This window comes from Periplaneta americana, chromosome 9 (assembly GCF_040183065.1).
Source record: "Periplaneta americana isolate PAMFEO1 chromosome 9, P.americana_PAMFEO1_priV1, whole genome shotgun sequence".
Taxonomy (NCBI): Eukaryota; Metazoa; Arthropoda; class Insecta; order Blattodea; family Blattidae; genus Periplaneta; species Periplaneta americana.
The window spans coordinates 93,709,112-93,853,290 of NC_091125.1; the positions used below are offsets into that span (position 1 = coordinate 93,709,112).

At 36.3% G+C, this 144,179-nt stretch overlaps 3 protein-coding genes and 1 non-coding gene across 9 annotated transcripts in view; 3 read left to right on the forward strand and 1 right to left on the reverse strand.

The window, feature by feature from the left end:
• LOC138706258 (fatty acyl-CoA reductase wat-like) overlaps positions 1–12,694 on the forward strand; it is a 189,910-nt gene extending 177,216 nt beyond the window's left edge. For all 3 annotated transcript variants that reach the window (XM_069835330.1, XM_069835331.1, XM_069835329.1), the window contains exons 8-9: positions 4,062–4,319; positions 7,256–12,694. In XM_069835330.1, the coding sequence (XP_069691431.1) occupies positions 4,062–4,319; positions 7,256–7,346 (349 nt within the window). In that variant the 3' untranslated portion in view covers positions 7,347–12,694. The remainder of the gene's footprint in view (positions 1–4,061; positions 4,320–7,255) is intronic.
• A 2,491-nt stretch (positions 12,695–15,185) lies between these two features.
• Positions 15,186–75,319, forward strand: LOC138706259 (fatty acyl-CoA reductase wat-like). The gene is made up of 10 exons (XM_069835332.1): positions 15,186–15,456; positions 43,354–43,462; positions 48,526–48,722; positions 52,657–52,905; positions 54,868–55,013; positions 58,774–58,883; positions 61,500–61,695; positions 64,636–64,878; positions 67,466–67,723; positions 70,727–75,319. Exons 2-10 carry the CDS (start codon positions 43,423–43,425, stop codon positions 70,887–70,889), a joined length of 1,602 nt encoding a protein of 533 aa, XP_069691433.1. The 5' UTR covers positions 15,186–15,456; positions 43,354–43,422; the 3' UTR covers positions 70,890–75,319.
• A 32,343-nt stretch (positions 75,320–107,662) lies between these two features.
• LOC138706260 (fatty acyl-CoA reductase wat-like) overlaps positions 107,663–144,179 on the reverse strand; it is a 235,414-nt gene continuing 198,897 nt past the window's right edge. The window contains exons 1-8 of one of the 4 annotated variants that reach the window (XM_069835333.1): positions 138,889–139,172; positions 133,042–133,290; positions 125,455–125,600; positions 123,557–123,666; positions 121,224–121,419; positions 119,154–119,399; positions 117,388–117,645; positions 107,666–109,707 (exon numbers count right to left, since the gene is read on the reverse strand). In XM_069835333.1, the coding sequence (XP_069691434.1) occupies positions 109,554–109,707; positions 117,388–117,645; positions 119,154–119,399; positions 121,224–121,419; positions 123,557–123,666; positions 125,455–125,600; positions 133,042–133,290; positions 138,889–139,098 (1,569 nt within the window). In that variant the 5' untranslated portion in view covers positions 139,099–139,172 and the 3' untranslated portion in view covers positions 107,666–109,553. Of the gene's footprint in view, positions 109,708–117,387; positions 117,646–119,153; positions 119,400–121,223; positions 121,420–123,556; positions 123,667–125,454; positions 125,601–133,041; positions 133,291–138,888; positions 139,173–144,179 lie in introns of those variants that run through there. The other 3 variants (XM_069835334.1, XM_069835335.1, XM_069835337.1) reach the window with 3 other exon arrangements.
• On the forward strand, positions 125,192–125,263 carry TRNAS-GCU (transfer RNA serine (anticodon GCU)). Its single transcript has one exon. It is a non-coding gene; the product is annotated as a tRNA-Ser (tRNA).

Sequence of the window (144,179 nt, forward strand, 5' to 3'; positions counted from 1 at the left end):
TTGCTATGTTAAACGTCTCTAAAAATAATATGTTAAAAGCCTAAAGCAGTAAAATGAATGTCGCGCTTAAGCGGTAAGAAGAGGGAAATTGTTATGTGTGTTACGTTGGGAATACTGAATGTGTTATTTCACACTTACCGCGTATTGGTTCTGTGCGGGAAACAAGCAAATACGCACGATCTTGCACAAATAATTTGTAGTTTGAAATGTTGGCAAACAAAAAGGGCAAATGGTAGAATAGTGATAAAAACAAACAAATGATAGGGAAGCGATAAAATTAAACAAATCCTAGGGAAGCAATGAAATTGTACGATAAACAACCATGATTGGTTGAAAGACGTCCTTTCGTACCCTTTTGGTCAAAAGTAGTATGATGTAGTAAAAATGTAATAGTCATTATAAATTCCGTCTGATTTGGTTGCTTTCTTGTCTTTCGCCTTGAGGATGGCTGCATTTACTTCAGCTATGCTTATATCAGCTCTTGGTCGTATGACTCTGGATCTTTGATTTGGCATGCGGTGGTTAGGTTGCCTCTGTTGAGGAGAAGGGAGAAGTGTTTTTCCAAAGATTCCATTGGTAAGACTGTAGTGCTGATTAACTTTCCTTCAAGGGCAAGAAAGAGCTCTGTTAGCGCCTCTTGAGCTTGGGCTTTTCTTTGTTCTTCTATGAAATTAGTTTTCTTTGTACTTAGATGTTTTTATATGGCTTCCTTTTCTGTGCATGGAGATTTAGATTTTCCTCTAAGATGTCTGTCTGTGCTCTGTGCAGAGTTGGATCGCTTCTCTTCTCTGTTTGAAGTACTCAGGATCAAACCAAGGTTTGGCTGTCCTTTCCCTCTGGGGGTGGGTAATGATTTATATAGTGTTCTATTCTTTTCAGGTTGGGGCCCCTTTTTAAGGAAGGCTTAAACTTCGTTAATTGTTTGTTTTCTAGTTTCCAGTTGTGTTCACTCCAGTTCTTTTGACACTGTAGAGAATTTAACTGCTTTTTTTGTTGGCTTCTCTTTTATTAGTGTAATTGTTGATTCTACCAGTAGAAGTTTTCTTAGAACGGCAGCTGATGAGGAAGACAGTATTTGTTGTATGAGTCGTATGAAAATGCAATTTTCTAGCTTGAGGCTACGGGGAATGAAAACGTTAGTCATTTAGCCACTCACATAGCTCATAACATCTCTCCCAGTTCAGTCTCTGCGCGTTGGAATACTGGGGCTGCCAGGTTCTCTCATTGAATTGAATATGAGTGGCAGCCAATTTTGATGCGAATAAGATATAACATCAATACCGATAATGGCAACCAACTATACTGCCAACTTTATAGTTAATATCCTTTATAAACATAGAAAAATCTAAATCGTGACAAATCATAACATCTAGGCAAAATCCAGGACAAATTGACGTCCGGAAATGCCTTCAGAAAAATCCGGGAAAAAGGGCCTAAATTCGGTACTGTCCCGAATAAATCAGGACCAAAGGTCATCTTAAGTAACTGATAGAATGTATGCTTACCGTACAATGTATTTTTTTGAAACAGTAAATTCTATTTAGCAGAAACAGATTTTCCAGAAGTTCCAGAAATTTGCTTTGGCTTCCCGAATTTATTATCGCTCGAGTTCAATGACTAAGGTTGAATTTGGAGATTTCATTTGTCCTTGAGAATCCTGGAATGCTGATAGAATAAGTTACTTAGATTTTTTACATGTTTCCCGGAAGACATCTCTATTGTCTCCTTATATTGTCTGGACAGCCCACTTCAGAGGTAGTTATAGAAATATTGGGGGGGGGGGGAGAGAAAAATTCCTACAAAATAGTAAACAAAAAATCGTATAATCTATAAGATTTTTATGCTCGAACATGCCGAAATGTAGTAATTATACACCTGGTAGTAGCCCTTTAATGCACCTTATTAAAGTACACCTATTCATTAAAGTTCAGGTGTTCAGCCAATGACAAGTCACCTCTGTACCGTTATAAAACCGCAAGTATCGATTATTCTCGGATATGCAATCGAAAGACAATTAGCGAAAAGTCACGGAGGCTGGAAATCCAATACTGTCGCAGAAGGTTATGTTCTGTTACTATAATAATTAGCGTTAATTGTAAATAATATTGAAATAAACTCAATTTGTCATCTCGTTTTTCAATTCTAAATCAATTTCCAGGTTATATCAGACTAATGTTCATCTTATTCTCTATCAAGGTCAATGACATTCGGCCTCAGAAAAAATCAATACTTTCGCGTCTGCGCACATCTCACAATTCAGGTCAGTTCGCACATAACCATAACATGACCTAATTTTGAATAATTTCAAGTTAGAAATATGGTCGAGCATAAAAATTCGTATGAAACTTGCCTATAATGGTAATTAAGACGCTCTTATGAAAATTATGAAACTCGCTTGTACTCGTTTCATAAACAAACATACTTCCGTCTTAATTACTACCATTATAGGCTCGTTGCATAATGTACTATTATGACATATGAAAGCATTATGACATGGATTTTTGCATTAATTGCGTTCTACACATCGTAAATCGCGAAAATCCTTGTTCTCATACCGATAGCAGGCTTGATTTAGAATAAGAATAACAAATTTGATATTTTGCCTGTCACTACTCATGATGAATCCAATGCATTGCTTTAAGAATGAAAAGCCACACGGCAAATTTTACTTATTGCTGTGCAGACATTTGTTATTCTACAAATAACATAGTTATTTGTTATCTTGTATTCTAAGGTCATTTGCTGTCGTTCCCAATATGGTCCTGCGATTATCTTGCCTTTGGACCAGAGGTTCATGGGTGCAACCCAGCGGAGGGCTATAATTTTGAAGGGCGTTAAAATCCTTAGCAGAACATACTCAGAGATTGCAGTAGAAATAGGGTACGAGTACCGTGTCGTCAATTTACGGTACGTTAAGAACCCTGTTCGTGATAGAGGGCTATGGGCAAAATTTTTCGGTTATGTCTCGTTCACATTGAATTTCGACGTTGAATAATATCAGAAGTCGAGATCCTCATTAAATAAAACTTCAAGCCCTACCTACCTCAGATCACTTGTACCTACTGAATTAACTTCTGTTCTACTTTTAATGTTTTAACAGATATTCTATTTCTCTCAGACCAAAACGACTCGCACTATACATTTAATACGGGGTTCGCCAGAGAAACGGGCGATTTTAAAGTACGCTCTACAGAAATATTATAAGCGACAGAAGGTGCTGCTATCTGTTGTTATATTGCCAAAACTATGTCATTTGCTCAGCATTATGTGATCAGTTGCCATGGAACGGAACGGTAAACAGCGTGCATATGCAATTAAAGCATTTTACAAAAACAACTACAGTTACGAGGCTGGTAGACGAGGTTTTCGTACACATTTCAATATCGGACGTCATGATCCTCTGCCTAGCACACATGCCATCAAATTATGGATTACAAAATCACAGGATCTGCTATGAAGAGAAAGTCACCGGGTGGAAGAACAACTGTCAGCTGCCTCGTAACTGTCACTGTTTTTGTAAAACGCTTTGATTGCATATGCACGGTGTGCACCGTTCAATTGTTCCATGGCGACTGATCATGTAACCCTGCGTAAATGGCATAGTTTCGACAATATAACAACAGATAACAGCACCTTCTATGGTCTTCAATATTTCTGTAGCGCGTTCTTTAAAATCGTCCGTTTCCCTGGCGAATCCTGTGTAGCCTATTATCCACTAATTTATCGTAATTCCTATCTCTGTTTATTTGTCCACATATCCATATATTTATTTATGACCCACAGCTGTGGAGTAACGGCTAGCACGTCTGGTCGCGAAACCAGGTAGCCCGGGTTCGATTCCCGGTCGGGGCAAGTTACCTGGTTGAGGTTTTTTCCGGGGTTTTCCCTCAACCAAATATGAGCAAATGCTGGGTAACTTTCGGTGCTGGACCCCGGACTCATTTCACCGGCATTATCACCTTCATCTCATTCAGACGCTAAATAACCTAAGCTGTTGATAAAGCGTCGTAAAATAACCTACTGAAATAAATATTTATTTATGTATTAATCTATATTTTTAGCTTGGTCAAAATCTACAAGAAGATACATCGCTTCAACTCAGTCATTTCTTACTTCGCTACGAGAGAGTGGAAATTCACCAACGACAACGTGCAAGCCTTGTGGAAAAAGGTGGACGCCAAAGACAGACGACTATTTGATTTCGACATAGATGGGCTGGACTGGGAGGAGTACTTCTTTAGATATGTCAGGGGCATCAGGGTGTATTTGATGAAGGACGACCTCTCTACTGTTCCTGTAGGAATTAAGAAAAACAAGAGGTATTGTAACTGAGTATCATTTTAATGTGACACAACTATTCAATGTCTATGAGGAAATGATTAAAATTATGTTCTGGAAAAAATGGCGATTCCACACATGGAACGATGCGCTTATCATCTGAAAAAGATAATGGAGTACATGCTGTAAGCACAGTCTAGTATATACAGTCGCGAAGCTCAATACGTAGTAAATATGCACACATTAGATAGTTGCTCACCACTAGGATCGCTAATATCGCCTCATTACAGGCAATGTAAAATAGAACCGTCACAGTCTATTGTTTCTAGCACCCTCAAAACTCAAACTTCGTGACTGTATACAGTAGACTGTGCTATAAGTATTTAAAAATTTTCACCTAATCTGGACTAAATTCAATAAAAGAATTTCTATGAGAAAATTGTCAGACTCTGAATAATATTTGGCAATTCATTTTGGAGCTGAATTAATTTGGAGTCCGATAAAAGCTCATTAGCAGGCTAATTTCTTGAAGTTTGATGATGAAACGACATTGAAAACCAAGAGAAACTTACTAAAACAAAGATTGCCTGATATTTTGGAGTTGCGCTGAGGTGCGGGTTCGATCCCCACTTGGGCTAATTACCTGGTTGTTTTCATTTTCAGAGGGTGAACTAATTAAACCAAAATGTAATACAGAATCTGGTCTCAAGCATAGCTCTGATTTCGATCCAAAACTATACAATTCTTTCATTAATAATTATCCTCCTTTAGCATTAATGAATGATTCTGGGTTTAAGAAGAATTGTACATTATTTTTTCACAAACTGTTGTGTAACAGAAAAATGGATTCTTAAGAATATTTCCTGCATTTTTATATTATAGTTAATCGAATTTCATTTTGTAATGTACGCTGTTTTATATTTGTAGGTCTATATTATCTTAATGTACTTTATATGTGTATATATATATATATATATATATATATATATATATATATATATATATATATAATTTTACTTCTGTGTTTCCAAGAATACTCCCGACCACAAGTTTGGTATTTTCGGGATTGAGCTAATTGTAAATTATATATTTTAAAATTTTATGTGTGTAACAGCGCATTAAATTAATATCAAAATGACGGAGAAAACTAGCTACGAAAATGACAGAACGGTACCAGAGACTACAATAATGATGATAATAAATAATGACGAAGACTACAAAATATAGCAACGAAAACGACGGAGATTACAAAAATGATGAAAATGAAGGTAATGACAAAGATAATGACGACTAGGAAATGGACAAAAACTAAGACAATTACGAAAACTATAGCGAATAAAGTAACTACAAAAATGAATATGAAGGATAGAGTATAATGATTGCGAGAACACTGGCTACAATGAAGACAATGGCTACGAAAATAATTATGACAAACAAGATAACAACGAAATTCACGAGGAAGTTTATGACTGCAAAAGTAAGGACAACGAAGCCGGTGAGGAGAAAGACGAGGAAGTCCATAGGTATGAGTATGTACAGACACAGAAACAAAATTCATGTGACCTACTGACCATGCGCAGTATGTTATAACTGGAACTCGGAAAATTCAGGTGTCCAAATTTTGTTTCTGGGTCTGCATAAGTCCACCGCTGTGAAGTAACGGTTAGCATGTCTGTCCGTGAACGAGCGGGCCCAGATTCAAATCCTGATTTGGACAAGTTGAAGGTTTTTTCGAGGTTCTCTCTTCACCAATTGAAGCAGAAAGATCATTTTTTGTGTTGGATCTCGGACTCATTTCATCATCATAATTATGAGTATATTTCCCCTTTTTCATCATCATCATCATCAATCATCATCATCATCTCCGTTTTCTTCCCCCATATTTTGGGCTTTCTCCAATATATAGTCGGCTGCGGACCACCACCAAACTCGTACCTCGTGATATGTGGTCACTAGTTGCTGATGGTAGTACTATGTATCGTCAGCTCTCCCCTAAGATCATATTAGCTCGCGGAATCGAGGCGATGCCTACGCGGAAAGGTGAAAGGATTGTGTAGGCTTTAGAGGAGTTCGGAGGCGGTCTTCAGGGAAATCTGTAGCGCGGGGACCTTAGCGTATGCATACCATTCCATTCCGGGTAGTGCAATTTGCCCAATCAGCCGGCCTACATGCGAGGGAAGTTCTCAGATCGTGATTTTATTTTTTTTTTAATTTTATTGGGTTATTTTACGACGCTGTATCAACATCTAGGTTATTTAGCGTCTGAATGAAATGAAGGTGATAATGCCGGTGAAATGAGTCCGGGGTCCAGCACCGAAAGTTACCCAGCATTTGCTCGTATTGGGTTGAGGGAAAACCCCGGAAAAAACCTCAACCAGTTAACTTGCCCCGACCGGGATTCGAACCCGGGTCACCTGGTTTCGCGGCCAGACGCGCTGTCCGTTACTCCACAGGTGTGGACCAGATCGTGATAGATGATTATGTACAGAAATAATGAAATTAACTATACAAACAGTGATGAAAACACTACGAAAACAATAACGACGAAGACAATGATTATGAAGACAGTGACGACTAAGACTTTGACTATGGAAATAATGATAAAGAATATAACTATGGGGCAGCGACAACGAAAAATTATAATTACAACGACTGTGAATGCAACGACTACATGAACAATGACTACATATGAACAAAGACAAAACTATTTATTACGAATACGATAATTACTAATACTTTATTATTATTATTATTATTATTACTATTACTAATATATTATTATTATTATATTACTAATATATTATTATTATTATTATATTATTATTATGATCATCATCATTATTATTAACGATGATAATTAATGACAACAGTGAACAAATTGATTATAATTATGTCAGCGTTTTTACAACCATCATTATAATGTGTTAGAAGAAGTAGCTTACATCTACTGCATTAAATGTAATCAATTCCTTTTCAGACTTCGCTGGGCGCATCAAGTTGTGAAGACTTTGGTACTGTTGCTCCTTCTAAGGATAATCTGGGCAATATTCAACTTCATATTTTTGTAACAGAAGACTGTATTATACATTCCGCAGTGGAAAACAATCCTACAGCTCAGAAATAATTAGTGGTGCCGGCCATATATCTTGGTGGACACACTATCACAAAGGAGAACATCGACACTTCAAGTGACCGACTAGCATCTTCAAACAACCCCTTCAAGACTGTTTAGTGAATGCATTCAATTGAGAACTGAGCAGTGGCGAAGCTAAGGTATAAATATTGGAAAGGCTGAAATAAATCTGCTCACATACCTTTTTATACAGCAGATGTTTCTCGACTTTTCTACCAAAACTTATTTGTGACACAGACCCCACAAGAAGACGATGACCACTCATTTTCGCCTCCAAACAGAATGTAGTGCCGATCTCGATCTCCTATCTTTGTAAGCTCATTTTGTTTCATACGCCCAACTTAAAAATTTTTTCTCTTTTAATTCTGCAAATAATTACCTCAATGTTCTCTCAGTATTAGCCATTTTACAAAAATTAGTATGTAACACACACGCATGCACTTTTGATTAAACATTCAACAATGTAGCGCATAAACAGAACACCAACATAGCGCGGTGTGTTATATCGCGCTTGAGACTAGTCCCGCTTCCTGCTACCGAGTCGTAGTGTATCCTCCCTGCCTGTGAGCGAGGACGTCGCACGTCGGTATGAGGCTTGTGTCATAGGCCTCTCGCAGTGGAATGACTGCCAACAGTGAATTTAATATATGGAAGGATCTGAGTGAAACCAAGTGTTACGATACACCGTTATACTGTTACTAGATAAAATAACTCAAAATTTTTGGATAGGCTAAGCCTCAGAAGCCCCTCAGGAGCTTCGCCACTAGAAATGAGAACTTCATAGTTCAGCTTTAGTTTACAGTACTGTATGTTTCAATTAGCTTATTTCCAAATTGGATAAATGTCGACATTTTACACTTTATAGATTACGTTGTATGTTGTGATGTAACTTTCTTTCTAAATCGGCTTCTTTATTTTTTTTTGTATACCCCTCGATACTTAACACCATCAATACAGTTTTGTCTCTGCCTAAAGCTTCAACAATCCTGTAGGAATGTTTGTAGCCTATATTTTCCCAATCCTCTGATTGTGGTTCTGGCTGATATGTACAGTAATGGCAAAAAAAATCGAACCGACCCTTGTAGCTGATTTCAGAGCCTTGTTCACTCCAGAGCACGATAGACTGGTAACTAAGACTTTCGTGGTTCGAATCCTGCCTGGGAAGGAAACTTTTTTTGTTCCTAATTCATATTTATTCCCAATACTTATCGATTGCTGGTAAAATTTATGTTCTGGGAATAATAAGTTAATTAAGTAGTAAAATATCGCTGCAATCGAAAAGTACTGGAAAAAATTTGAATAATAAACAAAAAAAAGTTTCCTTCCCAGGCAGGATGCGAACCACGAAAGTCTTAGTTACCAGTCTATTGTGCTCTGGAGTGAACAAGGCTGTGAAATCAGCTACAAGGATCGGTCCGGTTTTTTTTGCTATGTATTTGTTTAACATAATAATAATAATAATAATAATAATAATAATAATAATAATAATAATAATAATAATAATAATAATAAATGCTATCTTCTTCTATCAGAAGAACTGGCAACTTTTGTGCACTTCGATAAAATTTTGCACAAATTCTCCCTCTTAACACACAAATCTAGTATAGGCTCTCACTCGAGAACTGCATGAAGATCACAGAGTGAAAATGAAGCTAGAACTAACGGTTAAAGTACAATAAGGTTAAAAAAGAATGAGCCGGCGACAAAATAACGTCAATGGTCCAAAAAAAGAACAGTCTCCTTGAAACTTCAGTTCACAAGGTAACATTTTTATTAAACCATGTAAATGTGATGTATTTGTTCTAAAATATGTTATAAAATAAAACGAACGGTTTATTCTAGCTGCATCAGGGCCTCTGAAGAGTGAAATAGCAATAAAATTGATAAATACTAAATTTATCGAAACGGGGTACAACATTTATCGAAACGAAGGTGAACGAAAAAGCTACGTAATACGCCGGTTTACAGTATGACCCATTGTAGCGTACGTGGTTAAGCATGTGTCTAAACCAGATACCATTTCTAATACTAAGTTTGAATCTTCGTTAGTCCTAATTTTTACATTACAAATTTACCATAATAAGTTTTATAAGCACTATTTATTTCACAAGTATCAAGTGGCGACATCGCCTGGAAGTCGACTGAATGTTTGGTAAATAGCACAAACACTCCCCCGGATATCACTACTGTCTGTTAATAGCTAAAACCGTCTGCATTTATATCTGATTTATAGCTTTTAAAAATATATTTAACTACAACATTAAAACATGTTACCATTGTAAACATATAATTTAGTTCTATTTGTTTTAATAATGGTAATTCTGAAGTGATATTCTTTATCATTATTCAATTCATATTGTAGTTTAGCTTTCTTTATTTTTTGTTTACCTGTATTCTTCATAGGAAGCGTTGACAGCGTTGGCAGTCTGTCTCGTCATTACTCTTCAGGATGGCAGATAGAGCAGACAGACAGCAACAGCGTCAACAACTCATTGCTCTCGTTCGCATAGGTTATTCTGCATCGAGCGCAGCGAGAGAGATTGGAGTCCCTTTGAAAACTGCTAAGAGGTGGGCAAAATTATTTCTTGAGAACAATGAAATTTCGAATCGTCCAATTCCTGGTTGGCCGCGCATCTCTACAAGGGAAGAAGACGCCATCTTAATCAGAGAAGTTTAAAACCACACTTTTCGAAGTGCCTTTGAATTGAAGATGGCATTGAACTTTCCTGGCTCCCCCCTAACCATAAGGAGACGTTTTAGAGAGCGTGGCATAAGGTCTTGTCGAACTACGACGAAAGAACATTTGAAAATGGGTCATGTCGTGGACTGTCTAGCTTGTGCTATTATCCGACAGGACTTCGACTGGAGAAATGTCATTTTCCCCGACGAGGTAGTTGTCTCCAGTAGCACTTATGATCCTGCCCCTATGTATCGTATGGATGACCACCGATTCGATGGACGCTTCGTGTGACGACTTCACACGTCGGGTCGCGTGAGCGTTGCGTGTTGGAGGTGGATGTCATACACTGGGACAGGGCTTCTAGAACGCATCCACGGTCGGTTTACGGCGGAAATATATGAACATATTTTGGAAAATACAATGATTCCTTTCGCCCGAGAATGGTATCCAGACGGAATACTTTTTTTCCAGCAGGATAGCCACCTGGTACACACAACCAATCGCATTCAAAGATGGTTTACGAGGAGGCCTGATGTCGACTTGCTCGAATGGCCTCCAGATTCACCTGATATGAATCCAATTGAAAATGTGTGGGCTAGATTGAAAAAAAAAGATCTTATGCTTTAATTGGGCAGAATCACCCGTACGAACAGCAGACGAATTGTGGGACAGAGTACTAGATGCGTGGGAGGAGGTGGCACGGATGCAGACCTATTCCACAATCTGTGGACTCCATGCCGCGCAGAATGAGGGCATTGTTGATGCAGGTGATTTGTGGACGAAATACTAGTTCCTATTACACGGATTTTTTCGTTTATATATGTTTTTTACATAATTTTTGTTTATTTCTATTTGATGTGCTTTTGATTTTTGAGGAAGCAAATGAACTATTCATTTTGTATACAGGCTAGGTCGTGCCTAATAATAGCCCACAAATGATGGCTATAGTATGTTTGCAAGACTTGTATAACCAAGTTTATTAACAAATTCCACTAATATTCGCTATTAAAAATATAAAATATTACAATAAAAAAAAACAATTCTGCCGGGAAGCGAACTTACAACAATCTCTGGTTCTGAAATCAGAAACCTTATTTATACGCTACATCACCTCGTAGCACTTGCTGCATTGTAGACGGATCACTATCAAAGAATCAACCGGAACAATCATCACAGCATTGCCTTCTAAATGCAATGAGTTTACTCGTGTGAACCTGACTTAAAACCTTTACATTTAAACTACCAAGTGTCGGCCTATTCTTTTTGAACTCAATTGTACATAGTAAGTGGCATGACTTTTGAAATTGCACGATCAGAGAGAATCTTCAAATTTGAAATGTGTTTTTATTCAATTCCATTTCAGGTCTTCATTTTTGGCGTTCATGTCACTTAAAAATATTCTTTAAATGAACTTAGGGTTGAAATGAAGTGAGAAATGACAATAAAAAATGACAATAAAAATGGATCAAGGTATTTATCATTGGAAACATTCTATCTACAGGAAATAAGTGTACATATGAAAGATTTAATTTAAAACAAAGTCTACAGTGAACATTTAAAGACAAAATGTCTACTATATATTATTATCTACTACACAATAATGTAAATTATGTATCCTAGGTAATGTAATTAAACGAACCAAATGGAAATTTAGAAATTCATAATGAACACTACAGATTCGACAAAAGGAAAGAAAATAATTCCAGTGCACAACAATGCTGAGGCGTGTAAATCAGGATGGCAACAAAATGTAGGCCTACTGGAGGTGTGCTCTCCGTGATACCTGAAGTGCTACATGTTTTACGGATAATAACACCCAATAAAGAAGTCATGCCAAATAAATCAACAGAAAATAACAAGAAAAGTAGACAATTATCATATAAAGACAGGGATTAAATCAAAATTTATTTGAGAAGTCTAAGCTACAGGTTCAAATTACAAAGTCAACCTATACATGGGAATGAAGATGAGGTGAAAATATAAATTTATATTCTTCTTAATAAAGTGCTATAAATTTGTTCCTTAAAACTTTAGTACTGTAATTTAAGTATTATATAACAATTATTTCAAGAAACTGCCTACTGAAGGATGCACTGGAAGGAATGGTGAACGGAGAAGAGTTCGGGGTAGAAGAAGATATCAGATGATAGATGAGATTAAGATAAATGGATCATAAATGAGGAGACAAAAAGGAAGGCAGAAACTAGGAATGACTGGAGAAAGCTAGGTTTGCAGTGAAATACCTGCCCTTGGACAGAACACTAAATAAATTAATGAACAATTATTTCATTAGTAGACTTTTTTCTGTAGGCATTTTCATTTGTAGACCCTTTTCAGGTGGACTAAAAGAGTAGACCAACTTTATGTACACATGTTGTCGTAAACCTACTACCATTAGACGCAAAAAAGTAGACAATGTTATCAGTAGACTTCGTGGAATTGCCATGAGAATCGTAAGGTTTACTGCGCACGCAGTATAGACTGTATGAGAAGGGGACGTGCCAAGGACAGAGTATGCCTCTAATGTAAACACTGTGCAGTATACTGCGGTTACAATAAAACCTGTATCCTGCATTCAAGAAATATAATGAATGATCATTGAAGTAGGAGATATCTAAACATGTAATACTCACATCACCCTTGAATATGTGCATTGCAGTGAAGAGTTACGTACATTTTGAGCGACTGCAAAGTGAACCTCCTCCGATGATCACTCAAACAGTTTTTATATTGGGAAAATGTACGTTCAACATCACACGATGTAATAGGTGCATATTTGAAGAACGGAAAGTCACTGCTTTTTAGTACACCAACTTCAGACATCTTGTCGTGACCTGATAGTACATAATTTATAATACGAATTTGTGAATAGGCAGAATTTTTAGCAATAATATTTCTCAACTTACATTTCACTTTTTCTGAAATTAGTGAATTGTTATTTTGGATAACGGTTTGTGATACTTTATCCACTATATTAAGGGCTTTTGAGAGTTGTACTGGCTGCGGGGGTAAGGGTATTCCAGGGGCAATTGTTTGTAACAGCAACACTCTCATTGCAGTATGTCTGATTGAATTCTTGTCTGCACTGAACAAATGTTAAGCTTCGACTATTCCAACCACAGTAATGCAAAAACAAGTGCTTACGTAGGTATACATTATCTGTAGCTGCTCTATCTATTTGGACCGGTCACATCTCTTAACACGAACTGCTTATACTACGAGACCGGACGGTCGCTCACCTCCTCTATACTACCTGATTGCATGCTGCGTGTGGCAATTCAACGAAGTCTAGTTATCAGACATATTTCCTGTAGACCTTTGGTCCGTGCATCATTTTATGTAATGTATCTATAAAAGCAGGCACATCAACTCTATAAAAACACGAGCTGAACTATAACATTAAAAATGTTTTGAATCTTTAGCCTGTATATGTATGCAAAAATAGTATTAGACATTATGTTAATACTGTTTATATTTGGTTACATCAATTTTGAATAAGGTAAGCATATTAAATACATAAACAAAGACAGTAGTAAATATGTATTTAAGTAAACAAATAAAATACATTCATAAATTATTGTTCAATCCTTATGCTAGGAGCAAGATAAAAACAGCACACATTGTAATTAAGGGAGTCGAGATACGTATGCAAAAATAAATACTGAAAAAACATGTTCAATATGACTATACAGAGTGTTTCAAAAATACGGGGCATAATTTCAGGTATGTATTTCCCACATATAGACAATCAAAATAGTTCATTACATGTGTCCGGAAATGCTTTATTTCCGAGTTATGGCCTTCACAACATTGAAATTCACCGGAACCATACCTCATATTTTAGAAGACACTCCGCTGATCAATCGTCAACACATTCACTTCTTGCATGATGGCGCTCCTGCACACTTCAGTCTTACGGCTCGCCGGTACTTGGATCGAAGGTTTCCTGATCGATGGATAGGTAGAGGTGGCTCAATTGCTTGGCCTTCACGCTCACCTGATCTGAACCTTCTCGATTTCTACTTGTGGGGGCATTTAAAATCATTGGTTTATTCGTCTCCGGTGCCTGATTTGAAATCTCTTCGGAATCGAATTGTGGCATGTTCTGAGGACATACACAATACTCCTGGAGTTTGGGATCGTGTTCGCAGGTCAATGAGACATCGATGTGAGGTCTGTATTCAAGCAGGAGGTGGACATTTTGAACATATTCTGTAATGACAACGACCTGCGGAAAGAAAAACGTTCCGGTGAATTTCAATGTTATGAAGGCCATAACTCGGAAATGAAGCATTTCCGGACATATGTTGTAATGAACTATTTTGATTGTCTACATGTGGGAAATACATACCTGAAATTATGCCCCGTATTTTTGAAACACCCTGTATACTAAAACAATCCCTATACTAAATATGCAGTTACAATTATTATTATAACGCAGGGTATTAGAAAATAATACAGGCATACAATGTAACCTTTCCTTATGGCAGTGGTCGTCAGCACTCGCTGAAATGGGTAGAGTGCATGGAGGGTAAGGAACTCTGCTCCGTCGTGCACAAGGGACAGAGAGACAGCATACCCGCCAGCAGCTACGAATGCACCCTAGGACGTGTCTTGTCCGCGGGTGAGAGACGCTAGCCCGAGCGTGCAGTGTTTTGATGACCGCTGCCTTATGGGCACTCCCAAGATACGTAAGCACTTCAAGTACGGACAGATTTTTATGTCTCAACTGAAATAATGTGGAAGTAATGATAAAATCAACTCTCGTTTACGAACACACTCATTTACAGACATGGAATGCAAGATTTCTCGCTAATGAAAACGAATTAGACAATATTAAAATGGATTTGAGGGAGGTGGGATATGATGATAGAGACTGGATTAATCTTACACAGCATAGGGACCGATGGCGGGCTTATGTGAGGGCGGCAATGAACCTGCGGGTTCCTTAAAAGCCATTTGTAAGTAAGTATTATCATTATTATTATTATTATCATCATCATCATCATCATCATCATCATCATCATCATTATTATTATTATTATTATTATTATTATTATTATTATTTACTACAAGCTGTAAAGTCTGTAGCGACAGTGTCCTTTAAATACTGAAAGTAACAGACTAACCTAGCCCAATCTTGGAAGTTCATCCTATGTTTGTGACGACGAACAATATTACTTGGATACAATGCCTTGAGGGGTCATCCAATTCAACTAGTTGAGCAAGTAATTTCAAGGTGAACTTCAGAAAAAGTTAATGACACAAGAAAAAGTCACGGAGCAAGTTAATAGAAGACGTACGAAAAGCATATCAGTTGCATTCTGGAAGCGTCAACAAGAGGAAGCCTGTTACCATAGGAACGGTAAATTAATCTGTTATATTCATCCCATGGTCTAGGTATACTACTAATTTACTACATATGGATATATCAGAGTTCCACGATTAAGTTACGTCTCCACTGAGAGATATACGATATATCGTATGTGATTATCAGCATGCTATCTTGCCAGTCTAGTATATACAGTCACGTAGCAAATATGCATCTATAGATAGTTGCTAACCATTAGGATCGCTAACATCGCCTCATTACAGACAATGCGAAATAATACCGGCACAGTCCAGTGTTCCTAGCACCCTCACAACTCAACCTTCGTGACTGTATATACTAGACTGTGCTATCAATGTACTCAAGTATGTGAGTATATTCTTAATAATTAATTTTGCACCAGTGCGTCGATTTTAATTCAGTTCTCGAAGAGTACCGTAGCATAGCAGAATATTTCAGCTCAGTATCCTCATTTCTGTGATGAAAAATCTTCAAAATACCAATACCTATTTGTCGACAAATAAAAAGATTTCCTCCCACACCATACATGAGAGAAAAAACATACCTATTTAAATTTAATAATTGAAAATAACATCAAAATTTTAACACACCAGCCACCGGCGTGGCTCAGTCGGTTAAGGCGCTTACCCGCCGGTCTGAAGTTGCGTTCGGGCGCGGGTTCGATCCCCGCTTGGGCTGATTACCTGGTTGGGTTTTTTCCGAGGTTTTCCCCAACCATAATGTGAATGCAAGGTATTCTATGGCGAATCCTCGGCCTCATCTCGCCAAATATCATCTCGCTATCACCAATCTCATCGACGCTAAATAACCTAGTATGTGATACAGCGTCGTTAAATAACCAATTAAAATAAAAAATTAACATACCACGCTAGAGTCATGATGAGTAACAGTTCCGTACAGTACACAACCCTTCTCACTCTATAATAAAATCAACATCTTTAGCATGACTTGTGGCTTGTGGGCCAATCCAAACTTCGATGCGCCACCACTCTGAGAGCGAGTTCTTTTATACTCGGTCAGTGATAACCTACTGTTTATAAATAAAACAATTTACAACATGTGTCTCAGTCATGAGAACATCATGAAGTACTAGGTGAAACTATGAATTAATTAATAATTAAAATATGATAGCTTAGTTCAGGGTGCATCCGATTCTGTGCAAGATAATTCGTTTAATATGGTTTTGTTTCCAATTATATCTAAATTAAAATACGATCATTATTGTCTAAGGATGTTTCTAAGTTAGTTTTAATATGCTTTAAAATCACTCTAAACCAGTATCAATATAGCGTGGATTGTGTACGGGGGCAAATTTTGTGTTAACCTTATTGAGCATAATTGTTTACGCAAATAAAAATAAATTAAAATTAATATGGCACAGGCACATTATTAAATCAAGGTTTAAAATTTGTAAAAAAAAAGATATTATATAGGAAAATATGTTAGTAAGTAATAAAAAATATTTACCTTACGAAGTAATTAATACTTAATATGTGTCGAGTGTATAATTGTAAAGTTATTCCATCTCTCAATTTCATTTGATCATGAAATAATGCAACGCAAATCAGAGAGTCTATGTGATGCAGGAGGATATCGAAGTTTCAATTTTAAAAAATCCGCTATTTTTAGATAGTGTTTGCAACGAAAGGAATTAAATACGTTTCACTTGTAGATTAATATTACATCTATCTTTTGAATGTGAAGAAAACATCATACATCTTCACGAGCAGTATAGTCTTGCACCTGAAGTCTTTCCACTGGGTGGATTAAATGCAGGGAAGCCTCATCATTGGTATGTTGAGCAAATAGAGAGTTATATGAACTGTGACAAATGAAATGGGATTATCGAGAAATTTTTACAAAACATAATTTCAATCACAATTTTCATATTAAACTCATCAGGACTTCAACCCGGACATCTAATTTATCATTTCGATCGACTAGAAATTGTTTTAAATATACTTTAGGTGTATATAAAATATATATGTATATCCTTACATAAATATACTTGGACTTCTCCAGATGGATTGACACACAACCAAATAGATCACATCTTGATAGATAAACGGAGACATACTAGTATAGTAGATATTCGAACTTTCAGGGGTGCAGACTGTAATTCTGACCATTATTTGGTGATTGGAGAATTAAGAGAAAGATTATCAGTAGCCAAGCGCATAGAGCAACAAGTTAATATTACTAAATTCAATATTTTGAAATTAAAGGACGAGGAAGCTAAGCAAAATTATCAGGTCGAAATTTCGAATAGGTTTGCCACTTTAGAAAATTCCGACGAAGTTGAGAAAGAATTAGATGTTAATAGCGTGTGGGAAAATATCAAAATTGCAGCTGAGCAGAGCATAGGTTATTATGAAACTAAGAAAAAGAAGCCGTGGTTTGATGAAGATTGTTGCATGGTAGTAGAAAGAAGGAAACAGGCAAAATTGAAATTCTTACAGGATCCAGTTGAGGAGAAGAGAGATAATTATTTCAATAAAAGACGGGAAGCAAGTCGTACACTTAGGAATAAAAAGAGAGGTTACTTGAAGGAAAAACTGAATGAGGTAGAAACAAATAGTAAGAATAAAAACATTCGAGATTTATATAAGGGTATAAAGGAATTTAAGAACGGATATCAGCCAAGGGTAAACGTGATCAAGGATGAGAATGGTGACTTGCTTGCAGACTCTCCATCAATCCTAAACAGATGGAAAAACTATTTTGGGCAACTACTAAATGTACATAGGCCAAATAGAAATGATCGGGACGAAATTGAAATACAAACTGCTGAGCCATTTATACCCGAACCCACGCCTTCAGAAATCGAAATTGCGATAGAAAATCTGAAAAAGTACAAGTCTCCAGGTATCGATCAAATTACAGCAGAATTAATACAAGAGGGTGGAAGTGCATTATATAGCGAAATTTATAAACTTGTAGTTGCTGTTTGGGAAAAGGAAATTGTACCAGAACAATGGAAGGAGTCCATAATTGTACCTATTTTTAAAAAGGGGGACAAAACCAACTGTGGTAACTTTCGAGGAATATCACTTTTGTTGACGTCGTACAAAATTTTGTCCAATATTCTTTTGAGAAGATTAACTCCGTACGTAGATGAAATTACTGGGGATCATCAGTGTGGTTTTCGGCGTAATAGATCGACAATTGATCAGATTTTTTGTATTCGACAGATAATGGAGAAAAAATGGGAGTATAAGGGTACAATACATCAGTTATTCATAGATATCAAAAAGGCATATGACTCGGTTAAGAGGGAAGTATTATATGATATTCTTATTGAATTTGGTATTCCCAAGAAACTAGTTCGATTAATTAAAATATGTCTCAGTGAAACATACAGCAGAGTCCGTATAGGTCAGTTTCTATCTGATGCTTTTCAAATTCACTGCGGGCTAAAGCAGGGAGATGCACTATCACCTTTACTTTTTAACTTCGCTCTAGAATATGCCATTAGGAAAGTTCAGGATAACAGGCAGGGTTTGGAATTGAACGGGTTACATCAGCTTCTTATCTATGCAGATGACGTGAATATGTTAGGAGAAAATACAGAAACGATTAGGGAAAACACGGAAATTTTACTTGAAGCAAGTAAAGCGATCGGTTTGGAAGTAAATCCCGAAAAGACAAAGTATATGATTATGTCTCGTGACCAGAATATTGTACGAAATGGAAATATAAAAATTGGAGATTTATCCTTCGAAGAGGTGGAAAAATTCAAACACCTTGGAACAACAGTAACAAATATAAATGACACTCGGGAGGAAATTAAACACAGAATAAATATGGGAAATACGTGTTATTATTCGGTTGAGAAGCTCTTATCATCCAGTCTGCTGTCCAAAAATCTGGAAGTTAGAATTTATAAAACAGTTATATTACCGGTTGTTCTGTATGGTTGTGAAACTTGGACTCTCACTCTGAGAGAGGAACATAGGTTAAGGGTGTTTGAGAATAAGGTGCTTAGGAAAATATTTGGGGCTAAGCCGGATGAAGCTACAGGAGAATGGAGAAAGTTACACAACACAGAACTGCACGCATTGTATTCTTCACCTAACATAATTAGGAACTTAAAATCCAGACGTTTGAGATGGGCAGGGCATGTAGCACGTATGGGCGAATTCAGAAATGCATATAGAGTGTTAGTTGGGAGACCGGAAGGAAAAATACCTTTAGGGAGGCTGAGAAGTAGATGGGAGGATAATATTAAAATGGATTTGAGGGAGGTGGGGTGTGATGATAGAGACTGGATTAATCTTGCACAGGATAGGGACCGATGGCGGGCTTATGTGAGGGCGGCAATGAACCTTCGGGTTCCTTAAAAGCCATTTGTAAGTAAGTATATAAAATATATATTAAAGTGTACAATTGGATAAAAAAAAAGTTCAACCGCAGCGTACGCAAGGTGCTCGGCTTTAAAATTGTGTAGAAATACGTTATAAGTTCGAATCCCGCTTATAGTGTGGATCTTTGTCCGCTGTCCTATGTTGTTTAGCGTCATACTGACCCATGATACGGAAATTCTTCCGTGATCTTGTGAAATGTAATGCGACAGCGACGTGAGATTCGAACTCACGACCAGCAGAAGGAAGTGCAAGGTCGGCCGGCGCGGAGGTTGCGCTCGCATCTGCTTCCTGTGGCATGTGCTGTGGCTTAGGGAGTAGAGTGGAGTGGGGAAAGAGCGACCGCGGCAGAGACGTGGAAATATCCAGATTATTCGAGAGTGGAATCTTTCGCGAACTCTCCAGAAACTATAGTTTGGTTATAAAAGAGAAGACGCAAGTGAACGTCAGTCAGTCAGTCAGTAAGGCAGTGTTGTTAAAGTCAGTGGAGAGCAAGCCAGACAGTCTTGTGTAGCAGTGAAGCCAGCTTCGAGACCAGAGCGCGACTTGAGTTCTGTCCGTAACTGTGGAGCCTGAAGCCCGGAGTTCGAGTGCAGTGGACCGCAGTTGGGGGACCTGAGTTCGAAGTGCAGCGAATCGTCTCTGAAGGTCTGGGGTTCGAGATTCTGTGAACGCGAGTGACTGAGCTAGAAGAACTAGCCAAGAAAAACGAGCTGTGAACTGAGAACTGACAGTTCTGTGTTGTAAATAGTGCTTTGTGAATATTAGTTAAGATTAACAGTTCATTGTTGTGCGTAATAGTCCAAGTAAATTGTCATTATCGTTTGTGGAGTGCAATAACGAACGCTGTGTTGCTGTGCGGAGAGCAAATCCCATTATTGACAGGAGTGAAATTAAATTGTAGAAAGTGAAGAGTTATTGTTGAGATAATAAAATTACATGGTTGTTCAGTATAAAATTTACAGTAATTAAATAAAATTGACATTATTTTGGTGTATAATCCGCCAAGGATAAACCAATTTTGAATTAAAAATAAATAAATACGTGTGGTTAGTACGTATTACTCGAAATAATTTCAACTTTAATGAATTCACAGTAAATATTGGGTCATAGGCCTATGAATTCGCTGACTTCACACGAAAATCCGCTATGATACGAAATATTGTTAACGTGTCAAAAAAAAACTGTTACATTCTGAGCTATTCTTGTGACCAAATTTCTGGAGGTTGGCAGTAAATCTAATCACTAAGGATGGAAGAAGAAATTGTTTGTGTGAATATCACTAATTGTAACATATACACTATCACAATTTGGTTAATGAACTCTAATACTATATAATGAAAAAATGGCATACTTATAAATTGTGACGAGTGTTCATATTCTCACTTTGAAATGTTTACATAGCTGCAGAATAACGTCATTGTTCCGCACCTGGTATGGGGCACCGTGCCGGAGGATCTGGCGTCAAAAAGGTTTGTAGTGCGAGGACGTACGCGTACGTGATGAGTGACTTATCGGGGTCACGTGTGTCATAAGAGAGAATGTGGCCGGATGCAAGGTAAAATGATCACATTTTGCGCCATGCCGGTAGTAATAACACAACAACGGGAGTAGATATACAAGCACTTAATTAACATATAAGTTAACCGATTCTATCCGTACTCTCGTGTTAATGGTCGTCTGCTGAAATCGATTGTACACAGGAACCAGTCGTATTCAGTTACGTAGTAATTTGATAATTTACAATTTGATACGTTTATGTAAGACATAAGTTAACTAGTTCTATCGGTACTCTCCTATTAATAGTCGACTACTGAAATCGATTGTATGTAGGGATCAGTCGTAGGTAGTTACGTGATAATATGATAAACATTTACAAATTGCTACGATTAAGTAGGATATAAGTTTGCGTCTTCCTTCTGTTTTCACATGTTATTGGTCGATTGCTGAAATCGATTGTACGTAGAAAACAGTCGTATGTACTTACGTGGTAACACGATAAACTTTTAGATTTTGATACGTTTAACAAAGACTCAGTCGTATGTAGTTACGTGGTAATATGAAAAACATTTATAATTTGGTACGCATAAGTAAAATATGACCAGACCTATTGGTTCTGTCATGTTTTAGTCGATTGCTAAAATCGATTGTACGCATGAATCAGTCGTATGTAGCTACGTGGTAATTCGATAAAGTTCAGAATTTGATAAGTTTAAGTATAATATAAGTTAGACGGTTCTATCGGTTCTCTCGTGTTAATGGTCGGCTGATGAAATCAATTGTACACGAGAATAATTCGTATGTCGTTATTTCGTAATATGATAAATATTTGTAATTTGATACGTCTAAGTAAGATATGAACACTTCTAATGGTTCCCTCGCCTTATGGTCAACTGCTAAAATCGATTGCATGCATGCATCAGTCGTATGTAGCTACGTGGAAATATGACAAACGTTTAGAAATAGATACATTTAAGCAAGATACAAGTGAACCAGTTCTATCGGTTCTCTCGTGTTAACGGTCGGGTGCTGAAATTGATTGTACAAAGAAATCAACCGTATGTTGTTACGTGGTAATATGATAAATATTTAGAATTTGATACGTTTGAGTAAGATGTAACTTAACCATTTCTATCGGTTGTTTCGTGTTCATGGTCGACTGCTGAAATCGATTGCACGTTGAGATAAGTCTTCTGTAGTTACGTGGTAATACGGTAAAACTTCAGAATTTTATACGTTTAAGTAAGAGCCAATTGTACGTAGTTACGTGGTAATAGGATAAACATTTAGAATATGAAAAGTTTTAGTAAGATACATATGTTAAAAATTTCTCGTGTTAGTGGACGACTGCCAAATTGGATTGCACACAGGAATCAGTCGTATGTAGTTGCGTGGTAATATGATAAACTTTTAGAATGTCATACGTTTGAGTAAGACATAATTTAACTAGTTCTATCGGCTCTCTCGTGTTATTGGTAAATTGCTGAAATCGATTGTACGTAGGTATCGGTCTTTTGTAGTTATGTGATAATACGATAAACGTTTACATTTTGATACGTTTAAGTAAGATTCAGTCGTATATTTATACGTGATATTATGATAAACATATATAGGCTAATTTCATACGCTTAAGTAAAGTATGACCAGTTCTATTGGTTCTCTGTTGTTATGGTCGACTGGTAAAATCCGTTGTACTCATGAATGAGTCGTATGTAGTTACGTGGAAATATGAAAAACGTTTTGCAGTTGTTATGTTTAATTAAGATATACGTGAAGTAGTTCAATCGTTTCTCTCGTGTTAATGGTCAGCTGCTGAAATCGATTATACACAGGATTCAGTCGTATGTATTTACGTGGTATTAAATATTTAGATTTTTTTTTTTTGTTTCTTAAGATACACGCAGCTTAATTGGTACTCTCGTGTTATGGTCGACAGCTGAAATCGATTGTACACAGGAATCGCTGGTATGTGGTTACGTCGTAATAAACATTTGGACGTTGAAAAGTTTAAGTAAGATGTAAGTTAATCGGTTCTATCGGTTTTCTCATGTTAATGGTCGGCTTCTGAAATCGATTCTACACAGGAATCAGTCTACATAGTTATTTGGTAATATGATAAACATTTATATTTTGATACGTTTAAGTAAGATATGACCAGTTCTATTGGTTCTCTTGTGTTATGATCGACTGTTAAATCGATTGTACTCATGACCCAGTCGTTTGTAACTACATGGAAATATGAGAAACTTCTGGAAAATGATATGTTTAATTAAGATATAAGTGAACAAGTTCTCTCTCTGCTGAAATCGATTGTACACAGGAATCAGTCATACGTAATTACGAGACAATATGTTAAATATTTAGCATTTGACACGTTTAAGTACGCTGTAAGTTAACCACATCTATTGCTTCCATCGTGTTCATGGTCTACTGCTGAAATCGATTGCACATAGGAATCAGTCCTATGCAGTTACGTGGTAATATGTTAAAAGTTCAGAATTTGATACGTTTAAGTAAAAAAACAGTCATGTGTAGTTACGTAGTAATATGATAAACAATTGGAATTTGATTCGTTTAAGAAAAAAATAACTTAACTCATTCCATAGGTACTCTCGTATCAATGGTCGACTTCTGTAATCGATTGTACTTTGGAATCAGTTGTATGTAGTTACGTGGTAATATGACACACGTTTAAAATTTGATAAATTTGATTAAGACTCAGTCGTATGTAGTTATGTGGTAATATGTAAAATATGTAGTGTTTGATAAGTGTAAATAAGATATGTTGACCAGTTCTATTGGTACCTTCCTGTTATCGCCGACTGCTGAAATCGATTGTACACAAGAATCACACTTAATGTAGTTACGTGATAATTTGATAAACTGTAAAAATATGAAACTATTAAGTAAGATATAAGTTAACCGGTCCTATCGGTTCTCTCGTATTAATGGTCGGCTGATAAAATCAAATGTACACAGGAATCAGTCGTATGTACTTATTTTGTAATTAGATAAACATTTATAATTTGGTACTTTTAAGTAAGATGTGACCAGATCTATTGGTTGTCTCGTGTTAAGGTCGAAAGTTAAAATCGATGGTACGCATGAAACAGTTTTATGTAGTTACGAGGAAATATGAAAAACGTCTAATAATTGATACGTTTAATTAGGATATAAGTGAAGCAGTTCTATCAGTTCTCTCGTGTTAATTGTCGGCTCAAGTCGATTGTAACAGGAATCAGTCGTATATAGTTACTTGGTAATGATAAACTTTTAGAATTTTATATTTTTCTTTAAGATATGACGAGTTCTATTGGTACTCTCGCGTTATGGCCGACTGCTGATATCGATTGTAAACATGAATCAAACCTATGTAGTTACGTGGTAAGAAACATTTAGAATTTGATACGTTTAAGTAAGATGTAAGTTAACCGGCTCTACCAGTTCTCTCGTGTTCAGGGTCAACTGCTGAAATCGTTTGTACTTAGGAATGAGTCTATGTAGTTACGTGATATTAGGATATATGTTTAGAAATTGATATGTCTCAGCAAGATATAAGTGAACCAGTACTATCGGTTCCCTTTCGTTAATGATTCGCTTCTAAAATTAATAGTACACAGGAATCAGTCGTATGTAGTTATGTGTTAATATGATAAATATTTCGAATTTGATACGTTTATGTAAGCTATATCAAGTTCTATCGGTTCCCTCCTATTAATGTAGGCTGCTGAAATCGAATGTACACAGGAATCAATCGTATGTAGTTATTTGTTAATATGATAAACATTTATAATTTAATACATTTAAGTAATATCTGACCATCCTATTTGTTCCCTCGTGTTATGGTCAACTGTTAAAATCGATTGTAGGCATGAGTCAGTAGTATTTAGCTACGTGGAAATAAGACAAACGTTTAAAAAATGACACGTTGAAATAAGATAAGTGAACCAGTTCTATCGGTTCTCTCGTGTTAATGGTCGGCTCCTGAAATCGATTGTGCACAGGAATCAGTTATATGTAGTTACGTTGCAGTATGATATGAATTAAAGTTTGATATTTTTAAGTAACACATATTAGTTAACCACTTCTATCGGTTTTCTTGTGTTCAAGGTCGTCAGCTAAATATTGATTGCACGTAGGCATCAGTCGTATTTAGTTACGTGCTAATACGATAAACTTTCAGAATTTGAAATGTTTAAGTAAGAACCAGTCGTACGTAGCTACGTGGAATTAGGATAAACAATTAGAATTTGATCAGTTTAATAAAATATATGTTAAACAGTTCTCGTGTTAATTGGACGTCTGCCAAAATCGATTGTGTACAGGAATCAGTCGTTTGTAGTAATGTGGTAATAAGGTAAACATTTAGATTTTGGTACGTTTAAGTAAGATTCAGTCGTATGTAGTTAAGTGGTAATGTGATAAATATTTTGGATTAGATAAGTTTAAGTAATATTATTTATCCAGTTCTTTACTCCTACGAATATAATTGCAAATTGTGCTTTTAATCATTTTGGGTTTATAGTTAAACCTGTAAATAGAGTGTTTATTAGGTAATTCTTGATGAATAATTCACTCATTAATATTTCTTTTATGTTTTTTATTTATATTTTCGGTTCTCTGGTGTCAATGGTCGACTGCTGAAATCGATTGCACACAGGAGTCAGTCGTATGTAGCTGCGTGGTAATATGATACGTCTAAGAATGTTATAAGTTAATCAGTTCTTTCGGGTTAATGATCCGCTGCTGATATCGATTGTACACAGGAATTACTTGCCTGTAGTTACGTAGTAATAAGGAAAATATTTCGAATTTGATATGTTCAGATTAGATATATAAAGTTCTATCGGTTCTCTAGTGTTAATGGTCGGCTGCTGAAATCGATTGTTCACAGGAATCAGTCGTATTTAGTTATAGGGTAATGTGATAAACATTTATATTTTGATACGTTGAAGTAAGATATGCCAAGTTGTATTGTTTCTCTCGTCTTATGGTCAACTGTTGAAATGGATTGTAGGCATGAATTAATCCTATGTAGCTACGTGGAAAAATACAAAATTTTAGGAATTCATATGTTTAAGTAAGATATGTGATGCAGTTGTATCGGTTCTCTCGTGTTAGTGGTGGGCTGCTGAAATCGATTGTACAAAGGAATCAGTCATATATAGTTACATGGTAATATGTTAAATATTTAGAATTTGATACGTTTATGTAAGATATATGTTAAACACTTCTCTTGGTTCTCTCATGTCCATGGACGACTGCTGAAATCGATTACACGTAGGGACTAGTCGTATGTATTTACGTGGCAATACTATGAAGGTTCACATATTTAAGTAACAAACTGGGTTGGGAGGAACAAGTCACTAATACCACATTCCATGTTTACAACCGTCACACATAGCTATGTATGCTGACGATACAGTTCTCTTTTATTCTCATAGTAACCTAAATACTGCAATCAGCACTCTTTACACGTCCTTACAGGAGCTGTCTAAATGGTTCTCTGACTGGAGATTGCTACTTAACATTACCAAGACAGAAGCTAAAATCTTCTCTTTAAGGCCTATTCATAATCCACCTCCTTTGGTTCTTCTAAATGAACAAGTTACATGGCTCTCTAGTCAAAAAGCTGTCAAATATTTGGGAATATTATTAGACACGAAACTCACATGGAGTGCCCATATAACTCGCATTGTTACACTAACCTCTTCTAGAATTCGAAAATTATACCCTTTGATTAATAGACGTTCACAAATTGGATTGGACTGTTCAATGCTACTATACACCTCGCTTGTACGACCTCTTTTAACTTATGCAGCGCCAGTGTGGGGGACTGCAAATAAGACACACATGCATCGCCTACAAGTTCTCCGAACAAGTTCCTGCGTACTGTAACAAATGCCCCCTTGTTTGTAAGAAATCAACAACTGCATCAAGAATTGGGAATTCTTCCACTAGAACAGTACATCCATTCAATGTCAAAATCTTTCTTCAACAAACTTCCTGGTGTTCCTGGAGCTGTGACATATAACATTGGAGCAAGATCTTGTCAGCCATCTCGACTTAAAAGGAAACTCCCTCAAGATATCCTTCTTAGTGATACTGACGACTCTTCATAATTTAACACAGAAAATAATCATATTTTTGTTCACATAATCCACAAAAATGTTTAATTAATTAATTTTAATTAATTAGAGGAGCCTTTAGAGCCAACCTCAGCATGATATTCTGCATGTGATATTCCATAATTTAACAGTGGTCTGTATAGCAAGTTTGCTGGTCGACCAATATTAAACATAAAAAAACTAATACCACAAGGAAAGCCTGGAAAGCACTACATTTCTCTATGCGTATTCTGAAGAAATCTAACCGAAAGTCAAAAGAATTAGCGTACAAAACTCTTGTTCGCCCAATTATGGAATATGGAGCATAGGTTGGGATCCGTACAGACAAAACCAAATCGATTCGATAGAAAAGGTCCAACGCAAGGCAGCAAAATATGTCAAAATGGGGAGGGGACATGGTGAGGAGATAGTAAAAGACTTAGAGTGGGAACTTCTCAAATCAAGGCGACGAAAAACCAGACTCACCACATTGTTTAAGGCACAAATGGGGTACAAAGCATGGACCGATATCAATGCTAGATTAGCAACACCATCATACTTAGGAAGGGCTGATCATATTAGGAAGTTTAAATGTAGAAAACGAAGAACGGACGTGACAAAATTTTCATTTGTTAACCGCACAATAGTAGACTGGAACAGCTTACCCGCGGCAATCTTTCAGGGTGGCCCTCTTAAAATCAATATATTTAAGGAAAGGTTGAGAAGATTAGACTGAAAATGTAATTGGAGGTGCAGTGTAATTATTTAAGTTGTGTCATGTACTTAATTGAATTGATATATACTTAATTAAGTTGATACGTAATTAGTAAGTTGATATGTAAAATAATTAAGTTGAAATGTAATTAATTAAGATGATATGTAATTTAGTTGAAATGTAAATAAATTAAGGTGATATGTAGGCTAATTAATTAAGATGATATGTAATTAAGGTGATATGTAATTATTTAAATTGGTAATAGTTGGGTGAAATAGAAGTACATATAAGTTGATTTACTTTTGCTTATCGTAGGCGTTATTATAGAATAGTTTTTAATTATAGTCCTAGGTTTATTACATCTACTATTTATAGATTTACGTTTATTTTATTTTATTTCATTTAGGTTTATTTTATTTTATTTCATGTAATTGTAATTATTGTATATTATATATCATTGCCACAGGGTGTATACCCAATTGTAGTGTTAATAAATACATACATACATACATACATACAAATTGATACGTCTCAGTAGGAAATAATTGAACCAGTACTATCGGTTCTCTCGTGTTAATGATCGGTTTATGAAATCGATAGTACAGAGGAATCAGTCGTATGTAGTAACGTGGTAATATTATAAACGTTCAGAATTTCATACGTTTAAGTAAAAGCCAGTCGTGTTTAGTCACATGGTAATGTGATAAACATTTAGAATTTTATTCCTTTAAGTAAGACATAACTTAACTAGATCTGTCGGTAATCTCGTGTTAAAAGTCGACTTCTTTAATCGATTGTAATTTTTAATCAGTTTTATGTAGAGACGTTGTTTTAGGATAAGCGTTTAAAACTTGATCAATTTGACTGACACTCAGTCGTATGTAGTTATGTGGTACTGTGATAAACAAGTAGAGTTTGATACGTTTAATTAAGATTTGTTGACCAGTTCTATTGGTACTCTCCTTCTAAGATCGACTGCTGAAATCGATTGTACGCAGGAATCAGTCGTATGTAGTTACGTGGTAATAAATAATTAGAATTTGAAACGTTTAAGTAAGATATAAGTTAAACGGTTGTATCGGTTCCCTCATGTTAATAGTCGGCTGCTGAAATCGATTGTACACAGGAATCAGTCGTATGTAGTTACTTAGTAATATCACAGTCTAGTATATACAGTCGCGAAGCTCAATACGTAGTAAATATGCAAACATTAGATAGTTGCTCACCACTAGGATCGCTAATATCGCCTCATTACAGGTAATGCAAAATAGAACCGTCACAGTCTATTGTTTCTAGCACCCTCCAAACTCAAGCTTCGTGACTGTATATAGTAGACTGTGGTAATATGATAAGTAGTCTTCGTATTCCAGCTACCTATAAGCTGGAATGAGGTTGCCTGATTCGAAGTATATGTGACGTCACAGCGCTGGTACAGGTACACTTAGCGGCAAGAAGGATGGGCCGGCCGACAAGGATGGGCCGGCCGACAATTTCTAAGTTCCAGAGACATACAATTTCGCAGGCTCGTCTCGTCAAAGCCATAGTTCACCAGGTAACACATAATTAAACCATTTAAATTTGCTATTTTGTTTAAGAGTCTAAAGTATGTAATAAAATCGAATGGCGGGTTGATTATAAATACATCAGGGTCCTTGAAGAGTGAAATAACAATAAAATTGATAAATACAAAAATCAACTGGAGCTAATATGAACAGGAAAACCACGTATTATGCGGAACTGACATTAACAGTCACAGTAGCGTAAGTCGTTACGGCATTCGTCTATTGAATAAGTTGATAGTAATAGCTCAAGGTTCGAATCTCCCCCAATCTTCTTTTTTTAATTATAAAATTGCAAATTTGCCAACATATGTGTCTCGCAAAGCTATAATTATGTGGCGACATCTCTTAGAATATGCCCAAACTATAATAAATAATATACCTCGCTCTCTATTTCAAGCAATACTGCTATCTGTTAATACAACGTTCTGTCTCGTCATTACGCTTGAAGATGGCATAGAAACAGTAACTCATTGCCTGTGTCGCATAGGTTATTCTGGGTATGCTACTCTCCGACAGGACTTTGATTGGAGAAATGTAATTTTTTCCGACGAGGTAATTGTCTCCAATAGCAACGATAGTGCTGCCCTAGTTTATTGTATGAATGGCCACCGAAACGATGAACGCTTCGTGAGACGAATTTTTAACAAGTCGGGTTGCGTGAGGATCGCGTGTTGGGGGAGGATGTCATATGATGGGGCAGGACTTCTGGAACGCATCCACGGGCGGTTTACGGCAAAAATCTACGAACACATTTTGGCAAATGTAATGATCCCTTCCGCTCGAAAACGATATCCTGAAGGAACACTTTTCTTCCAGCAGGATAATCATCCGATACACATAGGTTTACGAGGAGGTGTGATTTCGACCCATTCGACTGGCCTCCAAATTCACCGATTCAAAATTTGTGGGCTGCAGTCAAAAGGATCCTACGCTCTAATTGGGCAGAACAATCACCCGTTCGGACACCCGATGAATTGTGGAACAGAGTTCTAGATGTGTGGGCGGAGATGGCCAAGAATTTAGACCTGTTCCATAATCTTGTGGACTCCATGCCGCGCAGAATTAGGGCAGTTGTTGATGCAGGTGGTTTGTGGACGAGATACTAGTCCCCACCACAGTCTTTGTGTGTTGTTACTATATTAAAGAATTGTTTGTTTTTGTTAATTTAATTATTTATTTGTGTTTGATGTGCGTCCGGTTTTTAGGATGTCAAACTAGTAGGCCTATTTTTGTTTATACAGGCCAGGTCTCACCTATTAATAGCCCACAGGTGATGGGCAATAACATTGCAAGAATTGTTTGTTTTTGTTAATTTAATTATTTATTTGTGTTTGATGTGCGTCCGGTTTTTTAGGATGTGAAACAAGTAGGCCTATGTTTGTTTATACAGGCCAGGTCTCACCTATTAATAGCCCACGGGTGATGGGCAATAATATTTTTACAAGGCAGGCATAACGAAGTTTGTTAACAAATGCCATTTCACATATAAACTAATAAATTAAGTAAAAGTTAAAATAAAATAATAAAAATCTTATCGTACCGGGAGGCGAACTCACAACCTCTGGTACGGATTTCAGACTCCTTACCACTGGGTCACACACTGCTCGTGAGGTTTACTACATTACAGACTGATGACTTTCGATGAAGAAACTCCACAGCAATACCTTACAATGGGTTACGTTTACACCGTTAATGGTCGGTTGCTGAAATCGATTATACACAGGAATCAGTCTATGTAGCTACGTGTTAATATGATAAACATTTCGAATTTTATACGGTTAAGTTAGATATAACCAGTTCTATCTGTTCTGTCGTGTTAATGGTCGGCTGTTGAAATCGATTATACACAGGAATCAGTCGTATGTAGTTATTTGGTAATATGATAAACATTTATAATTCGATACGTTTCAGTAAGCTATGATCAGGTATATTGATTCTCACGTGTTATGGTCGACTATCAAATCGATTCTACGAATGCCTCACTCGTATGTAGCTATGTGGAAAAATGACAAACTTTTAGAAATTGATATATTTAATTGAGGTATAAGTGAAACACTTCTAGCAATATACTTGTGTTAATGGCCGGCTGATGAAATCCATTGTACACAGGAAACAGTCGTATGTAGTTACGTGGGAATATGGAAAACGTATAGAATTTTACATTGTTCTGTAAGATATAAGCAGTTCTATTCGTACACTCGTGTTATGTTCGACTGGTGAAATCGATTGTACCCAGGAATCAGTGGTATTTAGTTACGTGTAATTCGATAAACGGTAAAAATGTGACACTTTCAAGTAAGATATAAGTTAACCGGTTCTATCGTGTTATTGGTCGGCTGCTGAAATCAAATGCACACAGAAATCAGTAGTATGTAGTTATTTGGTAATAAGATAAACATTCATATTTTGATATTTTAAGTAAGATATGACCAGTTCTATTGGTTGTCTCGTGTTATGGCCGACTGTTATAATCGATTGTACACATGAATCAATCGTATGTACTTACGTGGTAAAGAACGTTTAGAATATAAGATTATAAGTGAACCAGTAGTATTGGTTCCCTCGCGTTAATGATTCGCTTCTAAAATTAATAGTACACAGGATTCAGTCGTATGCAGTTACATGGTAATATGATAAGTACTTAGAATCTGATACTTTTAAGTAAGACGTAAGTAAACCACTACTATCCGTCTTATAGTGTTTATGGTCGACTGCTGACATCGATTATACGTGGGGACCAGTCGTATTTAGTTAATTTTTTTTTAGTAGGTTATTTTACGACGCTTTATCAACATCTTAGGTTATTTGGCGTCTGAATGAGATGAAGGTGATAATGCCGGTGAAATGAGTCCGGGGTCCAGCACCGAAAGTTACCCAGCATTTGCTCATATTGGGTTGAGGGAAAACACCGGAAAAAACCTCAACCAGGTAACTTGCCCCGACAGGGAATCGAACCCGGGCCACCTGATTTCACGGCTAGACGCGCTAGCCGTTACTCCACAGGTGTGGACATGTATTTAGTTACGTAGTAATACGATAAAGGTTTAGAAATTGTTACGTCTCAGTAAAATATAAGTGAACCAGTACTATCGGTTCTCTCGTGTTAATGCTAGGCTGCTGAAATCGTTTGTACACTGGAATCAGTCGTATATAGTTACGTACAATATGACAGAAATTAAAATTTGATACTTTCAAGCAAGGTTCAACTTAACCACTTCAATCGGTTCTCTCGTATTCATGGTCGACTGCTGAAATCGATTGCACGCAGGGATCATTATTGTTCAGTTGCGTGTTAATGCGATAAACGTTCGGAATTTGATACGTTTAAGTAAGAGCCAGTCGTATGTAGTTACTTAGTAATAGGATAAACATTTGGAATTAAATATGTTTTAGTATGGTATATGTAACCAGATCTCGTGTTAATGGACCACTGCCAAAATCGATTGTACACAGGAATCAGTCGTATGTAGTTACGTGGTAATACCAGAAACATTTATATTTAGATACGTGAAGTGAGATTCTGTCGCATGTTGTTACGTGGTAATGTGATAAATACTTTGAATTGGATTGGTTTAAGTAAGATGTACGTTGTCTAGCCTAGTTCTTTCGGTTCTCTCTTGTCAATGGTCGACTGTTAAATCGATTGTACACAGGGATTAGTCGTATGTAGCTGAGTGGTAATATGATAACCATTTAGAATATGATACGTTCAAATTTGAAAATCGTACTTTCAATAATTATTGTTCCTTTTGAAATTATTAATGTTTATTTTTATGCCATCATCTCTAATTAATACTTTTCTTGTTTATTTCATCATCCCTAATTAAAACTTTTCTAACAATTGTTTATATTATTTAGGTTATATTATAGCTTCTTCTATATGGTATTATGGATAGTTACGTATCAGAGATTGTTTAATTCTAAGATTTATTGAAAATCATCTGTCAAGTGACGTTGATTACTGGGATCCGGATAATTGAAATGGAATGCAGCTATTTTAATAAAAATGAAACTGAATCAACAAAGCCTTCTTGACTAGTAACCGTTCACAGAGTTCAATGAAGATTCCATAGTTGGCACAACTGATAACAAGAAAACAGCTAATCCTAACACACTACTGCCATCTAGCGCAATATTTGTAATAATGAGATGGTACAGTAATACATATTTCTCACGGAAACAAGAATAGTAGCTTATGTCTTCTGTATGTCCTGTCTCGAGAGGTGTCATCGAGTGCTACAGTATTTAACTGTTAGTTTCTCACAGTCAGCCTCAGGGTTAACACCTCAATACGAGCAACAACATGAGTGAAAGAAGGAAAAAATCTATAGAGATAAAAACTTATGTTAACATTTTGAATGAAGTGTCTCACGGTACTATGACAAAAACTCAAATTACAAAACATTTTCAAATTTAAAAATCTACTCCTTCGACCATAACAAAAAAAAAAACAAAAAACAAAGATAAAATTGACGCTGCTGCAGCTTCCGGTTCTTCATAAGGAAAAATTAAGCGAATTCGTGAAGAAAAATATGAAGAAGTGGAATCTGAGGTTCTTGCATGTTATAACAATATGAGGGCAGTATAAGTGGGTAGAAGTGATTTAAATTAAATTCATTGTGGTAATAAAAGTCATAATTTTTATAATTTATTTCTGGAAGAGGAACTATGACCAACCAAGGAAATTATGGATACAGGCCAGATTTGATGATACATTCTTCTAATAGTATTCAGAAAGGTTCACAGGTACGTAATTCGAAATTAATTATTACCAACTGCAAAGCATGAGAAAGTGTTTTGAACTGAAAGAGTGATATTGGATTCATTGTAACAAAATGATCAGAACTCAGATAAGACTAACTTCGTTAATATGAACAGGTGATTTTTCGGTCCCTCGAGGTTCGTCTTAACGAGGGTTTGCTGCATAGTGTATTTTACTAAGGAAAAAAACTCAGACGGTAACAGAATAAAATAATTTAAGTAATGAAATACAAATAAAAATTATAAATTTGGAATTGAACATGAATCAAACAAGCAATAAATAATGAAGGAAATAACAATCAAGAATAAATGAAGTTCCATAAAATGTCACTGCTACTTAGAGTTTAAGGCAGCAAATAGTTTAGTTTTGTTTTAAAATATTTCAAATGGAACTTTAATCCTATTTTATTTAAATATGACACAACATTTTGAAAAGTAGAAATACGACATGGACTACAGGAGGTAAAATAATTTACTTAAATAACCATACAGACGAGAAACCAGAGCATTAAGAAGATGGAAGTAATTAAAGAGTCATAAGTAATTTAATTTAAAACAGGGCTGGGCAACGGGAGTGCATCCAGACTCTAAACGAGGACGCTTAATATTCATCAGTCACGAAATCAACGCTGAGCGGTGTTCGGGTGAGGAAAAAAGGGGATGAAGGGAAATCATATGGCTCCCCGTGAGAGAGTAGCTAGATTCCGCTCTTTCTGCCCAGCCCTGATTTAAAAGGATACAAAGAGCTGAAATAAAAAGGAGCAAAGGATGAATAAGCAAACAGCCTTGAAAGTTACTAAAAATGTTACAGTAAAAATAAACAAAATAAATAATACCGGTAATAATAATAATAATAATAATAATAATAATAATAATAATAATAATAATAATAATAATAATAATAATAATAATAATCCTTTGCGCAATAGCCCACAGAGAGCAAAGGCCAACAGGCCGACTGCTGATTCACGGTCACATGCCTCAGCAGAGGTGAACGATCATCCAACGAGTACGGTGTAACGTATGGTTTACACAATGACCTTGTCAGCCGCTATAGCTGGTTCACGGAACCGGATTTCTCTAATTACTGCAACTTTCTAAATTCATTACGTTGTTGGGTGGGTATTGGCCCCATAGAATGACAGAACGTTTGTTCCCCCATGAAGACTGGAACCAGCTAACTAATAATAACTAATATAATTAATGGTTAATTAAGAATTTATAAATATAAATTTTAAATTAAAAACTGAAACTTTTAAGAACTAATCATAGAAAATAGAATCAAATAGTCTAGCTGAGAGAATTAAGAATAAAATTATAATATGTCGTTACAAATGACATCAAAGATCTAAATGAAAACTACCGACAATAGACGTATGGAAAAACGCCCAGCAGAATTGATATTACTAGGCAACATGTTACAATGCTCAGTTACAAGATTCCAAGGATCCTGTGCCAACACTTGTACCAACTGACGTGACAGACGACCTCTACTGTATGTAAATGTGGGACAGCAATTTAAAGAAGCAATGCAAATTGATACACAACACGTCGTTAAACTTATATAACAACAAATAAAAACAGAGTTATAAGAAGGAAAACACTGTGACATATGGACTGTAACGAAACTAGCTTGGACCATTCTCAATAAAATAAAATAAAATTCACTCATGTCCTAGAAACAACGCAAAGAAATGTATTTACAGAAACTATGTAAGATACAAATTACGGGAAGATTCTGCAAGATTCGTAATGGACAAAGCGAAATGTGGGGAGGATTTTCTCAGTGTGCTTCTGTTTCCCTTATCAATCTCATTTCATCGTTTCTGTACTATAGTCTTGTCACTATTTCACTGTCTCCGAACAGTCTTCAATGGGCTTATTTTTCCTTATTAGGTCTGTACTAAAGAATGATTATTTTAAGTCCGAACAGCAGATTTCTTTGTAGATAGGTCTATCTATACTAAAGGACTGTATAGAGCTCATTGATCGTGACTCATTTACGTGCTGCCATCTCGTGATACACTAACAGAGGCTTAAGGTTCCTATGAAGTCCCAGCAGAGCGCTCTTACACCCTCCGAAAGCGTACTGAATCTCCTCGAACTTTTTCATTTTGTACAGCAGCTACAATAATTTTTATTCATCATGCCGATACCAGTGGTCGAACTGAAAATAAATTACTCCCGATATGCACACACTTGTCTTGTGAAACAACTATTTTAGGGATTTCTTAACTAAGACATTGCTCCCGCGTATGAACTATAATAAATAACGTATTTATATAAGACATTACGCACTACTGCAGGAATGTAGGCCTATAATTGTAAACGAAAGTACAAGCAATGACGACATTATTGGTTAGCGTAATGATGATAAATATTGAAATAAATAGTGATGATGGAATATGGGAGGAAACTGGTGAACCCTGAGAAAAACTGTCATGATCTATGCCTTTATCAGTCGCAAATATGACATTGCCGTCACCGGGATTCGAGATCTGGTCTACAGTCATCATAAGCCAGTACTCCGCCAACTAAACTGCTAAGGCGTCCCTGTCTTCATATTTAAGGAGTGCTGAAAGTTCACAGTATTTACAAATTATCAATGAGAAAACATTAAATAATCTCATAATATACGTTCGTGAACTTAAACTTCTATTCTACCCAACAAGAATGCAGTCGATAATGCAAAGACACATCTAAGACGTCACATGATTCGAAATCGCCATGTCATTACTTGGTGTGATACCAAACCATCCTTTAAGGGGACCCGGTACGTCTTATCTCGAGTATGTTAAAATCATTATTTTTCATCAAACTTTTTTCAGAAACGGCTAGTAGTAGGGACTTGATTTTTTACACGTTATTGTTACATATACTGACTTGAATTTAACAGTCTTTTGAAGAAAAAGTGCATAGTAGATTAAATATATATATTTTTTTTGTTTGGTTCAAAATTTAACTACAATTTTCAATATATATCTGTACAAAATTATTTTCATAATTTAGATTTCTTGAAAATCTCATGTTAAATTAAGGACAGGGCTTGTGGCAACGTGCTCTGAAAATTTGAAAGTCCTATGGGTAAGAGAAGCTGAGAAAAGCTTTATTTTGTGAGAATTTAATATCTTTTTTAAAAATTAGAAGAATCCGATGGTATTTGTAATTTTTATTCATGTTTATATGCCTTAACAGGGTTTACACGATTGTAGAGCTTTTTCGCCTTATGCAGCAGCTATGAAGTCTTCGTGATTCGGTTGGTGTGCGCTGGCTTAGACGACTACGGACCAGAGAGAATCACAGCGGTGGCTGACTGAGCTGTATTTATATTGGGATACAATGCCAAGCGTGTAACAGTTTTATCCAGTTCCTGTCGTTTCTTCCTCGTCTTTTCACCAACACATTCCATATTACCCCATACATTAACATCTCCATGTTGAAAAAAATTACATAAATTTTGTTTGCATTACGCCGCCGAATCGATCGACTATCGTGGTGCTTCTTCTTCGCGGTTTATCCATAATAAAATTTTCAACGAAGAAGGAGAACGCCTTTGTCCACTGTGCGGAGGAAGGGACTCCTGGAGCCATATTTTATTGCAGTGTTTCGAATCGGAACATATCCGGAGAAAATATCTACAACTCTCGATGCTAAGTCAGAATAGAAGTTCGCTTGCATGTCTTGACCTCATGGGGAATAAAGAATGCGAACAAAAGACTGGATTGTTCCTCTTGGAGGCGAGACAGGTTAGAACTGCAGCTGTTGAAGTTTTTGATGCGAACTGACGAAGGGATAAAGGTAACTACTCAATTATACACTTTCAGCCTGTTTTAGGTTAGGATATACTGTATTATATAATGTGTTTTGTTTGTGCCATTTTCATTTTAATCTGTGTGGTCTTTTGGAGAGTGGTTGGATCTAATTACAGGTGAGATGGGTGAAACCTACAAAGTAGGACTTGTTTTATATACCACGCACGGTCAGAAGACCGTGCATTGGATTTAAGAGAAAATTCTGATAATATAGTATATCTGTAAGTGTAATATTGCTCAATAAATCCATCTATCTATCTATATTGGTAGGTGGCAGTGTTTGTGGATTCTAGACGACACACAGATCTGCATAAAATGCATCGAATCTCCCTCACATTCTTACTTGCCTGATATCGACGTGGCAACTCATTCATTTCATTCATCCATAGTTTCCTGCCCAGGGAAAGGTCTTTCACTCCAAATTCAGCATTCTCCAATCTTTCCTATCTTTTGCCTTCCTCTTTGCCTCCGCATAGGATCCATATAATTATATTAATGTCTTCTATCATCTGATATCTTCTTCTGCCCCGAACTCTTCTCCCGTTTACCATTTCTTCCAGTACTTCCTAAAGATAGTGGAGACGGTTTAAGCAGGCTGCACAAAGATACACAACTCATTCCATCTTGGGTGAAGAAAAGAACTGTTTGAGCTAAAGAGCTTAAAAGTGCTCAATATTTCACCTCATCAGCGCCTCTAGGCTATAACTTTCATCCTACAGCTATCAGCTCATTTGCAATTAAATCTTCAACGCTGTTAGCTCCTAGCTAACACATAAAACTTTCGTAATAACCGTACTCAAAATATAATACTGACAACCTTCAATCTTACGCCATAACCCACAGTGAAAACATGTAGCGTAGGTCCAGTATTTTTAAAAACTGAAAACAAGTATAGGTATAACATCTCTGTCTGCAGACAAAATGCAATGAAGGATTGTGTGTCTTACATTGTGTCAATGTATGAAAAGAACATACATTAGTTGTGAATTTCATTAAGCACTTACATTCTATGCGATTGGCTTTGACGTATCCTCCAATACTGTCCTTGATCGGCACACCTTACAAAACTAGAGAAAAAACGAAGTTGCACAACAGGGTAATATAGCAATACATAGGCTATAATGATTGACTCAAAAACAGCATTTGCCAGTGTACAACTTTTGATCTTTGTTTTGTGAATTTCTGCAATTCAATAGATGTGGTTACTTTTTCAGAATCAAGTCATGATAAATTAATCTATCCTTGGTAGTTTATGGGTCTGGGTCCTTTTGACGTCTGTATCAACCTTCAGTTTTTAGATACAGTGTTAGTGAAAATAAAACGCAGCAGGTGCAATGGAAAAAGAATAAAAATACATTATTACTTGCAACGCAGAAATATTATGACTACATCATATATTTTTCACACTAATTAAGGTCAGTAGAATATAATTATTTAAAAATAACAGTTGTTCCTTATTCCATTCATTCATAGCGTTCTACCTAAGAGAAAGTCCATCGCTGCAAACCCTATTTTCCGCATTCTTCTTGGTCTCCGCATACGTATCTTAACTTTGCCTGTCACCAGATATCTTCCTATGCCCCGAACTTTTCTTCCATCTACTATTCCTTCCACTGCATCCTTCAGTAGGCATTTTCTTTATAGCCAGTGGCCTAGCCGATTTATTTTGCTCTTCCTCATTAGTTTCAGCATTACTCTTCCTTCAACCACTCTTTCTAGTACAGCTTCATTTTTTATTCTGTCCGTCAATTTCACACGTTCCATTCTTCTCCATATCCACATTTCAAGTGCTTCTATTCGTTTTCTTCACTTCGTCTTAATGCCCATTTTTCTTCCCCACACAATTTCACACTCCACACAAAGCACGCCACTAGTCTCTTCCTTAGTTCTTTTTCCAGAGATCCGCAGAAGATGAAAAAACCAGGCGAGATAATACAGATAATCCAGGCCGTCTAGTACATTAATACATTGTAATTATTAATAATTATTATTGCTACATTTTCTTTTTTCTTATCTCTGTTCACATCAAGCGTCTGGTCACATATTAAGCGGAATTCACTTCGCCAAATATCATTTCTCTATCAGAAATTCTACAGATAAGCACAACAAGCTCTTAGACTGCGATGTATCCGAGACAGAATAAATGTGCCGACATTGAAACTTATATAAATAATTATTATGTAATTTTCTTAACTATTTAATAAATATAATCCTGTATCAGTACAACATACGAAAATTACAGCTACCAAGAGTTTGTATTGAATAAATAAAAGACTGATATTGCTTCACGAATTTCAGTATTTGTAAAACATACTTTACTATCACAATTGCAATACAGGTTCAATTCGTATTTTAAATTCACGGGAACAACTCTACCACGCCAACCACGCCACATAAAGGAAACTTTCGTTATAAGAGTCATAAAGACACTCCATTACAATTATCCAGTGAATTGAACTGAGAAATTTAAAAGACACGGGTCTTTCACTATGTTAGAAGTGTTTGTGAAATGATAATATTATATATTTGATATAATCTCACAGTATCGTCTATAAATAAGGATTATCTGGAATATAGTAACTAATTATTATTTATGGTTGATGTTAGGCCTAAATCATTATATTAACTAGAAGGACCTAAAACTAAAAGCCGGGAACTCCATGCTAATGTTCTTAAATTCTGAGTGAATAATTATAACTATTGATACACGGTGTTTATTTCTACTCTTTTTTTTTTCTATTTTTCTGGTAACGATAAGTAAAGGTATCCCTTTAAACGCCATGAACAAGCTTGGTAGGCGGCGGAATGGGTGTGGTCGGTATGTCTCCGATCGCATTTTACACTCAAAACGAAAACGAATCTAAGTTTTCTTCTTCAGTGATATAATACTTTAATTTTTTCATCAATGTATTGCGAGGAAAGAAAGATTTTGGGTGCATAACGTCTATTGCAAAAGATTAGGCTATGGAAAATTTCATGCTTTATTTCCAAATTTAATGAAGACGTTAATTTCTTCCAGTATTATCGAACGACTCACGAAAAATTTACGTGTCTCCTTGAAGTATTTCTCTCATAATAGTACTGTCTCTATGTTGATCCTTTCTGTAAACTGGTGTTTCAGATTAAATAATTATTCATAAATTTTAACTATTGTAAAAAGCGTGCCGTCATTCATTGCACCTGCCAACTTTCCAGCAAGAAATCCTGTACTTGAATAAAATGCGAACACAAGGTTTCTGTGGTACCGATCACTGACAAGAATTCGGATATGACGTTATCGGCACGCACCGCACGCGCCGAAAGAGTTCCCCTGCCAAGGAATGCGTCCGCAATTTCCAAGCCAGTATTTCAGCGGTGCGGATCAGTGAATGCATGTCTATATAAATTATAAAATAATGCAAAGAATATGAAAACGCGATTCGCGCGGCTCTTGCGGTGCGTGCGGTGCAAATCAATGAACGCGTATCTTCATAGTTTCCTTCTAAATAAGGAACCCGTAGGTTCATTGCCGTCCTCACATAAGCCCGCATCGGTTCCTATCCCGTGCAAGATTAATCCAGTCTCTATCATCATATCCCACCTTTCTCAAATCTATTTTAATATTATCCTCCCATCTACGTCTCGGCCTCCCCAAAGGTCTTTTCCCTCCGGCCTCCCAACTAACACTCTATATGCATTTCTGGATTCGCCCATACGTGCTACATGCCCTGCCCATCTCAAACGTCTGAGTTTAATGTTTCTAATTATGTCATGTAAAGAATACAATTCGTGCAGGTCTGCGTTGTGTAACTTTCTCCATTCTCCTGCAACTTCATCCCTCTTAGCCCCAAATATTTTCCTATGCACCTTATTTTCAAAGACCCTTAATCTCTGTTCCTCTCTCAAAGTGAGAGTCCAAGTTTCACAAACATACAGAACAACCCCGTTTTATAAATTCTAATTTTCAGATTTTTTGACAGAAGACTAGATGACAAAAGCTTCTCAACTGAATTATAACACGCATTTCCCATATTTATTCTGCGTTTAATTTCTTCCCGAGTGTCATTTATGTTTGTTGCTGTTGCTCCAAGAAGATATTTGAATTTTTCCACCTCTTCGAAAGATAAATCTCTAATTTTTATAGTTCAATTTCGTACAATATTCTGGTCACGAGACATAAGATATACTTTGTCTTTTCGGGATTTACTGCCAAACCTATCGCTTTACTTGCTTCAAGTAAAATTCCCGTATTTTCCCTAATCATTTGTGGATTTTCTCCTAACATACGAGTATTCACGTTATCCGCATAGCCAAGAAGCTGATGTAACCTGTTCAATTCCAAATTCTCTCTGTTATCCTGAATTTTCCTAATGGCATATTGTAGAGCGAAGTTAAAATGTAAAGGTGATAATGCATCTCCTTGCTTTAGCCCGCACTGAATTAGAAAAGCATTAGATAGAAACTGGCCTATACGGACTCTGCTGTAAGTTTTACTGAGACACATTTTAATTAATCGAAGTACTTTCTTGGTAATACCAAATGCAATAAGAACATTATATAAAACTTCTCTCTTAACCGAGTCATATGTCTTTTTGAAATGTTTGAATAACTGATGTATACTCCCATTTTTTCTCCAATATCTGTCCAATACAAAAAATCTTATCAATAGTCGATCTATTTCGCCTAAAACCGCACTGATGATCCTCAATAATTTAATCTACATATGGAGTTAATCTTCTCAAAAGAATATTAGACAAAATTTTGCACGACGTCAACAAAAGTGATATTCCTCGAAAGTTACTACAGTTGGTCTTGTCCCCCTTCTTAAAAATAAGTACAATTATGGATTCCTTCCATTGTTCTGGTACAATTTTCTTTTCCCAAATAGCAAGTACAAGCTTATAGATTTCGCTAGACAATGCGTTTCCACCCTCTTGTATTAATTCTGCTGGAATTTGATCGATACCTGGAGACTAGTACTTTTTCATTCAAAACCATATACTTCAAATATTATATCGTAACTATTCAAAATTGAGAACAATAAAATATGGCATCGTGAAATTGTATAAAATGTACAGAGTATACGTATTCAGCTCCATATTGTATCTCTTTCAGTTGTCGCTTGATATTCTACTTTTAACAGAAGACCAATACCTCTTTTTTGGCGTCACAGCAACACACCACATGGCTAAAAACGTGGCTGCAAGGAACAGAAGCGGAAGAGGTAAGTTTATTAAATGAGAATGTTGTTGAAACTGTATTTTCATTTGTTTCTGATTATTTTGTCGCAAATCAGACAAGTTGACACAAGCTTAATACTTTTCATAACAATATAGTTGGCATAAGAGAGTCATTTATTTGCAGTCCACTGAGTTCCCCGCAGTAGTATCCCTAAAAAAAAACAAATAACAATTTACAATTATCACGACAGAATTATGAACGCTTCCGAAAACAACAAGACTAAGAAAAATATTAATGCAGTCATGTCAAACTCAATATCAGTTCTACGCAGAGCACAGTACCAGTCTAGGTGCGGATGACGTAATGCAAATGACAATTCAATCGCTCCTGATAGGCGGCGTCATTCAGTGCTTCAATGTTCTGTGACTTTTTAAAATTCATTTCTGTGACTGATCACAATGCAGTGTATGAATGTAAGACCAGGGAAACTTCTAAATTACCAATATTGGTTGTCTTATTATATTATTCTAAGATATAGTACAATTGTAATAATAATAATAATAATAATAATAATAATAATAATAATAATAATAATAATAATATCTGCATAATATTGTATATACGTTACTATAGAAGTTGAAAGTTCGTAAAAGATATGATGCCTGCCTTATGATATCCATTACTGAACAATGATTATGCTGGCAGCATACTGCATCGGACATTCTGTCTCCGACAGGACGGTTTTATCACGGACCGTTCGATGTGACGGTGATTATAATAATAATAATAATAATAATAATAATAATAATAATAATAATAATAATAATAATAATAATAATAATTTATTTTAGCTGGCAGAGTTAAGGCCGTAAGGCCTTCTCTCCCACTCAACCAGCAAAAAGTGTATATACATATGCATGAACTTACAAAGAATTCAACAATTTGATTTAGATGAGAGTTACATGTATACAAGAGTTATTTACGAATTAAACAACAAAATACTATGAACTATTAATTAAACACTGAAATAAATTGTGTAGCAGAATTAAGCTAAAATACATAGAATGTTAATATATTTCAAATAATATTATATAATAGAAAGAGATTATTATGAGACAATTTTGAAAATACAGCACTATCAAGATGATGTCTAAAGAAAGTAGTAACAATGTAGTCGGTGATAGTTTAAATCAGTATGATTGGAGTGAAATGCTAGTATGATTGGAGTGAAATGCACGAGTGGAGTGATTACACGCACGATGTCCTGGAACGAATGTTTAATGCAGTATGCTGTCGACCTTACCTTCCTGTCTACTCGTATCGGACCGAAACATTACTGTCTCAGCCGGGGAAGGTGGAGTGGGGAGTTAAGTGGTAGTCTGCAGTGACTCGATTGAGGTATTAGCACAGTCTAGTACAGAGGTCTCCAAAAAGCGTATCGTCATTCGTGCTCTCGATGCAACCCGCCGAACACAGTGTGCTGTAGGACTAGAGAAGTGGAAGAGACACGTATGGGAGCGGTCAGTGGGGGATCGCGGCAACGGTCTGCTTGAATTTACAAATAATAACATCAAAAGAATAAGAAATATCATACGTCTGTATATTATTTTGACATACTATGAAGCTGGAGCTCCTTCTGCTGCTATTGACACAAGTCATTGCAAATTCAACCTCTTCTGTTCTATGGTGCCTTTCAGTGCCTGGAAAAGATCTTCTCCAGTGATATTTTGCAATTACATCTAGAAGACATTAAGACACAGTAAAATGTTCATTAACTCCTCGAATGAAAATGGCTAGGTGAGCTTCGTCATTTCTATCTGTGCTTTCGTCCAATGCAAGTGAGTAAGCTACAGACTGGTTAATTGTGGTTTCGCCTTCAGATTCAATTACATTTACAATCTTGAAATTCCTTCTCTGAACTGTAATTGGAAATAATTTAATTTTCTTAAACTTTGACTTTGTTCTGGACACGGTACTTTAGTAGCGTTCTGTATGCACGATTTTACAAATTATGCTTCTGTAAAGCAGGGGCGGTTTTTCGGGTGAAGCTCGTGAAGCGGCGCTTCACCTGTTTACTAAGTGCAACTTCACTTATTTACAAGTATTTTAATATTTTATTTTATTTCACTTCATTTTTGTAGTTTACGTTCTGCGTTGTGATATGTTCTGCACTTAGGTATTCTGCATTATGGAACACTAGTCCCATTGTCACTACTGGTTGGCGCAGAGTGGGGAAGGGTGACAATTGCAGCTGTATCTCTCTTTCAGAGGTAGAGCTTCTCAATTTGCGGATTTGTTTACGGGTAACCATGGCAACGAACCCTTGTAAGATTTCTATAGAGCCTGTTTGCGAGGGTACTTGAATCGCTGACAAAACATTTCTCTTGTAGCTGCAAACATTCTTATAGCCTCCTGGCTTTTCTCTTTTGAAAGGAAAATAACGGCACGCGAATACAATGAGATAAAATTCCTTGTCTTTCACAGTGTTCACACTTCTTTGTACCTGTTAATTTCAGTTTGTGAGACGTCTGAATAGAGTGACTGTGTTGTCTTGTTGCTAAAACGATATATTAGAAGATTAAGTTAACTAAGCAGTTATTTATTTTAGTGATAGTTTTATAATTGTTTTTAAAAGTGATGACTAATATTTTTATTAACAACAGGGAATGTATTCTATAAACGATATAGTGTGTAGCGTGTTACAGACACCATTTTCGCGATGGAGTGAAGGTGATGAAAGAGATTTATTATTACCGGGAAACCACCGGCGTGGCTCAGTCGGTTGAGGCGCTTGCCTACCGATCTGGAGTTGCGCTCGGGCGCGGGTTCTGTCCCCGCTTGGGCTTATTACCTGGTTGGGTGTTTTTCGAGGTTTTCCCCAACTGTAAGGTTAATGTCAGGTAATCTGTGACGAATCCTCGGCCTCATCTCGCTATCACCTCTCTCATCGACGCTAAATAACCTCGTAGTTGATACAGCATCGTTAAATAACCGACTAAAATAAACATAATTGTTAGCAGGGAAACCAACACTTGTTATTAATAGCCTATATCGGCAAAAAAGCTGGAAAGGAACGGTGCGAGATCCTACTCCAAACATTTTAAAAGTGCGTAGTACAGTGAATATCAGTGGCTGTGCAGTAGTCCTTAATTGGAAAAATTGTTTTGTTGGCCCTGTTTGTTAGTTGGAATAAAAAAATCGACATGGAACTCGGATGAATTTTGTGAAAACAGATGAAATTTCTGTCAGTTTTTTTAAGCTAAAGAAAGCGGTGAATTTTCAGGGCGGAAATATGTTAAGCTGTCAGAAGGTGAACTTTTTCAGAAGTACACACAATTATTTTTGAAATACATGACGTCACTTTTATGTAAGTTAACACTAGATATCAAGACACTGAAGAGCTTGAGTTTTGCTCTTTTGCCAATACTTCAAAATTTCTTCAGTATTCGAATATTTTTCCTTCTAATGCCACTCTACAAAAGACTTTCCCAAATTTGTTAAAAGTAAGTCATTTGAAAACACTACTAGAACTTCTTTATGCAGATCATGAGTACCAGAACATTTCCCCTGAAACAAGCACTAAAACAAAGACGTATTGAAGAAGCCTATAGACTCTTTTCCCTTATTGTGACATTACCGTCAACAAAGCGTTTCAGTGGAGTGAAGTTTATCTGCACTCAACCGAATAAAGACAAATCTTCGCAATTCAATGGCACAAGGAAGATTAACATCATTGGCGTGCACCTCCATTCACAAGGACTTGCTACATGATCTGATTGAGAAGCAGCCATTTCATGACGACATCATTGACAAGTTCTCCATTCGTAGAGACAGACGAATCAATTTAATGTACAAAAATAGGTAAGTCGTACATCATGTCCCTCAATAAAAGAGCTTCACCAACTTTTCAGGTTGCGAGCCGCCACTGCTGTAAAGGGCTTCATTGATTTCCAATATTCCAAGCTAGAACATAGCTAGCAAGAAGCTTTTTTTTTTTTTTTTGTTTAAGACTGAGAACACGTGTATGATTTGTGTTTGTATTTTCTTGTTTTATATTTATAAAAATATTTGTAGGCCTAAGCATTTCACCTAAAATGAAACAAAAAACTATAAGTATGCCATGCGGAACTGAGTGCAAACGTATTGTAATATACTGATTATTATGTATAACCAAGAGTTATACAGATAGTCCCAAAATAAACTATCTTCACATGTCCAACATGCCTGTAATTGTATGATATTCTTTGTGAAGAGTCGAGTATTGTCGTCTCATGTTGAATTTTAACACACTCTCAAGAATTTTCGAACAAATTAAACATTTCACATTCTCCCCACTAACACAAAAAAATTTTTCTTCCTATTCATCCTTGAATGTACTGCGTCCATGGTTAGAAGACATTGTGAAACGGTGGAACACGCCGACCAACACAGTGATAATGGCAGTCCGCCACTGCTCTTCGTTTGCGCATAAACACTGAGTACAGTACAGGTGGGGATGGGTGAGGTGGAGCGCGGTCATTACGTACTGGCTTCGGTTCCGTTCAGGGGCTTACTCGCGAGTACGGTTTTGGAGACGTCTGGTCTAGTATATATAGTCATGAAACTCAATATGTACGAAATATGCATCCATAGACAGTTGCTAACCAATAGGATCGCTACTATCGCCTCATCATAGACAATGCGAAATAGTACCTGCACAGTCTATTGTTCCTAGTACCCTCATCAAGTCAAGCTTCGTGACTGTATACTAGACTGTGTATTAGTGCCGAGACCTCATATAAAGGATATTCCTTCATCTTTCAGAATTTTAGAATTCAATGAGGGAACAGAAACGAATCGCATAACCTATACTTCTGCACTATTACCTCCACAAAAGGACCTGAACATATTGCTGAACGTAAGATTTTGTTCTCGCTGTATATTGCTGTCTCCAGATCTTCCTTGCAGTCAAGGAAATCCTGGTTTCCTGGTTGGTTTTCGTGCTTTGTACAAATTCAAACATTGTGAGGGATGTAAGTTGTCATGAAGGGCGCCTTAGAATGTGATTTTGGTTGCGTGAAAAGCAATAATCTCGTTTGATTGCATTTATTGCCTGTATATTTACAGAAACCTACGAAACGGATATTCAGGGATTTTACAACGGAGCCAACGTTCTCATCACTGGAGCCACTGGGTTTGTGGGAAAGGTTCTGCTGGAGAAGCTTCTACGCTCGTGTCCCGGTATCAGTAGCATCTACCTCTTAGTTCGGAAGAAGGACGAGAAAGATGGAGAGACCAGAATCAACGAGATGTTCCAGAAGTCGGTACAGATGTCATTTAATCTCATTTCACTTGCGTATAGTAAGCTTTGCAGAAAGTTTTGTTACCCATTGTCAGCAATCATAATTTTCCTCAATCAGAAGATATTACTTTCCTTCACCAATCTAAATCCACATATTATTTAACCATTATTGTTTCATATCAAAAACTTCTCCGACTACAAGCTTTGGCGTGTAGACAGAACTACGGAGCTTTTCTTTGTCCCTTAATTTCCATTTTCCTTTTAATTATTTCATTTAATTCTTCCAACATTAAATAGTTCAAATTTCTAACTAATAATTTGATATATTTGCATGTTGAAGGGAAGATATTATATGCCTACACTTGTTATTGCGCTCTACTACTAAAAATATTAGGCTATTACGCACAGTAATTACACTGCATAAGAATAAGTTGAATTTATCCATTAGTCTTGTCATTTCAGTAATCTTTCCTCACTTTCTACGCCAGATAATTTATCTTGTACTATTAAGGGTAATTACGGAACCTTCCTGCATACAATTAGCATAATTGATTTCTAATGCAATTACAAGTTCTCTAAATCGAGTTAAATACAGTAGTCATTTTCATTTCATTTATTATACATACCGTATATATACCTTACATGGACATTGTAGTGTTCAGATGTCGAACAAGTAAAAGATTATACTGTACTAAAATATGTAGTACATATACCTATCAAGAAAATTAATTCGGATAGTAGTCAGTCAAGTAGAAGGCATGGGTATGGAGAAATGTGGTTAATTCTCTTCCGAATCTCCTCTCACGACCCTTCAAAGCTTTGAAGTATAAAGCAGTGCATTGAAGAGAGTAATACATGAATAGTTAACTCATTATTCATAACAACTGAAAATAAAAGAGGACAGATTGAGATCTGATTTGTATATTGTATTGAAATTATGAATGTTTTGATTAGTATTAAATGTATGTTTACTTTTAATGTAGAACATCATCCGGCACAAAATGTACCTAAAAGATAAAGTCGATATTTACAAATTTTGGAAAATCATTTAAATGGCGTCCTTTTGTGCACACCTGTCATTTTTTGGACTCTCTTTTCTAAAAATAAAATATTTAGCTTTTGATGCGTTAGCTTGCAATGTTAATCCATACTTCATTTTAGGAAGAAATTAGGCAAAGTATGCAATTTAAGGTGTTTATAACGCCAATGAAAAAAATCTTAACTCACAAACGGGTAGAACTCAATTTAGGAGTAATATATTCTATTAATGTCCAGGAGAGTCCCGCACCGTGGCGTTGCGGTCTAAGGCATCCCGCCTAGGACTCGCGTTACAGAATGCGCGCTGGTTTGAGTCCTTATGGGAGAAGAAATTTTCTCATGAAATTTCGGCCAGTGTATGGGACCAGTGCCCACCCAGCATCGTGATGCACTTGGGGAGCTACGATAGGTAGCGAAATCCGGTTGCGAATACCAGCTATAACGGCTGGGGGGATCATCGTGCTAACCACACGATACCTCCATTCCGGTTGGATGATCGTCCACCTCTGCTTCGGCATGTGGGCGTGAGGCCAGCAGCCGGCTGGTCGGTCTAGGCCCTTCACGGGCTGTAGCGCCACGGATTATTATAATGTCCAGGAGAGGGATGCTGAGGAAGAACACATCATGAAGCAGCCCAACAGAGAGAAGAAAAGAAGATTGAGGTTTGGAATGTGGAATGTAAGAACTCTTCTGCAAGCTGGTAACATTGAAGGAAGAAATGAGAAGAAACAAAGTGGATGTGATGGGAATATAAGAAGTGAGGTAGGAAAATAGTAGTGAGTTGGTGAGTGATGAATTTAAGTTGTTTTATTCAAATGGCGAGTGCAAAGGAACTCATGGTGTTGGTTATTACTGGAACCACGTGTGAAAGATAAAGTGATATCAGTGTGTTATGTAGATGACGGGATGATAATGGTGAAACTACTAGAGAAAAAAATGAACTTAGTGGTAATGCAAGTTTATATGCCACATAGTGGATTAGCAGATGAGGAAGTGGGAGAAAGCTATGACAAGATAGAAGAGATAGTTGAGAAGGAGCATGCGTAATCCTAATGGGCGATCGGAACGTAGTTGTAAGAGGACAAGATGGGAGAACAGGTGAAAAATATAGATTGGGGAAAAGAAATGACAGGAGAATCTTTGTAAAAGAAATGCAACGATTTTGGAAATACTTTATTCCATAAATGAAGAAGATACAAATGGACATGCTCAAGTCCACACCTGTGGAGTAACGGCTAGCGCGTCTGGCCGCGAAACCAGGTGGCCCGGGTTCGATTCCCGGTCGGGGCAAGTTACCTGGTTGAGATTTTTTCCGGGGTTTTCCCTCAACCCAATATGAGCAAATGCTGGGTAACTTTCGGTGCTGGACCCCGGACTCATTTCACCGGCATTATCACCTTCATCTCATTCAGACGCTAAATAACCAAAGATATTGATAAAGCGTCGTAAAATAACCTACTAAAAAAAAGACATGCTCAAGAGACGAAAGCAGATACGAGATTGACAAAATACTGGTGCAGGAAAGATTCCGAAATTGTTTAAAAAAATTGAAAAACTCTATCAGGAGCGGATATTAACTCAGATCACGTCCTGCTGATAGACGAAGTAGATATTCGTCTGAAGAAGATAAAGAGGAAGACAGGTGACAAAGAGATTGAATATAGGAAAACTGAAGAACGAAGAGGACAGAAGAAATTTTGAAGCACATTTTCAAGAGAAAGCCACTATATTAGAATCCGCACCTGAGAATAGTAATAAGTACTGGTTTCATCTAAAAAGATGTATACAGAAAACAGCAGAAGAAACAAAAGGGTATAGAGAATGTGTGAGAACCAAGGAATCTCGGGTCACAGGGTAAATTCTGGAAAATATGGAAGAAAGGAGAAAATGATAACAAACATCAACACAGAAGAAGGTCGAAGAGATTGTAGGAAACTAAACAACACACTAAGAAGAGAAACTAAGGGATATGCTATTGGAGCTAAATGACAGCTGTGAGCAGTATGGAATGAAGATAAATGCAAATAAGACAAAGACTATGTTCAATGGAAGAAAAATAAAGAAGGTAAACTTGCGAATTCTAAATGAGGCAGTAGAGCAAGTGGACAGCTGCAAATACTTTGGGTGTACTATAAGCAGTAACATGAGCATCTTCTGCGGACCTTTGAAAAAAGTACAAAGGAGAGAGACTAGTGAGGTGTTTTGTGTGGAGTGTGGCATATTATAGGGCAGAAACATGAACATTACGACGAAGTAAAGATAAGTGAATAGAAGCATTTGAAATGTGTATATGGAATAGATTGAAACGTGTGAAGTTGACAGACAGAATAAGAAATTAAGTTGTGTTGGAAAGAGTGGGTGAAGAAAGAATGATGCTGAAACTGATCAGGAAGAGTTTAAGTTGGATCACTGACTGAGAAGAAACTGCCTGCTGAAGGATGCACTGAAAGGGATGGTCAACGGGAGCAGAGTTCGGTGCAGGAGAAGATATCAAATGATAGACGACATGAAGATATATATGGATGATATGCGGAAACAAAGAGGAAGGCAGAAAATAGGAAAGACTGGAGAATGCTGGGTTTGCAGTGAAAGACCTCTCCTTGGGTAGAACATTATAAATGAATGATATATTTTATTATATGGTATCAAGATAAATGAAATTCTTAAAATATTCCTCACCTTTTCCTAGTCTATAATGTCTTATTTTATTTTCCTACTATGTGAAGTACGTATAAAGATAATTTGTTATTGTTGTACCACAACATTATTTTGAAAGATTCCAAGTAATGCAAGTTACTAGTAACCCTCCTACCGATAAAATGGACTTTCTTATATCACACTTTTGTCTGTCGACAACAATTTTTTTTTTTTATTACATAGGACGTATTTCGTCACGTGGATCCATTCTCTACATTTAGGTGTTCGAGAAACTATGGAGTGCCAGCCCAGGCTTTAGGAAGAAGATCATAGTGATTGAAGGCGACATATCTGCAGAGGGTCTGGGTGTGAGTCCCGAAGACAGGCAGCTACTCATGCAGCGCGTAAACGTGGTGTTCCACCTGGCGGCAGCGACGAGCCCCGATGAATCCTTAAAGAACGCCGTGCTCAGCAACGTGCGGGGCACCAAGGACCTGTTACAGCTGTGCGGGCAGTGTCCACGTTTGAAGGTCTGGATCTGATATTTTTGTTTATCCATTCCCTTTCAAATGGTACATTGTATACATTTTGAACTAGTCGGCCTAGGTGGCGCAAGCGGTATAGGCACGGAATATGTCTATTGGTTGTTCAAAGTGTTGGGGATTTGAGTCCCGTCTCGGATATGGGTGTTGTACTTGTATTACTTTAATATAAAGGAAACGGACGAGAAAGGAAAATGGGAAAACCAAGAAAACTTTAAGAAAAAGACATCTGGCTGGTAAAATAAAAAAAAATAATAAATGTAACTCATGTTATTTTTCTTATCATAAGAAATCAATTTGTTTTAATATCCTTACCACCCTTTCTCATACATTTTGCTTTCTTTTAATCTCTCAATTATTTTTTCCTTGCCGTTCCTAACATTGCTTTCATTATACTTCGTTATCCTATTCAACTCCAGTTTCTGCACTTTTTCCATTCCTCCACTTTCGCTTCCTCCTTTTCTGCTGTTCCCTTCTCATTCAGTTATTTGCGTCCCACCACTCCTTCCTGCTCTTCTTTTCGTCTTTCTTCCTTACTGCTCTTGATCTCCTTCATCTTGCTCTTCTCCGTTTATAATCATGCATTTCTCTTCCCTTCCCCTTCTACTCCTTCATCCTTGCCTTTTCTTCTTCTCTCTCACTTCCCACTCTCCCTCTTTGTTCTCTTCCTCTCTCTCACTCTTCCCTCCTTTTCCTTTGTGCACTCTCCACCTTCGCTTTCTCTCTCTCCCACTATCTCCTTCCTTCCTCTCTCCCACTATCCCCTTCCTTCCTTTCTTCCACTTTCCCCTTCCTTCCTTTCTTCCACTTTCCCCTTCCTTCCTTTCTTCCACTTTCCCCTTCCTTCTCTTCCACTCTCCCCCTTCCCTTTCTCTCTCAAACTCTCCCCCTCTCTTTCTCCCTTTCTTTCACTCTCTCCCCATCCTTCTCTCTCTGTCCCTTACTTCTCTCTCTCACACTCTCCCCTTCCTTATTTTCCTCTTCTCTTTTTCTCTCTCCCCTTCCTTCTTACACTATTCTTTTCCTTCTTACTCTCTCCCCTTCCTTCTTACACTCTCCCCTTCTTCCCCTGTCCCCTTCCTTCTTTTCCTCTCCCCTTCCTTCTCACACTCTCCCTTTCCTTCCTTTCCTCCCCTTCCTTCTCACACTCTCCCTTTCCTTCCTTTCCTCCCCTTCTTTCTCTCTCCCATTCCTTTTCTCTCTCACAGCCTCCTCGTCCTTTTCACACTCTCCCTATCCTTCTCTCTATCCCCTTCCTTCTCCCCATCTCCCCGTTTCTTCTCTCCCTCTCCCCCATTCCTTCTCTCACACATTCTCTCCTTTCTCTCCCTTTTCATATTCTCTTTCTCTATCTCTCCACTTCCTTCTCTCTTTCATACTCTTCCCTTCCTTCTCCCCCTTCTCCCCTCCCCTTTCTTCTCTACCTCTCCCCTACCTTCTCTCCTTTTCCCCTTTTCTCTCTCATTGCCCCTTCCTTTTCTCTCTCTCTCTCTCTCTCTCCACTTCCTTCTCTCTTGCTCTCCCATTCCTTCTCCCTTACTGTCTCCTTTCTTCTCATTACCCATTCTCTTCTCTCTTACTGCTCGTTCTCTTATCTTAATCTTTCGCTTTTTTTACTCTTCGTCTTTATATCCTGGCTTTCGTTTCTTCCTTGCCAGCGTGTATTGTTTGTAATAATATTTCAGCAGAAACTGTCACTTTCATTAGATTTTCTTTGTGACTAAGCTGAAGACAAATTGCATTATTTTTTTTACATTATTTTCTTATTTTCCGGCCAATTGGCTTTTAAATGCTTAATAAGCAAACTTTTGCCATTAATTTATTAGAAAGTTTGCAAACAGGCCAACAAAAACACACAGACGATACACAAGAATCCAATTACCAATATGGAGATATTTTCGTCACAGTCTTCAGTTCTTCCCAACTATCGCAAACTTTGTATGAATTCAGGGAATGGTGTTCATGTCGACGGCGTTTTGCCACTTCTACCGTTCTGCCTTGGGCGAGGAATTCTACAAAGTGACTGTGTCCGATAAGATGGCTCTCGAGTTGGTGGAAAACATGGAGGAAGATTGGTTACAAGACATTACGCCCAGGTACGTCATTTACAAATCTATCGGGCTCCGGACCAACTCAGTCAGCTGGTGAGTTTTCGCCTAATGAACCGTTGCATGATTCACAGCAAATACTGTACTATTAAGTTAATTTTAGTAGAGATATTTGTTTATGAGGCGAGCTTTGTTTGAACACACATTTTATTACCATCATTATAAATTTTAAATTTTAACATCATTGACAAATTTTAATCATTGTATATTTAATTGTAACATGAGCTATATGTAAAAATGTTCGTCCAGTTTAATTTTAAAATCCAAAGATCATCTCAATATTCATCCCGTATTATGTCATATTTTACATAAAGCTTATGAATCTCATGTATTACATATATTGTTCTCTACTCCTTGTCATTTGCATAATTTACTATTATAGGTCCAGATTACATGTTTTTTGTTATATCTGAAGATGCCCTAAACGGCGAAAACGTTCATATGTTGTTATTAAATAGCAAATAAACATTTGCAAGTTGATATGTCTTAAGATTGAAATTTATTATATACTTATTTAATAATTTACCAGGCATATTGATATATAAAATGAATGGTAAATTACACACTGTTTCGTCTGAAATTCTACTTCCACCAACGTTCTACAATCTTGTCAACATCTCAACCTCTCTTAATAACTATTATAAAATATATAGTTAATGAAGAAATGCAATTGCAAGTCTCTCTTATGAAAAGGAATTAATTCGTAATTTGTAATTCGATAATTTATTTAACTTCTTACATAATATCCAGAGACGATTACGTTATAATTTTATTTAGTTAATTACTTTATTTCAATCTCTCTTCGTTCTTTTTAAACTAGGTAAGCAATTGACAAACGAGACGATTTGTGACTTTTACTTAAATTTTCTTTCAAACTACGGAGGACTCTTAGATGAAGCGATGAAAATTGTATTATTTACAATTTTTTAACTCACAGATAATGGGATAATCGGAACCATTCATTAATTGAACCACTCACCCACTCATTCAATGTCCACTTAGGTCTATATCTATAAAGGCTACTCCGACAAGATGGGAATAAAATTATGTCTTACTTAAAGCCCCTTCACAACTGAAGACAAGGAAATAGCAATTATAATCGTAATTATTTAGCATCAATTTGGAATTACACAGCATCTTCAGAGAAGATAAACTGAGAATTTTATTATTCTTGTAATGCCTTTTACTCATTTATTTAACGTACTTGTTACAACATATAGGCTAATCAAGAATGATTAAATGATAATTCGATGGTGTTCGGGTAAAGGGGGTTAAGTCTTTTTGTGCAAATAAAGTTTTGTGCTCAGGTGAATACACAAGTTAAATTCTGCAAGTGGGTGCGCAATAAACAAAAGAATACTAGCATTCGATGTATTTTATTTGTGAAGAAAATTATTTTGTAATAAGGGTCTGCAGTTTAATTTTCATTTATATCGAAACTAATTTTTATGACTTATCTCCCTTTATCAAATACAGTGAACTCTCCTAAATTCGACTGAACAGAATTGAAAGTCCAGTCCAATAAGGATAGTGGATGTGGCAGGTAAAATGAATACAAATTCTTATTGGTTATCCATCAACGAATACTGCACTGTACAGCTTGATTCATGGATGTTGGCCCCTGCAAAAACTAAGTAGACAGACTATTGGTGGTCTGGGTCGCACAGGTCAGGCCGAACAGTCATAACACCTAACACTTCCTTCTCATCATATCGCAGTACATTCCGTCTTGAAACATAATAGGCCTATTCGTCCACACGTCCCGTTACTACGTCTGTTGACTAAACTATGTCATGTTGACATTTTCTTGACAAGAGTGTCCCTCAGCTACGAACATAGATATTATTTTCATTTTTCCTCTTCCCTCTTCCCTTCCTATGCACATTTGTGATTAAATTTCTTTCTTATGACGCAACACACAGCTCGCTCACTAGCCAAATAACCAAGGACAGGGACCAATAACATTGAATCGAGCTGTACTTGTATTTCCTGCCCGTCCCGAGACTTGTGTATGCGCTTCTAGTATCACAGTGGGTTTCGACAGTTCCGTCTCACAAACTGCACAATGCAGTCTGCCTCATGTAGTGGAAGGAATAAATATTGTACGTTAAAGGAAAAATTAAATATCCTAAAACCTGTTGAAGGCAACAGTCTCTGTCTCAAATAGAAAAAGAAGAGTTCATTAATTTAAAACCAGTGATTAAATATGATGTCCTAATCAATAAAATATTCTGTTTTCCTTTAACAAAAGCATCACTAAAAGAGACAGAAACAATTCCCATTCAAATGGCAAACCCATTTCTTAGTGCCAGTACAGGGGCGTGTATAATTCTCCTACGTAAGCAGTCGAACTATAGGATGTCGAACTTGTTTTCTGTCGAACTTAAGAGCTTCCACTCTACCATCGAATTCAAATTGTATTTATGTATTGCTGCTGTGAGACACCGTGCACTCTGACTATGAGATCACTCACTATTGGTCTGTCACCTTTCGCCACTGTTCGGCTGTCGTGTGACTCCTGCGCACATGTCATTCAAAATTAGTTTTCAGTGATCGGAATCAACCCTCCGTATAGAAAAATTCCAATGGATTTGTGAGAAGTCATCAGCTAGAAGTTGACAGAGCAATGAATTACAACTGCAGACTCCAGTTCAAATCTCTGCGATGGCAAAGTTGCATTCGTAGTGAATAAATTCAAGAGCTTGAAATTGTTTCTCGGTATTTTCCGTTCCTTTCTCGTCATTCACCGGGACACTGACAACTCTTCTTTGGTATTATATCAGTTTCGAAAAGTAGGACACTAGCTATCTGTATTTGCTTGACACCGAGTCAATCGTTCGTCATGGAGGATGTTCCTCGCGATATATCCTGAGATTTATAGATGGCAGTGGTGGTGGATTCTAGATGACTCACAGACCTACAGAAAAGGTATCGGAGATTCCACCCCCCCCCCCAAAGTTTTTGCTTGCCTGACCGGCATATGATGAATCACATAGGTTTGTGAGGTAGGCTGACCACCACAAGGGATATAGTATAAGGATTTGATGACTGGAGAGGAATCCGTAATCCAGTGGTTGCGAAACACCACGAAATGGTGACGTAACAGAAATGCAACCCGCACAACTCTATCGCAGATAGAGGGGCGGAGAGGGCATCTTCTCGGGTAATGCGGCGAATGACAGTGCAGAGACGGAATGTGACAGGAAAACAAAACTATATTCGACTACGTATTAGCTAAATACACTTTATATCCGTGTTAACTTTCCCCTCTCCTACTGTTCATTATTATTGTACGAGTAATAAAACAAAATATATTTTCTCACGCTCCACGAATGAAAAGACGTACTTTAGATCAGCAGATTTTTGAAATTAGAAAAACATGCCAGGTTGATCATGAAATTAGAATTACTCTATGTAATTCGAGAAAAAAAACGCCGAAGGCACTTTACCCCGACTGAGATATCTGACCTGAGCGCCTCCTTGCGGATTTACGCGGAAACAAGTGTCTGGGGGATAGAGTTCTCTCTTGCAGGGTGCTTCCATGCAGCGGGGAAAGTGTGGCCGGCCATAGCAAAGCTGCGTAGCCACACTATGAAGTAAAGGTGGCGGGAAACAGGCCGCTCCATACTTGAACCAAATAACATTTACAAAATTCGAGGCAGATTCAGCAAGGAGCACAAATGACAGAAACACAACAATAGATATTAAAGATGAATAGTTTACGATACTCTGACATGTGTGCCCACAGACTGGTGGGAGCATGGCCGAATACCTATACCCTGACCAAAGGAATAGCAGAAGGTGTAGTGAACACGTATGGAGGTAGTCTTCCTGTTGGAGTGTTCCGGTCATCTACGGGTGAGTAAACTGTTGTGATATGTTCGCTGTCTGCCAAAAATGTCGATGATGTACATGATGTACCAACGTGCCCACGCGAGTTGTGTGAATATAAAGGGAAAAGTTGAGACGGTGTCGGGTGGAGTTCCCGGGTAGCTCAGTTGGCAGAGCGCTGGTACGTTCAACCAGAGGTCCCGGGATCGATACACGGCCCCGGAACAATTTTTCCCTTGAAATTATTCAAATCTGCTTTACAGGAAGCTTTACCTGAAAGGCTAGATTTGCATAATATATACGTCACTGTGTACGTTAACAGAAAACTACAATTCCAAGTCACACAGATTTGTGTGCACTCGATGTGGGTATCTGACGTTTCGTCTGCCCACCCGAGTTGTGTGGATATAAAGGGAAAATTTGAGACGGTGTCGGGTGGAGTTCCCGGGTAGCTCAGTTTGCAGAGCGCTGGTACGTTCAACCAGAGGTCCCGGGATCGATACCCGGCCCCGGAACAATTTTTCCTTGAAATTATTCAATATTGTTGTTAACAGCAACATGTCTTACTTTAATTTTGGTACTGTATTCATTTTACGTATTCCATAGTAATTAATTCAAGAACACTCATAAGGAGACAAAAGGTAGAGAAATCTAGCAGTACAAAAGAAGAATATGTACTGGCAACCTAAAAGTAGGTCTACAAATGAAAAAGGTCATTCAGATTACGGACAGCTTGAAGCGAACACGTCATTATGTTACTTTGTACAATAATAATTATTTCAGTTTTACAATTAGTAACGTTTCCCATTTGTCAACTGACTTCCGTGTCACACTGTAATTTTCATGTGTGGAAATATACCTACAAGAAAAATTATTAGTAATAGCAGCACTTCTCTTCGCCTGTACATTTTTCCTTTAAATTTAGATACTAATACGTATCATTATAGAAAGTTCCGACGCAAGCTTTGCTCAGTTTAAGATAGATTAACCTGTTCATTACATAACACTATATCCCGAACTGTGAACGCAGATCACTAGTGGTAGTAGAGATGTAGCTTGGTAAAGTTGACTGTCAAATTAATCTTTTGAAAATTGTTAATTTATTTGATTATCACGTTGTACGTCCCTGCGGTCGCTAAGTGGTCAGACCTTCGCTGACTCCATGCAAACGCTTCGGATTCGAGTCTCGGAAATCTATAGTAACATTTATAGTTACATTTGTGGCAACATTGTTTCGTTCGACCTAAATGCCATTATCATTTCTCCATCGTCGAGTGGCGAAACAAGGTGTGCGTTTGTCTTATGACATCTGTGGTTGCCAGTTTGGATAATTAAATAATCAGAAACCTTCGTGTAGTCAGCTGTTATGGGTTAGTAATGCGCTTATCAGGAAGGTAAACGCAATCGATGTAGTCATGGATGTGTAACTGCGCAAGACCTATTTCTAGCGGAATAGTACAATTATTGCGCTAATGATCTTCAAGCTCTCAATCCTCACTGAAATTGATAGCCTATTCTCTTCCAGTAGTAGGTCACATGAATGTTTCGGAAATGGTGGAAGCTTCGTAGAACAAATTCTTAAAATCTTTCGAAAGCAGAAGAAACTTTTATCGATTACCTAGTTTATGTGGACAGTGATTTAAAGTTCCTCCTGTGGAGAGGGCGTCAGAAATTTTGTCTCTCAGAAATTCATTCCTAGCCATAAGTAGTGCGTGCAAGAAAAAACTAATACACAACGCTTCAGCGAGACTTCGCGACGATTTAACTAGGCAACACCGCTTCACTGTCACTGGCTAGTCGAGATAGACCGGCCTGAATTAGCTCTGCCTTATATGCCTTCTTATTCTGAAAGTGCACTAATTGCGGTTTGTTTTATACTATTGTAGCGTAGGAAAATATGTTTTTGAAGTAGAAAAATCAATCAGCGATAATTTTTTTTTCTTGAAGAGATAAGTGGATAGTTGTAGTGTATGAAATCGTCTAAATAGATTTTGCTTTATGTTGAAAAAAAATCATGTTAATAGAATGAATCAACAAGATGTCATCACTTGTTAAAGTTTATGTCTGACTGCTCGCGTTCCATCAAGTAGCGCGTACATAAATATTTATCTTTAAAATCCAACCATGCTTTAAAAATAGGTAAGCTTTTATAGTTTTGATTGGTTTTATTTAATTAGAGGGACAGATAAAAATGTTTAGTCGGTTGTCTTCAGTCTTTTCAATCGTATTTATGTAACAGAAATTGGGTCGTCACTTAACGTAAAGAAACTATTGTGTCGCCGCCTTTTCGCAGATTATGGAAAAGATAAGTGGAAAAAATGTGTTTATCACGTTGAAAATAACGGAGAACAGTATGTTTCTAGTGTTAATATAATAGACAGTGAAACTGACAGGATAATTTTGTTAGTATAATGTTTAAGTGGGGAGGTTTAATAACTTTCCTTAACTGAGTTTTACCAGTTGTTAACCTATAACAGCAATTTCTTCAGAGCAATTTTCTGCAGAAGAAGTCTAAATTCCCTAGCGTGATGTATTAAATATGATTCAAATGTTTTAAATTGTGACTCTTAGCAGAATGAGTCCGTGAAGTGATTCATATCATAATTTCTGCTTACCTAAGCTGTAGCCTATATGTGGTTCCAGTGGTGTCTACAAATGCGGAACCAATATCTGGATGGATCGACAACCCTAGGGGTATCATGGCTGGCGTGCTGGCTTTGAGTCTGGGCCGAATGAGAACCGCGCGCTTGAGTAAGGATTGCGTGGCTGATCTCGTGCCGTGCGACATGGTGGCCAACGCCCTCATAGTAGCGGCTTGGGACGTCCACGAGCGGAAGAGGTGAGCGGACAAAATCGAGAGAAAGCAATTCATGCAATATAATGTTTTAGTTAATTTTTGCACGAGAATTATTCGGAAAGTAATGTGTAACGTTTACTCTCTTATAGAATATTTATTTTATAACCTTGCAAATCATACATGCCTCATATACAGAGTGATTAGGGAGAAACAGTAAATATTTGGGGGGGGGGGGTGTAGTACAGACTATTTTGAGCAAAAGAAAATCCGATAAACATGTGTCCAATTTTTAATAGGTGTGGAGATACAGCTGTTTGAATGTAAGGCATAACAAATCTTACACATGATATAAAGGAGCGATAAATGACTTCCTACTATTCACTACAGAACCTACGTGTCGCTCTTCTGAAATCGTTTGAAGGCAGTATTGTCCATAATAGTGCAGAGAAAATGCTGTTTTAGTTCCCTTAGCTAATTCCGAAAAGACAAAGTGTATGATTGTCTCTCGTGATCATAGTACGAAATGGAAATATAAAAATTCGAAATTTATCCTTTCAAATGGTGGAAAATTTAAAATATCTTGGAGCAACAGTAACAAATATAAATGACACTCGGGAGGATAATAAACGCAGAATAAATATGGGAAATGCCTGTTATTATTCGGTTGAGAAGCTTTTGTCATCGAGTCTGCTTTCAAAAATACTGAAAGAATTTATAAAATAATTATATTATCGGTTATTCTGTATGGTTCTGTTTCAGAGAGGAATAGAGGTTAAGAGTGTTCGAGAATAAGGTGCTTAGGAAAATATTTGGGGCTAAGAGGGATGAAGTTAGAGGAGAATTGAGAAAGTTACACAACGCAGAACTGCACAGTTTGTATCCTTCATCGAACATAATTAGAAACATTAAATTCAGACGTTTTAGATGGGCAGGGCATGTAGCACGTATGGGTGAATTCAGAAATGCGTATGAAGTGTTAGTTTGAGATACGTGAGGAAAAAAGAGCTTTGGGGAGGCCGAGACGTAGGCGGAAGGATAATATATGGTTTCGAGGGAGGTGGGATATGATGATAGGGACTGGATTAATCTTGCTCAGAATAGCGACCGATGGGGGGGCTTACGCGAGGGCGGCAATGAACCTCAGGCTTCCCTAAAAACCATTTGTAAGTAAGCAAGCTACAAAGACGGCGTATTCTTCTAGCATGAATCCCTGAACAGTTTAGTTGTCAGGTGACACATCATGTGTGTCTCACATTCCCCAAAAGATGGATCGACCGCGATGGCCACAGGCACTGACCATCGAAGTCCGCTGACGTTACTCCTGTCGATTTATGTTTGTAAGGGTTGATGAAAGACGAAGTGTACAAAACAGTGTAAACACCAGGGACGAATTGAACTCTCGTATTATAAATAGTCCTGCCCTCATAAAAAAAAATTGAGTCGACCTCAGAAGAACAATACTTATTGTTGTCGAAGGAGCGAAAAAGTGCACTGTTGAAATACAATAAATTGATACCATGTAAATAAGCAGTAAATGTAATCATTATGTAATTCGCCTTTATTCCTTACCACTTGTAACGCTTGTTATAATTAACACTCTACCATATCAATCATAAAAATGGCCAAATGGACTGATCGAGTTTTGGGAATACTCTTTTCAGTTATGATGTTGAAAAGGCTATGATGGTGAGAAATTATTGTCACGATTGTTTACGATAGTGGCAATTTTATTGCTACGATTCATTATGATATTGAGAGTTGTTGTGATAGTGACGGTGATGGTTGCTGTGATTGATTATGACGGTGAAGATTGCTACGATTGATTATGAAGGTGAAGATTGCTCCATTGATTATGACGGTGATGATTGTTACGATTGATTATGGCTGTGATGATTGCTACGATTGATTATGACAGAGATGGTTGCTACGATTGATTATGACGGAGATGGTTGCTACGATTGATTATGACGGTGATGGTTGCTACGATTGATTATGACGGAGATGGTTGCTACGATTGATTATGACGGAGATGGTTGCTACGATTGATTATGACGGTGAAGGTTGCTACGATTGATTATGATAGTGAAGGTTGCTATCATTGATTATGACGGTGATGGTTGTTACGATTGGTTATGGCTGTGATGATTGCTACGATTGATTATGACGGTGATGGTTGGTACGATTGATTATGACGGAGATGGTTGCTACGTTTATGTCGGAGATGGTTGCTACGATTGATTATGACGGAGATGGTTGCTACGATTGATTATGACGGAGATGGTTGCTACGATTGATTATGACGGTGATGGTTGGTACGATTGATTATGACGGAGATGGTTGCTACGTTTATGTCGGAGATGGTTGCTACGTTTATGTCGGAGATGGTTGCTACGATTGATTATGACGGAGATGGTTGCTACGATTGATTATGACGGAGATGGTTGCTACGATTGATTATGACTGTGATAATTGCTATGATTGATTATGACGGCGAGAGTTGGTAAAAATGATTATGACTAATAGTTGCTATGACTGGTGATTTTGAAAATTACAGAGTATGATGGCGGGAATAGCTATGAGTGATTATAGTGAGAATAGTTTTTGAGTGATTACAGTGAAAATGGTTATGATAGATTTTGATGGTGAGAATAGTTATGTTTGTTTAGGATGCTGAGAATAGCTATGGTTGATTATGATAGTGAGTACTACTACTACTACTACTACTACTACTACTACTACTACTACTACTACTACTACTACTACAACCACCACCACCACCACCACCACCACCACCACCACCACTACCGCTACCGCCACTACCAACACCACTACTACTATAATCACTACCAATACTACCACTACCACCACCACCACCTCCACCAACACTACTACTATACTGATGGCCACTGCAATTATGACGATGGTTAGGATGGCACATGAATGATGGTAAGGTTAAGTTGGTAACGATGGTTCTCTACGCAGGTTGGGTGACGAGCAGGCAGTGTACAACTTTGTATCGTCGTTCTCGCAGCCCATCACGTGGGACGAGCTGGCCGGCCTGATAGTGAAGCACAGCTGGCACACGCCGTCCACCGCCGCGTCCTGGGCTGTCAGTTTCACGCCCGTACTTTCGCCCGTGTTGTATTGGATGCTGGTGCTGCTCCTGCACTTGCTGCCCGCCCTGCTGGCGGACGTCGGCCTGCTACTCTCCGGCCACAAGACCAAGTGAGTTTGCCAGGGGAATTACTCTCACTGGCGCAATTTACAAATTTATACCAAGGTGCACTTCAAGAGGGAGCATAGTTAAATATTAGAGACTTTGTCTCATTTAGTTTAATAGGCTGTTGGTTTTCGAAAATCCGTAGCAGTATGAACTAAAAAAAAAAGAAGGGGTGTTCAAAAACAATACATGTGGCCAATAAAATTTTGACGTAGAATATATCTTGGTCCGTGAGTAATGTAAATTAAATTAACCTATGTAAGCATAAGTCACAAACTAAATTGCGAAGAGTTACGTACGAAAGATAACATGATAAAATAAATTGCAAATAGTTCAATGTTAAACATGACAATACAAATGCTAACGAGAAATTCATGTGGTCTCGCTTTGCCATGCAATGGGTATAAATTAAAAACAATAAAAGAATAAGTAGTAGTAGTAGTAGTAGTAGTAGTAGTAGTAGTAGTAGTAGTAGTAGTAGTAGTAGTAGTAGTAGTAGTAGTAGTAGTAGCAGCAGCAATAGTGGTGGTGGAAGTAGTAGTATAGTAATGGTGGTGGTGGAGTGGTCGTAGCAGCAGCAAATTTCGACAGTGTCACAAAAATATAAACATATATAATATAGGCCTAAATAAAATATGGTATGTGATGATTTAAATACAGACTCAGGGCAGAAGATATCAAGGGCGTCTTAATAGGAGACGTCTGGATGACTGAGGTCGGAACAAATCGTACGGTCCAATTTCATGACGTTTGACGATTATGATGGTGGTATAATGAATACCTCCAATACCGATCGGGCTGTGCAACAGTAATTATTATTATTATTATTATTATTATTATTATTATTATTATTATTATTATCATCATCATTATTGACGACTAGTAGTAGACTATAAAGCTTTACACGCTAATTGGCTCATACTTTTCATCTTCGTGGCTACAATATTTTGTCTGGGCGCATGTAATGTTTAACTAACCATAATTAACAGTGACTGAGTTTTAACGCAAAGTTGCTTAAGCGCGAATGGCTAGTGTTATTTAGACGACTAAAAAGCGGCGACCTCCATGAATTAAGTCGTGTTAAGGCTGGTTCACAATAAACCGGGAACGAGAACCAGAATGAAAACGAGAAGCAGAGGACGTGAATATGAAAATTTTTGATTCAAAATAACCCGAGAACGTAGACGACTATGTATATCGATATGCATGTCAATAACGATATGTAAAGTCGATATTACGCATTCTGATGTTATTTGTGTATAATTGACCAATGGCATTCTCTCACGAGTACAAGGCAGCCATCATAAACACAGGTTAACCAACTTCGAAATTTCAACTAAAACATTTCATTAGGTACGGTACTATAAATATGCCCATGCATCTTTATTACCACAACCTATTTTAAGTCTACCATAACGTAAAATAATTAGAGAAGAAACATTTGTAATAGAACAAAAATGAACACAACAGTAGTATTGAATTGAAGTATGAATATGTAGTGTGTCAAAAAACCAATACAGTAATAAAATATGATTCACTTACGATCGGTGTTCAAAGATGCAGCTATTGAAAGCCACGTATTCTCCTTCATTTTCCCATCTTTATACGAGGCGCGCCGCTTATCGTAAACGTGAGGATTTTCCTCAACACTCAATATTAGAATCTCATCAAATAAAACTTGCTCCATGATGCACAGCACAGAACAAAATAATGCAAAGGTTATGTCACGGTCTTCTTGCTACAAAATATACGATGACAAAATAGCTTTTAGATGGCAATAGAATGAATCTAGTGGGCTGTGATCGGAAACGTGAACGCCAAAGTTGAAACTTGGCCAACTCTCCGTTCCCGATCCCGGGCTCCGGTAAGCTTTTCGTTAATTGTGAATGCTCACATTTAAATGTACACATTTTAACAATTTTACCGTTTTCGTTTCCGTTCCGGTTCTCGTTTCCGGTTTATTGTGAACCAGCCTTTAAATGGGTACAGTAAGGGATACGTTATGCTCATCAGTTCATCACTACGTAGAAGGGTTACAGTGCCACCTTCCTGAATTCTTGCTATAGTCGCGTCGCTGTTATTCCCGTCGTGACTCCTCCTTTTTGATTACATCTTAGGAAGTGAAGGCTCTATAAAGTCTAGGTAGATAGTATCGTTCGCCATTTTTGTTCTTTCGTTGCCGAGCTACCAGACGAGGAATCTATTTGCCGCACCGTTAAACATTATCATGTCGTAGCTCTTGTGATAATAAATGAAACACGCTGTAATTGAACAAATAATTGAGCGGCAAATAACGTCTCGTGTGCTTCCTGCGAATGCCAACGAAAGAGCCAAAATGGCGGGGGATTATACTAAGTATTTATCGAGCTTTAGGAAGTGCATAACATTATCAGCAGCGAATCACAAGACGCACACTTTTAAATGTAGCCGACTTGCAACGTGATTGGCTGCCGGAAATAAGAGCGACGGGACTGTAGAGTCCGAGATGCCGAACACGTATAGTAGGAATAGCGCATAGTCGGTTGGATACGCTATGTAAAGATAGCCCGATAAACTGACTTGTTTTCTAGAAATTGCTTGTAATTGTGGCAGGATGCTGAACCGCTACAGACACCAGCAGACGCAGCTGAACCTGTACTCCAAGGTATGTAATCAAACCTGGATCTTCAATTCAGGCAACGTAGATCGTCTGAGAAGTTTGCTGAGCGAGCAGGACAGCGCCAAATTCGACTTCAATCCCAAGGAACTGGACTGGGAGGAATTCGTAAAAAACTGCCTAGTTGGCCTTCGCACTTACATTCTCGGTGAGAGTCCTCTCACACTCTCGAAAGCCATCAAGAAAAGAAACAGGTAAGTTCCTGAGTGTCCTCAACAATTATAGGAATTATAGAATAAATCAAGTACTATCACAATATGTTCCAGTTACGGCTCTTTCAAGTCTTTCTGTCCACGCCTGTGGAGTAACGGTTAGCATGCCTAGCCGCGAAACCAGGTGGCCCGGGTTCGATTCCCGGTCGGGGCAAGTTACCTGGTTAAGGTTTTTTCCGGGGTTTTCCCTCAACCCAATATGAGCAAATGCTGGGTAACTTTCGGTGTTGGACCCCGGACTCATTTCACCGGCATTATCACCTTCATCTCATTCATACGCTAAATAACCTGAGCTGTTGATAAAGCGTCGTAAAATAACCTACTAAAAAAAAATTCAAGTCTTTCTTTCGTCCGGGAACGCGTACGAGTCATGCATGCATGGCCGAACTAGATTGCGCTATTATCGATCCTTAACCTCCAGCGTATTTCTTTGATGACTCCTATACTATGAAATGAGCAATTATTGTATATTTGTTAATTTTAAATTGAAAATGAACCTAAAAGTTTCCTTTAACTGGGATAATTTACCGTTTTTGGACGCGAGAATGCGATTTAGCTTGTTTCGACTTTATGAAAAGTCATTTTTGGGATTAGATAATCAGATTTAGGTGCTTCCAATATGAATATATATTTAAATTTATAATTCCATTATTTCGTAACTCATGTGCAATGTTGCCAACTTCGGTGATTTCCCATTGAATCTGATAGTTTTTAGATAGTGTTCACCGACATCAATATCTCAGTTTAATCTGTAGGGCCTACATTTACTTTTTTTTTTTTTTTTTTTTTGTGCTTCTCTTCAATTATCCAATGGCAAGAAAGGAAAAACAACTGGGACCACTGGCAATAACATTCATTTGTAATTTCAATAGTCTCTAGACAATATAAAAAGAGTTGGAGGTCTTCTATTGTCTATGGACAGAACTTAAATCTATGTAGGCCTGTGCATTATCTACAGTATCAGTATAATGTGTTCCCAGTTGCGCCATGAGACTGCCGAGCTCTTGAATACGCTTTATAAAATATCATGCCAGAAAGATACAGTCAGTAGAATACAGAGTAATTTTCATCAGATATTTAACGATGCTGTATTAACTACAGGTTACCTAGTCTTGGGGAATTCCAGTGTGTCTGAGGATGTACATCACACAGTAATTCCGAAGGCTTGGATTTTGAAGACCTAAAAGTTAGTATTGTAACGTAGTACAGTCCAAGCTCAGCAAACGTTTACTCTATCTAAGGCAGGCATGCCCAAACCCTGCACATTGTGCAGTTGTCTCTGTGCGATGTGCAGTTTCTATTCTCCTCTACACGAAGGGAGTGAATCGGCTTGGAGGGGAGTGCGACGGGACTGTACAGTATCTGCAGTATCAGATTGGATTTTGTTTCAGTAACACAGTTTTAGTATGGGTGCTAATTGAACTGTGACTGTGAATGCGTTATGAAAAATATAGTGAGGAGTCCACAGATATAATGAAGACGAGGAATCGGGAATCATATAACATAATTGTTTTCCTCAGGCAACAATAATAGGCCTAATTTTAAAATGAAAGGCTTTCATCAGCCCATGTCGAGCTAATAGTTTCGTGACACTGTACATGAGATTAATAAAGTTCTCAAAATATGATATTTCTTAATGAATACTCTCACGGAAAAACGAACTTGACAATGACTTATTTTGGAATCTGTACTAACCAAGCCATCAAATGTTAGACGACTTACAACTTCTATTTGATAAGCTGATAAGTGATGAGAATACTGAATGAGGAATACATGTGAGGCTCTTGAGGCTGTAAGGGAGCTATTTGCAAAGTGAAGTTTCTTGGAAGAATATAATGACAAATTTTCCATCTCAGGTCACTATATTTTGTTAATATACTTACGTTAATAAATAATTCTTTAAATCTGATATAAAGAGAAAGTCGTCGCTTCACAGCTTGTGAACTACGGTTTTAACTTTCAGTAACACTCCCAACTTGCTGATACTTGCTCTCAACGTTTTTCCAAATAAACTATATAGAAATTTAAGTTCTAAGCTTAATTTATACAATTTATTAAAGTTAATGTTAATTTATATTGACATAGGCTACAGAAAGGAAATGATTTCAGTGTAGAAATCTCACAATGTCCTACTGCATGTAATTAGGAATAAAATATTTTCTTTGACATTTGTGTACCAATGGTCCCAATAATGCTTGACGAACAATGAAAGAGTATTACTTTAAAATAATTAGTGCCTACTTCGTAAAATGAAATACTGTGTTCATTTTTTGTTGTTTCGAAATTATTGCAAATACTGTATAAAATCATTTAATAAATGATGCTTTACAAACCACTGCTTTGTGAAATATAACTGAGTAAGCATAATGTTTCTTGTATCACAATTGTTAAATATAGACACTGACAATAATTGTGTTTTTGTCCTTCTGCTAAGCGTTTTTATATGTTCAAATGTCAATGTAATACAACACTAGAGAGCAGAATAGATTTTTGTACACCCCTCCAACTAAGAAGTGGTAAGAGCAACGCGTGAATGACGCAATCTGCACAGTCCGGCGATCCGCGCACATACACTGCGCATTCAGTATCTCATTTGTGGCATGCCTGACCTAAGGTAAAATCCTCATTGTCACCGGGTATTTCTTTACGGTCTGATGAACATTGACTCCGAAATCTATTCACCAGTTCTTTGACGATGAACGTAAACAAAGGAAGACTATAGTACCATCCCTGCACGTAATAAAATGTATGGCGCGCGTTTGGACAGAAAACGTTTATTTTCATTAGAAAAATACCATGGGTTTAGCCAACGAGCTAGAAGTATTCTTATTTCTAGCTCGTTGGGTTTAGCAAAGAGTTTTTGAATTCCAAAGCAGTCTAAACCATGCACTTGCCTCACATATTATGAGACAACCTGTTTCTGTTAATTCCTTTTTCTGTGATAGTACTGCTAACAGTGTTACATAATTTTCATTTTCATTTCAGGCTGTACATGCTCCATCAGCTTATTAAGATCTCTCTCCTCTGCATATTCGTCTGGCTGTTCTGGCTGGCTGCGAGAGCCATCTTAATTTGGACGGAAACTACAGATGTGGGAGTCCTGATCATCAACAGGATTTCAGGACACGCTCAAATGCACAATATGTAAAGTCAGTCTAGAGGGGCTCAGCGGAAAAGGAGCCCATGCCACATTCTTGTTGGTTTTTAGTTTCTTTGATAATCCAACAGATCTTGCCATTTGTTACCTCTTTTATGAACTTCCAGTCTTGTAGCATGTGTCTACCGGAGTTTTTGTGGCATGGGCCCCTTTTCCACCGAGCTCCTCAAATTTAGGGTCTTCTAAATTGCGCATTAGTTCGGGATGATTTGTAACATGTGGGTAGCTAAATACTTTTTCTACGGAAGTGTAGAAAGGCAGCATTTCCGACAAAAGAACTAGCACTGAAAGTAAGATTTCCTACAATGAGTACGAAAATAAATTTTCCTCACACTTCGTAATAAATACATCCTTACTTACTTACTGCTTTTAAGGAATCCGGAGGTTCATTGCCGCCCTCACATAAGCCCGCCATTGGTCCCTATCCTGAGCAAGATTAATCCAGCTCTATCATCATATCCCACCTCCCTCAAATCCGTTTTAATATTATCTTCCCATGTGCGTCTCGGCCTCCCTAAAGGTCTTTTTCCCTCTGACCTCCCAACTAACACACTATATGCATTTATGATTCGCCCATACGTGCTACATGCCCTGCCCATCTCAAACGTCTGGATTTAATGTTCCTAATTATGTCTGGTGAAGAATACAATACCTGCAGTTCTGCATTGTGTAACTTTCTCTATTCTCTTGTAACTTCATCCCTCTTAGCTACAAATATTTTCCTAAGCACCTTATTCTCAAACACTCTTTATCTCTGTTCCTCTCTCAAAATGAGAGTCCAAGGTTCACAACCATCCAGAACAACCGATAATATAACTGTTTTATTAATTCTAAATTTCAGCTCTTTTAAGAGCAAATTGGATGACAGAAGCTTCTGAACCGAATAATAACAGGCATTTCCCATATTTATTCTGCGTTTAATTTCCTACCGAGCGTCATTTATATTTGTTACTGTTGCTCCAAAATTTTTTAGTTTTTCCACCTCTTCAAAGGATAAATATGCAATTTTTATATTTTCATTTCGTACAATAGGCCTATTCTGGTCACGAGACATAATCATATACTTTATCTTTTCGGGATTTACTTCCAAACCTATCTTTTACTTGATTCAAGTAAAATTCCCTTAGTGATAAATACGAGAAAAATTCCCTTGTTTTCCTCAATAGTTAGTGGATTTTCTCCTAACATGTTCACGTCATCCGCATAGACGAGAAGCTGACGAACCCGTTCAATTCCAAACTCTCTTTGTTATCCAGCACTTTCCTATTGGCATATTCTAGACCAAAGTTAAAAAGTAAAGGTAATAGTACAGTGAATTGAAAAAGCATCCGACAGAAACTAACCTATACGGACAGGCCTACTGTACGTTTCACTGACACACATTTTAATTAATCGAACTAGTTTCTTGGGGCAAATTCAATAATAATATTACATAAAACTTCCCTCTTAACCGAGTCATATGCCTTTTTGAAATCTATGAATAACTGACGTGCAAATAAATGCATCTACAACAGAAAATAACTGTTTATAATTACTATAAAATTTCATTGATGACATTCGCATGAAACGACTGATTTATCAAATTGTTATTAGGGGTTAATATAAACATTAATCATACTTGAAGTTGGTTTCATTTATATCAGCAGAATACATTATTTTTGACGCAAATTCTTCAGTGTGCTTACAGAATTGAATTTCCTACTTAACTTGAACTGTTGTTTACATCAACAGTATATTACTGTTGCCAAGAGATCATCGACTTCTTAAAACGTATCTTACAATATGAGTTTCGATATAAAATATGAAGACTGTCATTTTGACTTTTATAATTTTTTTCTCGATTTATTGAATGGCCGTTTTTGTAGAAAAATTGCATGTAACACACTTGCGAAATGGCAATTTCAAAATTCATATCGATTTTGCAATAGTGTCCTTTCCATACTCGTAGGCCTATTACAATTATACTATTTACCACAGATTTAATTGAAAAGAATATAAGGCTAAGTGTGCCGTAGATTTACGGCACGAAAATGTTTCATGTTCTTAACAGAGGCATCTATGCAAAATTCAGTTTTCTGATTCTTGTATAACCACAAAAAAAAAAAAGGTTGTCTGCCATACTCGAAGTCCACTTCGGAGAAGACTTCGATTGTTTCCGTGAGAGCTTAGGTTTACACGTCAAGGAATTTCTTATGTACGACTACTCCTTTTTACAGTGGTCTTTTTATTTGTTGCTTTTCTGTTTTGTTTATAGATCAAATACTATAAGTTACAACTAATCCATAACAAAGATATATTCAAGGGGTAAATTAGATGCAAAGTAACCATCCTTTCCCTAGTCGTGTGAAGCACTTAGACAAATTCACGCTAGAAAAGATCAGTCTTTTTTGTATCTAACAAGGTACATTCGCGAAGTGCCTGACTGATAATCATTATTTATATTCGGAATATGTATGGTAAGACTTTCCTGTGTTAAATTTCAACGTACCTCGTTTACATGTTTCGACCTATTTATGGGTCATCTTCAGAACTGGTCATTGTTGGTCTTGGCGCCACTTGCTCTGTTTCCTGTGAGGGTGTGTCCCTGTGGTATAGTGTAGAGTCAAAGAGTGTGTGTGTTCTGAAGTTGAGTTGTGTGTTGAGAATTTCGTTGGGGTGTGTTTTTGTGTGTCTGTATATTTCATATTGTTCTAGTGTGTTTAGTTTCTGGCTTTTTGGTTGGATTTGTAGTATTTCCATGTCTGTGTTGATATCTCTGTGGGTGTGATTAGCATTTGTGATGTGTTCTGCATATGTGGAGGTGTTTTGTAATTTTGTTATGGCTGTGATGTGTTCTTTGTAACGTGTTTGAAACGATCTGCCTGTCTGTCCTATATAGAAGTTGTTGCAGGTGTTACATTTGAGTTTGTATACGCCTGTGTGGTTGTACTTGTTTGTTTGTGTTGTTTGTGTGTTGAGATGTTTTTGTAGAGTGTTATTTGTTCTGTATGCGATGTTGTAATTTAATTTCTTGAATGAGGTTGCAATTTTGTGTGTGTTTTTGTTTTCGTATGATGTATTTTTTGTGTTCTTGTGTTTGTATTGTATTCCTATGTTTTTTGTCATTACGTTTTGTCTTACGTATTATGTTGTCTATTATGTTAGGGCTGTATCCGTTTTCTTGTGCTATGTATTTGATTGTGTTTAGCTCTTCGTTGTAATCTTGTTGGTTCATTGGCATGTTGAGTAGTCTGTGTACCATTGTTCGGAATGCAGCTTGTTTGTGTTGTGTGGGGTGGTTGGATGTGTTGTGTATGTGTGTTGTTATTGTTGGTTTTCTGTATACTTTGAATGTGTGTTTGTTGTCTACTTTTGTTATTGTGATGTCTAGAAAATTTATGGATTTGTTGTTTTCAATTTCTAATGTGTAGTGTAGATTTGGGTGTATTTTGTTTATGTGTTAATGTAGGTTTTGGATCTGTCTTTTGTTTCCTTTGTACAATATTAGTATGTCATCTACGTATCTGTGCCAATATATGATGTTGTCTGCGTGTTTGTTGTTGTCTTTGTTTAGTATGTATATCTGTTCTATGTGGTGTAAGAATATTTCTGCTAGTTATAGCTGAGTTTCCTTCCGTATTCATCAATATACCAATACAGGTATATCTAGGCTCATAAACACTGTATAATTGCCACTATAGGCAGCTACAATTAGTACCATATACATTGATTACAGCTGAACTTTCCATCATGTTTGATTTTATAGCATTATCAGTCAGGTACTTCGCGAATGTACCTTGTAAGATTGTTTACACGTTTCCTACTTTGTTCACAGATATCTCTGCAGGCTAAATTCTCACGCTAGAGAGAACAGAGGAGGAAACATGTCAGTACGTAGGCATAGACGTAATAAAACAATATTCTGAATACAAATAAGTACTATGTATGTGTTTGTTGATGTATGTATCAATATTTTTATATGCTTATATTTATATACACGCTTTAATAGCTATGATCATATCGCGTGTGTAGTTTTTTTTAGGTATCAGTAGGCAGTTGACTATTGTTGAATTTCTGTTTCCATTATGTGTCATATGACGGCTTGTGTTCATGTAACTATTTTAGATTTTGTATTGTAATGTTTATAATATTGGTGATTAAGGCGGTTATAAATCATGGTAAGTAAATTTTCGATCCGGCGTTTGCCTTTGTGACTGAGGGAAGCTGTAAAAAAAACTTAAGTCACATTGGCTGGCCACGGAGTTTGAACCCGTGACGTCCCGAATGGGTCTCAAACGTTATGATCTGAGCTATTTCGCTCGGTCTGTGTGAATATTTAATGTAGGCTATGTATCTCTATGGGGTAAGTTTGTACTTTTGTGCTACTGTATTACCTTGTAAACAGGCAATAAATATGTGTATTAAACAGAGTGTAAAAGATATGAATGCATATTTTGAGAGATATATATATATATATATATATATATATATATATATAAATATATATATATATATGTATATATAACAGTGTCACGTATTTTACAGTTTGTTATTTTATGAATGATCGTACTATGTAATGCCTATCAGTTTAGACTATATGCATGACTTTCGATCACATGAACTCCAGCATAAAGATTCTGCCTCAAGGCTGATTCACAATAAACCGGGAACGGAAACGACAACGAGAACGAGAACGGAAATAATGTTAAAATATGTGGTTTTGAATGTGAGCATTCACAATAGTTAATTGTGAATGCTCCCATTTAAATACTTTTATTTTAACATTATTTCCGTTTTCGTTCTCGTTGTCGTTTTCGTTCCCGGTTTATTGTGAACCAGCCTTCACTCAGTTAACGGTTAAGGCCCGGTCAAACAGCATGCGGACTGTCCGCGCGGACGGGAGGATCGCAGTCCGCCACGGACTGAGGAAGTCAAACAGAACGCGGACAGTGCAGGACGAACCAGTGTGGAAACAATTGTTGCCAAGTGCAGTACTCATCGTATTTTCTCGATTTGTTTCTAAATTTGTTTGAAATTGTACTTTTGCATTCGTTTTTTCTCCTGGATTAATTAACATGTCCAGCTGCTCCTCAGATGAAGAATAATTATTGCTTCTTCTGTTCGCTTTGAGCCGTTCGTCAAAGCGGAAAAGGAAAAGGAAGTGGGTGCATGAAATAAATGAAAAAAGAGGGGAACTAGGCGAATTTCACAGACTGTGTAATGAACTGAATTCATTTTAAGATTGTTTTTACGACTATTTTCGAATGTCTAAATAACAGTTTGAGGAATTACATAGCCTTATAGAACCAAAAATATTGAAAATGACAACAAACTTGAGGAGACCGATTGGAACGAAGGAAAGACTAGCGATCTGCTTGAGGTAAATAAAAGATTTTCGTTTGTATTTTAAACTGTATTTATTACTGATCAACTGAAAACTAAGTACGAATATAGAAAAGAAAACACGACTCAGAAAACAGTATTATTTCGTAGACAAAATTACTATTGAGAAGTATTGTTATTTCCCTCTTGCGGTTTATTTACGAGCTGCAGTACGTTTTCGTACAAATCTTTTGCAGAAGAAGCAATAGTGGCAAAAAACCTAATGACATCGGAGGTGTGGTAGCTACCTCCAGGTCAGTATAATTAATTTATTGGAAGATTATGTATATAATTAGGATTATCTGACCATGATGAGTTGGTTGAAAAAAAGGAGATGATGGAGGTGGAGTCTGGATACCGCGTATCATATAAATGAGCATATTCCCGCACAAATTCAATTAATTTTGCCGTTTCATCGGCCATTTTCTATGAGATGTGCGCCGCGAACTATGTGGAAAAACACAACTCCGTTTCAGTCCGCCGCGAACCAGACTAGACCGCGGCGTTGGGACGCGCGCTGTTTGACTAGGATGATGCGTTCTAACGTAATACAGAGTTCGCGGCGGACGGTCCGCCAAGTCCGCGTTCTGTTTGACCGGGCCTTTATTATAGACCTTGGATTTTTAGACACAAATACAGAGCGGCGCAGGGGAAATCCAAAAATTTAATTTCTACATATCCTGAATAATTAATTTTGTGCTGAAATTTGGTATAGTGATTAGATAATGTACTTCTAAATTAAATAAGCAATACATTTTTAGAACCCAAAAAACTTTTATGGTTGACTATAATTAGGTATATTTTTTTTAATTGGGAGTTGCAATTTGTGCAGGGAAAATTGGTTTCCGTGATATCTTGTACTATTTTGAATTATTCTAGTGCTTTTTTCCGTTTTATTCATGTCTGTGTTGTTAAATCCTGCAGTTGTCCGTTGAATATATCAATAAAATAGTTTCTGTGAATATTTCTGCCATAAATTGTAAAATATACATTTTTTCACATAAATAATTCTTAATAAAAAGAAACTTGAAATGATAAAACAGAATAAGGGCAGAGTTTCTTAACACATTCAATTTTTCCTGCACAAATTGTACTCTCTAATTAAAAATATTATTACCGGTAACAATAAAAACATGTTTTGTTCTAAAAATTGTTTATTAATATAGAATGATTGTCCAATAACTACATAAAATTACAGTACAAAATAATTTAGGATAAGCATAAATTTTTAAATCTAATAAATTTATACTACCGAAAGGTGTACATACTCTCTTCAGATTTTTAAATATTCGGATTCCAAATATACTACTAAATGTGCGTCGCTGTGCACCAAAGATTCTAGGATACAGATCTCTTCATCCTAGACGTATTGTATTGAAGAACCTAAAAACATGCCTTTTCATCATGTCTAAGAAATAACTTCTAAGAATGGCACATTTTTACATAATGTAAAATATTTACTCGTATAACTGTTAGGTGTCTTCACAATTTGTAACTGGACTAATAAACGATATAATACATTCAAAACGTAGTGCAACTTAGAAGGTAAATTATGTCAGTTAAAATGTATAGACATATATACATGGTGATCCACGAAGATTTACCGTCACTTACTGAGCTTATTTCCGAAGACATTCTGAGCAAAAAATGTCATAAACATTTGTCATAATCTCAATATTTTCAAAGTTACATTAATTTGAAGGTGTCAGTAAAATACTTTTTTCCTTTAGTTTTAAGGGTACAAACATATTACAAATAGAGAATGAACTATTCAGAAGTATCATTTCTTTAATTGGGTACTGTTTTGAAGATAAAAATGTGTTGTTAATTGCCTTGTACAGAATTTATTTTTCAATTTTTAACTAAAAATGGCATCGTACTTATGTACTAATCACAAAAATTGTTACAAATCATGCGACTTTAGGAACTTGATTCTTTACAGTTGAATTATGCATCCTAATGTACAGTCTCGAAGAGTGGTGCCATTAGTAATAATTTTTATGATAAATGTGTAAGAAAATGTAATTTTGTAGTTAAAGATCGAGAAAAAAAATCCGCAGGAACAAACTATGGAATTCACAACACATTTTTAGTTTCAGAATACTAGCTATTAAAGAAGTGATACTTCTGAATAGTTAATTTTTTATCTGTCATATTCTTTTACCCTTAAAACTCAGGAATAATGCTATTTTACAAACAACTTCAAATTAGTGTAATTCTGAAAATATTGAGATTAGGACAAATGTTTATATGACTTTTTTGCTCAGAATGTCTTCGGAAATAAGCTCCATAAGGGACGGTAAATTCTCGTGAATCACCCTGTATAACTAGACATACTGTATATAAAGACAAATCTCAAATTTGGGGGGGTGGTACAAATACATCACGCTTACGGCATCACATGACTCCAACAATCAACTAAATCACACGATTAATCAAAATTTGAGAATAAATCATGCTAGGTTAAAATGGTTGTATTATTAAAGATCGTTTGATTTAATAATGCATGTTGTAATGCTAGTAACGTTGATGTCTACACAATTTTGTTCTTTATTTTGGAGACTTAGTTACAATTTATTTTTGTATTCACTTTCTTGTGACTGATAATATCAGGATCACAGCAAGGCAATATAGAAAAACCAGAAAATATGCTGGAAGAGTCGTGTGTAATTAAATCCATTTAAACAGAAGCTATTGGTCTTAAAGATGAAGACAGTTCATCAATACAAATCATTATAACACGAAAAAATAAAGACGAACTCCAGGTAAATAATTATATTATTTTAATTATAATTTTATAGACGAAGTTAGAGAATATGAAAACACGTTTCCAAATGTGACAGACGTTAAAAACAATTAATCTTATTCGCCACTTGAATTTCAAATCTCTCAAACGCTATCAGACTATGAAGAATGTCTCCCCATTTGTTAAAATGAAACATTGCTATTACAATGTTAACTCGGAATTTAAATTCAAACCTTGGATTATGTAATGACATAAGCTTAACTATAACTGAAAGAATAGTGGAACGGAGAAAAATTCATCGTATGATGACGCAGAATATCTGCATGGAAACGTCGTATGTCTTTCGGTACATTAAAATATATATATATATATATATATATATATATATATATATTAACTATAACTGTATTTTATGACAATAATCAATTAAATAAATGCAAAAATTTATGGACAGAAACAAAGGTAAAGAGAATTTTTATACCACAGATATACCTAATTAAGTAATTTAAGTTTATCCTTCATTATAAAAGGTAGACATTTTCCAATAATTTTAGCTTTCTCCTTAACTGTACAATACAGTCTTAGAAAAAAGTTTTATCGCACAGATACTTTATAAGTCCCAGAAAAGAGGCAGTGCGCATGATGAGAAAAGGTGCAACCTGGGTCACAAGAGAAGGACTAGTTGAAATAATAAAATTAGTTTTGTTTCGTTGCATGTCTGATCATGCGCACAAAACGTTTTCTAACACTGTACACAAGGCACAATGTAAAACTTTCAACAATGCTGTGATATTTTAACACAACCAGTTTTTACACGTGAACAATTATTGTACATGGCTCTATCAAAGGACACGATCGCAAGGTATTATAAAAATGTATGTAGCACAAAGTGAGGAACAGGGGCATCATCTTTTAATAGAAGAGATTTTACAAGAAACGGAGTATACAAAGTCTTTTGTGCTTTAGATGAGTGAAATATATTACTCCAATATCTTCATCAAGAAGTTATCGATTTCTTTATAGTCGATTATTGTAGCTATCAAATGTACGTACATATTTATTTTCAAGATTCCATTGATACTTAACGAGCTACTTACTAGTATTGAATATTATAGGACATTAAATATTTAGAAAAAGAAACTGAAAATAATATATTATAGACGTCAATTTAAGTATACGCCTATACATTGCATAGCAAATAAAATGCTTGAAATAGGCTAAATAATCATCTGTAACGCATTTTACACATAGTATTCCGGAAGTAATACAATAGGGTACTTGTCTTCAGTATCAATAAAAAAGTGTACTGCAGTCATCACTTAATACTGGCATTAGACACTGTCAGCTACAGTATATTACGTCCTGTTATAAAATTGTCCACGAATAAGAAATTATCATCAGTACGAATATCAATGCTGAAAAAAATACATTACTAAATAATATTACTTTACACATCGCTACACATTTGGCATGGAACATTTTGAATAATACGCAAACAACTGCATAATACTCACTCTGCAGCAGTGAAGTCGGTTTCCTACATCACTTCAACACAGAAGACAATCCTGCAGTTGAAGCAGCCTTCTTCCATACTGCTGCCTTCCTCTCTTCTCTCTATCCCACGACTTACAAAATCGGAAGAGTTAGGCCTAGCCAGTTTGAAGTGTTCCACATTTGTTCTGGAAGAAAACACAACCATTGAAGAGAACATAGAAGGAAACATTAACACATATTTACACAAATTAACCCCAACATATTGTGGTCTGTTACAAATAAAACCACAGTCTACTATATACAGTTACGAAGCTTGGGATGATTTTTTGCCAACGAGTTGCATTTCTCGTGATAATTGCTAGCCGCTTGGAGCGCTGTGAGTACTAGGAACAATAGACTGTGTCACTGCCATCGTGATCTAATACAGGCAGTAAGGCAGATCAGGTGACTCGCTTAACCCGATCGCGAAGGGCGGCGTTTCAACCATATAAATTAATTGGAATGCATAAAGAGTAACATATATTTCTCTAAAATGTAGTGTAATTGCATTAATAAAATTTAAAATAATGATTAGGGGACACTTCAGACATAATTCCTTGCGAGTTAATGTGTAATATTATTCTTGGTGTGAAAATTACGTTGTTCGTATGTGTAATACCTGTCTTTATTTCGATTAAATATTGCGAAACTCTTGTACATTCATTTATGCACGATTCAATTATTTTCAGTTGCACCGCACGAATATTTAGATATGTTGAAATTATAGGTTATGTTTACTGTACCAGTTGCCCCTTTCAGTCTTAATTTTAGTGATCTCCAATGCCTTGCCATTCATATGAAAATTATAGGTTATGTTTACTATATTTAACTTACATTTCTAAATTCGCAATTATACATTATAATTAAGCATAATGTCATGTATGATACTCCGCACATTCAATTTGTCTGTATTTTAATACTGCAATTGAGTATGAATTATTGTATTTATCTACTAAAGAGACGAAGTAACACAATTGTACGTACACTAATATCATAGGAGTGGTATGGTAAATGTTTTGTCTAAAATTAAGGAAGGTAGATGTGCTAAATTGAAATCACAATATAAATTCTTTTTTATTAAACCTCAAAATAGCTTCCATTCTAAACTTAAAATGTTGACGCGAACAGATTATGTTAACATGTAAAATTCTCTTCACATTAAAATAACACAGTTTTGTAATTATTTTTGCAACATATTATGCAACAAGAAGTAAACGGAACTTATAGACACATTATACTAAATAAAGCTTAGCAATAATACGCAATAAAGTTATAATATAATATTTCACTGAGCTCCATACACTGAAATAGAAAACACGAACAAACATCTGGTCTAGATCGAAAAGACATTGACTGTGCCGTATTTCGCATTTTTGTGAGAAGCTATGTAAATTGTGAAATTTTCCTTATCGGTTGTAATAACTGTAAATGGCTAAAATACAACAATTTGAATAATAATATGGGACAAGGAGACGTTTGTAGTACTACAAATTGTAAGAAAAATAGGTTAGATTTATCCTTATTCCGAAAGATCCAGAAAGGTGATTTTATAGAATATAATATATATTTTATGAAAATAATATATAAACTTTATGTATTTCATATTTCAATAGTGGAAGGAAGGTCTTAATTTTTTCGAAAGAACACGATATCGAAACTACAATATATTTTATCGTCTGCTAGGGAAAGAGTCTGTGATGAGGCGATAGTAGCGATCCTGGTGGTGAGCAACTATCTATGTTTGCATATTTAGTAAGTATTGAGCTTCGGGACTGTATATATTAGACTGTGATAAAACTATGACACATACGGGATGTACCGGTATATGTGTATGAGAGTCTATGTGTATGTCTCTTATATGTTCGGCCCATGTAATATATACAAGCTGGCATGTCCACAGCATACGACTGGGTCGCGACGTGTCATTACAATTTCTGTCACTAAGTTCACCCCGAAGTGCTGTAAAATGCTGATTAGTTCCATTATTAAGCATTGTGAATCGTGAAAACTTGACTAATTGTGCATTACTCATCGAGTACGAAGATTGTAAATATGCCAAGCATATTACAGTGTTATTGAAAGTTTGCTCAGCTAAATAAATTAAAAAAATTGCCTTTGGTTTGCTATGTCAAGAAAAATAATGGAACAATTAGTTAACACAGAAACTGATTGATCTCTACCTGATCAAGGAATCGTTAATAAAAAAAATTAAATCTACAAATTCCAAACTTTCTCATAACGTAGGGCATCTTCGTTATTGCTTTAAATTTTAAAAACTCACACTTATAGATGTAACACAGTCTGAAATAGTAATAATGGCAATTGCTATTTTCAATGCGAGGGTCTACCTACATATTTAGCCCTATTAAAAATCTAAAAAAATGCCTACTAGGTGCACTGAAGTATTCTTAATAATTCCAGAAAAAATCAGAATGGGATCTCCAATAGTTTAATGGAAATTTAATTACTTATGACAGAATGTGTAGCGGTCGGCGCAGCAGCAGTGGACGGGAAGCGTTAAAGCGCGCTAAGAGTTTTATCGGCGGTGGATAAATGACTGAACGTTGCAACATTACACCCAGTACGGATCAAGTTACTCGAGGAAACACTGCTAATTTACTTATTATGATATCTTCAAATAATTGTACATTATGCTTTTCAAACGTTTCTTTTCATTCACATTTTAAATTTTCATTCGCCTACCTTCTTTCTTGAAAGAAAATTGTTTTACTAAATCTTCAGTTTTTGACAACGGAATGAAAGAATATAATTTTAATGTACCAGTTATTGGTTTTAGATTATAGTACCTGGCCTGCAAATTTTCAGTGTGGTTTTTGTGCTTATTGAATGGACAAAATATAAATGACACGTTAGAATTTTTTTTGTGACTAATCAAACAGTTTTTTTTTTTTTTTTTTTTGGTGTTGTTATAGGATCTTGTATAGGCTAACTCTTGTGGCAAGTCTTTTAACAGTATCTCCAATGCCAACACATGGACCTTTACCATGCGACATTGCAAAGAAGTGTCATTCAGCACTAATTCCATAATCGTCTTCATGTAAGCAATTATTTTTAAAATTCTTTCTTTTTTTTTTGTATTGTGAACTTGATCCATTGGAAAAGTAGATTATTTTTTTTCATATCGTTGAATTCTTGCTTTAAGAAATTGATTGCTTCGGATTGAAAAAAGTGAAAGGGATCGGTGTCATTTTTCATGGTTTCTGAGATTACATTACTTTTGTAACGAATTTCTGTACCTCCTTTGAAATATATTAAGAAAGGATTTATTTATTTATTTATTTATTTAAATATACAGAATAAAGAATATAATTACAAATATGAGAAATAGAAATAAAATAATACAATCAATATAAAAAAAGGAGATGCAGTAATATTAACAAAATTTGAGACCGAATGAGCAGCGCTCGTGTTCGGTCACAGTTCAGATATAATATTAATAGGCCTATAAGAGAATATAAAATAAAATAAAGTAGGAAGTAAAATTAAAATTGTACTATATTGTGGCTTGGCATATGTTCCAATGCACACCTTGTATTGAATCTTGTATTACAAATGAATAATTTTCAGAAAAGTCTGGAATAACTATGTAATTTTCAGGTTGTACCTTTCTTTGCATTCCGTCAAAAATAAAATATGGCTGACTTTTGAATGGATGATGATGCATCTTCTACATGAAAAAGTTAACATGCTAGGGAGCCTTTTACTTTTGAAACTTTTCACGGGGGTATCGTTTTGTTGTATCTTTCTTTTCTTGATAGGGGATTCTATTGATATCAAACTCTTGTTTAATTCCTCAATATTACTGATTTCTAGCACTGTATCCATAGAACTGCTAGAAGAAATACTGGGATAATCACTTTCTCTGTCCGCACTTTCATTTGATTCATGTTTATTAATATCACAAGAACTACCGGCTTCACATATAATTTCACCTGACCTATGCGGAAATTGATTGATTTTTACGGAACAAATCACATATTTGCACACTCAAAGACTCCTTTAAATTGAGCTTTATCAATAAGTCGCGACTTCGCGTCTTAGTGTACTTTTGTTTTTAAAAGCGTGATTAGGAAGGTAAATGGATTTAAACACTTGTTATATATTACGCAACCTTTACCATCACTCATGTTGTATAGAAGTCACGTCACTGCGCGAAATTGAAACCCAAACTGATTATTTTTCTCTCCTGCCATCTGTTTACTGCCATAAAGTTTACTGCCTTACCCAGTCTTGCTATCATCTAACACTTGGCTATATTACAGTATAAACTGTGAATGGCTTCCCCTCTTAGCTGAGCTGACAATAATAAAATAATTTTAGATAAGATATTTACTGTTCCTTAAGGTATTAATCATTTGATGATTAGTATGGTGACATCAGATGCAACGGGAAATTTCCACGGGCAGCCTTCTAGCCTATAGCTGCAAGCAGTTCATTAGTTGGGCATCGGGAGCGCGTGCATGCCTCCGGAAAATAAATTGTTACAAATGTATGGGTGCCGATCCCATATTTATAAATGCAGTCGTTTACAGTACATCAGCGAAGAAGTCTATTTTTTTTTTTTTCAGATTTTTAACTTGGCTATTTAGTATAGTAATTTTGCTTTGAAAAAGAAATGATTAAAAAAATAGGCCAAAATTTAAATTTATTTGTGATAGTGTCATATATAGAGGCATAACCAGATATGATTACCTATCTATCGAATTAATATTGTATTTATAATTAATATTATATATTATTAATCTGTATTATGTTGATGGAACAAGCTGAGTCTAGTTGTATCAATATCACGAGGAAATGAAGTCGCCCGCATGAGTAGTCTGTAGTGCACGTGTATAAACAATCTTAAATCACGCGCAGAGGGCCACAATAACATTAACTCTCTCATCACAAGTAAGATGGTCAGAGTAAACAGCACTCATGTGATAAACTTAAAAGATGTTATCCATACATGCCTACTATTGGCTATTGATGACCTCATAGGGTGGAGTTTTTCATTTCCTCGGATAATATAAGCATGGAATTCATTACCAGAGGGGCCTTTTGCTACTGGGAGCTCTACAGTTGAGCTCAGTATTTGTATTTTGTATATATTATAATAAATATACTCTACAATTTCTTCGAGTCATCATTTCGGGACTTAGGTTCCGAACGAACCCTAACATTTACAGTTTATGTGACTACACCACATAAACCATCTTGGTGGCAGCGACGGTGTGATGATGATCGACATATTAACAACTAATTCATCGTAGAGGATATTCTTTTCAACACTTTGCTGTTTTCATCGATCCTGGTTGTTCCACGACGAAGAAGTTACAACAGCCCTAGCTGCGAGCCGGTTGTTCCTGCTTCAGCTCTTCCTCTTCGGGGTGCCCGTCACTCATCAAGGTTTCCGGCACTTCCAGCCGTTGGCGACCCGCGTAGCAGCCTCACTGGACGACTGCCCTGACAACCGAAGTCCGAGGATCCACGTTCGATGGGAGCGCGCCTTCGTTCAACAGTCACTAGTCACTGGGTGAGTTTTGTCTACTAGTTCCGAGGAACGTCGTCAATCCTTCATATATCTTCCTAAGATTATAGTATATTTCACAGAATACAAAGGCCCCGTTAGATCTACAACAATGGCAGAACCAAATAATTTGATACCTGAAAATGAAGAACGCATAGCACTTCTTGAAGAACAAATAGCAACTTTGTTAAGACAACGTCAAGTAACAAATGAATTCTCTATTACTGCGGCAGCTAAATTATTTGAGAAAGGTTTCTCGGGCGAACCTTCTACCTTAACTGAATTTATTGACAATGTAGAGGCAGCAGAATCACTTGTTCATGTTGATCAAAAACCTATTTTAGTAAAATACATTTTGGCCAAAATCACTGGTAATGCTAAACGTACTTTGAACATTCGTCCATCCACTATAACGTCTTGGGCTGAAATAAAAGAGAAACTTGAAACTCATTTTTCTGTTCAAAGAACTTTTGCTTACTATACTACTCAATTGTGTCAAGTGAAACAAAAACCCAATGAAAGCATAACTCAATGGGGGGCTAGAGTGGAACAGTTGATTCAAGCCACAATTGATAGTACTGCCCGTTTTACAACAGAGTGGAGTAATGCAGAGAAACAAGGAGGACAGAATATTATTATTAAACTAGGTAGAAATGTATTCATAAATGGAATTTTGCATGATGCAGTAAGAGAAGCAGTTAAAATGGTATCGGAGAAAATGTCATTGAAAGAGGTAATAGATAGAGCAGTCATTGAGGATTGTGACCGTAGGTCTAACGTAAAAATACAGGATAAGGGCATGAATGCCGTACAGAAACGTTTCCCACAGAACGTTCAAGGAAATAGGATTAAAAGAGAAAATGTTCACATGGTGGACATAAAGGGGTGTTATAAATGCAATAAGATAGGACATTTCGCGAGGGAATGTTCTACATCAGTATGTGACTATTGCAAACGCATAGGGCACAATACAAGGGATTGTAGATCAAATAGGGGTGGTCTACGAGGAAACCGAGGATCTTCCAGGGGAAGTAACTCAAGTCAGGGAAACTAGATGTCGACACACCTGAGCAGTCGAGGCTGTGTTGTTGTACTACGCAAGACTGTCAACAACAGCACGAATTTCTAATAAAGTTAGAAAATAAGGACATAAAGGGGATGTGCACTGCATTAATTGATACAGGCTCTGGTCTTTCATTCATACTAGCTGACAAAGTACATTCACATATTTCACTTAACGTTGAACCCATGGAAGTGAAGGGGATTACGGGTAAAACTATGAAAATAAAAGGATGGGTTGATATGGAAATAGCGGGAGTTAAGACAAAATTATATGTTATACCAAAATTACCAAATTCAAACATTCATATGATATTAGGTAGAGATTGGATAAGGCAATCCAATAATGAAAGAATTCCACAAACATACCTAATACCTAAAATGAGTGAAACTATTATCGCATTTCCTACCCAAGAAATAGGAGACAGATATTGTCCTAAACAACAACTTAATGACAGAGTGTATGCCGCGGAAGGTATAGTATCTTGCACGGATAATACATTTATGGTCTCTGTAATTAACTTGTCAGAAAGTGAAGAAACCATAACGGAAGTCCCAGTACTAGAGAAATTATTGTGCAATACTCATCTTAAACCGCTATATGGAAGCGACCGACTAAAACATTTACAGCAAACTATCAGACTAGCACACGTGAAAGAAGGGAAAGAGGAACTATTATCTTTATGTCAAGAATATAATGATATATTCAGATTGCCAGGAGATAGACTAACCGAAGTAAAAGGTTTGGCACATACTATTCCAACTCCTCATATTAATCCGCATAAACCTCTGACATTAAAGAATTATAGGTTACCAAAAGCCCATCAGGATGAAGTACAAAAACAAGTAGAAATTATGTTAGAACAGGACATAATCAAACCAAGTCAAAGTCCATGGAATTTTCCACTGTTAGTAGTACCGAAGAAAATAGATGCGTCGGGGAAAAGAAAATGGCGTATCTGTGTTGACTTTAGACAATTAAATAACGAGACGATAGGGGATAGTTTCCCACTGCCAAATATTCAAGATATTTTAGATAAATTAGGAAGGGCACGATACTTTTCTGCCTTAGACTGTGCCAGTGGATATTGGCAAATTCCTTTAGCAAAGGAAGATCAGTGCAAAACAGCATTTAGTACAACTAGCGGACACTTTGAATTTAAGAGAATGCCGTTTGGATTAAAATCGGCTCCAGCCACATTCCAACGCTTCATGAATACTATTCTCTCACATATGATAGGGACACGTTGTTTTGTTTATGTAGATGATTTAATAATAGCTGGAGAAACATTAGAGGAACATCATACACGATTGCGATCTGTGTTTGACCTATTCCGACAGTATCAAGTTCAGATAGAGCCAGACAAATGCGAATTTCTGAAAGAAGAATTAAAATATTTGGGACATATTATAACCAAGGAAGGGATTAGCCCTGATAATGATAAAGTAAAAGTAATTCAAGAATTCCCTACACCCAAGAATGCTAAAGATGTAAAGTCGTTTTTAGGACTAGCTGGGTATTATCGAAAATTTATAGTGAATTTTAGTAAAATTTCCAAATCTTTAAATGATCTGTTAAAGAAAGGTAAATCATGGCAATGGTCTGAAGAAGAAGAGAAGAGTTTTCAAAGACTGAAACGAGCACTATCGGAAGCTCCCGTTCTTCAATTTCCTGATTTTACAAAACCATTTGTATTAACTACGGATGCTAGTAACGTGGCAATAGGAGCTATCTTAAGTCAAGGAATAATTGGAAAAGATAAACCGATAGCTTATGCATCTAGGACCTTGAATGGAGCAGAATTAAATTATAGCACAACAGATAAAGAGTTATTAGCCATAATATGGGCTTGTAAACATTTTCGACCATATTTGTTAGGGACTAAATTTACATTAGTAACTGATCATCAGCCCTTAAAATGGATGATGAACGTAAAAGATCCAGGTTCAAGAATATTACGATGGAGGCTTTTGTTAGAGGAATATGACTTTGAAGTCATTCACAAAGCAGGAAAGAGAAATGTGAATGCTGATTGTTTGAGTAGACTAACTTTCAATGTAGATGTAGAAAGGAAAACTTTGGAAATGGATGAGGACAGAAAATACAGAATAATGAAAGAACTTCACGAATGTCCTATTGGTGGTCATCAAGGAGTGCAAAGGACTTATGAACGAATTAAGTTATATTGTAGTTGGCCTGATATGTTAAAAGACATTACTAACTATATTAGAAACTGTAAAACATGTCAAGTAAATAAAACACAACAGGTTATTCCTAAGGCACCAATGCAAATAACAGACACTCCAGAAAACGTTTGGGATAAAATAGCACTAGATATTGTGGGTCCTTTAACACAATCACTGGACGGTAATAAATATATATTAACATGTCAGGACATGTTAAGTAAATATATTATAGCAGTACCTATGATTGACATGACAGTAGAATCTGTAACTCAAGCCTTTGTAAATAATATAATTTTACAATTTGGAATATGTCATGTAATTTTAACAGACCAAGGAAGCCAGTTCATGAGTAAGGTATTTCATGAAATATGTAAACTTCTTAAAATTGATAAAATTCATACCAGTGCATATCACCCTGAGTCAAATGGAAGTCTCGAAAGAGCTCACAAGATGTTGGTCGAATATTTAAGATGTTATTGTACTAAGAAACAGGATGAATGGGACAAGTGGTTGCCATTCGCAGTATTTACTTACAATACTACGCCCCATAGTAGTACGAAATATACCCCCTATGAAGTAATGTACGGAAGGATAGCAAATATCCCAGGGAAGTTACAGAAAAAGGCAGGGATTCTGTATAACTATGATGATTTTGTTGCAACGTTTAAACAGAGAATGAGAATAACATGGCAAGAAGCCAGAGAGTTATTAATCCAGAGTAAGGAACATAGAGTTCAAGAATTCAATGGGAAACAAAAGGAAATAAAGATAACAGTAGGCATGAAGGTCTACGTTAGGAAAGAAAACAGGAAAAAATTGGATCCTTTGTGGGAGGGACCATACGAAGTAATGGGTTTACAAGGAGTAAACGTAGAACTGTGTAAAATAGGTGGAACAGGTCGTAAGAGATCTATAGTGCATATTAACAGAGTAAAAATATGCAAAGAATGAGATAATGGGACCATATGAAGTAATGGGTTTACAAGGAGTAAACGTGGAACTGTGTAAAATAGGTGGAACAGGTCGTAAGAGGTCTATAGTGAATATTAACAGAGTAAAAATATGTAAAGAATAAGATAATGGGACCATATGAAGTAAGGGGTTTACAAGGAGTAAACGTGGAACTGTGTAAAATAGGTGGAACAGGTCGTAAGAGGTCTATAGTACATATTAACAGAGTAACAATAGTAAAGAATAAGACAATGTTGTTTTGTTTGTTGCAGAGCATCATGCTGATGACTCTCTATATAGCAATGATTCTAGGATACATAGGAGTAAGTGAAAGTATTAGAATACAGAATGACGAAATTTCAGGACAAACAGGTTTATATTTTAATCATGTAAATGATGTGTGGTTTACGCCATACTCTTGGGACGTAATCACGTACGTAGATTTAAAATCTGTGCAACATTTGTATGACACATTGCAAAAGGGCATTACAAGATTAGAACAAGAATGTAAAGCCATAAAGGATTTTACATGGTTTCATAAAACCGATTGTGAGCAAGGGTTGACTGACATAAGATCAAGAAAGTTTGGTGTCCAACAATTAAAAGTCACTCTAGATGAAATTATTGGTCCTAACCAGCAGAGACGCAAAAGATCAATGTTAGGTTTTGTAGGAGAAATATTTCGTATTTTATTTGGAACCGCAACAGAAGCTGAAATTGAAACCTATAAAAGTAAAATGGATCAAATGCAGGCGGAACAATTGAAGTTTTTGCAATTAAGCTCAGATCAATTAACAATACTGAAGTCTAGTTTGATCAGTATCAACGAAACAGTCACGGAAGTAACGTTAAATGAGAAAGAAATAATAAAGAATTTTGAGACAGTTACTAATACATGGGGAGAGAAATGGAAAGAAACGTTACATGAAAATGACGTGATAACCAAAATTAATTTGATAATTAAACATATAGAATTAGGATATCATGATTGCTTTGAGTATTACACATTGCTAATAACAATGGTAGTAAATGGAAGACAAGGAATCATTCAGCCGCAGGTAATAACTTACGTAAAAATTAAGAATCTTTTGGCTAATGCAGTTCCCCCAGAATTGCAATTACCACCTTTTTCAAACGATCAGGTTGACCAAATTCTAACTGCAACAATTTTCAAATCTTCTACGTCGATAGTTTATAGGGTAAAGGTACCACTTGTGCAAAGAGAAAAATTCAGTCTATATGATATGATTCCATTTCCAATAAAATTACCGAATAATAAAACTTCAAAATTTATTCAACCTCACACGGAATACATAGCTACAAACGCTATAAAGACAAAATATGCTTATCTAAATCAACGACAAATTGATCAATGTAAGAAGGCAGGACTAAAATATTTAGTATGCATTGAAAATATACCCACAAATTTATTCAATACACGAGACTGTATGACAGGGCTCATACATCCCTCAACTCAAGTTTATCCTGAAGAATGTATAAATCTAGAACAATACATGATGTTAAGCGAAACCATTTGGATTCCTTTGGCACCAAGTAATGAATGGTTGTATGTAACCTCACAAGTAGATGATATAACTTTTGTGTGTGACGATGAAGTGAAGGAAAAAGTGAAATTGTATAAGAGAGGTACATTGGTACTTCCCATACAGTGTAAAGGAATAACGTCAGTTGGAATGATATTTCCAATAAAACATGAAGTAATGAACCACTCAACAACAGACATTATTCCTCTTGTACCAATGGATATAGATTGTTGTCTCACTAAAATGGAAGAAGAGGTTATTCCAAAAATAAAAATGTCACTTCCTTATCCAAATATCCTTTCATCAACCTCAGACTTTAAGTACATGGGAATAAGAATAGATGACATTCAACAACAAATTAAAAAGGAGGAAGATAAAATAGAATATCAATCATTCTGGTATTCATACTCTACTTGGTTTTACTGTAGTACTGTGTTTGGAATTAGTATTGCATTATGCTTGTGTTGTTGTTGTTGTTCTAGTTGTCGTAAATGTGGGTTATGGTTATTCAGATATTGTAATTGGCAAGATGCAATTAGGGACTGTAAGAAAGGTTGTTCATCATGCTGCAGGCCTATTATAATTAAAAATCAACAGTATGGACAAAAGACTACTGTTTGTCAAAATGATTCATATACTAGTTCGGAAGATGAACATGAAAATATAAAATTAGAACTAATACCAAAATCAAAAAGACAAGACCCTCTAATAAAGCAACCAATTCGAAACGAAGAAGTATCAGAAATGTTAGAACAGATTAAAGCTCAATCATTAGAATCACTATCATCAAACACTCAGTCACGTAGGATGACAAAATCACTTCAAGATCCAATTCACTGGACAAAAAGAAAAGTTTAACTTCACAAAGATTGTAAAACTTTTAATAAGGAGGGGCGTGTCATATATAGAGGCATAACCAGATATGATTACCTATCTATCGAATTAATATTGTATTTATAATTAATATTATATATTATTAATCTGTATTATGTTGATGGAACAAGCTGAGTCTAGTTGTATCAATATCACGAGGAAATGAAGTCGCCCGCATGAGTAGTCTGTAGTGCACGTGTATAAACAATCTTAAATCACGCGCAGAGGGCCACAATAACATTAACTCTCTCATCACAAGTAAGATGGTCAGAGTAAACAGCACTCATGTGATAAACTTAAAAGATGTTATCCATACATGCCTACTATTGGCTATTGATGACCTCATAGGGTGGAGTTTTTCATTTCCTCGGATAATATAAGCATGGAATTCATTACCAGAGGGGCCTTTTGCTACTGGGAGCTCTACAGTTGAGCTCAGTATTTGTATTTTGTATATATTATAATAAATATACTCTACAATTTCTTCGAGTCATCATTTCGGGACTTAGGTTCCGAACGAACCCTAACATTTACAGTTTATGTGACTACACCACAATAGGCCTAAAGTAATAAAAAGTGTTGTATTTCGTCTTTCAAATGCGCCAAACCGCAAATCTCAATTATATGTAGACACAGAGTTCCAAAAAAGTTTATGCAATAGTGCGCGCATAATTTTCGTAACTTCAAATATTCATAACTACACAAATAATTAATAATTGTGAAAATAAAAAAATACGGGTCTCCTTATTTGATGTCTGGAATTCATGAAAAAAAAAATCGACCATTTCCGAGAAGGTCGTGTTTTATTGCTGTGCGATTTGACGTGGAATGACTCATATGAGGAGTTCACAACCAGAGTGGACCATGTCTACCAATGGTCAGTTTGTGGATTAATTCAATCTCGGATAAAGAAAACTTAGATTTATTCATTGCCATAACAAACAAAGTCCATAACTCATTTGTTACTCCACAGAGGGCAGCATTTCCTATGGAAGGTGAAGGTTGCTAAGCGTGAGTCAGGAACTTTAAGACTCAATTTCTCAAAATTATTTCAGAAGGACTTGGGTCCACTCTGGTTGTGAACCCCTAATATTAAGGTCAAATATTACAATAGCTATGTAATTGATAGCTCTGTTTAATGTACGACTAATTTTAGCATTTTTTTATTCATGGAATTTTGATTAAGTTTCCAAACCACTTCGTTGTTTATTTTTAGTTGGTTATTTAACGACGCTGTATCAACTATTCGGTTATTTAGCCTCAGTGGGATTGGTGATAGCAAGATGGTATTTGGCGAGATGAGGCATAGAATTCGTCATAGATTAGCTGACATTCGCCTTACGGTTGGGACACCACGGAAAATTTCCAACCAGGTAAGTAACCCAAGCGGGGATCGAACCCACACCTGATTGAAACTCTGGATCTGCAGTCAAGCGCCTCAGCCGACTGAGCTACGTCGGTGATTATTCATTTCTTTGTATCCATTTTCAATTCAAAACATTTTATTCGTAAAGGAACACGAACTTCGTGTAAGTAACTTGGAAGCTTTAACGCCTAAAGTGTTTTCTTTCTCTAATGAAATAAAATTTCACATAAAATAAAGCTTCATTACGTTTCTTTAAAATGCTATCCTAGTTTATTGTAAAATATTTTGTTGATATAGAGAGTGCAGTACTAATTCAAGTACCAAATTCTTTCGGAAGACAATTATTTTCTTAAAACTAGAAGGCACAAGTTGTAATCCACACATGGACAATTAATTCAAGATATGTAATAATAGATGACAAAAATAGCATTAAAGCATTCATTGGTTATAACACTGAAAATCCATGTCCTTTTCTTTTCTCAAAAGTAATAGATTATTTGGATCACTAAGGTTTTGAGGTATCCATACTGTATGTAAAATGTATTAAATTTGATTAATTTAGTTCCAAAAAATCTTTGGTTTATGAATTGAAGTACAGGAAAGACACGGCCTTAGTTTATATGTAGGCCTATATCACTTAATATCAAGAATGACAACTATTTGTTTCAATAAAATAATAAAATCGGGATAAAAAATGGGAAATGGTATTCATTAAACGTAAAATACTGTACGAAGCATTTGGAAAATGACGGTGAGTCCCTTAAATGTCCCAAATGTAAATGTCATCCAAGCGTTCTGCTACGATTCTCCAGTATCAAACATCACTCCTAAAGTCTATTTGGAACACGCTGAGAGTAAACATCATTGCCGGACCCTCATCCCGCCGCTCGACTCTGAAAGGCTGATGCAAATGGAAGCATGTAAACCACACGGTCTCAGCCTATCAGAACCGAACAAGCTGGAGACCAAGTGTATGACGCATGACCTATTTTCATCAGCCTATCAAGTCAAACAGCGGGCTGAGGATCGGATGAGTGGTGTTTATACCTGCTCTAAGCGTGTTCCAAATAGACCAGCCGTGGCGAAAATGTAATCGTGCGCCGAGCCACTGTGTAACCTGCAACGTGCATAGCACCTATGGAAGGAGGCGGACACCCGAAGGGGAAGTGAACCAACTGTCTGACTTATTAACGGATTTTCATTTTCCTTATGTCAAGCACTTAAATATAATTTTATACAGTATAAGGTTACAAACTAATGTTTAGTACCTGTAACGAAGAAAGAAATGACGAGAAAACATATAGGACACATTATTACAATCTAAAATTAACTGTCTTCAGAATGTCCTTGCGACAGAGTTTCAAAATCAGGAATTATGTCACTTACTGACAGTCGTAGTTGATCACGAAGGTATTTGTCTGTCAGTCGTAATCTAAATTTGGTTTTTACTATTTTCATTGTTGGAAATAATTTTTCACAAACGCAAGTTCTAGCGAACATGGCTTCAACAGAGCAAGCGAAAGAACGAAGCTTCGGATATTTATTTTTTGGCAAAGATTTGAAAAGTTCAACATTTGTCAAGTCCTTACATCTGTAGCTTTCATTGTAACATTAGGGCTACATTGTAAATCTGTGAGTTTAAATTGAATTTCTAACCGCATTATTCGTACATCTGCTGAAAAAGGATCGAAATAGAAACAACAACAACAATAATAATAATAATAATAATAATAATAATAATAATAACAACATTTAACCTTTTAACATTTCATGAGTAACATGTAGTATAATGCTGTTTTATGTTATACAACCGTTTTCCTCGTAATACTTGTGAACAAGTATACATACCGCACATTTAATATTCTCACCATATTGGCAGCAAAAAAATGCGTCCTCCTATCCTACTTGAAACTTTCGTTTTTGTAGAGGTACATGGTTTCGAGAGAGACATTGCGAGGATACGCCACTCGCAGGTCAGAGACAAATACAAATGGAACGAAGTTTGACTCCAGTGAGTGAGAGGGTGGGGGTTGGGGGAGCAAGAGAAATGCCCAGTTATCATTGCGAGCCACAATGTGCTCGTGAGTCGCATTTTCGCCATGGCTGAAATAGACTATAGCAGCGGAACTGGCACTACGAGGGAACCAATAAATAATTGATAGTATTTTAAGCGCTATACCCCAGCTTGTATACATTACGTAAGCACTGGCTGAGCAATGTTTTCCGCAAAGTCCGAACATGTGTCGAGATGTATTCACGAAGTCAATGACCCTATTGGGGGCGTCATTGAGACGGAGCAGGAGTTGGCTTTGAAAATAATGATATGTGATATGGTTGTTAGCACTTTCATAGATATATGGCGAATCCTCGGCCTCATCTCGCCAAATATCATCTCGCTATCACCAATCCCATCGACGCTAAATAACCTCGTAGTTGATATAGCGTCGTTAAATAACCAAGTAAAATTAAAAAAAAAACACTCTCATAGCTTTCGCCTAGGTCACCTACCAGCAAGTCATAACAACTGAGAGTTACATGTATGTTAATAACACATGAATGTGTACAACTTCCAACCAATTTTCATTTGTTCTGAAACCTGACTCGGGACCTCCCAGAGAGTGTGGTCGTTCTGAAGTATTGGTGAAATGATAACGATGAGGTGAAATGGGAGAACCCTCGAGAAAAATTCCTAGCGTCCGCTTTGTCCAGAATTTCTTCGTGGCAGTCGATCTGGTTGGCAAGTTGGTATAGCGCTGGCCTTCTATGCCCAAGGTTACGGGTTCGATCCCGGGCCAGGTCGATGGCATTTAATTGTGCTTAAATGGGACAGGTTCATGTCAGTAGATTTACTGGCATGTAAAAGAACTCCTGCGGGACAAAATTCCGGCACATCCGGCGACGCTGATATAACCTCTGCAGTTGCGAGCGTCGTTAAATAAAACATAACATTTTCTTCGTGGCTCAGACGGTAATCGAACCCGGGTCGCCATGGTGGAAGGCAGAGAGACTAACCACTCAGCCGCAGAAGAGAATATTTTGTCTCTTCGTAACTGCAATTCTTTATTCAGTATGTCTATTCAGTGGCCATAATGAAGTAGCGGGTTTGAGAATGGCACAGCTCGTCATATAACACCCCTGCTCTGTACTGGAAAATGTGTTTGATGTCTTAGAAAATATAGTGACGTATTAGATATTTTTTTAATACAGACCTAATGTATTAAACAAATTTGAATTTGAAAAAATCTGTGGACAATATCAGTTTTACTTTAGGTTACAAAATGTTGCAAAGAATATCTCAAGTCTGTTCTATTTAAACAAGATTATCTCCTGGAATATACCTTTTCAGAAAAAAAAAATCCCGTAATTTATATACTGTCTCGTAAGTAATGTCGATTTTTGAGCAACAGTTGGCGTGTGCTGTATAACAAGAAATTAATCTCATCTTCAAATTAAAAGCCCTCAGGTTCTATGGTCCTGAGTTAACTATAAGCGAAGTTTATTGTTCGGCGACGGTACCAGTTTCTGATTTTGAATGAGAAGAAATCAGTGACGCCCATTTCAACGGCTTCCAAGTTTTGGAAATTTCTTCCGCGCAGGAAGTGCGCCATGGATCGAAACAGATGGTAATGGAAAGGGGCAAAATCAGGGCTACATGCCTGGCGATTTCTCCCAATTCCTGGATTTTTTCCAGGTTTGTTCCAGCGGCATGAGGTGTCGCATTGTTCTCTTGTAAGAGAAAATTTCCTGCTCTACTTGACTTACGCATGAACAACCTTTGCACCGCTACCTCTCTTTCGGTGCGGAGGACGGCAGAGAAATCCGCCAGTAGAGCGTGCTTGTCCGTACAGGCTTGAATGCACCACTGCCTTGATCTTTCAGGACGTTGTAAATTTTCAATGTCTCTTTTCCATTATGTTGTTGTTTTTGTTGTTTATTGACATTTCTGTCTTCAATCTCTCTTTTCCATTATTGAAACGCTGAAACCATACCTGTGCTACACACTTACTAACGATACTTTCACTCTTGACTTCATATATATGAGCCGCGGCAGCAGCTTTATAATCTTGTTTTCAGTAGTGCTTTAGAGGAACTCCAATCTCAAACTTTATCACATGTATTTTATATATTCTTTGCATTAACAATTGACGACTAGCATAGAGCGTATTCCGAATCTCACCGGTGAGTAATCCGATGGCATTACTCTGTTCCGAATTCCACCGATAACGTCACTGATGCTCCACCGGTGTCGCACCGGTGTCATCAGCTTGCAGAGGTGGTGGCAGTCTCCATCAGCCGCCATCAGTGAATCTGATTGGTTCTTGTATAGGGCGGAAATTAGCAGATGAATGACATCGTGCACTGTTGTGTCATGGCGGTATGTTCTGCTTTAGTTTGTATTGTTTGTAATGAGCACAACGCAAAAACAATATGTTAATGGCTTATGAGCGAACATGTCAACGGACCAGTTATTACTACCGGTTCAAGAAATAAATTGTTCATGCTCTCTTTTCTTTGAACGAGATGGCAGTACGGAAATTTCGCAAAATTTTGCTAGCGTAGTAAAGACAACAACCTATACAGCCGCCATGACAGCCATCAATCTTTCCAGCAGTTTTGTTCCTAATTCGCTGCAGCGTGACGTCAATGTTGTCCACCGGTCCGGTGAGATTCGGAATATGCTGATACGCTCGCAATATGCAATAATAACCATAGTGTCCTGTAAATTTGCCCAACTAAAGAAAATAATTAAAATATTACAAAAAAATCAAAATTAAGAATGAGACATTACTTCCGAGACAATCTAATAGAATGCATGAATTAAATTCGCGTAGATAGTATTTTGGTAGAACATTGTTTTACATTAATAGAAGTTCTTATTGGCAAACTTAGGATTATTCGCTGTTAATGAATGTCCTGAGTAAATAGATTGTAGATAAATCGCAACGCGACAATCCGACTCTCGGCCTATCCGTTCGAAACTCTGGTTACACAGAGATTTCTGTGATACACTGCTCAGTATTGGTAATTCGACACACAACAAAATAATGTTAATGTAAAATATTACTAAATACGTCATGTAGCTTAAATATAATCTATGTATCTAAAATAAATAGGATGCTGATACTATCCACATGCTGTTTATACCACATAACTTTCATACTGGACTCACTGCTTGATTTTAATATATTAACAATTTTAAATTTGTATACACATTTAATGTTTTATGATATTCATTCCTTTGTATGATCTCACATTTTCAACATGATTTACCTTTATGTAACCAATTGTCTTTCATTGTTTATGATGTAATAACTGATTATTTTAAGGGTTAATGATGATCTGAAGTTTTTTAAAAAAACCGAAAAGGTTTATCATGAAATAAAATATTGTACTATTATATCAAATCAGATAAGTTTATGATGGTCTTATGTGAAAAACATGTTATAACTTAATAGTTATTTACTAGTTATTGATTTAATAATAGTAGTAGTAATAATAATAATAATAATAATAATAATAATAATAATAATAATAATAATAATAATAATAATAATAATAATAATAATAATAATAATACTGATTGATAGCTCTATCAGTAGCAGTAATAATAATAATAATAATAATAATAATAATAATAATAATATAGAGAAACTGATTGAATATTACTTGCTAGTGCAGTAATGAAACGAGCTATTGAACTCCTAGAACTGAAATCAGTCTTAAATCATCTTCATGAAAAGAAAGATGACATAAATGAAAGGAAGTCAACTAGGCCTATCTAGTGGCGAACGAAATAGCTTGTTCTCTTAAGCCTTTCAACGAAGGTGGCTGAAATAATTTGTTCAATGAAAGTTGTTAGGGTAATTAATTTTGAAAAACTGCGCATTTCTCAACTAAATATCCAGAAGAGAATTCAGGAAATTTCTGATTGTGTTCATAAGGAATATTAAAAAAAAAAAGAGAGCAAGAAAATTGGTATATATTTTAATTGGTTCTTGATAACAGTAATGACATTACTGATATAGCAAAGTTTGCGATTTTTATTCGGGGGGTTGATGATGAAGTCAATGTTAGTGCACGAACGAACACTGGTTGTGTACTGTTTTCGCTGTAAGAAAAATCCTAATGTAAACATAAGCACGTGGCTGTCATACCCGTGATTGGCTCCCAGTCGAAACATTCACACGCCGCAGGAAAATATAGTTCGTATTTGGAAACCATAATCTTGTATTATTTGAAAGTAAAAAATTGAATTCTAGTTGTTAAATACGATGAAACATATAATTTCATTCATATGTAAAACAATATGTAAAAGAAAAGCTACTTTTATATTTTGTTATGCACTATGAACGCGGATGACTACCAACAGTAATACCGAGGTAGTCTGTTCTTGTAACAAGCTGGCGTCATTTGAGCTCCTAGTTGTTCACGTAAGCACATGGTACTGTAGTATGGCTTCTGCACCCTCAACTGTCCATTGTGAAGACATAAGATTTAAAAATAATTTAATTGCAGTAATTATAAAGTAAATGTTTCCTAAGCAAACGAATGCATAGTAGTGAGGTTAGGCCTACTTGACGAGTAACGGGAAATGTTTAACATGAAACAATACGATGAAAGAGTAATGGAACGGAGAAAAATTCTCTCCGGCGCCGGGATTTGAACCCGGGTTTTCAGCTCTACGTGCTGATGCTTTATCCACTAAGCCACACCGGATACCACTCCGGCGTCGGAAGAATCGTCTCAGTTTAAGCTCCAACTCTTGGGTTCCCTCTAGTGGCCGCCCTCTGCACTACGTCATAGATGTCTATGAACGTAGGACCGAAGTCCACACTTGTGCTGAGGTGCACTCGCCTATGAGTGACTAATTGGCCGGGATCCGTTCCATTACTCTTCCATCGTATGATGACGCAGAATATCTGCATGAAATATCATATGTACTTCGGTACATTAAAATAATATATATGATATGCGTAAATCACTTCGTGATTTAAGACGGCGCTTATTCCGTCGAATCCCGGCCAATTAGTCACTCATAGGCGAGTGCACCTCAGCACAAGTGTGGACTTCGGTCCTACGTTCATAGACATCTATGACGTAGTGCAGAGGGCGGCCACTAGAGGGAACCCAAGAGTTGGAGCTTAAACTGAGACGATTCTTCCAACGCCGGGGTGGTATCCGGTGTGGCTTAGTGGATAAAGCATCAGCACGTAGAGCTGAAAACCAGGGTTCAAATCCCGGCGCCGGAGAGAATTTTTCTCCGTTCCATTACTCTTTCATCGTATGATGACGCAGAATATCTGCATGAAATATCATATGTACTTCGGTACATTAAAATAATATGTATGAAACAGAATGTACAACAGTGGGCGGAAACACGTATTGAGAATCTATGGCGCCAAACATTGGCCAATGAAGCCTCACTTCAGTCACGTGCTATTGTTTACATTAAGATTTTTCTTACAGAGAAAAGATTATAGTTTTCATGCCATATACCTCTCCCACGTCTCCTAGCCCAGGGCTGCAGAACCCGTAATTAGGGAAAATATGACGTCAGCCTCAATCCACTTCTATTGGGGATGATAGACTTTCGCGTACATTCTCTGCCAGTGCAAAGGTCCATCAGTGGCGGCATGTAATTTTCAAAAAGGATTGTAATAAATTCATTGTTTTTATAATGCGTTATCTCGTTTCAAGGTTTACAATTATGCTAGATTTCCTGTCGGTAGTTTCTTTGAGATTTCTTTGTACCTAACCTGTTTTAAATTTTCGAAAACTTTCCTCCTATCATCACCTATGGAAATATAAATTTATAGCATTTAAGTAATGAACCTTGAAAGTCACTATTAATTTCAATTAAAATGAACACAACGAGTGACATCCTTAATTTTACAGTATATAAATAAAAAATGTTATGTTTTATTTAACGACGCTCGCAACTGCAGAGGTTATATCAGCGTCGCCGGATGTGCCGGAATTTTGTCCCGCAGGAGTTCTTTTACATGCCAGTAAATCTACTGACATGAGCCTGTCGCATTTAAGCACACTTAAATGCCATCGACCTGGCCCGGGATCGAACCCGCAACCTTGGGCATAGAAGGCCAGCGCTATACCAACTCACCAACCAGGTCGACATATATATATATATATATATATATATATATATATAATCAATATACAGTTCGTAATAATGAACTTACCCGAAAGTTTGTGCATTCTATAATTCTTAATATGGACTTTGTTAAAATGTGGTTAATATTGAAATGACGAGTGGAAATAAATTGGATGGGACACAGTAAACAATCAGTTCTTTCGTCTTCAACAACAAAATAATCATTATCCCATTTCCTTTAGAAGTAGTATTCCTTCACGGGTTTAGATTTTGCCATGTTCCAGTTCTCTTTAAACTGAAGTACACGTATTATTTGTTTGTTTGTTTACTTATTTACTTACTTATTTACTAATTTTATTATTTACTTACTTATTTAGGCCTACTTATTTACTTACTTAATTACTTGTTTATTTACTTGTTTATTAATTAATTAATTTACTTATTTATTAATTTATTTACGTGTTTATTTATTTATTTGTTTAGGGCCGTATTCACCAACGTCGGTAAAAATTTTATCTCGGTTTTTAGCTACAAAAACTTAGATAATGGCTACATTTGTATTCACCAACAAAATTATCTCGGTTAATTGGGATTATCTCGGTTTAAAATTTTACCGGAGAAATGTTGGCCGATAAAGTAGGAAAAACTGAGATAATCGAAATAACAATATGGCTCGTAGACGACTGGAATATTTAATTGATGAAAGGGAAAATGACAGTGATGAGGAATATGGCCAAGAGTACAAAAGACGACGTCCCAGGTGGCTAAAAGAACGCGCCACATACTTTGAGGACTGCGATGACTCAGACTTTGTAACACATTTTAGATTATCTAAAACGTCAGCTTTATCAGTCTTATCAATGATAGAACATAACCTGGAATTTACAACAAATAGGTAAGCTGAATTCTCTACAATACCTATTGTTTATAGCAGAGAGAGACAGCAAAAATTACCGCACTTTACAGGGGACGTCGATCAGCTGTAGCAGCGCGTGCGGGCCGAGCATTCAGTTTCATTACGGTAGGCCTAAATTATTAGTTTCTCGCCATTTTCTGAATAACTTGGTTATGTATTGTCTCGAAGGCATTGCAGCGTCACGAAACTGATGTAGAAATTTGCGAACAGTACAACAGTCATAAGATTTGTTTTTTAGGAGAAATGTCTCAACTAGAAATATTCGTTGTACAATACTATACGTCACCATACTGACAGCGAACACAAATAATGTTCAATAACAAGTGTATTAATGCAACACTACGTAATAACGTGCACTCACTAAACACTCCATACGCTTCCCGCTGTCCACACACTCAATCCTCACCACTTGGAATTTTAGGCCTACCGTAATAAAACTGAACGCCTGGCCCGCCCGCGCTGCTACAGCTGACCGGTGAGTCGAGCAATGGGTTGCGGACTATCTGTTCCCCGACGTCTTCTGCATAGTGCGGTAACTTTTCGCTTCCTTTCTCTGTAGTTACCCAATTTATATACCTATAAGCTAGTGCTATAAATACACACACAACACCGCGCATATACATGCATACTAACGATCGTATTGACAGGCATCGTGGTTGGCTATGTATCTTTACATTTTTTCATAAAATTAAGAAAATTAAAATTACATTGAAGTTACTTTTCTCCCATTTTAGGAATCAAGCTGTATCGCCCATAAATCAGCTGCTACTAGCACTAAGATTTTACGCTACTGGTGGTGACCAGCTCAGCGTTGCAGATTACGCTGGTGTGAGTCAGTCTACAGCTTCCCGAATTGTACATAGAGTCAGCAGTGCCATAGCTGCTTTACGATGCCAATATATTAATCTTCCGCAAACACCTCAATCTGTACTTCAAACGCAGATGCGTTTTTACAACATAGCCAGATTTCCAAAAGTAATAGGAGCAATGGACTGTACCCATATTAGGATACGATCCCCTGGAGGTAATAATGCGGAACTCTTCCGAAACAGAAAGACTTACTTTTCGCTAAATGTGCAAGCAATATGTAATGCTAATATGGAATTTAGCGACATAGTGGCTAGATGGCCAGGCAGTAGTCACGACAGTACCATTTTCAATAATTGTGTACAACGAGTCATATTAGGTTTCTTTCTACGTTTCTGATCAACACTAGCCATAACTTACGGTAGATAAACTATTTTCGCACACCTAACCTATATACACTCGTAAACTTGTTTATTCTTACAATGAATTTATAGTACGCATGGCGTTAATCAATTGTTTCCCTCTATGCTTTCCGTGCGTCGTTATGAAAAATTTAACTATCAAATGCAGTCTGAAACGAAAACTCCGTTTTTGAAAACCAGGTTAATATATTATGTGGTGAATATAGAACTGAGCGTTATCCGAGATAATGGTATTACCAGAGTTTTAGAAATCTGAGATAATAGCAAATATTACTGACGTTGGTGAATACGGGCCTTACTTATTAATTAATTAATTTACTTATTTATTTATTTTTGATAAGCTTCCTGACGATATGTAGGCCTACTAGACTGTAGTATAGCAGGAAAGTTAGCAAACTTCTATAGCCGGGTATAACGAGGAAGATATTATGTAACGGGAGCCACCGACTTGGCTCAGTCGGTTAAGGCGCTTGCCTGCCGGTATGAAGTTGCGTTCGGACGTGATTTCGATTCCCGCTTGGGCTGATTACCTGGTTGGGTTTTTTCCGAGGTTTTCCTCAACCGTATTGTGAATGCTAGGTAATCTATGGCGAATCTTCGGCCTCATCTCGCCAAATATCATCTCGCTATGACCAATCTAATCGACGCTAAATAACCTAGTAGTTGATACAGCATCGTTAAGTAACCAACTAAAATAAAACAAAATGTAACGGGGAGTACAACAGGAAAGTACTCAATTTATCTTAACCAGGGCCGGGAAACAGCCCTTACCTTAGTTGCTGTTATGCAGACTGCTCTATTTACAATACGAGTTTCCCCACCCCTGATCTTAACCTTATCACTATAGTAGCCTTATTTTATACGTATTTATGAGTAGTGTTTATAACATATAGGCTTACATACAGTAAGTATTAACATTCCTCCGTACAAGAAATATTCTCCAATATTCACTTTTGAAGTAAAGACCACCATTCCAAGCACCATGAATGTCCTATAGCATTAAACATATCACCTTCTTAAACTCACTGTTTATAACTGTTCAAAAATTGTGATCTAATGTCTAAAGAAATTCGTATTTTAACATTTCGATCCAAATGTATAAAAGGCAAGCAGATTCTGAAGTTTCTTTTCTACGACAAATAGTTCCATAAATAAGAGGTGTAATGTTCGATCCTAGAATCCTATAGGAAACAGCATATTTAATTCTTTTACCTAGTATGTTAATTAATACGTTGAGATATATTACCTTGATACAACACACATCCGACTTCTTTTCAAATCCTGTCTTATTCGCCAGCTGGTGACCTACACTAATGCAAACGATTATTACATTAAAAAACCATCGACGCGCACTATCACTTCAGACAGCCAGCCTTCCAACCCGTGCGAGGGAGAACAACTGAAGACAGTGAGAGAGGGGATTAGATACACATCAACCAATCAATGGTCTGTTTTTCTCTGCTCAGTTACCAAGCTCAATCAGGATTCGAAGCCTTTTCAAACTAAAAATAATTCTATCGCGTTGTAGTAATACATAAATTTTACATGTAAGGAACAAGGCAAAAATTTATATCTACTATACCATCATTTCCATAACACTACCGGTGCAGGATTCGAAGCCTTTTCAAACTAAAAATAATTCTATCGCGTTGTAGTAATACATAAATTTTACATGTAAGGAACAAGGCAAAAATTTATATCTACTATACCATCATTTCCATAACACTACCGGTGCGTGAATGACTGAATGAAGTGCATTTATTGATACACAATTCTACAAACTCATGTACACAAGATCCTTCGCATAAGCCCGTACGGCCATTCGTGCTACAACTATGCACAGTTTGAATCTTCCAAGAAAACAGAAACAATACTACTATTAAGAAAATAGTAAAACAACAATAATTGTTATTACTACTGGTATCATTAATTATCACAATTACAACTAATCTAATTTCATAGCAAATTTCACAAAAATAATAAAAATAAAATAAATGTAAGATATGAAAAAAATACAGTGAAAAACATTATATATATATATATATATATATATACACGCACACAATTCAATTCCTTGTTGAAACTGCAATAAATAAACCATATAAAAACACAATAAATAAATACAAAAAAGAATATTATCCCTTAATTACCTTATTCGCTCAGTGTTAATACTACTCATTACAATACTAATAAATAACATTTCCCCTTATTTCCTCTACCCCCTCCCCCTCGGACAGTTCCACCCTCATCTGTCGTACTTTTGTCATAAATTTTCCGACACTCTCTCAGAATTTAGCGTTAATTTTATTAATATAGGCCTATCGTATGTTGCCAAGTGCCTCCTGCTAGATGTAATGAAGGACTGTGGCAGGAATAGTTTCCTCAGAGCTTCTGTGGCTTCACACTCCGATAAAAAAAATATATATAGGCCTACTATCCAGTGATGTATTCCTGAATATAAACGTAGCCTGGCTCTGGGATTTCGGTACTAAATTAGTCAGTAGTTGTTTCCCTTGTCGCCTTTCTTGTTCTTCTTTTTCTTGTTCTTCTTCTCCCGCATAATAATAATAATAATAATAATAATAATAATAATAATAATAATAATAATCATCATCATCATCATCATCATCATAATGATTTCCGCAGGATTTCTTATGGAATAACAGAAGGAAATGCATTGATTTGAATCTAGATAAAGAGGTTGTTAGGTATGCGAAATAGCTATCACATTATCATTTAAATGTGAACAAAACATGACTTTTTATAAATGTAAAATTTTATGATAATATGAAAATCAGAGAAGTGCCCTGGCTCCACCAGGCCTCGAAAAATAGTACCTTAGCATCGCCAAGACTCGACATGTCTCAAATACACACCTGGCGATTAGTCACGGCAAAAAGAAACATTTAGGCCTAATATGTCCCGTTATTATTTTTGGAAAACAAAACGAATTTTATAATAATATATACGACAATTCACTATTTGTTTTTGCATTATCAAATAAAGACTATAACAAAATTCATTATTTGTCGCAATGTAACAATTTGATAACATAAAATATTTGTATTATTTTATTTACTTCTGCTATTGCTAGATGTATCATTGATTCGTACTTCCAGTAATTGTCTTAAGGACCCAATATACTCAGAGGCTTACCTGCAGATCAGTCTGTACAACCTAATTCCAGAGGCAAATCTCTTCATGTATGAGACGAAAAATATCAAGATTTTCGGCCTTGAGGTTAGTGTTCAGATTTCAACGATGCTTGAAATTTTTCAAATTAAGCGAGAGGAAAAGTAAACATAGAAATAAAAGACACTGAAAACATGTGGTTGTGATTTCGTTATTGTTTTGCTTTATTTAGCGAAGTGACGGAAAGCTAGGAAAGTACATATCTGAGAAACTTATTCTCAAGTATTTCATATCTCAAGTGGTCACTTTTCTCCACGGGGAATTATTGACTTTAACGACCTCTTACGAATTCATTGTGAACTGTAAGTATAAGAGGGAAGTCTGAGCGTGTATGGACAATCATACAGTTCAGACATAACTCCTTGAGATAAGTCTGTACAGATGTCTCCGATGAGTCTTTGCGTGAATGGGGCTCTTTAAGCTACTCTTTACATCTTTTTCGTTTTATTTTTCCTTGTTTTTTTATTTGTATGTTGTTTATTGTTTAGTCAACTGTCCGAAGACAGGTCTGGACCCCAAAAGTGATACCATCAAGGCATCACTCATGAGGCAACTAGGCCAGGAGGTAATGGGGTAGGTTGGCTAGTTCCTTTCCCCTTCCATTTCATACATAGTTGACTCAACAGCAACAGCAATAATATGGATTTAATTTCAAAATTTCAGTAACAGTAATTGATACACATCAGTAATTTATGTACAAATATCTCTGTAACCTAGTCGGCCTCGGTAGAGCAGTTGGTATAGCGCTGACCTTCTGTGCTCGAGGTTGCGGGTTCGATACCGGCCCAGGTCGATGGCATTTAAGTGTGCTTAAAAGCGACAGGCTCATGTCAGTAGATTTACTGACATGTAAAAGAACTCCTGTGGGAAAAATTCCGGCACACCGGGGACGCTGATATAACCTCGGCAGTTGCGAGCGTCGTTAAATAAATCATTTTTTTTCTCTGTAACTATTGAACCAAGAGACTTAATACTTCAGCAATATAGTAAAGGAATTTATTTCCAACAAAAAATACATGATAGACTCTGTATTTTAAAACTTCTTTACACTGTTACAGTATTTAATCATAGTAGTAACTTAGGCCCAAGAATATATAACAAATTTATATTTAAATATCCTAATCTTGTCAATTCTAATAGTTCTAGTATTAAATTTAAAAAGTTATGTATGGATTTTATAAAAATTGAAAAATTGTAAATTTAAATTTATATACTATAATTGCAAATTGTATTGTATAATTGTTAATTATAATTGTATTGTATAATTATTAATTTCAATTCAGGAATCCGCCCTTAAGCACGAGTTCTACTCTTTCAGGGGCGAGCTAAAGTTTCTTTGTATATCTTATATTTTATGTTACAATTATTAGCAAAATAATAAATAAATAAATAAATAAATAAATAAATAAATAAATAAATTACATTTGGATTTCATAACATTAGTTAATCATTATTTTGTTCCCAATGGATTCAATTACAATTACAATTTTGTTATTGTGCTCAATGAACTCTCTTAATTTTGTGATATATTTTGTATAACTGATCTGAACTGCGCCCGAGCACGAGCTTCTGCTCTTTCGGGCTGCAATGCCTAATGTAGCTCAAGTGTAAAGTATAAAAAAAATTATATCTGTGAAACATTTTAAATTATAATAAGGTCTTATAAGAGAACCAGTAACTAAAATTCGAAATAATTATGTAGTTTATAGAAGAAAGAAATGCTTTAAAGAAATAACACAGTCTTTCTCGAAAACTGTCTCATAAAAATGCAAATTCGTATAATCTATCACAGCAGTGGGTACAGAAATAAAACTTCATATTGACTGCATAAATACCTAAAGAAATATTACATTCTTATTTTTTGTTTATCTTATTTCTTTAATATAGCAAACAATTACACTACTGAATCAACTAATTAATAATAGTTACAACAATTTCTGTAATAACCAACAGAAATAAGATGAAATTCGAGATAAACTAATTTTATTTATACAGTAGAGGAGCTTGAACTAAATTATAAAAAATCTTCAAACACATATAAGCTTTCATCAACTATTTTGATGTTGAAAAACTTTTCACAGTGTAAAACAGTACACCAAACCATATGACGCCAGCAGTGTAGATACTAATAGAGAATGTGAATGATACAGCAGCCAGAACTAAAGCTGTGAGAAGAGCCTTCGCGAATTGGTGCCGCCAATACAGCCTGTAACAGAGTTTTAATGTATAGTAACAAAGCGATGAGATATGAAACGCAGGTTTGGGCGCTATTAGCTCAATTGAGCCATAGAGATTTCCCCTTTGCTCCTCACTCACCTTCCCCGTAAGACGAGTAGATCACCAGTCAAGCACTGCTCAGTGACAGATTTCATCATAGCTTTTACGAACTTTCGCTCTCGCTCGTCGCTTGAAATCCACCACTGATGCAAAGTGCCCACTATGCATTTGTTTACAAGGCAGTGAAGCGGAAGACATGGGAGGGGGTTTCTGAGTTTAGTTCCATTTCCACGTTGTGCCTAGGTCTGAAGAAGCGTGTTATGAAGTTAAAACTGGCAAATGGTAAATATTTATAAGATGGGGTTACTGTAACATAAAAAGTATCCCATCTTTGAAACAAGCAAAACATAGTCAAGGGACTGTAAGGAATATTCATGACTAAATATCTTATAGTAGAAATATTGTATAATATTTGAACGAATTCAGCAGGTTCCGGGCAATATATTTGTATACATTTTGTACGAATTTTATTTAAAATGAACACTTCCAGAATTTCACTTGTTTAACATTGATTAAAATGTGTGTTTCTGTAACACGTCTATTAAACACTACAACAAATCATGCACATAATAATAATAATAATAATAATAATAATAATAATAATAATAATAATAATAATAATAATAGTTGGGGACCTTTTAACTTTAATAATATTGTTTAATCTATGGTATCTGCTAGAATATAATAGGCAATGAAGCAGCTATTTCGAACTATTAGTAGATTTTCTATTTCTAAAAATACTGAAACAGAAAAAAAAACAATTGTAAGGATTTTGGGAGGGATCGTCTTTGTTTATGTCTCAATTGAATTAAAAGCAGCTTCATAGAATGTTATCAGTTATCACAGTATAGCTTTGAAACTTAAAGAACTGGTTTGTTGCAGCTTCATTTGTTGTGATTAAAAAAACATTGGTGATACTGAAACGGTGAGTTCTTTATTATTCAAGTATCATATTTTAGAATACATATCAATTTTATTGCTCAATAACTTTCGTATCAGTTTGTGCATTAAGACTTTATTAAACGACATTTGAAGGTATGAACTTGGGATACATTAAAAGCACTCACTTCCTTTTTATAAAAGAAATGCATTGAACAGAGTTTAATTAATATATTAAGGGCAGAAAATTACACTGAAACATGAAGCCCATAAACTGACGTATTCATGGCCATAACCTCCATCCTCATTAACATTATCACTAGTACTAACAAGTGACTGAATGCAATTTACAGCATTATTATTTAAGAATTTCATCAAAGATTTCATATCATTCAATTTTGTTTACAGGAATGTGATTTTGTAAGTTTTCTTGGAGACAATTACAGATTTTGCATTAGGTTTCAATACCCTGCAATATTGTGGTATGATATCACTCATTGTGGTATCAACACAAACTTCATCAACATGGTCCCTACTGAACCTGATTCCCTTGTAACTTATTTTGTTACACTACACTTTTTCTTAGTTTTGGTGACACTGCCCTTAAAAATATTTTAAATTCATTCTCAAAATCAATTATTTCATTGTCATTTACAGTATAATCAGGGAATTTCTTTTCAATTAACTGAATCCATCCTTGATGCATTTTCAGGGACTCAATATTTCTTTTCATTTTTTCAATGACAGCAAAATGCTGGTCACAAGGTAGCAAAGAATTTCCCCGAACTGGGAATATTTGTTCTACTTTCTTGAACCTAACAAGTCCTGAACATTGCAATCGTATTGAAAGCACTTAATATTTCAAGACCATGAAATGTGTCTAAACCAATGCATTTAAATAAAAAAACACATTTAGAAAAAAAAAGAAGGATGACTTGGAGAGTTTTTGAACTCGCCGTTTCCATCAGGGCTAGGAAGTTCGTACTAAAACAAACTGTAGTTTTCAGGTTGACTGCAGCCACGCATATAAATCACGCCGATTCTGCTACACTAGATGTCTTCTGTGTATTCTGTACTCTGTTCACATAAACAACTCAAAATTATATCCGAAAGTGTGGATGGGTGACTTTCGTAATTACATTACAACAATATGCATAGTAGAGAAGCAGTTTTATTACGTGCTAACGTTCGCAGTGGAGTTGTGCAGTTTAGTGAGTGGTTTTTAACATGGTAAAGATTAACTCCGTATGTAGTTGAAATTATTGGGGATCATCAGTGTGGTTTTAGGCGTAAAAGATCGACTATTGATCAGATATTTTTGTACTCGACAGAAATTGGAGTATAAGGGTATAGTACATCAGTTATTCATAGATTTCAAAAAGGCATATGACTCGGTTAAGAGAGAAGTTTTATATAAGATTCTGATTGAATTTGGTATTCCCAAGAGACTAGTTCGGTTAATTTAAATGTGTCTCAGTGAAACTTACAGCAGAGTCCGTATAGGCCAGCTTCTCTCTATTGCTTTTCCAATTCACTGCGAGCTGAAGCAAGAAGATGCACTATCACCTTTACTTTTTAAATTTGCTCTAGAATATATCAATAGGAAAGTTCAGGATAACAGAGAGGATTTGGAATTGAATGGGTTATATCAGCTTCTTGTCTATGCGGATGACGTGAATATGTTAGGAGAAAATCCACAAACTATTAGGGAAAAAACGGAAATTTTACTCGAAGCAAGTAAAGCTATAGGTTTGGAAGTAAACTCCGAAAAGACCAAGTATATGATTATATCTTGTGACCAAAATATTGTACGAAATGGAAATATAAAAATGGGAGTTTTTTCCTTCGAAGAAGTGGAATAATTCAAATATTTTGGAGCAACAGTAACAAATATAAATGACACTCGGAAAGAAATTAAACTCAGAATAAATATGGGAAATGCATGTTATTATTCGGTTGAGAAGGTTTTGTCATCTAGTCTAGTCTAGTCTAGTCTAGTCAAGTATAATATACTGGAAACTGTGTAATGTGGAAATATATTCTACAAAACGAATATTAGTTCAGGGGCACTCCTACGAAATTATATAAATATATAATTAATGTGTCCATGTATGGTGGGTCCCTATCACCACGGCATGGCGCGTCCTCAGGTTGCGGATAGAGGAGACGGCCTCCAGATATGGAGGGTAGCTGCGAATATATTGAATAAGCAGTCGTGGACAGCCGATAAGGGGTGGTCCTCCAGCTTGGGGGTTGGGCGAAGGGCTAACAACCCATCACCGTAAAAAACAGCTTGTTACGAATTCCTACAGTAAGCCTCGGAATAGGACTGATTCTCTGGCACGACCACAGCAAAGGAATAAGGTTTTGAGATTTGGCACTTGGAACGTAACTAGTCTTTATAGAACAGGAGGAGTAACATTAGTAGCAAAAGAACTAGCTAGATATAGAATAGACTTTGTGGGAGTACAAGAGGTTAGGTTAGATGGGAATGGCATATCACAAATAGGAGATTACTTGTTGTATTATGGGGAAGGAAACAATAATCACCAATTAGGAACAGGATTCTTTGTACATAAAAGAATAAAATCAGCAGTAAAAAAGGTCGAATTTATCAGTGACAGGTTATCATATTTAGTACTTAAGGGTAGATGGTGCGACATCATAGTTATAAATGCTCACGCCCCTACAGAAGAGAAAGACGACTATATAAAGGATAGCTTCTATGAGGAATTGGAACAGACTTTTGATCAGTTCCCTAGGTATCACATGAAAATTTTATTGGGGGATTTCAACGCTAAAGTAGGACGGGAGGATATTTTTAGACCAAATATTGGAAAAGAGAGCCTACACGCAATTAGTAGTGACAATGGAGTTAGATTAGTCAACTTTGCCACATCGAAAAATTTAATTGTCAAAAGTACAACATTCCCCCATAAGGATATACATAAATATACTTGGACTTCTCCAGATGGATTGACACACAACCAAATAGATCACATCTTGATAGATAAACGGAGACATACTAGTATAGTAGATATTCGAACTTTCAGGGGTGCAGACTGTAATTCTGACCATTATTTGGTGATTGGAGAATTAAGAGAAAGATTATCAGTTGCCAAGCGAGTAGAGCAACAAGTTAATATTACTAAATTCAATATTTTGAAATTAAAGGACGAGGAAGCTAAGCAAAATTATCAGGTCGAAATTTCGAATAGGTTTGCCACTTTAGAAAGTTCCGACGAAGTTGAGAAAGAATTAGATGTTAATAGCGTGTGGGAAAATATCAGAGATAGTATCAAAATTGCAGCTGAGCAGAGCATAGGTTATTATGAAACTAAGAAAAAGAAACCGTGGTTTGATGAAGATTGTTGCATGGTAGTAGAAAGAAGGAAACAGGCAAAATTGAAATTCTTACAGGATCCAGTCGAGGAGAATAGAGATAATTATTTCAATGAAAGACGGGAAGCAAGTCGTACACTTAGGAATAAAAAGAGAGGTTACTTGAAGGAAAAACTGAATGAGGTAGAAACAAATAGTAAGAATAAAAACATTCGAGATTTATATAAGGGTATAAAGGAATTTAAGAACGGATATCAGTCAAGGGTAAACGTGATCAAGGATGAGAATGGTGACTTGCTTGCAGACCCTCCATCAATCCTAAACAGATGGAAAAACTATTTTGCGCAACTACTAAATGTACATAGGCCAAATAGAAATGATCGGGACGATATTGAAATACAAACTGCTGAGCCATTTATACCCGAACCCACCCTTTCAGAAGTCGAAATTGCGATAGAAAATCTGAAAAAGTACAAGTCTCCAGGTATCGATCAAATTCCAGCAGAATTAATACAAGAGGGTGGAAGTGCATTATATAGCGAAATTTATAAACTTGTACTTGCTATTTGGGAAAAGGAAATTGTACCAGAACAATGGAAGGAGTCCATAATTGTACCTATTTTTAAAAAGGGGGACAAAACCAACTGTGGTAACTTTCGAGGAATATCACTTTTGTTGACGTCGTACAAAATTTTGTCCAATATTCTTTTGAGGAGATTAACTCCGTACGTAGATGAAATTATTGGGGATCATCAGTGCGGTTTTCGGCGTAATAGATCGACTATTGATCAGATTTTTTGTATTCGGCAGATAATGGAGAAAAAATGGGAGTATAAGGGTACAGTACATCAGTTATTCATAGATTTCAAAAAGGCATATGACTCGGTTAAGAGGGAAGTATTATATGATATTGTTATTGAATTTGGTATTCCCAAGAAACTAGTTCGATTAATTAAAATGTGTCTCAGTGAAACATACAGCAGAGTCCGTATAGGTCAGTTTCTATCTGATGCTTTTCCAATTCACTGCGGGCTAAAGCAGGGAGATGCACTATCACCTTTACTTTTTAACTTCGCTTTAGAATATGCCATTAGGAAAGTTCAGGATAACAGGCAGGGTTTGGAATTGAACGGGCTACATCAGCTTCTTGTCTATGCAGATGACGTGAATATGTTAGGAGAAAATACACAAACGGTTAGGGAAAACACGGAAATTTTACTTGAAGCAAGTAAAGCGATCGGTTTGGAAGTAAATCCCGAAAAGACAAAGTATATGATTATGTCTCGTGACCAGAATATTGTACGAAATGGAAATATAAATATTGGAGATTTATCTTTCGAAGAGGTGGAAAAATTCAAATATCTTGGAGCAACAGTAACAAATATAAATGACACTCGGGAGGAAATTAAACGCAGAATAAATATGGGGAATGCGTGTTATTATTCGGTTGAGAAGCTCTTATCATCCAGTCTGCTGTCCAAAAATCTGAAAGTTAGAATTTATAAAACAGTTATATTACCGGTTCTTCTATATGGCTGTGAAACTTGGACTCTCACTCTGAGAGAGGAACATAGGTTAAGGGTGTTTGAGAATAAGGTGCTTAGGAAAATATTTGGGGCTAAGCGGGATGAAGTTACAGGAGAATGGAGAAAGTTACACAACACAGAACTGCACGCATTGTATTCTTCACCTGACATAATTAGGAACTTGAAATCCAGACGTTTGAGATGGGCAGGGCATGTAGCACGTATGGGCGAATCCAGAAATGCATATAGAGTGTTAGTTGGGAGACCGGAGGGAAAAAGACCTTTAGGGAGGCCGAGACGTAGATGGGAGGATAATATTAAAATGGATTTGAGGGAGGTGGGGTATGATGATAGAGACTGGCTTAATCTTGCACAGGATAGGGACCGATGGCGGGCTTATGTGAGGGCGGCAATGAACCTTCGGGTTCCTTAAAAGCCATTTGTAAGTAAGTAAGTAAATATAATTAATGTGTACTATGAAATACCTTTCTTTGCATGGAAAATACAGCAACAAAGAGAAACATTCTATTTCAAAATCTGACTCGAGTAGACATTTATATACTTTCTCGACCTATGTATAACCACTGCTCTGTGTATAACCACAGTCTAGTATTTATAGTCATGAAGCTCAATACGTAGTAAATATAAATCCATAGATAGTTGCTAACCACTAGGAACGCTAATATCGCCTCATTACAGACAATGCGAAATAGTACCGGCACAGTCAACTGTTCCTAGCACCCTCACTACTCAAGCTTCGTGACTTGGTATGTTCCAATATCCCTCAAAGCAATTGTCTGCAATCACTGCTACATTCCAGAAATACAGAAATGACTGACGCCGCGAGATGTGGAAGAATAATTACTGCTCAAATATATATATAGCCTACCAATTCGCAGAAGTCCCAAAAATCATTAAAGCAAATATGAAAAGTGTTCTTGAAAACAATATGGGTTTAATGCGTGTGCCGTATACGAAATGCACTGTAAGATTCATAAAGCTGTGTTTGTTCACTTGCTGATACAGTAAGGGATACTGTATTATATTTCAGATTTTCTCCAGTAACGTCTTGACTTAGAAGGAACATTTTCAGGATACAAATGTTTCTTTTTTCAGAACATTTAAGATAAATTTAAAATGTACATTATTATTAACTGTAACAAGACTAGGTACATGATTCTAATTTTCAAATATATTTTATATAATATTATTTGTCTATTTTGTTTATTATTCTAAGATACAAATACAAGTTTGGTTACCATCCGAATGTACATGTTTGCTTTACTGGTTTGTTGACGGTGAGTGCTGCGTTACTACTGTTCATTCGGTGGACATATAGTTCAAGCTCACACAACATAACAGTTTGGGTATAAACTTCTTATATTTGGTAATAATAACCATGTTAATTTTATTTATCGGCTGTTACTAGGTTCACAAAAGTTTCCTCAGAAATGTTCCGAAATTCTGCGAGATTGTTTGAAATTCGTGGTGATTGCAGGAGACACTTTCCATGAAATTCTCAATTATTGCCTTATCATCCATTTAAAACTTTTAGAATTTTCTTAAAAAATGACGTATACAGTATTTACTCTATATCTGCCACTCATTGTGACTGAACTGTAATAACTGCTTTGTAAAGTGATCCCCAAAGTCATAATATTAATTACGTTAGATTATTTTTATGTACGCTTTGAAGAAAAGCAACTCAACTTGACTGGAGTCCTGGAAATGATTTGTTTAGAAACGTATCTCAAAAAGATAATGGGCTCAAGTAATTTATTGACGGAAGAAAAGTGAAAGCAGTAGATATAGCGAGCGTGAAATATTACAGAATTCTCATCGAGACATGAGGAACAACTTACCTTTTCCTCTTCTGGAAGACTTCGGGCAAAATGACTGAATCCTCTTTCAACAAGTAAAGACGGTATCCCTTCAAAACATTAAAAAAATATAGGTCCCAATCGATGTCCTTCATGTCGAAGGGGAATATTTTCCGTTCTGCGTCGCTAATAACTTGACAAATATCTCTCATATTTTTGTTCGGAAATTCCCATTTGTTCAAGCTGATGTACGACGTAATACGAAGCAGTCTGTGAAACTTCATGTACATTTTCATCATCCTATCAGACAGAAAGAGCAGTTATTCAGTTTGAATTAGTAAAATACATGAACAATAAAATTACCGTACCAAGCGTCCTATATTACATACTGTACGTGATGAGCGCTCTTGTCGCCACTATATTTGCATTCAAGACATTGTTGGCGAATACGGAGCACGGGGCATTGAGGGGATCAAAGCACTCCTGAATTCAACACCATCAATTTACAAGGGACGTGTAATAATTGCAAGGTTTTCATAATTGAAGCAAAATTCTTTTCAATTCTGTATATTTGAATTATTACGATGAGAAGTACTGAAATCATATTGTCACTAACCACCAGCATATCATCATCATCATCATCATCATCATCATCATCATGGTTCAAAGATTGGATTCTTTGGCCCTTACCGTTCTCATTCCTGTGATGGAATAATTTACCAAAATTTGACACCTGCTAACGCAATTCAATGGACATGTGATCAGCATGCTACTAGTATGCCGTTAAATCATCACAGAACAAACACATAATAACGTAGTGAGTATTAAAATGACACAGGACTCCACTTCATTGTTCCATTGGAAGCGGCAGCTTCTGACTTGTAGTCTCAAGTTAGACAGCGGTCCCAGAAAACAGCGGCCCGCTGGCCGGACGCGCCCTGCATGATTTCCGCCGAGCGCGTAACCATTTCTCCGGCGCTTCTCCAATGTATAACAGTACTAACAATAAATGTTCAACAATTTGGACTTACAATGCTCACAGTCATTACTGAAAATGGACTCTATTTGCCGCCACACACAACTGACATCTTCTGATGAACGAATGAACAACACTCAAGTTCCACATCATTGTTAGCTTGGATTTCTTCTCGTATATAGTTTATTAGTTCATCTATAGAGCGAAGAGTTTTCCTATAAACCCTACCTTTTAGTGTTCCCCATAAATAAAAGTCACAGGGTGTTTTATCTGGGCTTTGTGGAGGCCACAAATTATGAAATTCCACATCATTGATAATTTAGATTTTTTTCCTCGTATCTATACTTTTAGTTCATCTATAGAATGAGGATTATTCCTATAAATCCTACCTTTTAGTGTTCCCCATAAATAAAAGTCACAGAGTGTTTCATCTGGGCTTCGTGGAGGCCACAAATTATGAAATTCCACACCATTGATAATTTGGATTTTTTTCTCGTAAATAGACTTTTAGTTCATCTATAGAATTAGGATTTTTCCTATAAATCCTACCTTTTAGTGTTCCCCATAAATAAAAGTCACAGGGTGTGTTATCTGGGCTTCGTGGAGGCCACACATTATTATTGATTAGTCTCGTACCGAAAATACGCCTCAATTCCCTCATTGACTGTGGATCGTAACTTTTTTTCCATTTGAGTTAGTTATTTCGTTACTTTATTCACCTTCACCTCACTACTCTATGGTTAAATGGGTATAGAAAATGTTTTCAGGCATATACGCATTGGGCACACGACCATAAATATAGAACTATAGAGTTACTCGTAACTACACGCACCTTAGTCTGCGTCCAGTGCTGAGGACCACGACATCATACACCAGCGCTTGTAGCCAGTGTAATGGAAAAGACAATAACATATAAATATAATAGAACTTAGTTTGGATTATGAAGGGTTCCCACAACTCACGGCCCAGTGGTACTTTGCGACTGTTCTTGCAGACCAAGTCTGTGACTTGGCCCCATGTGATAGAGTTATCACAGGATGGCACATAGTTGTACAGCATAGCCTCCATTTTGCCGGACCTGTCAACAAAATCGTATTGAAATCTCGTAACATGATGCATGGATCCTGTTGTGAGTTCTTTCGGAAACTTTTCTGACTACCTATGTATTTTACATGGTTTATTGAGTCGTTGAGCGAATTATTTAAGATAAGAAGCTAGTATGAACCTGCTATGCAATACAGCAGCCCATATTTTTGTCCGTACCTAATCAAATTTGAAAGATATTCATTTGAAATTTTTAAGAGAGATTAAGGAAGCTTTGATGAACTTAATCTGTAAATTTTAATGTTCTACCCGTTATATAATAATTTTAATAAACTATTTTAGAAAAAATATATTAATTTTAAAATTTACAAGATAATTATGTCTCATTCCCAGATTAACATACGAAAATAATTCCAGTATTCAAATTAAACGAAGTTTGTAGACTATTTAAAAATCATTCAAATCCTTCTACTAGTCTATGAGAAATTAAAAAATAAAATCATGTAAGTTTTAACGAGATTTTCCTTAAATATTTTTTTAATTCATTATAATATGTTTGCTTCTCGTAGAATATTAAAATTTACAGGTTATGTTCACCGGAGTTTCCTTAATCACTATTAAAGATTTCAAATAGTTTTAAAAATTGATGAGATGCAGACAAAAATGTGGGATGTAGTATTTTATAGTAATTATATTTACACCACCTCCCTACATTAACACTGTATTGATCTGTCTGTCTGTCTGTCTACCTGTCTGTCTGTCTATTTATTTATTTATTTTTAAGGAACATGTTAAGTTAAAATGATAAAAAGGGCGAAAATTGATTTTATTAGACGTCTTTTCACTAACTAATAATTATTATTATATATAATGCTTTAATATAAAGGAAAAATCCTTACAAACTACAAAGAGAAATTATTTTGGTGTAAAATGTATCGATTTCGATAAATTAACTGAAAGGCAATGTTTTCAGCATGGCTGAAACCAAGAAAATGTTTATGTTTGTCACGCCAATTTCTCCTGAGCTAATAGTCGCGTTTTATTCACATTCAATGTCTAAGAGTCAATTTATATGAAAATTACACACATGGACTACTATAATTTATTAAAATTAATAGGTTTTTGCATTCAGTGCAGAACCCGTAATTATAATACATTCCAAATAATATCAAAAGTTGTCTCTGTGATCACTTTGTGCTTTTATTATATGACACAAAAGAGACAATTAAGAACATGAAATTCTTGATAAAAATATAAATTCCAAGTATTTCCAATCTTAGTTTCTATTTAAGTCTTTATCTTTTGCTTCAGTCGGCTATGAGAATTTACCTATTCTATTGATCATTGTTAGGGGCCGACAAGTGGATTAATTTTGACAAAAGCAAAATAGTTGTATATACAAACAACTAAAATATTAATAATCATATGAACGTTGTATGCCTATTACTTTAAATATATATGAGCATTAACATGTTTACAGTAAGATAGCTATAATATTTTATGCTAATTTACGAAGAATTACGAATTACACGCATTTAATTAAAAACAGGAAATGTGTAAATGAAGTCGAATATGTTATTTTGTAGACTGTAAAAGTTTATTTTTATTTGGAATCCAGAAAATGAAAATATATCTCCTTACTTTGTGCGTAGCCAATTATTCATTTATAGTATGTATGTGTTTTTGAATATCATCAAAGAAAAACGTGCGGTAACAAATAATATTGTTATCAATATCAATACAATGATGTCGATACAATGATGTCGTCGTCTGATGAGAAGCACGTATTTCCATCTGAAGCCCTTATCCTCGTACGATTGCTTGTTTCATGACAAGATCTGTTGCATTATTAACTCACTTTCTTCGCTGGTGGACGTCCCAAGCTGAAGCTATGATGGCGTTGATGGTCATGTCGCAAGGCACGAATGATGTTTCGTAACTCGGGTTTGTTGGTGAGACATGAAGCATGCCTAGTGCTATGTTTAAGGTGTATGGGGTGCCGCCATTCAGGTTGTCTACCCACCCCGGAAATGGTTCTGCATATGTCGACATTACTGGAAGACCAATAAGTAACATGTAGTAGTAACATGTAGTAGTAGTAGTAGTAGTAGTAGTAGTAGTAGTAGTAGTAGTAGTAGTAGTAGTAGTAGTAGTAGTAGTAGTAGATGTAGTGGTAGTCAGAGCTTTTAGTGGCGTTCGGGGCCGACAGAGTTCCATTCCTTACTCTGAGAGTTCAGGTGTAACCCTGGAGTGAAATGTATACCAAGAAACGCTCAATCACGTCATTTTTATTAGTGAGTTGACATATTACTCTGTTCTAGGTTCACACTGGTAACATTTTACCTAGTTACTTTATTCATTGCTAGTTATGTCCCGACATAAGTATAGTCCAGTTCAAATAGTTTCATTTACGATACATATGTTATTATGTAAAACACTAACTTGTGCCGAACAGTATTAAGGCGATCCGCAAGAAAATATTAAAGAAATTCTATTCCAGATAGGAAAACATTTCGCCAAATTGTAAAAAAGTTACGATAAACATGTCCTCTGCCAACCTGCTAAGGGAAAATGCGTTTTAAAATCAATATGAATTGCCACTAAACTGTTTAAATTAAAACCCTATTGAATTACAATGTTCCACGAATTGCTACCACGCAATCACGCATACAGAGTCACATTTTTATAACTGGGTACTATAGAATGTTGCTCATAGGGGAATGAGTTCCAAATTAATAATATTTTCTGATGCTTAGTTCGAATTACATGGACCACGTCATTTCACAAAACAACCGATAATGGAGGGCAGGAAAAGCCAAGCTTATGTTTGAAATTCCACTTACTTACAAATGGCTTCTAAGGAACCAGCAGGTTTATTGCCGCCCTCACATAAGCCCGCCATCGGTCACTATCCTGTGCAAGATTAACCCACTATTGAAATTCCACTACATGAAAAAAACATATTTATATGTGAAATGATTCCAATCCACACGGAATAATAGAGCCCATTTATTTTTGTGAAGGCGCTTTCAATACTACAAAATATCGAACAGAAAAAATAAGACCTTTTTTCCAATAGTTATTGAATGTCACACTCAGTACTTCAGCTGGATTCTGCTACTGCACACACTGCTTAGGAATCAGTAGATATTATTTAAGAGATTTTTTGGTGATAGAGTTATCAGCGCTGGGTTGTAGCCCTCTCATAGCTCCGATCTATATTTGTATGGCTTTTATTTGTGGAGGAATTTAAAGACAAAATATATAAGAATATTTTTGACATAATATAGAAATCAAAAGAAAATATCAGTCAAGAGATTGCTTTAATTACGCCTGAGGAAGTCACTTGTGTTAATGAGAATTTACCTATGCAGAGGTCGAGAATATGGTGCTGCTGAGGAACGTGATATTCAACAATTTGTAGTGCAGGTTAGTACTCATTACTACCATCAGTTCTAAACAAAAGTAACGAAAGTGTTACATTGACCACTTGTGTTAGTGGAGATGTTGGTTCCATTTTCTCGGTTGCGACTTTAGGTATGGCACAGGCAAGGAACGGTAGTCTAACGGCCCCGAACGTTACTAACCGCACTGTAGTAGTATTTTATTTAATGGCGCTTTCACTGCACAGAGTATTCACTATCGAAATTCAACGAGAGCTAGGAATGACCGACAATTTTTCCCTGGAGCCCACTATGAAAGCCATACCCGCCGTCAATCGAGTATATTGGACTCACAAATTTATATCTCTTCTTAAAAAATTCGCGCTAGGGATCTTATAGCCCTTCAACTTGATTTTCTACCCCAAATCTCGGCTCAACCGGTTACCATGATAACCAGTAGACCACAGGAAAGAATTACACCTAACTTAGGAATTCTATCACAGGACAGTTCAACTATCAACTATTAAAGCCAAAGTTTGCGGGATGTTTAATAAAGGCTGCTTTAAGATTTTCGTACATTAGAAGGAGAGAAAGAGAGGATGATGCCAATACCCTAGACCTTAAAACTTTTATACGACAAATTAAAAATAAATTGGAAGAGATTGGTAAAGAAAATTAGCCAGTTACATATAAATCACTTGGTATTTAAATCTTGCACAGATATTGGAATAAGAAACGAAAATTATACAAAAATAAATTCAATATTTTAAAAGAGTAAGTTGTTACAATAGAAATGCTCTCTACTTACCAATGCCTGGTCTGAATATCCCTATAGGTAGTTCTTTCCCGTGAGCTTTCACAGAGGCCTCAGCTATAGCCTTCGTCAATGAGTATGTGTTGGGCCATCCATTCAAGAGTCTGAAGCAAAGCAGTTCATACCAATACTTATGAATCAGTGTATAAATCCAGGAGGTGACCAGGAGGAGGGGTTTTTTCTCCCTCGGATTTCAGGATGTCCCCACTGGAAAGTTTTACACTTTCTTATGTCTAACAAAAAGTATAAATATACACAATATTATGTATTCTGTTCCAATTTGATATGCCCCTTCAATAATTGAGATAAATTCTGTTTTCTACATTTTCAAGTAATATTCTTGAAGGTTGGTGGTCTGCCGAACCATCATCATTGGCTGAAATTTGAATCATCTGAATTTTCGGTCTTGATTGTTATAGTTAAGAAGTCAGGTTTTTTTTTACTGGCGTAGTTTTCAGTGTTAGATTGTTCAGGAAATACGATACTATTTTTAGTAAAATAGTTATAGCACATGCAGTAAATATAAATATTTCAGTGTACCATAGCAAAACAACAGCAATCGTTTACTTTTCTTAAAAGTAAAAGACGTATTGAGAAGTCTATAGAAAGTGCATCCGTTGAATTTAAGGAGAAAATTCTGAAACTAAATATGATTAGTGGTATTTCAGTCGTACGCGGGGTGGTGCAATTTGTGAAAGTTTGTGAAATGCATTTAAAATGATCTCGAAGGTCTTCAAAAAACAGGTGAGGTATTCATATCAGTGTCCTTTAAAATTTTAGAAAAGCTACTGGAAACACATTCGTCTACGCTCATAGGTAATTATTACAACTTGTAGGCCTACTAAATTTGAGCGGTTTATGTAAAAGGATATTTTACATTGTCTTCATGGGACAATTTTACACAGAAAGATGGTCTAGCCCGTGTTCACCATGTTTAGGAATGGAATAAAATGGATTGGAATTTAACTGAGGGGGTACGGACGGACCAACACTGCGACCTATTGAGATTTATTGCGCTAACCCACAACATGGAATGAGTTGCAAGCCACAGATCTTCTACGCGCACCGCTCTAACCACATGACTCCCTTAACGACATGTCCCTACAGCCGACAGAATCAATATACTATCCCTGCTTCGGCAAATTCCTCCAAGGCCTCCTTGTCGGTCCGAGGCGAAACTCCTCCCCCGAGTAGGTCCGCCTCGAGTGCCATTGCAGAAGCCATCCAACATCGCTGAACTACATCCCACGGAGGCCGGTCGAGAGAGTCAGCAGTGTAGAGTGATCTGAAAAACCAGAAACTGGATGATGAGGAAAGGATGATGTGGGAGGTAAGAAAGTGGCGAAGATGAGTGGGGTTCCAATCGCCTGATAAAGTCATCTGATATTTATCCTTAGGAGTGAGGGAAAAACCCCGAAAAAAAATCCTTTGAAATTATTCAAATCAGCACCACAGAGAACTATACCTGAAAGCCAGATTTGCATAATATACATCACTGTTCGTCAACAGAAGACCACAGTTCTAGTCACACAGAGTTTGTGTGCTCTCAATGTTGGGTCTTTGAAGTCTTTTCAGGCCACTTGAGGTATGTGGATATAAAGAGAAACATTGAGCTGATGTCTTGTACGTTCCTGGGTAGCTCAGTGGTAGAGCGTTGACGTGCTAAGCCAAAGGTCCCGGGTTCGATACCCGACCCAGGAACAATTTTTCCCTTGAAATTATTCAGATCAGCTTCACAGAGAGCTATACCTCAAATCCAGAATTCCATAGATTGTAATCTATCAATTATTGATTATCTGGAATCTGGTAATCTTTCCATGTAGTACTTAATACAAATGTAATTATTAGGGCATTGTGGGTAGCTGTTGCCCTACTGGGGAAACACTACTCACGCTGGGGTGATTTTTGTGAGGACGTCATCTTCCAGACACGCCACCAGATGAATGATGTTCTCCGCTGAAAGCGGACAGTCATAGAACTCTTCATCGACGTGCAGTTGATAACCCTGAGAGTATATCGTGGTCAGATAAATCACACTCTAGAAAAAGAGAAATGAATAAAGCTAAAAGTTAGATTCATGAAACATATCTGCATCTTCGGAAAAATTTAAAAATAGAATGGTCGGTCTGGGCCCTTCAAGGGCTGTCCAATCCATCCATGATTATTCCTCAAGGATCATACCCGGTGACCTAGAGTTGGCTATAACTATTGAGCTAGTGAATATAGTCTACAGAATATTTAATATGTGGTAATTAAGGAAATGGGCAGAGGAACTAAAAAGAAAAAGAAAGGTTAATGTTCATATACGTATAGTCAATTTCACTTTTCTTTCCTAATTACTGATAATATTGTAAATCGTTTAATTCTCACAGTAGTTGGCTTTATTTTTAACGACGCTGTAGAACTACTGGGTTATTTAGCGTAGATCGAATTGGTGAGAGCGAGAAGGTATTTTGCGAGATGAGCCCGATGATTCGCCATAGATTACCTGACATTCGTCTTAAAGTTTGGGAAAACGTCGGGATAAATCCAAGCAGGTAATCATCCCAAGCGGGAAACGAACTCACGCCCAAGCGAAACCCAGGTTTAGCAAGCACACGCACTACAATCTGAGCTATGCCGATGGCTGTGTCGTAGGCCTATTTATTAGATATAAAAGTATGTAGAATATGGGAGAGAGTAAGACATTCCACGATGTTTACTTAGAAGCCTGTGTTAGAACTCTTGGTGGCTATTTTGAGCACTATCTGTAGAGTTATGCAAGGACTCTCTAAACAAGGCTGTAGAAATAAAGTTGTATTAATCAAATGGGTCCACCACTGTGAAGTAACAGTTAGCACGTCTGACCGTGAAACTAGTGAGCCCGGGCTCAAATGCTGCTTGGGACAAATTACCTGTTTGAGGTTTTCCCCGGGGTTTTCCCTCAACTCATTAAGAGCAAATACCGGGTAATTTTCGGCTCTGGACCCTGGACTCATTTCGTTGGCTTTACCTTCTTCATCTCACTCAGATGCTAGATAACCATAGTTGTTGGTAAATCGTCATAAAATAAAGCTATAATGGAAAAAAGCAAATGGGTGTTATGACGATTAACATGGCCTGACGTAAAAATTAGCCTCGTTAGAAAGCAGTAATTTAGATGAAAATGTCTCACTTTCTCACAAATAATAATAATAATAATAATAATAATAATAATAATAATAATAATAATAATAATAACAATATTTTATTTAACCTGGCAGAGTTAAGGCCATAGGGCCTTCTCTAACACTCAACCAGGCGTAAAGACTGCGTTACAAAAACACTACAAATTTACAAAGTACACTACAATTTTACACACAAAACTGAATAAGATAATAATAAAATGTAAACAACAAGTAAGAAGAAATCAGACATAATATATAACATACAGAAAGAAAGAAAAAGCATAATAAAATGTGAACAGCAGGTCAAAATAAATGAGGCATACAAAGGATAAAAAAATAAGACAGAACCCAATGACAGAATTCTATAAGCGTCTAAGGAATTTCCTATGATTTGATACATTTGGGACACTCTGTAACTAATTTTGAACAATTGAAGCGTTGGGACGAATAACAATCTGCTAACTGTGCAAGATGAACAAAAATGTTACATCGTAATTCCGCTCATAAATTTAATATCGGACGGGCAACATAGGTCGTTATTCCATCAATATGTTTTGTGCACTAAGCGATGCATACGATTGTATGTTATTGAGAGTCATATTACACATCATAGAAGTTTGTAACATTTTTATCTCCACAAAAATTCTACTGGGGAATACAGACAACAAAGAGTTTTATACAATCAGAATATTATCAAATATACAAAATCAATACAAAGGTTAAATTATGAACAACATGATTATGACATTTATTTTTAAATGCTATATACTTATTAATATGAATTAACACCATGTAATTTATTAAAGTTACACTCAATGTCATATTATGAATAAACATTTAATATTGATCAAGTAATATCACTATTATCAGAAAATAATTGTAGTGTTTAGATGTAGGGACAACTTTAAATTAGTAGAAGTTGTAACAATAACAAACGAATAAAGAAAATTAAACGTTACAGTTGAGAAACTGTTGGAGGATGGAATTTGAATCCCTGTCTCCAGATATAGCTGCACATATATTGAATAAGCAGTCGTGGACAGCCGATAAGGGGTGGTCCTCCAGCTTGGGGGTTGGGCGAAGGGCCAACAACCCATCACCGTAAAAAAACAGCTTGTTAGGAATCCATACAATAGATAGGGACCGATGGCGGGCTTATGTGAGGGCGGGAATGAACTTACGGGTTCCTTAAAAGCCATTTGTAAGTAAGTAAATCCCGAATATTCAGTATGCATCCCAACAGATGGCTTATCTGTTAAGTATAAATTTTATTAATAATGAAGACAATAACAGTCATAAGTTTTAAATTCTGCCAGTAAGAGAGTAATACATTTTAAACAGCTCCTTTCTGACATCAAGAGCACATCTCCTTACAAGAATTTCCACAAATCTGTTCCTGAAACGAAATATCTTGATAAAATTCTAAGACAAGCTATAGTGGAAGAACACAACATAGACCAACTAATTCTAGGTAAACTCTAAAGTAAAATACAACTAATGAAATACTGAAAAATAATAGACAGGAACTTACATTACTTGGGGATCAAGACCACTATGTCTCAGCGACTTTCGTGACACATCATTTCACTTATTAATATTAATTTGTCTGGTTCCTTTTTTAGATTTATTTAGCCGGTCAATATAATAATAATAATAATAATAATAATAATAATAATAATAATAATAATAATAATAATGCTTTATTTTTTTCTGGTAGATCTACCGTAGAAATCGTCGCTGTCTTGCAGTAAGCTATTTTACGTAATAGATCAACACAGAGTACAAGTACCCAGTATTCGTAAAGAGAACAAACTCCCATACAGTAACTTCCTATAGGCCTACGATGTAAACAGCTGGATACGCTAGAAGTGACTAGTGACATAGACAGTTGTTCCAACCTAGAAATTCATGGTTATAACTTGTGTAGAAGCGCCTCTGTTACAGATATTGAGAAACAATTTTTGTGGCAGCTGTGTAGAGCATTATTCCATTAAAAATTAGATTTTGTAAATTTGTAACATAGATCGTTATTCGGCCCAACGCTTCAATTTTTTACATGTTGCACATCTTAAAACTACAATGTTAATGCAAGAATGCAGTCTTTTCAAAAGAAAGTACTGCGAACTGCTGTTAATGCACCATAGTTTGTATGAAATTCAAAACTAAGTATACGGAGATTTGGGATTATATACTATACAAGAATTCATCCATAGATGGAGAAAAACATTCTTCTCACACCTTAACAATGTCTCAGGAGCAGGATCCATTCAACCACAAGAATCTAGAGCCGTCTTCCACAGGACATACTACTAGAATCCACTTCATCTGATGAAGATCACATAATTTTATAAATTTATCAAATAATTGTTTTGAAACACTTTTTTTCTGTCACAGAGGGACCTATAAATTGGCTGAGCTGCTTCTTACTATTTAGGCTACTTATTCGTTCTTATGCTATTTCTTTTCTCATAGATCTGTATAATGCTATAGCGCTGAAAGATCAATGAAATCTATTAAAAAAATCTCAACGTGAAAAGTAACTGTCAATTGTCTTGACGACGTTAATATAGGTAGCCTTGGAAATGTTGTATAACAGGGAATATGACGCTGAAGTTATTGCACCGCATAAATTAGTTGCGCATTATTATCATTACCATAAGCTGCTCAATATGCCATACCTATGAGTGTCTGCCAATTCATTTGTTAACCTATGAAATTTAAATAATTATTGAAAATTTATAAATAAAGTTGACAGAAGTAATTTAGTGATATACAACGAAAACAAAACAACTTTAAATTATGACTGAAACAAAACAATGAAATGCATCCATGTACGATAAAAAAGTCAATGAAGAGTTTTGAGTTTTGAGTATTGTCTCGACACGGAAGCTTTTCCAGACTATATTTTATTAAGAAAATATTTAATTACTCGTACAAGCTCTTCTATCACATCTGAAAATTAGGAATAGTTATTCTGAAGCACCTTGTATAATATTTGAACTTCTCCTGTGTAAGCAATCGATTCGTTCACATTGTTCATCGAATATAACGTAAGCATTTTTATGGCAACGTCAGTCTAAATTTTGTTTCACCAAATCCTTTCAATTTATTTTATTAGTGCAGATCGATTATAGACGTGACACGTCTAAAAACTGGTCCACAATAAGCCGGGAACGGAAACAACTAGAACGAGAAGAGAAATATTGTTAAATAAATGTACTTAAATGTGAGCATTCACAATTAATTTTCACGTTCCCGTTCCCGGTCTCCGGGAGAATTCTCATTAATTGTGAATGCTGACATTTAAATACATTTATTTTAACTTTATTTTCTTTCTTGTTCCCGTTATAGTTTCTGTTCACGGTTTATTGTGAACCAGCCTTTAAACGTAATTCGATTCCCGCCACAAACTATGCAGACGGAACTTGAGTTATACTGGATATAGGATTATTAATAACAATCTCTATTAAACACTTTTTTGTCTAATGGCGGGTACTTGACTGTTCGTCATTCACCTATATGGAACCAGTTATACAGGGTGTATCAAAAATACGTGTACAAACTTCAGGCATGGGTTCCTTACAACAAAAGAAGGAAAAAAGTTCATATGAACATATGTCCCATAATCCTTTGTTTCCCCGTTAGGAACTGTTCAACACATTGGTACACTCATAATATGCCAACACACAAAACTCATAACCAATGCTCGAAATGTCCTCCTCTTGCTTCTAGACATGCATGCACTCATCGAATCATGGACTGTCGCACCCTTTCAAATACTCCGGAATGATGTTGAATGGTTTCGCAGGCTTCCGTGACACGTCGGTGAAGAGTTTCTTGATCCGGGATGTCTGCTCCATAAACCAATTGTTTGAGGTGCCCCCAAAGATAAAAATCCAAAGGATTGAGGTCGGGAGAACGTGCTGGCCATTGAACTGGTCCTCCTCTGCCTATCCATCTGTCATGGTAGACACCAGTCAGTGTATCTCGAACAAGGCGACTAAAATGTGCTGGAGCCCCATCATGCATGAACCACATGTTTTGTCTTATGTTCAGAGGCACATCTTCATACAGTAATTCAGGAAGAGTGTTTTGGATAAAGTCCCTGTAGATAGCACCTGTAAGACGTGCTGGTAGAACGTATGGACCTACCAGACAGTCACCTACAATTCCAGCCCACACATTAATCCTAAATTGTTGCTGATGTCTAGCCTGAAATACAGCACGAGGATTACGATCTGCCCATACGTGTTCATTGTGGAAATTGGTAATTCCATCTCTCCCAAACGTTGCCTCGTCTGTAAACAAAACTGATGAGGCAAACAATGGATTGGCTATTTGTGCTAGAAACCATCGGCAAAAGTTCTCCCGTGGTGGATAATCGGCAGGCGAAAGGCCCTGCACACGTTGCGGATACAAGAGCTGCTCGTGAAGTACCCTCCATGCTGTACTGTGTGATGTACCAGTTGCCACAGCCAATTGTCTTGTACTGATACCTGGATCGTCTTCGGCACAGTGTAAAATGTCTTCTTCAAGGTTCGGCGTACGAACAACTCTTGGTCTTCCTCGATCACCAGTCTGCGGTGCAACGGTTCCTGTCTCAGCAACGCGACGATACACAGCAACAAAGGTTTGATGATTCGGTTGTCTTCGGTCTGGAAACGCCATCTGATACAGCCGTACAGCCCCGCGTCCATTACCATTCGCGCGACCATACATAAAAATGATGTCAGCCTGCTCACGAAATGAATATCGTCCTGCCATGGTTGAACGAAACACGTTAACTCACTCCACGTTCACAATTGCAACGTTGAAGACAGACTAATGACAAATGACACATGTAAACAAGTCTCCATGGCAACACTTCGCCATCTGCAGTCCATTTCTGATACAACGAGTCACAGCCTTCTATGAATGAGTGCATAAAGAAATGAAGTTTTGAGGTTGGACCTCGAAGGCCGTTGAACGCAAACTTTTAGTAATAAATGAATAACGGGGAAACAAAGAATTATGGGACATATGTTCATATGAACTTTTTTCCTTCTTTTGGTGTAAGGAACCTATGCCTGAAGTTTGTACACGTATTTTTATACACCCTGTATAGACTAATTTACCAAAAGAGTCGTTGCCCATGGTGTACCATAGGAGGCGATGAAATGAGATGATGAAGATTTTTGGAATGCCACAGGGGAACCGGAGCTCCCGGAGAAAATCTCTGTGTTACCTGGACCACGGGCTCGCTCAAAACAAGTTATATATCGATAGTACGCTGGGGATCGAAATCAGGTCCACAGGATTATATATCTATCGCTCTAGCCACTAGACCACCCTGGCAGTACACTAATGTGTATAATTTCCAGGAATATTCCATTTTTTTGCATTGTTGTGGAGGCCTGGATCGGAACCTCTTAAGATGAGGGTGATTGGTGGAAGTATGGTGATAATGGTGAGAGGAAACTGGAGAACTCAAGAAAATCCCTAGCGCATATTTTGTCCAACACAAATTATTCCTTCGTGACTCAGACGGACATTGAACCAGGGTCACCATACTGGAAAGTAGACATAAGATATTGGATTATTTATACCAGATTTTTATAACCAGTTTTATTCGAGAAAGAACGTATAAAAATCACTTTTATTAGATTAGTTTCCTTCTGTAGGCTATGCAAGTCTCCTGAAGAACCATTAAGGGTATATTCTCAGAGAATTTTTGATAAAGTACGCCAAGTTCCTCCGGATCGTGGTGCCGATCACACCACCTCATTCTAGTGCCGAATGCATGGAACTGTACCTACATGTCCCCATATACCATTCGTGGCATGAGAGAGGAAGCCAAGAATGTGAGAAATGAATCACAAAATATATTTTCAAATCCTCAAGAAGTTAAAAAATGAAGGGATGAGAGTGGGGAACAGCGAATGTTTTCATAACAAGGTCGAACAAACATGACAGGCCTCCTTTTGCACAGCGAACATCCGTGAATATCGAACTTCGCCTTACACCGACAAACTAGAACCGAACATAGCGCCTGTAATGTAAGACGCTGATGGGGACTACCTTCACCAACGTTTACGTCACTCCCCTCCTAACACTTAAATCTAAGACCAACACAAACACCCAGGCCATACCAAGGAACATTTCAGAACCAAGGAACAATTCTTTGGTATAGTTGGGTATGGAACCCGAAACCTCCTGGTCAGGAGCCAGCGTTACTACCACTAGACCACAAAGCTAGAAGTAACCGAGCCAGAATCCCATTACGAAGGAGTAATACCGTATCTTTCAATATTCATGTTAGCTTCGTGGCACTCATTTTTATTTTAACGTGTGTACCTTCAGGTGGACGCATTCCTTGCAGAGCTGCAGCAAATCTAGAGTGCCTCGCACATTAATGTTCACAGCCGTCCTCAAACGCTCCTCGAAGCGCACTGTAGCCGCCAGGTGGAACACCACATCCACCGAGACCAGGAGTCTCTTCTTGTCAAAGTCGTTCAGCCCCAGGGCCCTTTCCTCACAGTCGCCTTCAACCGCTACCACCTTGTCCCTGAATCTAGGCTGCTCAGACCTCAACTTGGCGAACAGCTGGAAATATATTCACACCTCATACATTTTAATATATTATTAACTGTAGCTTAACCGGCCTGTCAAATCTTAAATTCTATTGAGCAAATATCAACCCATTTTATTCATTTGGCATTGCACAGTTGGGGACCGTATGCTCGGTTACTTAAAGTGATGGCCTATACCCAACCAATCATCCTTAAACAATTCGGTACTTATATCTGAAACACCCAATATATGAATAAGTTACAGTAATTTTAGTAGAACAAAATTCATTTGGAATAAAAACACAAAATGGCGCTCAACTTTGACAAACGTCACACGATTCTATAAGTAATTTTACGTATTACGTAGAATAAACTAACATCTGAGACGACGGATTACGTAGTATCAACGGGAAAGACTTTTAGAAAAGAGAAACTAATTTATTATTTGCAGAATTATTTCTATTTGTCGTTGCGAACTTAGTTTTCAAGGCCAAAGGCTATGCAGCAGAACACGTGTATGTGGAGAACTAGGGAGAGAAAATATGTTTCAAGTAATTAAACAATGAAAGTGGTGAAACATGCCCTGAGTGGCCTAAGTGTTACAATATACGAGAGGAGGCTAATAGTGTCCCTATTTGGAAAGTTCTACAGTCTCAATATATCAAAGTTTATTAAATGTGCACCTAAAAATCGTAACATATAACTTCACACTTAAAACGGGAGATGCTAGTAAAATTTGAATTTTTTCCTACTATCAATCAATCAATTTAGGGCATTTCAAAACCTAAGAGGTTTTTATCCTCATTCAAGATATATCGCCATTCATCTCTGTTCTTTGCATCTTCTTGTCGTCCTCCCACTGTACAAAGATTATCATATACTTGGTCCTGCCAACGGAGACAAGGTCTATCAAGAGGTCTGCTTAGATATACAACTTTATTTTTTTGTATAATATAGAACAATTTAAATTCGAGATTAGATTTTAAAATAGGAATAGAATCAAAATTTTGATAAATAAATACCAGAACACATTCATTTACTAAAGTGGATACAATATTTAAGCCATTTTTAAAGGTAATTAAAAAATTTATACGGCTTCTAGTCCTAGAAGTACGTTATTTAGAAAATCTGTAGCGCAATTTTGATATGGATTTCAGATAAACACATTTTAGGAATAAAATGAGGTACCTTTATAGCAATAAAAGACGTATTCTTGAAATGCAACAAAATATCAAATTTATATTACAGGAAAACGTTTCCTAATAACTAGAATTCGGACAAATATCCCGTTGCTTGCAATGTGTGCGCGTTGCGAGTATAGCTTGTTTGGGAGGAGTGGTGGAGGACGCAATCCAGGTAAAACGATTGCGCATTTCTTATAGCAGAGAAATCTCCAGTATTAAGGTGTTGCTTTAACGATTACAATCCCCAATTTACAATGGAATTTTGTATATTACATTTCTCCAATAACATATTTAATGTGGCAGCAAGTGATATTTCTAACATTATTGCAGTTCACGTAGCCGTAGAATAGAATATAAACGCTGAACGACTACAAAACAACGTTAACCTGTCCGTACTGCTGTCGTACCAGAGACTGTACAGCCCTGAGTCAGTTTGTGACGTATGACTTCACGCATAACTATGCGCATCGAGGGTAACTTGATTTTTTCTTCAGTGGACACAAGCCCTAGCTCTACTAACAACCAAAGCAGTGACGGTTCCTCGGGGGAGGGAAGGGAGGAACGTCTTCCTCACAATTTTCTTCTTTTGAAAGTAAATACCAAATGAAATATATGCCTTGAAATTCGAGGAAGATTCAATAATTTTTAAGTTCACAGCTATAAGAAAACCTCGGTTGATCGAGTTTTAAACCACGCGTACTCATGTGCTGCTGGAAAACTGTGAGAAGGATGCGAGATTGTTTGTGTAGAGGAAAGCCAATCCATTCCTCCTTTACTGCAGTTAACACACACAGACAACAGCGCGCTAGCGGCCAGAGAAAGAAGCAGAGTTTTAAAGCAAGTAAATGAACGGATAGGGAGGAGATCCTCCTCTGAATCAGCGCATGGGCGGGAAATAGAAACCGACTGGTCTTGCAGCAAGCTCGCTACCGCTGCCATCTAACGATGCTGCGTTCAACCAGACTAGTCATCTAGGAGGAGACACAATAAAAACAGTTTTAACGCAAAGCTATGAAAGACACCATATAAACTTTTTTTTAATTATAAATCAAAATATATTATTCATTGCACTTTATATAAGCTATATTCATGATTTGAAACTTACGAAGATATCTGAAAGTTGAAGTTGGATTTATATAAAACAAAGAGGAAGTAGTTCTAAGTTAGTATCGCATATCTTTTTGGCCTCTGAAATTCATTTCCATTCATTGTCTACTAGACAGGACAACAGTCAAGTTGTCAGTTTTGTACAAATATATTTGAAATTGAAGGTACTGCAAACTACATTATTTTTAACATAAAAAAATTAATTGGCCACTGGCAGCTTTGAACAATAATGGTAATATGATTTTACAAGAACTGATATTCTTCAAAAGCATGTGATACTGAACTTGTAAAATGTACATATGGCAACACAGACCACGTGGGTGGGTGCAGTGTTCTCGCTTTCCTAACAGATTGTTTCCCATTCCCATTTCCATAAAACGGTTCCGATTACGTGTTAGTAGCTGGTCTCTTCCAACACGTGTGATGCTGTAGTGTGCATGAAAAATGCTGCGAGGTTGTGAATTTCCTTGTAATTGTTAATTTGCGCAATTATTCAACAATGAATGGAAGTGAAAACATATTATATTTTGGATAATTTAGGAAACTCAGTTTACAAAAACAGATTATTGCTATACAAAAGGGAAGGCCAACCCTAACACTACCTCGTCTTACATGTATGCATGTAGGCTAATTTGTAGCATGTTTCATTCAAGAAGGTGTCATTTTGCGCTGTTAACTTCTTTCTTCCTCTTAAGAAATATGCAGGAGCCGCCACTGAACCAAAGGAATGTGTGTGTACCAAATAACATGCATACAGCATAAATAGTTCCGGAGAAATATTTAAATAAAAATTGCGTGAAATTGTAATCAAAATTTGGTTTCATTTAAAACCTTGTGATTCAGAGATTTAAAATGACGTCATGGCAGCTGACAAGGCCATAAATGCGCACTGATTTTTATGTAACTTAATATATTTTTCGTATACCAAAAAGTATTTTGAACGAATATATTTAAAACACAAGTTAACGGAAATAATTATAATGAAAGTTTACTGTTATTTAAGAACCGTTCCACTAGAGCTTTAAAAATGACGTCACAGCAGCCAACAAGTCCATAAATACTCATTAAATTTTATGTAATATATTTTTAACGTGGAGGAGGGGAGAACTTGAAAATTTACTGGTTTTTCACAGTATAAAATCGTCCTCTTCCCTTAACTGTGGTAAAAATCTTATGTTAAGCCAGGAGCATACGTAAGGGGGAGGTTACCGGTTTGAACCCCGCTTGAACATTTTTTTAATTAAATATTTAGATTTTAGTGTTTTTTTAATCCATATCGGTTTTCCTTCTCTAATTTTTCACTGCCAGAGTAAAAAAAAATCTAAATAGACATAATAAGATATTTTGTCTTCCCATTTCTGCTTTAATAATAATCCCTGTGCTTGGTGCTGCGGCACGTTCGAATTATTACAATGCTATCTTTATTATAGAGCAGTGGCCGGCAGAAACTGCAGTTATGACGTAACAGCCAGTCAGGCCTCAAGAGCTTGGAAGAGCGAGCAGTTGAGTCGTATTACTGTTAACACGCACCAGCGCAGTGGCGTCAGTGCAGCAATGATACGACAGTTCTTGGAGATAAATTGATGGAATCACATTCCTGTATTTTGCTAGGGAATAACTACTCTGCGGTCATGATGGCAACATTCTTGGCAAATTCCCCGTCATTAAAAGAACGCATGTTCTTTGCAATGGCTAGTGAAATCCTATATCTTAAGCCTTAAGCTTACCATTGATTCACTGACAGTGTGTTCCACAGCTTCACTTAACGATTTATCTTTCAATTGCTGCACTAGTATTTGTCGATATTCTCCCCCATATTTGTCATAATCATTTGTGTGGCATACAGAATAATGGCATTGTATATTGAATTTCTTTACATGCTGAAACAGCTTGCCACAAATCAAACACTTCGCCATTCCTCCATACTCCATAACACAGTTTGATCTCGACAAAGCATTTAGCTTGGGCACGATAGTGACACAAAGTGATGGCGTGTTTCAAAAGTTGAAATATACTTTGCATACTACTCACCAAGTTAGGGCCTATATAGTTCAATCTATATATTGTGTAGGAAAATGTCTGTTAAAAACACTTTAACTGTCTTCAAGTTTCCGAGTAGACAAAGTGTTGTAGTACTGCTTAAATTATTTATTTCTATATTTGTATATTTTTAGCAGTTTTGGAGCCTCATTTACATAATGCGAACGCTTCTGCAGCTGGCTGTATTATGAATTTCGTATTATTATAAGTATATTAAATTTGATTACAAACCAAAATATTTTGTTACTTTGATTTATCACGGATGTACAGTTTTGTTTTCGTACAAATATATTGTAATTGTGCTGTTCCCATACTACCTCAGACGAATGGATCGCGCTCTGTCATTGCATAGGCGCCGTACCAACACTGTTCAGTTGAACCTTCTCTCCTCGCTGTGCTCAGTATGCAGAGATTGCCGAGCAAAGAGCGTGGCGGCTCCGTGGTGTGACGTCACAGAGCACGGAACATGCCGGTCACTGTTATAGAGAGACTTACCGCCTAGTGGCCGGTCTTGTAATAAAATGAAGCTCACAAATATAAAATTTAACTTGTGAAACATGCTGAAAAGGTTGCTTTTACAGTTCTGCTGTGCAGATGTTAAATATTGTGTATTGTCGATTTTAAACTAATTTTAAGCGGTATTCATTCGTTCGTTATTTTGAGTTCTAGCTTTAATGTGAAACATTAATTTAACCTGGTTTAACGTTTCGTGCATTTGACAGTTCAAGTTTTTAATATAAAGTATAATAATATTAATAAATATACCATAGTATAATAATAATAATAATAATAATAATAATAATAATAATAATAATAATAATAATAATAATACACAAAATTTAGAATACCGATAATGTAAATTGTAAGCAATTTTAAAAATGACAAAATTAATTTGAGAAAATTCTGCGTACGCCAATGTGTTAAGCACACACCTCATTACATTCACCAACAATATGTTTTATATTTTCAGTTAGTTATTTAACGATGCTGTATCAACGTTATTTAGCGTCGATGGAATTACTGAGGGCGCGTTAGCCACTCGATTACCTGAAATCCACACTATAATTAAAGGAAAACCTTGCAAAAACCTAATCAGTAATCATACCAAGAGAGTATTGAACCCAAGACCCAAAGCAGCTTCGAATCAGCAAACGCGCTACCGTCTAAGCTACGCTGGTAGCTTTCACCAATCATTTAATTAATATATGGATTTTATACGTTTAATCGTGTATTCTGACACAGATTCTTGATTTACTAAGGTGGTTCGATTGCTCAGATAATAGAAAGTGAATTGTTCTTACCGGTTCCTCGAACAGCTCTTTCAGTCTAGTCTCCACGTCTTTATCCTTCTTGCTTCTAATTAGCAGATAAATATTGTTGATATTTGAACAAGACCGAAGCAGTTTCTCCAAGAGCACTTTACCCATGAAGCCAGTACCCCCGGTTATGAAAATGTTAGCGGCCCTGTAGAACTCTTGGATCATAGAGCTTCTGTTCTCGTCCGTTGCCATGGCCAAAATGCCGAATTTAAGTTATAGATTCAACAGGTCCAATAACTTTCCTTTTGAAGAAGTCTATGGAAAAAGGGCATAAGACCAAAGAAACTTTTTCTACAAAACTACTGTTGATGCCCAATTATTCACGTAAGGGGAAAGTTATAACTTTCGTTAATACAATTTTATTATATTTTAACCTTTTTTCACCTTCAGAATATATAGGTCCTCTGGAAATAAAACTCTGCATTTTAATATACTCTATCTGTACATCACTACAGCAAGTGAATGTAATGTTTTTGTTAAAATAGAGCGTAACAATAATTAATAATAATTCAAATATTTGAGTAATTTATCATGTGAACGCTGCAAAAAAACTGTGTACAAATTGAGGGGTTTGCCGGAAAAATGGCGTATACGTCAATATGGTGAATTGAGATACAGGCAATCTAAGATTTTAAAACGCACCTGAATAAAATGTTATACAGATAGTGAACAAAATTATACATTAAATTAAAAATCTTAGCGAACATAAATGTTTTGTAGCATTTAGGCAATTTATATTATTAAATTTCCTTATATTTGTACCATATAAAACTTCGGTCTATACGCTCTTTATCCATATAATGATTTGCTTAGGGGATTTAATATAGATTTCAGATTTAAATGTCACACGAAATTGAAACAAAGATACATTTTATGACATTTATTATCTACTTCTAAAGTAATTTACATTATTTCAGATATACTGAGTAGACATTAATTACGCAAAGCAAAATTTATGAATATAACAGAAAAAGAAAATCTCCATTTTGTGTGAACATAAATAAATAAAATGTATTCTTTGTATAATCCTGATAACAATAAGCCCAAAAATCTGAATATTGTAACAAATCTCTTTATAGAACATAAAATATTTCCGTCTGAATCTATGAGTTTCATAAGTTTGTTTACTCTTAAAGCAAGGACAATAATGAATATAAAAAGCAGTCAAAGGAAACAACTGGACTGACTAAACTGAACTATATATATTTGCTTAGTCTCTACCGAGAGAAAACACATACAGTACAGTATGCGGTAACGCGCAGCACTAGCTCTACTTGTAGACTGACTGACTAAATCGCGCACGCACGCAGCCCTGTCCTGCAGGTATGTACAGTGCAATCAAAACAAAATTTCGATACTATAATTAGCGAATTATTCACTACATTTTAAACCGTTTTCCCGAAGAAGGGCGTAGAGGTCTATCCGCCTTTCTTCCGGCAAACCCCTCAATCATAACTTTAAAAAAAAAACTATTAGGTTTTAAAAATTATTAAAATAGCTTAGTGACGTAACCATAGTGTATGTGTATTAAACATGCAATATTTATTTCCAAAGGACTTGCAGATTCTAAGGGAAAACATTTTCAAAGAATGTAATTAAGTCTAGCGAAAGATGAGATTCCCCTGATATGGCTATATTTCAATCTCTATTTTAAGTAACAAGTACCAAAAGTATTTCAATTTAAATTGGATACAATGCTTTTGTTAAGTAAGAAAGGGATCTCTATTTTGCATTGACAGATTAAATATCACGACGACAAAATGTATAATCAAGATCTTCTGTTTTACATGTTTTGCAACAAAATTAGCTATTATTATTGTTTTGCGTACCGGTATTTAATTTTATATTTTATTTTGTAGATCTATTACTTAAAAAGCCATACAGAAATGAATTAATCTATTAATCGTATAAATAGGATGTTAAAGTTTCGTTTTCTACACTGCATACGAATAAGCTATATCTTTAATAATAATCTGCAATCTTTGACATTCCTCTTCATTTATAAATTGTACCATTTAAGAATATAATCGTAATTGAATTCGGTATGGCATAGTTGCGCCCCGCGGTCAATTGGGAGGCCTAGGCATGGCATAATTGCGTCCCGAAGAAATCAGGTAGCAGAATGGACATGGCATAGTTGCGCCCCGATGGACATAGTACACACGAAAGTGATTGTCATAAAATAAATAAATTACTTTAAAATATTACAGTGATAGCCTAGCGTATGATCAATTTTTCTATTTAAAATAACACTTTTTTATTGATCGCACATAATAAATGAACTGCATTTTTTGTTTCTACATCGAAATCTTAACCCTACGGTACAGGGTTTCGAAAATTGAAACTTAGCACCATTGTGAATTATTAACTCTTCACCCTTTTCACTAAACTTAACATTCATTTTAAATTAACCTCACTATACGCCACAGACGGTGTGAAAAATCACTAATAAAATGTCAAGACTGCTAAGGCCCCATATTCCAACGGCTCACTCATTTTAATATATCTGTTAATAAAGTACTGCCAACTTCATGGTGTTCATTTTAACAGTAGGCTATTGATAGTCACTACATAAACAGTAGAAAAACAGTTAATAAAGTCCTGCCAACTTCATGGTGTTCATTTTAACGGTAGGCTATCAATAATCACTGCATAAACAATAGAAAATCAGTTAATAAAATCCTGCCACTTTAACGGTATCGATAATGAATATTAAATCGAATAAGAAAACAATAAGGTTGGTTGTGTCTTTTTCTCTACCCATTTCATCGGGGTGCAACTATGCCATGCCCTTTTCTCTACCTGATGGAAACGGGGCGCAACTATGCCCACAAAACAGGGACCCTTTTTATATGCTGCATTTTATCTGACCGTGGGGCGCAACTATGCCCTGCCCATTAAATTAGTACACATTCGCATAAAATAGCTATCCGTATAATGTAAACATTTATCGTATTATTTTTCTATTTAAAAAAAAGTGACATGCAAAAGTGACGTAAATATTGAAACATAATGGTTAGCAATGAGATTCTTAGATTCAGGATTATGCTCAGGTAACGAAGAGTTGAAACACAACACGTTTGAAATGGTGGGTGAGTCGGAAGTTTACCGTGTACATGTAGTACAGTACTGGAACTGCCGAATACCTCTACAATAACGATCGTTATAGAAGACATCGTTACCTGACTATAAAATACACTTCCGGGAATTAGCTCATATGACCACAAATAATAATACACTTGATATAATTATAAACAAATCTTGTTACAAAAACCTATGTGCGTTTCTCCAAGGATGATTTTTCACCTTATGATTTTATAAGGTTCAATTAATATTTCCGGATAGAAAATGAAGAATTGTGGCTGCAATCATTTTTTTTTTTTTTCGCAGAAGTCAATTCTTGAAAAATAAAATGAACAGGTATTTTAACTGCATGTCTTCAAAGGATTTAAGTGAAGTCTGTAAGTTATCCAGTTTTTATTTCATACAAACTCATTTTCTGCCCCAAAATTACGACTGTATTGGGAGAATGTAGATTACTGCCAAGACTTGAACAATGTCGACACAATGCGATTTAGCAAACCACCAGCAGAATGATGATCGGGTCTCAATTTTGGCTTCTGGTCACAACGAAGAGAAGGAACATATTTTTACTGTAAAGTTTTATCAAGGCAGTGGAAGATGGAATAAACGGCCATATTGCCGGACACTATTACAGTTTGAAAGTAAACTAGAAAAGCACGAAAACCGTTTCTGAGAAGTTGCTAGATTTATGTCGAAGTTTTTGGCTTTAGTATTTTGGCAACAATTTTCTTTTGTTAGATTAATCCTTTCTCTTGTCTTTGTGCCAGGATGCTAGAACATCTTATTGTCCTTTGGTTAATAACAATGAAGCTGAATATCACTGTTATTTTGTGTCTGTATTTGTTATATATGTTTTTACTTTTTGTTTTTTCTTTCTTGCATCATTTAATATGTTACAGTGTTAAACTAATTTTTATTATTTTTAATTTCTACTTGTATGTTCAGTTGTTTTTATGTCATATTCATTCTGTCACTCGTTATTACTGTAGATTAATTGCATTAATGTATAATTTTTCTTGTAGTTGTATTGCATTTCTGGTGGTGTGAAAGAGAAGGCTAGATGTCCCTAACTCACCAGAAATAAATAAATAAATAAATAAATAAATAAATAAATAAATAAATAAATAAATAAATAAGTAAAGTAAATAAATAAGTAAATAAGTAAGTAAATAAATAAATAAATAAATAAATAAATAAATAAATAAATAAATAAATAAATAAATAAATAAGTACCCCTGTTCAAACGCTTCAAGACGTTCTGGACAAATATCATCAAAGATGACTTCAATCCTGGAATTACTGACGAATCTGTACTAACCGAATTGGAGAGGGAGAGAGAGAGAGAGAGAGAGAGAGAGAGAGTCTAATGCCTACCCACTTCACTTTACGTGATTCGGGTTCTGCATACTGCAGATAGATGGCAGGACTGCGACCCATTTTCAAATAGCACACCACTTCTGCGGGCCACGTTATGCATGATGTGTAACTGTGAAGAGTTATGTCGTATACTAGGGTGAGTGTATGTTAAGTGTTCGTGTAAGTGTAGTGTAGTGTAAGGAATGGGTGAGGAAGATGATGAAGGTGAGGAAGGGAGAAGGATTCAGTCAGGAATTAAATCCTTTCATTTGCCACTGAGAAGTAGATCACTGATCTTCCTAGAGATGATTATAGAGAATTATTAGAGCTTATGTTATATACTTGAAAGGAGTTCCTCAAAGAGAAATAAATTTTATGAAAGCAGAAGTAATACACTGTGCAAAATTTATGAATCGTCTGATTTAAGGTCTGAAAATCTTTCTTTTTCGGAGTAGTGCATTTCGTTTAACTTCTCGTGAACTAAATGGACCCAAGGAAATCTGTATTTTCGGAGTGAAGTTTTACATCAGAATTTGGTTCTCATCACGTCTTGAAATATCTGCCCCGAAGAATTACCTTCTCTTAGCGTGACATTTACTGGTTTCTTGAGACAGAATTTGTCTTGGTGCCCTGAAGAAGCTCAAATGACACTTCTGGTACCTTTCAGAGGAACTAATTGGCTTTCCTTTCTTTGATGACTCAATCTCGGTTGAAGAAAATAGGAAGATGGTACTGGGATTAGATACGTCTCCTATTTCGGAAGATCTGCAGAAGCGAATCTGTCTTCCTGACCATGACATCCGAGTGAAAGAGATTCCTGACTTCGGGACAAG

Excerpts from the sequence above, each read along its gene's own strand:
- LOC138706259 (XM_069835332.1), top strand. The coding sequence starts at position 43,423 with ATGGCTAAAAACGTGGCTGCAAGGAACAGAAGCGGAAGAG. Across the intron at positions 52,906-54,867 it reads GGCAGTGTCCACGTTTGAAG|GGAATGGTGTTCATGTCGAC; the intron begins GTCTGGATCTGA and ends GTATGAATTCAG. Across the intron at positions 55,014-58,773 it reads TTACAAGACATTACGCCCAG|ACTGGTGGGAGCATGGCCGA; the intron begins GTACGTCATTTA and ends GTGTGCCCACAG.